We start from the raw sequence: 137,349 nt of genomic DNA on the forward strand, positions 1-137,349 counted from the left end.
AATAAAAAAAGCAGATTGGTTCATATCAGATTACTTTCATATCAGATTACTTTTCTTGTTCAAGCAGAGGAGACATCTCTATCATGCCTGCTTAGGTTGACTGGACCCTTTCTAATTGGTTGCTGTGCCTCTCCTTGTTTGGGGATTTTTTTGTTTTAGAACTGGTCTGTTCTGTTGCCCAGCCTGTAGTGCAGTGGTCATTCACAGGTGCCGTCAGAGCAGCCTTAAGCAATCTTCCCACCTCAGTTTCCCAACATGCTGGGATTACAGGTGTGAGCCACTGCACCTGGCCTAAACTTTAAATTTTGGTGTTGATGTACTAGCAGTAATAGACACCTAATGCACCTGTATTCCAATTATCTACTGCTGCATTAAATAGTATCTAAATCCTCAGGAGGCTGAGGCAGGAGAATCGTTTGAACCTGAGAGGCAGAGGTTGCAGTGAGCCGAGATCACGCCATTGCATTCCAGCCTGGGTGACAGAGCAAGACTCTGTCTCAAAAAAAAAATAAAAATAAAAATAAACCTCAGCATCTTTATTTATTTATTTATTTATTTTTTTTTTTTATTTTTTTTTTTTTTGAGACGGAGTCTCGCTCTGTCGCCCAGGCTGGAGTGCAGTGGCCGGATCTCAGCTCACTGCAAGCTCCGCCTCCCGGGTTTACGCCATTCTCTCGCCTCAGCCTCCCGAGTAGCTGGGACTACAGGCGCTCGCCACCTCGCCCGGCTAATTTTTGTATATTTTAGTAGAGACGGGGTTTCACCGTATTAGCCAGGATGGTCTCGATCTCCTGACCTTGTGATCCGCCCGTCTCGGCCTCCCAAAGTGCTGGGATTACAGGCTTGAGCCACCGCGCCCGGCCTATTTATTTATTTTAAATTATTATTATTATTATCTTTTGGAGACGGAGTCTCGCTTTGTCACCCAGTCTGGAGTGCAGTGGCGCAATCTCAACTCACTGCAAGCTCTGCCTCCTGGGTTCACGCGATTCTTCTGCCTCATCCTCTCGCATAGCTGGGACTACAGGCGCCCCCCACCACACCCGGCTAATTTTTTTGTATTTTTAGTAGAGACGGGGTTTCACTATGTTAGCCAGAATGATCTCGATCTCCTGACCTCGTGATCCGCCTGCCTCGGCCTCCCAAAGTGCTGGGATTACAGGCGTGAGCCACTGCACCCAGCCTTTTTTTTTTTTTTTTTTGATACGGAGTCTCGCACTGTCACCTGGGCTGCAGGTGACAGCAATTGACAAAAATTATTCAACTGTTGTTGAATAATTTTTTTCCCGTTTTTTTTTTTTTTTGAGACATGGTCATGCTCTGTCACCCAGCCAGACTGGAGTGCAGTGGCACAATCACAGCTTACTGCAGCCTCAACTTCCCAGGCTCAAGCGATTCTCATGCCTCAGCCTCCTGAGTACTGACTAACTTTTTGATTATGTGTAAAGATGGAGTTTTTCTGCGTTGCCCAGGCTGGTCTCAAACTCCTAGGTTCAAGTGATCCTCCTGCCTCAGCCTCTTAAGTAACTAGGACTACAGGTGTGCATTACTAAGCACAGCTCACAAAATATATTTTAAAATTAAAAATTCAGGCCAAGCACAGTGGTACACATGTTATCTCACTGCTTTGGGAGGCTAAGAGGGGAGGATTTCTTGAGCCCAGGAATAGGAGACCAGTCTAGGTAACATAATGAGACCTCATCTGTACAAAAAAAAGTTTTTTAATTAGCTGGGCATGGTGGCACACACCTGCAGTCCTAGCTACTCAGGAGGTTGAGGTTGGAAGATAGCTTGAGCCCAGAAATTCAAGGCTGCAGTGAGATATGATATATGATCACACCACGACACTCCAGCCTGGATGACAGAGCAAGACCCTGTTTCTGAAAACAAACAAACCAAAAACCCAGAAAGTAATGCCCAAGAGGTTCCTTTTATACAGGTTATCATGGACTAGCATATTAATGAAAATTCCTAGGCCAGGAGTGGTGGCTCATACCTGTAATTCCAGCACTTTGGGAGGCCGAGGTGGGTGGATCACAAGGTCAAGAGATCAAGACCAGTCTGGCTAACATGGTGAAACCCTGTCTCTACTAAAAACACAAAAAAATTAGCCAGGCATGGTGGTGGGCACCTGTAGTCCCAGCTACTTGTGAGGCTGAGGCAGAAGAATGGCGTGAACCCCGGTGGCTGAGGCAGGCAGATCACGAGGTCAGGAGTTCTAGACCAGCCTGGCCAACACAGTGAAACCCTATCTCTACTAAAAATACAAAAATTAGCCAGGTGTGGTGGCAGGCACCTGTAATCCCAGCTATTCGGGAGGCTGAGGCAGGAGAATCACTTGAACCCGGGAGGCTTAGGTTGCAGTGAACCGAGATTGTGCCACTACAATCCAGTCTGGCTGGGTGACAGAGCATGGCCCTGTCTCAAAAAAAAAAAAAAAAAAGGAAAAAAAATTATTCAACAACAGTTGTTAAAGCACAGGAAGAGCTGGGCACGGTGGCTCCCACTTGTAATCCCAGCACTTTGGGTGGCTGAGGCAGGCAGATCACTTAAGGTCAGAAGTTCGAGACCAGCCTGGCCAAAACAGTGAAACCCCATCTCTACTAAAAACACAAAAATTAGCTGGGCGTGGTAGCCCACGCCTGTAATCCTAGCCACTGGGGAGTCTGAGGCATGAGAATCTTTTGAACCCGAGAGGCAGAGTTTGCAGTGAGTTGAGATCATGCCACTGCACTCTAGCCTAGGCAACAGAACGAGACTCCATCTCAAAAATTTAAATAAAATAAAATAAAATAAATAAATAAATAAAATAAAATAAGGCACAGGAAGGGAAGGCTTTATTCAGAGCCATTACGATAGAGAGAGGGGCCATAGTGGCAGGGGCTTGCAGTGAGGAAGACAGGTTGGGCTCAACTCCAAATACTGCATGGGGAAGTGGGAATTCACAGCCCAGGATCACAGTGGGGCGCAGCGGATGGAAAGTTACTAAGAGGAAACGTCAGGGGTAAGGGGGGATTCTGGCTCAACCAACCTAACAGGATTCTTGCTGAAGACACGCCCAGGTTATCAGACATCACTTGGGGGCTGGTGGAGGATGAGGAACCTGATCAGATGTCAAAGATGGGAGAGGGTTCTTGCTAAACTGACTTAGCAGGGTTCTTTGCTAAAACTGGATTTGACAAGGAAGTATACAGATGAGCCTAGCAGGAGATTCGAGGCTTGACTAGTTAGGCCATGCAAATAATTTCTTTTTTGTTTTGTTTTTTTCTATTTGTTTTGTTCGGCTCACTGCAACCTCCACCTCCTGGGTTCAAGCGATTCTCTTCCCTCAGCCTGCAGAGTAGCTGGAATTACAGGTGCCTGCCACTACACCTGGTTATTTTTTTCTGTATTTTTAGTAGAGATGGGGTTTTGCCATGTTGGCCAGGCTGGTCTCGAACTCCTGACCTCAAGTGATCCACCCACCTTGGCCTCCCAAAGTGCTGGGATTACACCCACCGCGCCCGGCCCAAGCAAATCATTTTTATCAGGGGATTGACTCCAAAGAAAAACAATAGGAGAGGAGATCCTGCTGGGTCACAGCCGGTACAAGAGCCTGGCCGCAAGGAAGCCTGGTGAGAGGAGAGGGAACAGAGCGGTGCTGACCTGCTGAAGGGAAGGCAGAGGTCGGACAGGTACCCGGATTAGTCATCGCGTAACAACTTGGCATCAGCCATGCTCTGCCATCTACTGTGTGGCCTCCGGCAAGTGACTCTCTCTGAACATCCACTTCCTCTCATGTTAATTTCTTTCTCAGAGGGTTGTGAGAGGCCTTGGCAAGCCATGGCCATAAAGCAATCACTGGCTGGGCGTGGTCACTCAGGTCTGTAATCCCAGCACTTTTGGGGCACTGAGGTGGGAGGATCACTTGAGGCCAGTTCAAGACCAACCTGGGCAACATAGTGAGATCTGGTCCTTACAAAAAATAAAAAAATTATTCAGGTGTGGTGCTGCACACCTGTAGTCCCAGCTACTCTGGAGGCTTAGGCAGGAGGATCCCTGGAGCCAGGAGTTTGAGGTTGCAGTGAGCTATAATTGTGTCACTGCACTCTAGCCTGGGTAATGAAGTGAGACCCTGTTTCACTTTTTTTTTTTTTTTTTTTGACATGGAGTCTTGCTCTGTCACCAGGCTGGAGTCCAGTGGTGCAATCTTGGCTCACTGCTACCTCTGCCTCCCGGGTTCAAGTGATTCTCGTGCCACAGCCTCCTGAGTAGCTGGGCTTACAGGCATGTACCACCACACCCAGCTAATTTTTGTAATTTTAATAGAGATGGGGTTTCACCATATTGGCCAGGCTGGTCTCCATTTCCTGACCTAGTGATCTGCCCACCTTGGCCTCCCAAAGTGCTGGAATTACAGGTGTGAGCCACCGCACCAGGCCAAGAAAAAAATTTCTTGCTCATACAAAGTTAGCTGTGGGTCTGGGTGACTATCGAGGGCAGAAGTCCTCAATGCCAGGGCTCAGCCCTCTTCCTTCATGTGGCACCTCCAGGTTTGCTTAGCTCCTAGTGTGGCCGGGGCAGGAGAAAACAGAGCATGGAGCATTCTCCACTGCCTTCCCCTGTGCCCGCCACAAACACAAGGTCTTGCTGTGCCCACTGGGCTGGAGTGCAGTGGTTGCACTCGTTTTGAAATACTTCTACAAGGAGCATTTAAAGTGTTCTACATCCAACACTTCTACTTACATTTTATTGGCCAAAGTAAGTCACATAACTATGCCTGAGTTCAGCAGAGCCTAGGAGATGGCGGAGGGCATTAGTAATGCTTGCCCTACTGTCTCACTGCTGGTGCTGAAAATCCAGTGAGAAAATACACACAAAACATATTCATTCATTCATTCATTCATTCATTCGTTCAACAAACGTTTACTGGGCACCTATGATGTGCCAACCACTGTTCTGGGAACTGGATACATACCTATGATTGAGTACATAGCAGTGAACAAGACATATAGAACTCCCGGCCTGGCCAGGCACGGTGGCTCACACCTGTAATCCCAGCACTTTGGGAGGCCAAGCGGGTGGATCACCTGAGGTCAGGAGTTCAAGACAAGCCTGGCCAAGATGGTGAAACCCCATCTCTACTAAAAATACAAAAATCAACTGAGTGTGGTGGCAGGCGCCTGTAATTCTAGCTACTCAGGAGGCTGAGGCAGAGAATTGCTTGAACCCAGGAGGTGGAGGTTGCAGTAAGCAGAGATTGCGCCACTGCACTCCAGCCTGGGCAACAGAGTGAGACTCCGTCTCCAAAAAAAAAAAAGAGAGAGAGAAATCCCAGTCCATGGCAAGCTCATATTCTAGTGGAGGAGACAGAAATCTGGATAAATATGTAAAGTACACAGGGGTGGGCGTGGTGGCTCATGCCTGTAATCTAAGCACTTTGGGAGGCTGAGGTGGGTGGATCACCTGAGGTCAGGAGTTCGAGACCAGCCTGGCCAACATCGTGAAACCTTGTCTCTACTAAAAATACAAAGAAATTAGCCAGGTATGGTGGCGGACTCCTGTAATCCCAGCTACTTGGGAGGCGGAGGCAGGAGAATCACTTGAACCCAGGAGGTGGAGGTTGCAGTGAGCCAAGACCATGCCATTGCACTCCAGCCTGGGCAACAAAAATGAAACTCCATCTCAATAATAATAATATAAAATAAAAAATAAAGTACACAGTATGTGAGCGGGTGATAAAAGACAGGACCTTCCAGAGATCACTAGATGTGTAGACTTGAAAGATCTGCTCCCCAGACCTGTGGCTGGAGAAGATCTTAGTAATGGAGTGGCGGCCTCATGTCTTCATGTCTGCCCTGAGATAGGCTGTTTGGATGTTGCTATGCTTGCAGGGCCTCCATGCTGAGTTTTGTCTGTGTTCAGCTGGGAACATGGAGGTGACCCTGCCAGGCAGGCATCTTCTCACTTTCTCCCGGGGGGGTAGAGATGAGGGCAGGGAGGTGATGGGAAAGATCACTAGGGACTTGGTGGCTGTCATAAGAACGCTTTTTTTTTTGAGACAGAGTCTCGCTCTGCTGCCCAGGCTGGAGTGCAGTTGTGCAGTGGTGCAATCAAGGCTCACTGCAGCCTCTATCTCCTGGGCCTGGGCTCAAGTGATCCTCCCACCTCAGACTCCTGAGTAGCTGGGACTACAGGCACATGCCACCACATCTGGCTAGTTTTTGGTATTTTTTGTAGAGATGGGGTCTTGCCATGTTGCCCAGGCTGGTCTCAAACTCCTGGGTTCAAGCGATCCTCCTGTCTCAGTCTCCCAAAGTGCTGGGATTCCAGGCATGAGCCACCGCACCTGGCCCTGTTGTGAGAACTTCTGACTGTTTCCTGGAGTAGGGGGCAGCCAGGGCAGGGCTCTGAGCAGCAGGGCCCTGACCTGACTCAGGTGGTCTCAGGCTTCCTCTGGCTCCACAAGAGGAGCAGACAGCGGGGAGCAGACAGAAGGGAGCAGGGAGACCAGGGAGAAGGCTGTGGGGTGTCCAGGTGGGAAAGGATGGAGGCTGCGCCAGGGTGGGGACAGTGGAGGGGAAGAGTTTAGTTTCTGTAGGTGGAGCCAATAATATCTGCTGACAGGCTGGAGTGGGTGTGAAGGAGAGAGGTGAAGGACCACCCCGGAGTGTTGGCCTCAAGTCACTGGAAGGACAGAGCTGCCACTGACTTAGGTGGGGAAGGTGGTGAGGGAGCAGGTTCTGGAGGAAAGTCAGAAGCTCAGTTTAGGATATGTAAAGCTTAAAATGACTCTAAGGGCCGGATGCATTGGCTCATGTCTGCAATCCCAGCACTTTGGGAGGCCGAGGTGGGTGGATCACGAGGTCAAGCGATCGAGACCATCCTGGCAAACATGGTGAAACCCTGTCTCTACTAAAAAATACAAAAATTAGCTGGGCATGGTTGTGCATGCCTGTAGTCCCAGCTACTCAGGAGGCTGAGGCAGAACTGCTTGAACCCGGGAGGTGGAGGATGCATTGAGCCGAGATCGCGCCACTGCACTCCAGCCTGGTGACAGAGCAAGACTCCGTCTCAAAAAAAAAAAGAAAAAAGAAAAAAAAAAGCCTCTGAGATCTTCCATCCTTTCCCATGGAGATGGTGAATATGATGCAGGATATAGGAGCCTGGAGTTCGCAGGAGGTGTCTGGGCTGGAGATAGAAATTTGGGGGTTAGGGTTAGGGCCAGGTGCAGTGGCTCACACCTGTAATCCTAGCACTTTGGGAGGCCGAGGTGGGAGGATCACTTGAGCTCAGAGTTCAAGACCAGCCTGGGCAACACAGCAAGACATCATCTCTACAAATAAAAAAGAAAAAAGATAAAGGAAATTTGGATGTTTGCCGGGCATGGTAGCTTGTGCCTATAGCAGTAGCTATTCAGGAGGCTGAGGCAGGAGGAGGATTCTTTTTTTTTTTTTTTTTGAGACGGAGTCTCGCTCTGTCACCCAGGCTGGAGTGCAGTGGCCGGATCTCAGCTCACTGCAAGCTCCACCTCCCGGGTTTACGCCATTCTCCTGCCTCAGCCTCCCGAGTAGCTGGGACTACAGGCGCCCGCCACCTCACCCGGCTAGTTTTTTTTTGTATTTTTTAGTAGAGACGGGGTTTCACCGTGTTAGCCAGGATGGTCTCGATCTCCTGACCTTGTGATCCGCCCGTCTCGGCCTCCCAAAGTGCTGAGATTACAGGCTTGAGCCACCGCGCCCGGCCAGGAGGAGGATTCTTTGAGGCCAGGAGTTACAGGCTGCAGTGAGCTACATCGCGTCACTGCATTCTAGCCTGGGTGACAGAGCCCCTCTCTCTAAGAACAACACAAAAAACTGGGCATTGGCCAGGCGTGGTGGCTCATGCCTGTAATTCCAGCACTTTGGGAGGCCGAGCGGGCGGATCACAAAGTCAGGAGATGGAGACCATCCTGGTTAACACAGTGAAACCCTGTCTCTACTAAAAATACAAAAAATTAGCCAGCATGGTGGCGGATGCCTGTAGTCCCAGCTACTCAGGAGGCTGAGGCAGGAGAATGGCGTGAATCCAGGAGGCGGAGCTTGCAGTGAGCCGAGATCACGCCACTGCACTCCAGCCTGGGTGACAGAGCAAGACTCCGTCTCAAAAACAAAGCAAAACAAAACAAAAAATTGGGCGTTTTGTTTGTCTCTAGCCTAGAGATGGGATTTAAGCTATGCATATAGGGGAGGCACCCCATGGCATGAGTGGCACAGAGAGGAGGATGGAGACCTAACACCTGGGGCTGGCCAGGAGTAAGGGGTTGGGGGCCAGAACTAGATGACAATATGGTTACAACTGGCAGTGAGTGCCATGAGAAAGCACATGTCATTTTGAAAGCCTATAACTGGAAGCTTCACATAGTCTCAGGCTGGGTGGAGACAGGGAGGGCTTTCTGGAAGAGATGACTCCTGAGGCGACACCTGCAGCCTGAGTAGCTACACAACCAGGCCAGAAAAAAAAAGGTGGCAGGAGAGTTCCTGGCCAAAGGCATGAGGGCTGGCAGCAAGTGAGCCTCGAGAGAGGGCAGAGGGCTGCAGCAGTCTGGCAGGGAGGGGTGTGGTGAGAAGGGAATCTGGATTAGTCATCACCAAAAGATTTGTCATCACCCAAGCCCGGGCTCAGATCTGGTTCTGCCACCCTCCGTGACCCTGCCTTTCAGAATCTCCATTCTCTCTCCTGCCTTGCAGACAAGGCTTGTGTAGCAGTTACCTTGGCCTGGCCCCAGCAAGGCCTCAGGAAACATCAGCTGCAACTAGTTTTGTCTGTTGTGATCTTGTTATTGGAGCTATTATATTAATTATATTATTAATGCATAAGGGTAGTGGTTAAGGATACAGGCTAGGGAGCGTGGCTGCCTGGGTTTAACCTCAGAGTGGGTTTACTTCTCTGTAAAATGGGGATAATAAATAGCATCTATGTCACAGGGCTGTTAGGAGAATGAGGGAGCTGATGGACGTCAAGCACTTGGAGGAGTGCTTGACAGTTATCTGTTTTTTTATTTTTTATTTTTTTGAGACAGTTTTGCTCATTGCCCAAGCTAGAGTGCAATGGCGCGATCTCGACTCACTACAACCTCTGCCTCTTGGATTCAAGTGGTTCTCCTGCCTCTGCCTCCCGAGTAGCTGGGATAACAGGCACACGCCACCACGCCCAGCTAATTTTTTGTATTTTTAGTAGAAACGGGATTTCACCATGTTAGCCAGGGTGGTCTTGAACTCCTGACCTCAGGTGATCTGCCCGCCTCGGCTCCCAAAGTGCTAGGATTACAGGCGTGAGCCACCACGCCCGGCCTGTTTTTGTATTTTTTTTTTTTTTTTTTTTTTTGAGACGGAGTCTCGCTCTGCCACCCAGGCTGGAGTGCAGTAGCCGGATCTCAGCTCACTGCAAGCTCCGCCTCCCGGGTTTACGCCATTCTCCTGCCTCAGCCTCCCGAGTAGCTGGGACTACAGGCGCCCGTCTCGTCGCCCGCTAGTTTTTTTTTTTTTTGTATTTTAAGTAGAGACAGGGTTTCACCGTATTAGCCAGGATGATCTCGATCTCCTGACCTCGTGATCCGCCCGTCTCGGCCTCCCAAAGTGCTGGGATTACAGGCTTGAGCCACCGCGCCCGGCCTGTTTTTGTATTATTTAAGGATGACTAAGAGTCCACCAGCTGAGGAATACAGGTGGCCTCCAGGCTGAGGGAGCAGCATGGGCACAGACATAGAGCTAACAGCTGGCATTTACAAAGCATTTATCACCTTTTTATTTATTTATTTATTTATTTATTCGAGATGGAGTTTCACTCTTGTTGCCCAGACTGGAGTGCAATGGTGCAATCTTGGTTCACTGAAACCTCTGCCTCCTGGGTTCAAGCCATTCTCCTGCCTCAGCCTCCCGAGTAACTGGGATTACAGGCATGTGCCAGCATGCCCGGCTAATTTTGTATTTTTTAGTAGAGACAGGGTTTCTCCATGTTAGTCAGATTGGTCTTGAACTCTCGATCTCAGGTGATCTGCCCATCTCGGCATCCCAAAATTCTGGGATTTCAGGTGTGAGCCACTGTGCCCGGCTATTTATTTATTTGAGATAGAGTCTCGCTCTGTCACCCAGATTGTAGTGCAGTGGTATGATCTCGGCTCACTGTAACCTCTGCCTCCTGGGCTCTGGTGATCCTCCCACCTGTCTCCAGAGTAGCTGGGACTAGGCGCATGCCACCACACTCAGTTAATTTCTATACTATTATTATTTGTAGAGACAAGTTCTCACTATATTGCCCAGGCTGGAGTTGAACTCCTGGGCTCAAGAGATCCTTCTGCCTCAGCCTCCCAAAGTGCAGGGAATACAGGCATGAACCATCACACCCAGCTACTGCTTTTTTTTTTAATAATCAGTATTCCTGCAGATATCATTTAATTTTTTTTTTTTTTTTTTTTTTTTGAGACGGAGTCTCGCTCTGTCGCCCAGGCTGGAGTGCAGTTGCCGGATCTCAGCTCACTGCAAGCTCCGCCTCCCGGGTTTACGCCATTCCTGCCTCAGCCTCCGAGTAGCTGGGACTACAAGCGCCCGCCACCTCGCCCGGCTAGTTTTTTATATTTTTAGTAGAGACGGGGTTTCACCGGGTTAGCCAGGATGGTCTCGATCTCCTGACCTTGTGATCCGCCCGTCTCGGCCTCCCAAAGTGCTGGGATTACAGGCTTGAGCCACCGCGCCCGGCCTTTTTTTTTTTTTTTTGAGACAGAGTCTCGCTCTGTCGCCCAGGCTGGAGTGCAGTGCCCGGATCTCAGCTCACTGCAAGCTCCGCCTCCGGGTTTACGCCATTCTCTGCCTCAGCCTCCGAGTAGCTGGGACTACAAGCGCCCGCCACCTCGCCCGGCTAGTTTTTTATATTTTTAGTAGAGACGGGGTTTCACGGGTTAGCCAGGATGGTCTCGATCTCCTGACCTTGTGATCCGCCCGTCTCGGCCTCCCAAAGTGCTGGGATTACAGGCTTGAGCCACCGCGCCCGGCCTTTTTTTTTTTTTTTGAGACAGAGTCTCGCTCTGTCGCCCAGGCTGGAGTGCAGTGCCCGGATCTCAGCTCACTGCAAGCTCCGCCTCCCGGGTTCACCCCATTCTCCTGCCTCAGCCTCCCGAGTAGCTGGGACTACAGGCGCCCGCCACCTGGCCCGGCTAGTTTTTGTATTTTTTAGTACAGACGGGGTTTCACCGGGTTAGCCAGGATGATCTCGATCTCCTGACCTCGTGATTCACCAGTCTTGGCCTCCCAAAGTGCTGGGATTACAGGCTTGAGCCACTGCGCCCAGCCAATATCATTTAATTTTGATAGGGGGCCTAGTGGTATGGAGCAACCCATGATCCCATTTTACAGAGGAGAAAATCGCTGCTCAGGAATATCAAGTCACTGTTTTGGGGTTGTGCAGTTATTACAGGGCATAGCCAGGATTCAACTCAAGCCTAGCCAGCCTCCAGGGTAGGGGCTAACAGCCAGCCAGCCTGCCTGGGGGCCAGATTTACCTGCCCCTGAGGAGTCCTGAAAAAGTACTGGACACCTGTGGCTCACGCCTGTAATCCCAGCACTTTGGCAGGCCGAGGCGGGTGGATCACCTAATATCAGGAGTTTGAGACCAGCCTGGTCAACATGGCAAAACCCCGTCTTTACCAAAAATACAAAAATTAGCTGGGCGTGGTGGTGCACGCCTGTAATCCCAGCTACTCGGGAGGCTGAGGCAGGGAATCGCTTGAACCTGGGAGGCAGAGACTGCAGTGAGCCGAGATGGCGCCATTGCACTCCAGCCTGGCCAACAGAGCAAGATGCTGTCTCAAAAAAAAAAAAAAAAAGAAAAGAAACCAGGCTATGTAAAAAACAGTATTGTTAAAAATTAAATCAAAAAAAGGCCGGTAGCCCACACCTGTAATCCCAGTACCTCCCAGTACTTTGGGAAGCTGAGGTAGGAGGATGGCTTGAGGCCAGAGATAGCTTGAGGCCCGGAGTTCAAGAGCAGCCTGGGCAACATAGCGAGACCTCCGTCTCTATTACGTAAAAACAGAATTTTTTAAGTAAATAAAGAAACCCGGCCGCCGCCAAAGGAATCTTCCTGTGTCTGGGGCCTTCTTTAGAGACTAGCATACTGAGGACACCCTTTGGGCCACTCCAGGAAGGAATGATTCTGGTGGCCCCTGACGGGGCGGGGGCGTGGTAAAGTTCGCCTGGGAGGCGGGGCCGGCGCTGCCTGCGGTTTGACCGCCATCCGGGCTGCTGCAGGCACTGGGAAAGGCAGTCCAGCCTCAGTCCTCGCTACAGACACGGGCGATTGTCCTCCTGCGTGTGAGCCAGAGCATACTCCAGGCCTCCAGGAGGTGTTTGTCGCGACAACACCTGGAAAGGGCCCGTGCGGAGTCCCTTAGTGAGCGGACCGAAAACCGCCACCCTGGAAGGATATTGGCAGGCCCTAGGGGCTATCACACTACGACACTGGGGGGTGTGGGTATCCTCCGAGTACTCGTCCCCGGGCGCCTCCACCCAGACCTGAGGGGTGTCGGGAAGACCCCCGCCTACCGAGTCAGGGCGGGGTTAAGACCGCCGGCGCTGGAAACGTGTAGGGCGGGGCCCAGATCCGGGTCCCGCTAGCAGGGTGGTGTGGGGTGCGCATGCGCAATGTCCGTTCGGCTCTAGGACCGCGCGGGAGACAGCAGGGCCGCAGTGCAGTGCCAGACCCGAGAGTTGCGGCCTGAGTCACCGGCCCTGCCTTCCAGAGCCGGACGCTGCGGGAGGCCCGGGAGCGGCAGCGGAACGGACTCCCAGACCTCCAGACGCGTGCACTGGTAAGCGCCCAGCCCGTACCCCCTCCGCACCCCGCAATTCCGGCTTTGGCGGCCCCCAGACCTGGCGAACCGTTTAGTCTCGGTCTCAGGAGCCCCCCAGATCCACGGTCTCAGATTCGAACCCTCAGACCTGTTCGACCCCCTTTTTATGCCGTCCCGGGAACGTCCCGTACTTCTCCACCCTCTGTCTCATAATCCAAAATACTGGCCCATAGGTTTCAGAGATACCCTGTGAATTCTTCCTTGGGGTGTCTTGAACCGCGATCGTAGATCTGTGCCCCCAGTTCCAGCAAGGGACCCCATTATCAGGGAACCCAGGGCTCACAGCCACGATCTTAGACCCGAGCCCACAGAGCCAGAGGTGACACTGGAATCCTGCCGCTGGGAATACCTGAATTCTCAAGCCCACATCTGGGATTTCCTAAACCCCGCCCTGGGGCCCTTTAGGCGGTGAATGTTTGCTCCGCGCCCATGACCCGCCAAGGACCTTTACATTCAGTCTGGGCTCTGGATCTCACATCTAGCGCCCAGACACGTCGGGCACGCCTTACGCCAACTTGGGGTCCCCACCAAGAGAACCCCCACCAGACCTACACCCTCCGCTTAATGCGTGCACCCAGTCCAGGCTCCCTCAAGCCCACGGGTGCCTTTTAGACCCGAGGAGGTTGCAAACCTTGCGAGGACAACCCGCCCTCGCAAACTCAGACCCCCACCCGGAGGCCTCAGATCCCTCCTCCACGTCCAGCTGCCGGAAATGCGTGTTTGAGGGGAGGGTGTGGGCTCAGGCGCGAAGTACCCACTGGCCCCCTTTTTTCCCCCCAGCAGGGAGTCGCAGCCATGTTCCTGGTTAACTCGTTCTTGAAGGGCGGCGGCGGCGGCGGAGGAGGGGGGGGCCTGGGTGGGGGCCTGGGGAATGTGCTTGGAGGCCTGATCAGCGGGGCCGGGGGCGGCGGCGGCGGCGGTGGTGGAGGCGGAGGCGGCGGCGGTGGTGGTGGAACTGCCATGCGCATCCTAGGCGGAGTCATCAGCGCCATCAGGTAAGGCGGCGACTATCGGAGGGGCGGGGCCTGGGAATGTGAATGGGAGGTGCCTCAGAGGGGCGTGGTCTAACAATAATACAATAGGATTAACCTGGAGACTAACCTGGGTACCTGAATTAGGCCAGTGTGGCCTAGTTTGAGAGTCCTGCTACAAGGGGGTGGACCCCAATGAGGCGGATCAGTCCTTGTGGGCGGGGCTTGATATGGAAGTAGTCTGATTGTGTGGGACCAGGACAATGTGGTCCTGAGGGGACCGATGTGGAGTTTTGGAGGGTGGGGCTGATGGGTTTGGGCCCAGCCTGCATTGGCTAACCTGGAGATGAACGTTAAAGGGGCGGAGCCAATGCGTCTGAGTGACATTTTACGGTCGGGGCTTGACTTATGAGTGTGGTCAGAGGTTTTAGGTGGGTTAATGAGGAGGTGAGCCCAGGAGAAAGCAAGACCTGTAGGGATAGGGGAAATGGCCTAGAATGGGCTGGGCTTGCTGGGAACTGGCTGGATTAATGGAGAAAAATGCCCTGGTAGGGGTAGGGCAGGTTGGCCTAATTAGTCATGGCCACTGAGCAGTGATCCCTTGAAGGGGCTGGGGTAGGATGTTGGGAAGACAGGTATTTAGGAAGGGGGCCTTGGAGTAGAGTCTTGGGCAGATGGCACCTAAGGAGGATAAGACCTTGGGAAGCTGGGGCAGAGCCTCTATGAAGTGAGCCCTCCAAGGGGCGGGGGTTTTTGATTCTGTGTGGGATTTTTAGGTTGAGGGTGGCGGAGATGACTGGAATCTGCCACTGGGTAGGTGTGCCTGCCAGGGAGGGAGCCTCCCAGGGGACAGATCTCTGGGTTTCCTGAAGGGTGGGGTTGGCCTGAGGAAGGGAGAAGAGGGGCACGACCAGAGCAGTGTGGATTGGGACAGATGAGGACAAGAACAGATGAAGGGCACAGCAACCAAGTAAGGAAGATAGCGGCTGACGTCTGGAGCGTTGGGGCTGATGGTTCTGTAGTGCTGCCCGTTGGAGGCCCCGCCCCTGAAACTAACCCCTCCCCCTTATCTCTTCGCAGCGAGGCGGCTGCGCAATACAACCCGGAGCCCCCGGTAAGCCCACTCTGCAACCAGACCCCCTTCTCCTGCCAAGGCCTCTTCGAGGTCCCATTCCTGTTCCTGTAGAGAAGTCCCACTGTCCTCCCCTTCTTGTGAAATTCCTCTGCCAGTTCCTCCCGTGCCATGTCCGCAGCTTCACCATGGGTCTTAGCCATGCCCCACATACGCGCACCCATTCACTACCACCTCTCATTCTTTTTCTCATCAAGCTGCCCAGCCCACTCTGACTTTCCCACCCAGGGTGCCTGGGTGTGGGGAGCCGTCCTGGCCGGGTTCCCCTCCCCCTGCTCTGAGCTCTCCTTCCTCTGCAGCCCCCACGCACACATTACTCCAACATTGAGGCCAACGAGAGTGAGGAGGTCCGGCAGTTCCGGAGACTCTTTGCCCAGCTGGCTGGAGATGTAAGTAACCTGGGGTTACCTGACCCCGTCCTAACCCTTCCATCCCTTCCCTTGTGGCTGCCCTTTCACACACACCCTTGACCGTGACAATCCCAGTGTTCCCATTCTCCATGACATTCTCAGACCCTTCAGTCACGCCTGACCTGCCCCTAACTTCCGCCTGCAGGACATGGAGGTCAGCGCCACAGAACTCATGAACATTCTCAATAAGGTTGTGACACGACGTAAGTGGCCGGGCTTAAGGAATAGGGTAGGTTTAGAGGCAGAGGGGCTGGAGTGGCTTTGACCTCTGGCCTCTGACTTTCAATCTGTTGCCCACAGACCCTGATCTGAAGACTGATGGTTTTGGCATTGACACGTGTCGCAGCATGGTGGCGGTGATGGATGTATCCTTGGGAGCAGTGTGGGAGAGGCCCTGGGTGCACAGGGAGTTTTTTGAGAGTATGTTTGGAAAGCCAATGTGTAGCCTTCATATCCACAGATGTGGAAAGGCATTCATCAGAGTACACTCACCTACAGACATGTGGCAGTAAATCATAACAATGCCAGCTGTCACAGCTGGCACTTTAATTATATAAAGTGACCGAACCTTCACAACCACCCTGTTGGACAGGCACAATTATTATACTCCATTTTACAGATGAGGAAACTGAGGCTCAGTTTCCTGAAAGAAGCAGTCATTTGTCTCAAGTTATAGATAAAGGTCAGGCGTGGTGGCTCATGCCTGTAATCCCAACACTTTGGGAGGCCGAGGTGGGCAGATCACCTGAGGTCAGGAGTTCGAGACCAGCCTAGCCAACATGGTGAAACCCCATCTCTATTAAAAATACAAAAATTAGCCAAGCGTGGTGGTGTGCAGCTATAGTCTCAGCTACTTGGGAGGCTGAGGCAGGAGAATTGCTGAAACCTGGGAGGTGGAGGTTGCAGTGAGCAGAGGTTTCATCACTGCACTCCAGTCTGTGGACTCAGGTCTTTTGGGCTTGGGAACCCAAATTTGTACACACACACACACACACACACACACCTAAGAGCACACCCACATACGTGAAGGTGTATGAGGCAGTGTGCTCAGGAACACATATATATCTATATGGGCCAGCCATCAGCTGACCTTTGATACATGCTTTTTTTTTTTTTTTTTTTAAGACGGAGTCTCGCTCTGTCGCCCAGGCTGGAGTGCAGTGGCCGGATCTCAGCTCACTGCAAGCTCCGCCTCCCAGGTTCACGCTATTCTCCTGCCTCAGCCTCCCGTGTAGCTGGGACTACAGGCGCCCACCACCGCACCTGGCTAATTTTTTGTATTTTTTAGTAGAGACGGGGTTTCACCGTGTTAGCCAGGATGGTCTCGATCTCCTGACTTCGTGATCCTCCCGTCTCGGCCTCCCAAAGTGCTGGGATTATAGGCGTGAGCCACTGCGCCCGGCCTTTATTTTTTATTTTAAAAAATAGTTTATAAGGAGAACTTTCACTATATTGACCCGGCAAGTCTCAAACTCCTGACCTCAAGCAATCCTCCCGCCTTGGCCTCCCAAAGTATTGGGATTACAGGCTTGAGACACTGCGCCTACCCTTATGCACATTTAACACATAGGGCAGTACAGACACACACATATAAACATGTCATGTAATCACAGACATATTGCATAGAGCGAAGCAATCCCAACTCTACCTCTTAACCAGGTTATTGAACCTCTCTGTGCCTCAGTTTCTCTGTCTGTAAAATGAGTGAGTGATAATGGTGATACTGAATTGGAGCTACATGCAAAAGGTTTAGCACTGTGCATAACGCGTAGTATGTGGTCTGTACACATTAGCTCTTAACTATGATATTGGGTAGAGTTTTCAGCTTTGAATATGTTTCTTTCTCTGGAAATAGTCCTGGTAGAACTGGTGTCCCAAAGATTTAGTGAGAAAGTGATGTTCCTGAGCTCAACGATCCACCTGCCTTGGCTTCCCAAAGTGCTGGGGTTACAGGCATGAACCACCATGCCTGGCCACACACTTGTTTTTCACATGTCCTAACATTTATGAAATTGAGTTACTGTCCATAATTTTCTTTTCTTTTTTTCTTTTTTTTTTTTGAGACAGAGTCTCGCTCTGTTTCCTAGGCTGAAGTGCAGTGGTACCATCTCGGCTCACTGCAAGCTCTGCCTCCTACGTTTGAGCAGTTCTCCTTCCTCAGCCTCCCAAATAGCTGGGATTACAGGTGTGTGCCACTACACCTGGCCAATTTTTGTATTTTTAGTAGCGATGGGATTTCATCATGTTGGCCAGGCTGGTCTTGAACTCCTGACCTCAAGTGAACCACCTGCTTCAGCCTCCCAAAGTGCTGGGATTACAGGCGGGAGCCACCACGCCTGGCCTATCAAGAATTTTCTGAATGAGCAATTAACAACTCTTCAGGCAAGGAATGTGTACTTTAGAGTAGTTGAATATAATTCCTCATGATTATGTTCCTTTTTTGAGACGGAGTTTCGCTCTGTTACCCACGTTGGAGTGCAGTGGCGTGATCTCAGCTCACTGCAAGCTCCGCCTCCTGGGCTCATGCCATTCTCCTGCCTCAGCCTCCCGAGTAGCTGGGACTACAGGCGCCTGCCATCTCAACCGGCTAAGTTTTTGTATTTTTAGTAGAGATGGGGTTTCACTGTGTTAGCCAGGATGGTCTCAATCTCCTGACCTTGTGATCCACCCACCTTGGCTTCCCAAAGTGCTGGGATTACAGGTGTGAGCCACCGCGCCTGGCCTAGTTATGTTTAAAGAGAATCCTTATTTAGAAATATAAGTGATGATATGTATGGATAAAATGAAAAATAAAACTGCACACCAGGTGATATGACTAGGACCAAGTGGGAGCTGTAGTTTCAGCTCTGGCTCCCCTGCTTGCTGTATCACCATCGTGTCCACAGTGCATGTGATGCGTGCATCTGGGTGTAGCTGTCACTCTTCTTAACACCCTCCCACCAGAGTGACACCACAGGCAAGCTGGGCTTTGAGGAATTCAAGTATTTGTGGAACAACATCAAAAGGTGGCAGGTGTGTAGCAACCTCTGAAATCCCTGGCACCCAGACCCCCAAGCCACGGAGACACCATGCTCCACAATGCTCACTTGGACTCGATCTCTTTGTCCCTACAGGCCATATACAAACAGTTTGACACTGACCGATCAGGGACCATTTGCAGTAGTGAACTCCCAGGGGCCTTTGAGGCGGCAGGTATGACTGGCAGGGACATGGTGGGGCTGGGAGTGGGATGGGTGAGAAAACCTTTACTCAGCTGGTCTCGGCCTGACTCCTGGGCGTGGGAGTGGGTTGGGCCGTGTGGCCCCCACACCTGAAGGACTAAATCCATCTTAGGGTTCCACCTGAATGAGCATCTCTATAACATGATCATCCGACGCTACTCAGATGAAAGTGGGAACATGGATTTTGACAACTTCATCAGCTGCTTGGTCAGGCTGGACGCCATGTTCCGTGAGTGACGCCCCAGCTGTCTTCCTGGGTGGGGATTCCTATGACCTCTATGGGCCAAAGTCTCCTCTAAGCCTGACTTTGAGGTGGGCGATGCTAGGGGCACAGGGGTGACTGAATCAGCCCCAGTTTCTGCCCTCATGGAGCGCACAGTCTAGTGGAGGAGAGACGAGTCCCCAGACAGTGACAGTTCAGACTGGTGATGGCTGAGAGGGGAAGCTCAGGGCAGAGTGATGGGTTGTGATGGGGGCAGCACAGGCTGAGGGTCTAGGGCTCTGGTGAGGGAAAGAATGAGCAGAGTGTGCTCAGACTGTGCTTGGGGAAGCCTAGAGGGCAAATCCAATCCAGGGGGCACCTGATGCAGCCCAAGGGGTCAGGGAGGGCTCACTGGAGAGGGAACATTGGGACCTGAGGGATGAGGACAGAACTTAGTGAGAAGGTAGGGAATACTGTTGCAGGCTGAGAGAACAGCCTGTGCAAAGGCCTAGAAGGGGAAAGAAGATGGGGCTTCTGGTACTTTTAGCTTGCTTTCTTTTCTTTCTTTTCTCTTTTCTTTTCTTTCTGCCTTCCTGCCTTCCTCTTTTTCTTCCTTTCTCTTCCTTTCTCTCCTCTCCTCTCCTTTCCTTTCTCTCTTTTTTCTTTTTTTTCTCCTTTTTGACAGAGTCTTGCTCTTGTTGCCCAGGCTGGAGTGCAGTGGCAGCATCATAGCTCACTGCAGCCTCAACTCCTAGGCTCCAGCAGGCCTCCTGCCTCAGCTTACCAAATACCTGGGAGTCCAGGCACACACTGCCATGCCTGGCTAATTTTTTAAAATTTTTTGTAGAGACAGGGTCTTGCTATGTTGCCCAGGCTTGTCTTGAACTCCTGAGCTCCAGCAATCCTCCCACCTCAGCCTCCTAAAGCCTTGGTATTATAGGCATGAGCCATTGCATGTGGCCTTCTGAGTGTTAGTGTACTGAATGCTGAAGACATGGCTGAGAAGTAGGAATTACTGTCCTTATTTTATGGAGGAAGAACTTAGGGTTCAAGGAAGCAAAATTTCTTGCTCATAGTCACCCAGCTAGGAAGTTGCAAAGCTGGAATTTGAACTTGGATCTGTCTGAGATCTGAGCTAAGTAAGAGAAGTTAGGAGCAGTGGGCATCATTAGGTCATGCAGGATTGTGGGTGCGAAGTTTGGGGGTGCTCAGACTCTACCAGGGACATTGGGGAGCCATTGCAGGTTCTAGGCAGAGGGAGGGACAGGGTCAGATTTGGCTTTAGAAAGATCCCTTGACCTTACCAGGCACAGTGGCTCATGCCTATAATCCCAGCACTTTGGGAGGCCGAGGTGGGCGGATCATGAGGTCAGGAGTTCAAGACCATCCTGGCTAACACAGTGAAACCCCATCTCTACTAAAAATGCAAAAAATTAGCCGGGTGTGGTGGTGGGCAACTATAGTCCTAGCTACTCGGGAGGCTGAGGCAGGAGAATGGTGTGAACCTGGGAGGTGGAGCTTGCAGTGAGCCGAGATTGCACCACTGCACTGCAGCCTGGGCGACAGAGCGAGACTCCATCTCAAAATAAAAAAAGAAAGATCCCTCGGCCTCCAGGCCGGGCGCAGTGGCTCACGCCTGTAATCCCAGCACTTTGGGAGGCCGAGGCAGGAGTATCACCTGAGGTCAGGAGTTCAAGACCAGCCTGGCCAACGTGGCGAAACCCTGTATCTACTAAGAACACAAAAATTAGCCGGGCGTGGGGGCATGCCTGTAATCCCAGCTACTCAGGAGGCTTAGGGAAGGAGAATTGCTTGGAACCCAGGAAGCGGAGGTTGCACTGAGCAGAACTCATGCCATTGCACTCCAGCCTCCAGCCTGGGTGACAAGAGCGAGACTCCATGTCAAAAAAAAAAAAAGAAAGAAAGAAAGATCCCATGGCCTCCAGAGAGTCCAGGGAGGACAATGCATGAAGAGTGACAGAGGAAAAGAAGCAAGTATGTGAGATAGCAGGGAGGTGAAGAAAGTGGACAGTAAGGGGAGATGAGGCCAAAAGTCACATAAGAGGGGCCAGGAAATAGCCACTGCATCTACCAGCAAGAAGGCTGATAGTTGGGAGGATCGTTTGAGACCAGCCCAGGCAACATAGTAGGACCCCATCTCTACAAAAAAAAAATAGCCGGGCGTGGTGGCACATGCCTGTGGTCTCAGTTGCTCGGGAGGCTGAGGTGGGAGGATCACTTGAGCCCGGGAGGGTGAGGCTGCAGTGAGCTATGATCTTGCCACTGGACTCCAGCCTGGGCCACAGAGACATTGTCTCAAAAAAAAAAAAAATGAGGGCCGGACATCGTGGCTCACTCCTGTAATCCCAGCACTTTGGGAGGCCAAGGCAGGCAGATCACCTGATGTCAGGAGTTTGAGACCAGCCTGGCCAAGATACTGAAACCCCGTCTCTACTAAAAGTACAAAAGCATTAGCTGGGTATGGTGGTGCACGCCTGTAGTCCCAGCTACTCAGGAGGCTGAGGCAGGAGAATCACTTGAACCTGGGAGGCAGAGGTTGCAGTGAGCCAAGATTGTGCCACTGCACTCCAGCCTGGGCAACAGAGTGGGACCCTGTCTCAAAAAAAAAAAAGGCAGCCAGGGAGTGCAGGACGCTGTGGGTGTGGACACCTGAGGGTGGTGGTAACTGAGCGGTGATAGTGTAGTCATTGTGTCTAGATTCCCTGTGGGTGGGGAACATGGAGTCAAGTTTCAGGGCAGATGTGGGGACCTACCTGTAAGATTCTAGGGGCAGGAAGTAGAGAGTGCAGAGCCTCCCTCTAGTAGCCTGTTAGGCTTGGAACTGGAGAGGATGGAGCATAGATGTCAGTAGGAGGCTGGGGCTGGGCAGAGGTGATATCAGTACAGAGGCCATTATTGAGGAGGGTAACAGCTTGGATTCCAATCCTCATTTCTTCACTTTCTTGCTGTGTGACCTGGGGCATGGCCCCTCCCTTCTCTGCTTCATTTTTTTTTTTTCTTTTCCTTTTTTTAATTTTTAGTTTTTTAAAAAAAAAACAGAGATGAGGTGTCTGTTGCCCAGATTGGTCTCGAACTCCTGGGCTCAAGTGATCCTCCCATCTCGACCTTCCAAAGTGTTGGGATTACAGGTGTGAACCACCATGCCCAGCCTGTGCCTCATTTTAAAATGACACTTATCTCACAGAGTTGGATTAAATGAGCTAATACCTGGAAAGCACTTTACACTGTGCTGGGTGAGGGGGCGGCCTGCCCCTCTACACCTGTGGGTGTTTCTCGTGAGAGACTGGAGAAAAGAAATGAGACACAGAGACAAAGTATAGAGAAGGAAAAAGTGGGCCCAGGGGACCGGCGCTCAGCATACAGGCGGCACCGGTCTCTGAGTTCCCTCATATTTATTGATCATTATCTTTTTTTTTTTTTTTTTTTTTTTGAGACGGAGTCTCGCTATCACCCAGGCCGGAGTGCAGTGGCCAGATCTCAGCTCACCGCAAGCTCCGCCTCCCAGGTTCACGCCATTCTCCTGCCTCAGCCTCCCGAGTAGCTGGGACTACAGGCGCCCGCCACGTCACCCGGCTAGTTTTTTGTATTTTTTAGTAGAGACGGGGTTTCACAGTGTTAGCCAGGATGGTCTCGATCTCCTGACCTCGTGATCCACCCGTCTCGGCCTCCCAAAGTGCTGGGATTACAGGCTTGAGCCACCGCGCCCGGCCTTATTGATCATTATCTTTACCATCTTAGAAAAAGGGAAGTGGCAGGATAATAAGATCATATAGGGAGAAGGTCAGCAGTGAGACATATGAATAAAGATTTCTGTGACATAAGTTTAAGGAAAAGTGCTGTGCCTTGATATGCATATGCAAATATCTCCATAAGCCTTTTTAGTGCATAAAGAGCAGCATTGCCTAGCACGTCCCACCTTCAGCCCTAAAGTGGTTTTCTCCTTTCTCAGTAAATAGAACATACAATCGGGTTTTACACCAAGATGTTCCATCGCCCAGGGACAGGCAGGAGACAGATGCTTTTCTCTATCTCAACTGCCAAGAGGCCTTCTTTCCTCTTACACTAATCCTCCTCAGCACAGACCCTTCACGGGTGTCAGGCTGGGGGACGATCAGGTCTTTCCCTTCCCACGAGGCCATATTTCAGACTATCACATGGGGAGAAACCTTGGACAGTACCTAGCTTTCCTAGGCAGAGGTCCCTGTGACTTTCCACAGTGTATGTGTCCCTGGGTACTTGAGATTAAGAGAATGGTGATGACTTTTAACCAGCAAGCTGCCTTCAGGCACTTGTTTAACAAAGCACACCCTGCACAGCCCAAAATCCGTTAAACCTTGAGTCACCACAGCACATGTCTCTTGCAAGGACAGGGTTGGGGGTAGGGTCACAGATTAACAGCATCTCAAATACAGAACAAAATGGAGTCTCTTATGTCTACTTCTTTCTATATAGACACAGTAATAGTCTGATCTCTCTTTTCCCCACAACTGGGCACACAGTAAATACTCAGTGAAGTACCAGCTGCTATATTGTCATCCCATATATTTGTGTAATGTTATTATGCTAAAAACCAGTCTCCTTTCTTCCCTACCCATCTCCTCCTCCAGGTGCCTTCAAATCTCTTGACAAAGATGGCACTGGACAAATCCAGGTGAACATCCAGGAGGTAAGAACCTCCATCTTGGGGTATGGGTGCCTGGGGGGACCCCACCCCTTGGCCCTTCATACCAGCTCTGAGCTGCAGTCCCCTCCCTCCTATTTTGCCAGCAGTCCCTGGGTGAGGGCAGAGGGGCTGGTGCTCTGGGGTTCCCTGTCCTCACTCTCCACCCTCCTCTCCCCAGTGGCTGCAGCTGACTATGTATTCCTGAACTGGAGCCCCAGACCCACGCCCTCACCGCCTGGCTACAGGAGTCACCTGGAGCCTGGGTCTCTCCCAGGGCCCATCCTGTCTGCAGTCACATCTTTGTGGGGCCTACTGACCCACAGCTTTTGTTCTCCCAGCACTTGTTACCCAGATTCTCAACATCCAGGGCCCAATATGCCTGCCTGGAGTTTCCCTTGGCTCTAGAACACTCTAACAAGCTCTGTCCAAGGTCTCCCCACTCCCACCAGGCCCTGCACACACCCGCTCCGTAACCTCTCCCCTGTATCTGTGCCAAGCCTAGCACTTGTGATGCTTCCATGCCCCGAGGGCCCTCTCTCGGTTCTGGGAGGATGACTCCAGTCCCTGCACGCCCTGGCACACCCTTCATAGTTGCCACCCAGGCAGCCAAGCTCCAGACCGTGCCAGACCCAGGCACCCCAGTGCCTTTGTCTATATTCTGTTCCCAGACTGCCAGGCCCAGGAGGAAATAAACACGCCCCAGTTGCTCATCTCTATGCCATCTGCCTCCTGATCTGATCTGAGAGAGGAGGGAGGAGCTTGGGCTCTGGGTCCTGGGGAACTGGGGAGGTAGTAGATTCATCCCCAGGGCTGGATCTGTGGATCTCCTTGTCTTCTTCTCATCTGCATGTTTTTCTCATCCTGAGCTGTGGAGGCTGAGACAGGACCCAGAAGGCCCCGTGATCTCTGCTTCTGCTTCCAGAGTCCGGGCTAGAGGGAGGTCTTAATACCACTCCTGGCCCTGTCTCCCAAGGCCATGTTTGCCCCTCTTGCAGCTTCTCCATCCACACTTGGCCTCTGCCTCTGTTGTGTCATGGACCATGGTCAGTGTCTTCCTTCCCACTTGAGGACACCACCCCATGTCCCCGGGTCCCGAGGGGCAGCCTATGGGTGCTGTTTGGGGTACTCAGCAGAGGGCCCAGAGGTAGCGACATCCTAGGATTAGCCCTGGTCCAGCGTGAGGCACCGAGGGCTGGGGGTAGTGGGCAGTCCACGGGGCAGAGATCACTGGCTGGCAGGAGTATGGGCTTGGTGGGAAGGGGTGGACACACACATACACACACAGAGGCCGCGTTTATTGACACTTGTTCAAGTCCCTCAGGCCCCCCAGGCTTCCTGGTCTTAATTCCTGGGGAAGGAGGCCCAACCAAGGCAGTACATGCTGTAGGCAGAGCCTAGAAAGGGGAAGCGCGGGAGACAGAATGAGACCTAATCCCCTCCCTGGACATCCCGGGCTTTTAAGGCCTTCTTCAGACTCCCCAGTTCCCAGCCTGGACCCCAGCTCTAGTTTGGGCTCCAGCTCCCTTCCCAGATTGGACTCCTATTGTAAAGGACCCTGGCGCTGATCTAGGTCAGGCTGGGAGCTTCCTCCCCAACTCCTCCCTGGGCCTCAGCCCCACTACTAGCCCAGCTCCCCTCCTGGGACACAAGCCCAAGCCCTATGACTCCCCTCCCTCCAGCTCAGTACTCGACCCCCTTCCTAAACGCCAACCCCCAACCCAGATCCTGGTGAGTCCTGGCCAGAAACCAGCCGCCTCCTACCCTGGGTCCAGCCCCGCCTCCCCCGCAGCTTGGGCCGGGTTGTGCCCTGCGCTCACCTCCCAGACACAGCCCCATTGTCACTCGGTACAGGATGTTGTCAACGATGCCGCCCTTCAGGTACAACGGGATGTCATTGTCCTCCTGGATGTGGGGGTGTCTGATGAGAAGGGTGCCGGCTGCTCCTTTGAGGGCGCCCCGCCTGCCCCCTGCTCTGTGCGCTCCGGCTGGCGCGTCGGATCCCCGCACCCCCAGCCCCGCCCCTCCCACCTGGAAGAGCTTCTGTTTCTCGGGCACTCGGTTCTGGAAGCGGTTCCGGGCGGTGGAGCTGAAGGAGCGGATCAGTGCCCGGGAAACCTGCGGGGTGGGAGGTGGGCGGGTATTGGAGGCACCTGGAGGGGTGTCCTGAAGGGGAACCCCGCTCTCTGAGACCTGGACGTGGGGATAGCCCCATCCCTAGCGACCGTCCCAAAGGCGAGGAGGGTAATAACTTGGATTCTACTACCCGCGAACTGCCAGCCTGGGTGGGGAGGTGACTTGCCCTAGAGTCTGACCTGGAGGTGACCGGGCTGCCTAGAGGGTCCTGGAAGGGAGAGGGCCCAGAATGACTTTGTTCTGGGGGGTCTAAGTCCTGAGTTTTTTGTCGGGGGAGGGTTTCCTGGATTAAAGGGAGGAAACCAGGTCCCGGGAACGTGGGGACCGGAATGGAGGTCCCCGGGAGCGTCCAGGCTGCCTGAGAAGCCCTGGGTGAGGCCAGGATGTTACGTTTCCGGTGTTAAGGGTTCCCGAGATGTTAAGTTCAAACCCCGGGCTTTGGGCCGGAGTGGGGGTCCCCAGTTGTCTCCGAAGAGTGGATTGTGCGGGAGGGGACCCAGGTTGTTTAGCGGGGAGTCCCAGGCCCTGAAGGGGGCTCACGTTCCAAGGCCCCAGATGCGGGGGTACTTGAAGAGTGGCGTATTAGGGCAGGGTTTTCTGGGTGGGGGGGCCCGGCCCAGCCCATGGGGGCCTCACCCGCAGGGCCTGCATTCTGCCTCGTCCTCTTCCGCCGGAGTCACCTCTCCTCTCCGCCCAAGGACACGCATTGCCCTCCCCTGTCCAGGAACCCCAGACCCCGCCCGCTGCGCGCAGCGTGACAGCTGGGGACACGGCGGGGCTGGGGCTGGGGTGGGGGCAGGCCCGCTTCTCGATTCGTCCACCGAGGAGGAAGCGGTCCAGACCCTCACCCCGGGCCGCAATGCGCATCCCTTTTGGTCTCGGAATTTCTGTTGGGACAGGAGCGGAAAGCGGTACCAGGGAATCCGTTTTTGCAGATTTTTGGAGATTTCCGCCCGGGGCAAGTGCAACTCCTCCCCGGATCTCTCCCTGTCCCTTGGTATGTGAGAGTGAGGAAGGAAAGGCATAAGGCCGAGTTCCAACTCCCTGTTCTGTCTACACAGCCAGAGATTGCACCTCCGAGCCTGTTTCCGTATCTGTAATGTGAGGGCTAAGGCAGGATCTTCCTCGGAGACTTGTTGAGACGTTAAATGACCTTGTTTTTAGGAAACATAAGCTGAAGTCTTTGGGGGTAAAACGGTATTCTATGTTACCCGAAGAAACACATCATATCTATTTATAGCTCTCTAATTCTGGCAGGCAGCGGGGTGCGGCACAGTTGTCCTAATGGTTTTAGCAACCAGGAAAGATCCCGGCCTAGTCTAAAAGGTTTTCTTTTTTCTTCTTCTTCTTCTTTTTTTTTCAGACAGGGTTTTGCTCTGTTGCACAGGCTGGAGTGCAGTGGTGTGATCATAGCTCACTGCAGCCTCGACCTCCTAGGTTCAGCGATCCTCCTGCCTCAGCCTCCTGAGTGGTTGGGACTTACAGGTGCACACCACCATGCCCAACTAATTTTTGGGTTTTTTGTAGAGGCTGGGTTTCACCATGTTGTCCAGGCTGGTCTCGAGCTCCTGAGCATGAAAAATCCGCCAGCCTCAAGCTCTCAAAGTGCTGGGATTACAGGCGTGAGCCACCGCACCCAGCCAATAGACAATGTTTGTTTGTTTTTGAGGCAGCGTCTTGCAGTGTTGCCCAGGGTGGTCTCCAACTCCTCCAAGTAATGTTCCCACCTCTATCTCCCAAAGTGGTGGAATTAGAGGTGTGAGTCACTGCACCCAACTTCTAAAAGGTTTTTAACAATCTGTCTTATTTATTTATTTAATTTATTTTTTTTAGACAGAGTCTTGCTCTGTTGCACACCTTGGAGTGCAGTGGTACGACCTTGGCTTACTGAAACCTTCTGCCTCCCAGATTTAGGCAATTTTTGTACCTCAGCCTCCAAAGTAGCTGGGATTACAGGCACCCGCCACCACACCCAGCTAATTTCTGTATTTTTTAGTAGAGACAGGGTTACACCATGTTGGCCAGGTTCGTCTCAAAGTCCCGGCCTCAGGTGATCTGCCCGCCTTGGCCTTCGAAAGTGCTGGGATTACAGACCCAAACCACCACTTCCAGCCAGAGTCTCTTTTAAAAAAAGAGGGGTTTTATAACTATTAAATTCCTTTAACACTTTCAAACTATGCTTGTAAATTTAATGTTAGGTTTTTCCATTTAAGAGCCACAAGTAGGGCCGGGCGTGGTGGCTCACGCCTGTAATCCTAGCACTTTGGGAGGCCAAGACAGGTGGATCACTTGAGGCTGGGAGTTCAAGACCAGCCTGGTCAACCTGACAAAACCCTGTCTCTACTAAAAATACTAAAATTAGCCAGGTGTAGTCGCGGGCGCCTGTAATCCCAGCTACTTGGGAGGCTGAGGCACAAAAATCGTTTGAAAACAAGAGGCAGAGGCTGCAGTGAGCCAAGATTGCACCAGTACATTCTAGCTTGGGTGACAGAGTGAGATTCTGTCTCAGAAAAAAAAAAAAAGCCACAGGTAGGCTGACTTACCAGATGAACAGATGACTCTTCAATTCTTAAATAACTTTTATGAATCAAAAATTCATAAACTTGGCCGGGCGCGGTGGCTCAAGCCTGTAATCCCAGCACTTTGGGAGGCCGAGACGGGCGGATCACGAGGTCAGGAGATCGAGACCATCCTGGCTAACACGGTGAAACCCCATCTCTACTAAAAATACAAAAACTAGCCGGGCGAGGTGGCGGGCGCCTGTAGTCCCAGCTACTTGGGAGGCTGAGGCAGGAGAATGGCGTAAACCTGGGAGGCGGAGCTTGCAGTGAGCTGAGATCTGGCCACTGCACTCCAGTCCCGGTGACAGAGCGAGACTCCGCCTCAAAATAATAATAATAATAATTCATAAACTGTACATAAACAGATTTCGAGTAAGTCTTAGTCACCAACTGAATTCCACATTTTACAATGGAATTACAAGATTGACCTGTCATTTGAATAGGCCAGTTTGCCTTAAATATTACAGATTCTTAAAATACCAAGTATCCACAGATTCTCTTTTTTTTGTTTTTTTTTTTTTTTTAGTAGAGACGGGGTTTCACCGTGTAGACCAGGATGGTCTGGATCTCCTAACCTCGTGATCCACCCGTCTCGGCCTCCCAAAGTGCTGGGATTACAGGCTTGAGTCACCACGCCAGGCCAATATCCACAGATTCTCTAACACAAAGTTAATACCATGGAGGCCGGGCGCGGTGGCTCACGCCTGTAATCCCAACACTTTGGGAGGCCAAGGCGGGTGGATCACCTGAGGTCAGGTGTTCAAGACCCGCCTGGCCAACATGGCAAAACCCTGTCTCTATTAAAAACACAAAAATTAGCCAGGCGGGTGCCTGTAATCCCAGATACTCGGGAGGCTGAAGCATGAGAATCACTTGAACCTGGGAGGCGGAGGTTGCACTGAGCGGAGATTATGCCACTGCACTCCAGCCTGGGCAACAGAGCAAGATTCCATCTCAAACAAATAAACAAAACAAACAAAAAAAAACAAAGTTAGGCCGGGCGCGGTGGCTCATGCCTGTAATCCCAGCACTTTGGGAGGCCAAGGCAGGTAGATCACCTGAGGTCAGGAGTTCAAGACCAGCCTGGCCAACATGGCAAAACCCCATCTCTATTAAAAATACAAAAATTAGCCAGGCGGGTGCCTGTAATCCCAGATACTTGGGAGGCTGAAGCATAAGAATCACTTGAACCTGGGAGGCGGAGGTTGCACTGAGCGGAGATTATGCCATTGCACTCCAGCCTGGGCAACAAAGCGAGACTCCATCTCAAACAACAACAAAAAAAAGTTAGGCCGGGCGCTTTGGCTCATGCCTGTAATCCCAGCACTTTAGGAGGCCAAGTCGGGTGGATCACGAGGTCAGGAGATGGAGACCATCCTGGCTAACACAGTGAAAACCTGTCTCTACTAAAAATACAAAAAATTATCTGGGCATGGTGGCGGGCGCCTATAGTCCCAGCTACTCGGGAGGCTGAGTCAGGAGAATGGCGTGAACCTGGAAGGTAGAGGTTGCAGTGAGCTGAGACTGCGCCATTGCTCTCCAACCTGGGTGACAGCAAGACTCCGTCTCAAAAAACAAAACAAAAAGGCTGGGTGCGGTGGCTCACGCCTGTAATCCCAGCACTTTGGGAGGCCGAGGCGGGCAGATCACAATGTCAGGAGATCGAGATCACGGTGAAACCCCGTCTCTACTAAAAATACAAAAAATTAGCCGGGCGCAGTGGCGGGCGCCTGTAGTCCCAGCTACTCGGGAGGCTGAGGCAGGAGAATGGTGTGAACCTGGGAGGCAGAGCTTACAGTGAGCCGAGATCGCACCACTGCACTTCAGCCTGGGCAATAGAACGAGACTCCGTCTCAAAAAAAACCAAAAAAAAACAAAAAACAAAGTTAATACCATGGTTTTGACTGTCTTAATTTTCTTTTTCTTTTTCTTTTTTCTTTTTTTTTGAGACAGAGTCTTGCTCTGTCACCAGGCTGGAGTGTAGTGGCACAATCTCAGCTCACTACGATCTCCGCCTCCTGGGTTGAAGTGATTCCCCTGCCTCAGCCTCCTGAGTGGCTGGGACTACAGGTGCATGACACCATGCCTGGCTAGTTTTTTGTATTTTAGTAGAGACGAGGTTACACCATGTTGGCCAGGATGGTCTCGAACTCCTGACCTCAGGTGATCCATCTGCCCCGGCCTCCCAAAGTGCTGGGATTACAGGCGTGAGCCGCTGTGCTCGGCCTCTTTTTCTTTTCTTTCTTTCTTTATTTATCTTTTGCCTGTTGGTTCAGTGACACAAGGACCTCAAAATGCTCAGGTGGAAGTCTTATCTCCCAGTTCTTGGATGCATTGTGTGCCCAGTGGAAGCATTCCTCTCCATGCGGACCAAAATCTCTAAACTAGCAGAGCTCAAAGCTGTTGAGGAGAGAAGCGATTCTTCAAGTTATTGTGTGTAACAGAGAGAGGAACCATTTCTACTCACTTTCCCCCGGACTCCCAGTCCCGTAAATTCTCACTATGGGGAAACATGAAATTCTCTCATGCAAAGCACAGGCCATGTCCTGTAAGACAATCCCATTTTTGCAGGGTATTGTTTCCCAGTTGGTACTTTAATGGAGTCGTTGCTGACTCATTCTACCATTCAGTTAGGCCAGTTGCTTCTGGGTGATGGGGAAGATAGTAAGATTCTATAAGATTCCATAGGCAGGAGCCCATTGCTGCACTTCCTTCACTTTCAAATGATTTCTTTTTTTTTTTTTAATAAGGTCTTGGTCTGTCACTCAGGCTGGGGCGCAGTGGCACCGTCATAGCTCACTGAAACCTTGATCTCCTCGGCCAAAGTGATCCTCTCAACTCAGCTTCTTAAGTAACTGGGACACTACAGGTGCATCCCATTATGCTCGCTTAATTTTTTTGGTGTTCTTAGTAGAGACAAGGTCTCACTGTGTTGCCCAAACTGGTCTCAAACTCATGGTCTGAAGTGATGCTCCCACCTCAGCCTCCCAAAGTGCTGGGATTACAGATGTGAGCCACCGCACCCAGCCTCAGATGGATTTCTTGTTCTGAGGCAATGATGAGTGGAATGCCATGATGGTGGATGAGCATGCTTTGAGTCTGCAGATGGTGGTGACAACAAACACATTAAAGGCAGGGAAGGAAGTTCATGTTCTGGATATCTGTCTATTCCAGTGAGGACAAATCTTTGCCCTCTTCATGACGGAAGAGGTCCAAGGTAATCAACTTGCCACCAGGTAGCAGGCTGATCCCCAGGGAATGGTGCCATATTGGGGCTCAGTGTTGGTCTCTGGTGTTGGCAGATTAGGCACTCAGCAGTAACAGTAGCCAGGACAGCCATGGCAAGGGAAAGCTGATGTTGCTGAACCCGTGCATAGCCTCCATCTCTGCCACTATGGCCACTTTGTTCATGGACCCATTGAGCAAGCATTAGGGTGGCTGGGTAAAGAGCCTGACTCTCATGCACACAAGTGTCATCTTGTCTGCCTGATCATTAAGAATTTTTGGGCCAGGCACGGTGGCTCACGCCTGTAATCCCAGAACTTTGGGAGACCGAGGCGGGTGGATCATGAGGTCAGGAGATGGAGACCATCCTGGCTAACATGGTGAAACCCCGTCTCTACTAAAAATACAAAAAATTAGCCGGGCGTGGTGGCAGGTGCCTGTAGTCCCAGCTACTTGGGAGACTGAGGCAGGAGAATGGCATGAACCTGGGAGGCGGAGCTTGCAGTGAGCTGAGATCACTCCACTGCACTCCAGCCTCGGTGACAGAGCGAGACTCCGTCTCAAAAAAAAAAATTTTTTTTGGCTGGGTGCGGTGGCTCACGCCTGTAATCCTAGCACTTTGGGAGGCTGAGGCGGGTGGATTGCCTGAGGTCAGGAGTTTGAGACCAGCCTGGCCAACATGATGAAACCCTGTCTCTACTAAAAATACAAAAAATTAGCCGGGTGTGATGACAGGTGCCTGTAATCCCAGCTACTTGGGAGATTGAGTTGGGAGAATCACTTCAACTTGGGAGGCGGCGGTTGCAGTGAGCCAAGATCGTGCCATTGTACTCCAACCTGGGCAACAGAGCAAGGTTCCATCTCAAAAAAAGAGGAATTTTCATTGCAAGGCTGCCCTTGGGTGGGCACTCCTATGGGACACAAATATCTTCACAGTCTGTGCAGAGTCTGAGAGGCCCATCCATATACTTCTCCAAGCTTCCTTGTCATTAATCTTTCAGTCTTCTTCCTTCCACATACTTGACCATCCACCCAAACCATTAGCAACTGCACATAAATTAGTATGGATCTATATTTCCGGCCACTTCTCCCTGCAGGCATACTGGACAACTAAATGTGCAGCATGAAATTCTTTTTTTTTGAGAAGAGTCTCGCTCTGTTGCTCAGGCAGAGTGCAGTGGCACAGTCTCAGCTCACTGCAACCTCCACCTCCCGGGTTGAAGCGATTCTCCCGCCTCAGCCTCCGAGGTAGCTGGGACTACAGGTGTGCACCACCACACCCAACCTGCAAGAAGTTCAGACCACTGCCCTGCAGGTTCATCCCTAAAGGAGGTTGTAATGCTGCCATTGTCCACTTTTGAGTGGTACCAGCATGATGTACAAACTAGCTGTAAGCCGGGCTCAAGTTTATTTTCTTTTTTTGAAACAGAGTCTCGCTTTGATGCCAGGCTGGAGTTCAGTGGCGCAATCTCTGCTCACTGCAACCTCTGCCTCCTGGGTTCAAGGGATTCTCCTGCCTCAGCCTCCCGAGTAGCTGGTACTACAGGCACCCGCCACCACGCCCAGCTAATTTTTGAATTTTTAGTAGAGACAGGGTTTCACCATGTTGGCCAGGATGGTCTCGATCTCCTGACCTCGTGATCCACCCTCCTTAGCCTCCCAAAGTGCTAGGATTACAGGCTGAGCCACCTCACCCAGCCAAGTTTCTTCTTCCTCATTCTTTTTTTTTTTTTTTTTTTTTTTTTTTTTTTTTTTGAGACGGGGTCTCGCTCTGTCGCCCAGGCTGGAGTGCAGTGGCGCGATCTCGGCTCACTGCAAGCTCCGCCTCCCGGGTTCCGCCATTCTCTCGCCTCAGCCTCCGAGTAGCTGGGACTACAGGCGCCCGCCACCGCGCCCGGCTAGTTTTTTTTTGTATTTTTAGTAGAGACGGGGTTTCACCGTGTTAGCCAGGAGGGTCTCGATCTCCTGACCTCGTGATCCACCCGCCTCGGCCTCCCAAAGTGCTGGGATTACAGGCTTGAGCCACCGCGCCCGGCCCTTCTTCCTCATTTCATTAGTCATAAGGAACAGCCAGAGGACAACAAGTTTGGCTTAAAGTCTAGGAGCCAATGCAACAGAGGTTAGTGTTGAAGGACTCCGACCTTGTTAAGGGTAAAGCAGCTTCTACTGCAGCCTGCTCTTACCCTATTGCCTTCTCTTGCTGTGGTCCCTACTCAAAGCACGTAGCCTTGTGAGTGATTTTGCAGATGGGTCAAAACAGCATACTCAATTGTTGCCTCCCAAATAAAAAAACCTACCAACCATTGTACTTCTTTCTTTGTGGTAAGTACTGCAAGTTGCAGCAATTTGTCTTTCACCTTAGAAAAGATATCTTTCTTGGCCAGGCGCAATGGCTCAACCCTGTAATCCTAGCACTTTGGGAGGCCGAGGTGGGCGGATCACCTGAGGTCAGGAGTTCAAGACCAGCCTGACCAACATGGAGAAACCCCGTCTCTACTAAAAATACAAAATTAGCCGGGAATGATGGCACATGCTTATAATCCCAGCTACTAGGAAGGTAGAATCGCTACTGAGGCAGGAGAATCGCTTGAACCTGGGAGGCAGAGGTTGCGGTAGGCCGAGATGGCGCCATTGCACTGTAGCCTGGGCAAAAAGAGTAAAACTCCGTCTCAAAAAAAGAAAAGAAAATAAAATAAAAAATATATTTCTTTCTTGCCTGGTGCGGTGGCTCATGCTTGAAATCCCAGCACTTTGGGAGGCCCAGGCAGGCAGATTGCCTGAGCTCAGGAGTTCGAGACCAGCCTGGGCAACACAGTGAAACCCCTTCTCTACTAAAATATAAAAAATTAGCTGGGTGTGGTGGTGTGCGCCTGTAGTCTCAGCTACTTGGGAGGCTGAGGGAGAATTGCTTGAACCCCAGAGATGGAGATTGCAGTGAGCCGAAATCATGCCATTGCACTCCAGCCTGGGTGCAATGATGAAGCAATGATGGGTGCAATGATGGAGCAAGACTCCATCTCCAAAAAAAAAGAAAAGAAAAGAAAAGAAAAGATATCTTTATTTCCCTCCCTCACTCCTTTCCCTCTTTCCTTCCTTTTTGAGACAGGGTCTCACTTTGTCACCCAGACTGAAGTGCAGTGATGCAGTCACAGCTCAGCAACTTCATCCTCCTGGGCTCAAGCAAGCTCCAATCTCAGCCTCCTCAATAGCTGGGATTACAGTTGTGGACCACTGTGCCCAGCTAATTTTATAGAGGTGAGGTCTTACTCTATTTTTTTTTTTTTTTTTTTTTTTTTTTGAGACGGAGTCTTGCTCTTTCGCCCGGGCTGGAGTGCAGTGGCCGGATCTCAGCTCACTGCAAGCTCCGCCTCCGGGTTTTACGCCATTCTCCTGCCTCAGCCTCCGGAGTAGCTGGGACTACAGGCGCCCGCCACCTCGCCCGGCTAGTTTTTTGTATTTTTAGTAGAGACGGGGTTTCACCCTGTTAGCCAGGATGGTCTCGATCTCCTGGAGGTCTTACTCTATTGCCCAGGCTGGTCTCTAACTCCTGGACTCAAACAATCCTCCCGCCTGAGCCTCTGAAGGTGCTGAGATTATAGGCATGAACCACTGTGCCTGGCCTGAAGATAATTTTAGATCCTTACCAGCCTGGAGATGGTACCAGAGGAATCTATGTTAACAAGTGTTCTTCTTCTTTTTTTTTTTTTTTTTGTTGAGACAGAGTCTCGCTCTGTTGCCCAGGCTGGAGTGCAGTGGTGCAATCTCGGCTCACTGCAACCTTCACCTCTGGAGTTCAAGCGATTCTCCTGCTTCAGTCTCCCAAGTAGCTGGGATTACAGGCACCCACCACCATGCCCGGATAGTTTTTTTGTTTTGTTTTGTTTGTATTTTTAGTAGAGTTTCACCACGTTGGCCAGGCTGGTCTCGAACTCCTGACTACAGATGATTTGCCTGCCTCAGCCTCCCAAAGTGCTGAGATTACAGGCGTGAGCCACTGTGCCGGGCCAACGAGTTTTCTAACTAGGCTTCATCTGCTGTTATTTGGCTTCTCACAAGTTACTACACCTTTTCCTTTGTTCTATCATTTTTCTAAAAATTTTCTGTTTTTCGCTGAAGATGCTGTATAAGCTGGAATTCGAAGCCACCTCTTTGAGAACTACTCAGTCCCTGGGTGTTTCCCATGTGTATAAGAAATATACACGTTAATAAGCTTCTGTTTGTTTTTCTCTTATTAATTTATCTTTTGTTACAGGGGTACATTCCAACTAGGAATTTATGAGGATTAAAGAAGAAATATTTTTCAGGCCAGGCACCATGGCTCACGCCTGTAATCCCAGCACTTTGGGAGGCCGAGGTGGGCGTATTACAAGCTCAGGAGTTCGAGACCAGCCTAGCCAGCATGGTGAAACCCCGTCTCTACTAAAACTACAAAAAATTAGATGGGCATGGTGGCCCGCGCCTGTAATTTCAGCTACTCAGGAGGCTGAGGCAAGAGAATTGCTTGAACTAGGCCGGGCGCGGTGGCTCAAGCCTGTAATCCCAGCACTTTGGGAGGCCGAGACAGGCGGATCACGAGGTCAGGAGATCGAGACCATCCTGGCTAATATGGTGAAACCCCGTCTCTACTAAAAAATACAAAAAAACTAGCCGGGCGACGAGACGGGCGCCTGTAGTCCCAGCTACTCGGGAGGCTGAGGCAGGAGAATGGCGTAAACCCGGGAGGCGGAGCTTGCAGTGAGCTGAGAACCGGCCACTGCACTCCAGCCTGGGTGGCAGAGCAAGACTCTGTCTCAGAAAAAAAAAAAAAAAAAGAGAATTGCTTGAACCCAGGAGGCGGAGGTTGCAGTGAGCTGAGATCGTGCCACTTGTACTCTAGCCTGCATGACAGAGCGAGACTCTGTCTCAAAAAAAAAAAAAAAGAAAGAAAAAAATATTTTTCTTCTCCTATAACCCCCCAAAACTTCACTGAGGTAGGGGGGGATCCCTGAATTTTGATAGTGATTTTCTCCCACTTTCTCATTCATACATACCTTACTAAAGCATTTAAAGTACTTACTATTTGTTGCTCATCAGGACCAATCAGCGTAATGTTATTCTTGTAGCAGACTGATGTGATGGCTTGTGAAATGTCAAAATGATCAAGATTTAGTGGGCAATATTGTGTCAAAGAGCAGGAGAACTGCTGTAGCCTGGAAATACCACTCTGAAGGTATACTGTTGGGTCTGCCAATTAAAAGCAAACTGCTTCTGGTGGTCTCTGAAAATTGATATGGAGAAAAAGGCATTAGGCAGGTTAATAACAGCATACAAATACCAGACTCTGTTGACTTGTTCCAGCAAAGATATTACATCTTGTACAGCAGCTACAATTAGAGTAACTACCTGATTACGTTTACGATAGCCCACAGTCATTCTCCAAGATATTCTTTTTTTTTTTTTTGAGACGAAGTCTTGCTCTGTCGCCCAGGTTGGGGTGCAGTGGCCGGATCTCAGCTCACTGCAAGCTCCGCCTCCCGGTTCACGCCATTCTCCTGCCTCAGCCTCTTGAGTAGCTGGGACTACAGGCGCCCGCCACCTCGCCCGGCTAGTTTTTTGTATTTTTAGTAGAGACAGGGTTTCACCATGTTAGCCAGGATGGTCTCGATCTCCTGACCTCGTGATCCGCCCGTCTCAGCCTCCCAAAGTGCTGGGATTACAGGCTTGAGCCACTGCGCCCGGCCAGATATTCTTTTTTAACGCACTTTATTTTTATTTATTTATTTCATTTTTTCGAGACAGGGTCTCTTCCTGCCGTCGAGGCTGGAGTGCAGTGGTGCAATCTTGGCTCACTGTAACCTCCACCTCCCGGGCTCAAGTGACCCTCCCACCTCAGCCTCCCAAGTAGCTGGGATCACAGGCTTGGGCCACCACACCTGGCTAACTTTTGTGTGTGTTTTTTTTTTTTTTTTTTTGAGACAGAGTCTTGCTCTGTCGCCCAGGCTGGAGTGCAGTGGCCGGATCTCAGCTCACTGCAAGCTCCGCCTCCCAGGTTTACGCCATTCTCCTGCCTCAGCCTCCCGAGTAGCTGGGACTACAGGTGCCTGCCACCTCACCCGGCTAGTTTTTTGTATTTTTAGTAGACACGGGGTTTCACAGTGTTAGCCAGGATGGTCTCAATCTCCTGACTTCGTGATCCGCCCGTCTCGGCCTCCCAAAGTGCTGGGATTACAGGCTTGAGCCACTGCGCCTGGCCACTTTTGTGTTTTTTTATAGAGGTGGGATTTCGCCATGTTGCCCAGGCTGATCTCGAACTCTTGAGCTCAAGTGATCTGCCTACCTCAGCCTCCCAAAGTGCTGGGATTACAGGAGAGAGTCACCTTGCCTGGCTGTGATGCTTATTATTTTAAGCAACTGTTTTGGGTGTTGTTGTTGTTGTTGTTGAGATAGAGTTTTGCTCTTGTTGCCCAGGCTGGAGTGCAGTGGTACAATCTCAGCTCACTGCAACCTCCGCCTCCCGGATTCAAGTGATTCTCCTGCCTCAGGCCTCTTGAGTAACTGGGATTACAGGCGCCTGCCACCACGCCTGGCTAATTATTTTTGTATTTTTAGTAGAGACAGGGTTTCATCATGTTGGCCAGGTTGGTCTCTAACTCCTGACCTCAGGTAATCCACCCGCCTCAGCCTCCCATAGTGCAGGGATTACAGGTGTGAGCCACCGTGCCCGGCCTGTTTTTTTGTTTTTGTTTTGTTTGTTTTTGAAACAGTTTCACTCTGTTTCCCAGGCTGGAGTGCAGTGATGCAGCCTTGGCTCACTGCAACCTCCACCTCCCAGGTTCAAGCAATTCTCCTGCCTCAGCCTCCTGAGCAGCTGGGATTACAAGCATGTGCCACCATGCCTGGCTAATTTTTGTATTATTAATAGAGATGGGGTTTCACTATGTTGGCCAGGCTGGTCTCAAACTCCTGGCCTCCAGTGATCCACCCACCTTGGCCTCCCAAAGTGCTGGGAATTACAGGGGTGAGGACACTGCACCTGGCCGTGTTTTTTAATACAACAAAAGCTAATTGACAGAGAGTCATGCATTTCTACTTCACCAAAGTCCCCACCAACCCCTACTGTCTTCCATCTATTTCACTTATTCCTATTTCTTGCCTGGTCTGTAGTCATCTGAGTTTGCCACTCATGGATAGGGTCTGGCATGGCAACTGCCTGGAACTTCAGCACTGCTGCCTACCATCCCTCCAATCCCAATTCCTGGGAGGGAATCCCAGGTCTCATTCCACCCACTTCTCCTCCTCCCCAGCACCTTCCCTGGGTCCTGCCCACCATCATCTTCTCGCTTCTGGCTCGCTGCACCCGCCTCTTCTCCGTTCTCCGTGTGTACAGCTATAATCATTATCTAGTTAATTGCTCCAACTCAAGACAGTAATAAAATTTCTCTTATCTCAACACAAAGTCTTTGGTTACAGCCTGGACAAAGTTCCTGGATTAAACTCCAAGGTGCCAGGAAGTCTGGAACAATATCTCCATGTCAAAAGCAATGAAGCAGCTGGCACAGCGGCTCACCCTGTAATCCCAGCCTGAGCGACAGAGCGAGTCCCTGTCTCTAAACAAAACAACAAAAACTGCTGCTGCCATAGCACAGGTCTCATTTAGGAATGGTTTTGTCAACTTGCGGGACAAATGAGCTCAAATTCAGTATAAAGGGCCAGCTGGGGATGTCATCTCTGCTCCTCAGTATCAGTTTACATGAAGATTTAGCTTCTAGAACAAAAAAGCACCGACATACGTGGTTTAAAGAACACAGAATCGCCGGGCGTGGTGGCTCACGCCTGTAATCCTGAGGCAGACGGATCACTTGAGGTCAGGAGTTCAAAACCAGCCTGGCCAACATGGTGAAATCTCATCTCTACTAAAAATACAAAAATATTAGCCTGGTGTGGTGGTGGGTGCCTATAATCCTAGCTACTCAGGAAGCTGAGGCAGGAGAACCTGGGAAGCGGTGGTTGCAGTGAGCTGAGATCGAGCCAAATAAATATATAAATAAATACACAGAATTTACATACCAACAGATCTCAATATAGAGATCTTATTTTGATCTTGATCTAAACAAATATTTTTAAATTTATGCCTTGTTTTTTTTTCAAGACAAGGTTTCACTCCAGCCTGGGTGACAAAGCGAAACTGTCTCAAGAGAAAAAAAAAAAAAAAGAGCCCTTATATTTTAGAAACACATAAATACATATTCAATTTTTTTTGTTGGAATGCTATAACATATAATGTTTATTATTTATTTTTTTGAGACGGAGTCTTGCTCTGTCATCAAGGCTGGAGTGCAGTGGCATGATCTCGGCTCACTGCAACCTCCGCCTCCCGGGTTCAAGAGATTCTCCTGCCTCAGCCTCCCCAATAGCTGAGATTGCAGGCGCCTGCAACCACGCCCGGCTAATTTTTGTATTTTTAGTAGAGACGGGGTTTTGCCACTGTGACCAAGCCGGTCTCGAACTCCTGAATTCAGGTGATCCGCCAGCCTCAGCCTCCCAAAGTGCTGGGATTACAGGCGTGAGCCACAGTATCTGGCTACACAGTTCAAAATAATACGTATTTATTATGTCAGTTACCGTGCGTGGAGAATGTGTGGATGGTTCACTCAGCGGGTGGGAAGCCCGCAGGAGTTGTGGGTTGTGGTTGGGAACTGGGCCTGCCCTTGGACGGCCTTCGGGGTCCAGAACTTGTTTCGGTGCCGCTCTGCTGCCATCTTGTGGCAGGCACAGAAACAACCGCCGTTTCCCCCTGGACCTTCCCATATTCTAACCATTCTTGATGTTTTAGAACTTGCTTTTCAAAATTTTTAGCTTTTATTCTCCCAGTTGCTAAATAGATGATAAAGTCACATGGTTTAAAATTCATGAGGATAAACAGGGTATTCCTCTCCCTGGGGACTCTAGATTTCTTTCCAGGGGAACTATTCTATGTTGTTCCTTTTTCTTTCTTTCTTTTTTTTTGTGAGACAGAGTCCCACTCTGTTGCCCAGGCTGGAGTGCAGTGGCGCAATCTCGACTCACTGCAACCTCCGCCTCCCAGGTTCAAGCGATTCTCCTGCCTCAGCCTCCTGAGCAGCTGGGATTACAGCCGTGCACCACAATGTCCGGCTAATTTTTTTTTTTTTGTATTTTTAGTAGAGAAGGAAGTTTTACCATGTTGGTCAGGCTGGTCTTGAACCCCTGACCTCAGGTTTTCTGCCTGCCTTGGCCTCCCAAAGTGCTGGGATTACAGGCGTGGGCCGTCGCGCACGGCCACTTATTTGTTTCTTGTGTATCCGTCTGGGAAAAGTTCATGTATATACAAAAGCAAACAACACACATATACATGACCAACAACAACAAGAACACCCCCCAAAACATGCCCAGCCTTTCCCAGTAATAAAAGGATAATTTGTTCCTGGCCAGGTGCGGTGGCTCACACCTGTAATCCCAGCACTTTGGGAGGCTGAGGCAGGAGGACCACTGAAGGCCAGGAATTGGAGACCAGCCTAAGGAATATAGTGAGATTCCTTTTCAACAAAAATAAAAATAAAAAAATTAGCTGAGCGTGGTGGCCCATGCCTGTGGTCCCAGCTACTGGGAAAGGCTGAGGTGGGAGAATCACTTAAGCCTGCATAGTAGAGTGAGACCCTGTCTCAAAAATAAAAAATAAAAAAAAGGTTAGTTATGATCCCACCAGCATCTAAGCTACATGAATGCATGGAGTTTTTCAGTATTGTTCCCTGGTGATCTCCAGTGTCTGGAACAGTGCCTGGCACACAGTAGGTACTCAGGAAATATATTTCAGTTCGTAATCATGGGAAATGTCAAATACACAAAAACACAGCAAGTAGAACAATGAACTCCCCATACCTATGACCGAGCCTCAGCAAACTTGCCACATCTACACCCCACCCACATTTTCCCCTCAATGGATTTTTAAATCAAAGCCAAGGCATCATCATATCCTTTCATCCATGAATACTTCAAATTGTATCTCTAAGAGACAACTCCATATCACACCTAAGCAGTTAACAAGAATTCCTTAATACAACTAAATATCCAGTCAGGGTTCAATACCCAATTTTTTCCATTGGGTCATATATGTTTTTTGTTCAAAACATAAATATATTATTTGTTCAAATCAGAATCAATAAATACTGTTCCAGGCATAGTGGCACATGACTATAGTCCCAGCCACTCAGGAGGGGGAGGCAGGAGGATTTTTTTTTTTTTTTTTTTTGAGACGGAGTCTTGCTCTGTCGCCCGGGCTGGAGTGCAGTGGCCGGATCTCAGCTCACTGCAAGCTCCGCCTCTCGGGTTTACGCCATTCTCCTGCCTCAGCCTCCCGAGTAGCTGGGACTACAGGCGCCTGCCACCTCGCCGGCTAGTTTTTTGTATTTTTAGTAGAGATGGGGTTTCACCATGTTAGCCAGGATGGTCTCGATCTCCTGACCTCGTGATCCGCCCATCTTGGCCTCCCAAAGTGCTGGGATTACAGGCTTGAGCCACCGCGCCCGGCCTTTTTTTTTTTTTTTTTTTTTGAGACAGGGTTTTGCTCTGTTCCCCAGGCTGGAGTTCAGTGGTGAGATCATAGCTCACTGCAGCCTTGATGTCCAGGCTCAAGCCATCTTCCCAGCTCAGCCTCCCTAGTAACTTGGACTACAGGTGCACATCACCATGCCTAGCTAATTTTTTTTATTTTTACTTTTGTAGAGATGGGGATCTCACTGTGTTGCCCAGGCTGATCTTAAACTCCCAGGTTCAAGTGATCCTCCTGTCTCGGCCTCCTAAAGTGCTGAGATTACAGGTGTGAGCCACTGTGCCTGGTCAAATATGACTTCTTCTTCTTCTACTTTTTTTTTTTTAGACAGTCTCACTCCATTACCCAGGCTGGAGCACAGTATTTCAATCTTGGCTCACTGCAACCTCTGCCTCCTGGGTCAAACAATTCTTGTGCTTCAGCATCCTGAGTAGCTGTAATTTTACAGGTGTGTGTCACCATTCTCGGCTAATTTTTGTATTTTTAGTAGAGACAGGGTTTCGCCATGTCGGCTGGCTGGTCTCGAACTCCTGACCTCAGGTCATCTGCCTGGCTCAGCCTCCCAAAGTGCTGGGATTACTGGTGTGAGCCACCGCATGTGGCCCAAATGTGACTTCTTGAAGCTCTCCATTACCTCAAAGAACAGAGCCTGGCTCTTCCATTCTGGGAGTAAGCACAGGTCTATCATTGCCTTCAGTTGCCTTCAGGACCACTGGGGTCCTGTTCCAGTCACTTTAGGGGATTGAGTCTTTGGCCACCTCTTTTTTTTTTTTTTTTTTTTTGAGACGGAGTCTTGCTTTGTCGCCCAGGCTGTAGTGCAGTGGCGCGATCTCAGCTCACTGCAAGCTCTGCCCCCTGGGTTAACGCCATTCTCCTGCCTCAGCCTCTGAGTAGCTGGGACTACAGGCTAATTTTTTGTATTTTTAGTAGAGATGGGGTTTCACCATGTTAGCCAGGATGGTCTTGATCTCCTGACCTCGTGATCCGCCCACCTCTGGCCTCCAAAAGTGCTGGGATTACAGGCGTGAGCCACCGCGCCCGGCGTCTTTGGCCACCTCTAAGAGTCCTTGAACAGTCTCAGCCCGCTGCTTAGGTTGAATGATCAAAGCAGAAAGTCCTGGCTTCACTAAACCAAAAATGTCCCTTCCAGAATTGGAAGCTGTTCTGGTGTTTTCTGCACAAAAGTGTAAACATAGATTCAAGCTCCAGTGCTTTCTGCATCCAACAGAATTCCACACAAGGCCCTGACTCTGACCTCGATGGAGTGCACGGAAGACAGGAAGACACTTTTAAACCCAGCCTGCTGCAAACACAGGTTACCACCAGCATGAAAAAGTTACACCCCATGAAGTGGCCATTCTCTTCTCAAGACGTGGTTAGTCTAGGCCCTTCTTGCAGAAGCAGAGCTGCACATACACATCATTTTTTTTTTTTTTTTTTTTTTTTGAGACGGAGTCTCGCTCTGTCGCCCAGGCTGGAGTGCTGTGGCCGGATCTCAGCTCACTGCAAGCTCCGCCTCCCGGGTCTAGGCCATTCTCCTGCCTCAGCCTCCCGAGTAGCTGGGACTACAGGCGCCCGCCACCTCACCCGGCTAATTTTTTGTATTTTTAGTAGAGACGGGGTTTCACCGTGTTAGCCAGGATGGTCTCGATCTCCTGACCTCGTGATCCGCCCGTCTCGGCCTCCCAAAGTGCTGGGATTACAGGCTTGAGCCACCGCGCCCGGCCCTTTTTTTTTTTTGAGATGGTCTTGGTCTGTTGCCCAGGCTGAAATGTAGTGGTGCAATCTCAGCCTTCTGGTTTCAAGCAGTCCTCCCGCCTCAGTCTCCTGAGTTGCTGGGACTACAGGTGCATACCAGCATGTCTGGCTAATTTTTGTATTTTTTGTAGAGATGAGGTTTTACTGTGTTGCCCACGCTGGTCTTGAACTCCTGGGCTCAAGCTATTTGCCTACCTCAGCCTCCCAAAGTGCTGGGATTACAGACGTAAGCCATCATGCCTGGCCAAATTCCTTATCTCTCTCTTTTTTTTTTTTTTTTTTGAGACAGGGTCTTACACTGTTGCCCAGGTTGGAGTTCAAGAGACAGGATCATAGCTTACAGCAGCTTCAAACTCCTGGGCTCAAGTGATCCTCCCTCCTCAGCCTCCTGAGTACTGCTGGGACTACAAGTGTGCCACTACACCTGGCCAATTTTTAAATTTTTTGGAGATAGTGTCTTACTATGTTGCCCAGTTTGGTCTCAACTCCTGGCCTCAAGTGATCCTTCCACTAGCCCCTCCCAGAATGCTCGGATTATAGGAATGAGACACCACACCTGGCCTCCTTATTATTCTTTTTCCTTTTTTTTTTTTTTTTTTAAGGTAGAGTCTTGCTCTGTTACCCAGGCTGGAGTGCAGTGCTGCGATCTTGGCTCACTGCAACCTCCCCTTCCCAGGTTCAAGCGATTCTCCTGCCTCAGCCTCCTGAGAAGGTGGGATTACAGGTGCACGCCACCACCCCTGGCTAATTCTGAATTTTTAGTAGAGACAGGGTTTTACCATGTTGGCCAGGCTGGTCTTGAACTCCTGACCTTGGGTAATCTGCCCACCTTGGCCTCCCAAAGTGCTGGGATTACAGGTGTGAGTCACCGCACCCGGTCCCTTCTCTCTTAAAGTAGCAAAAAAAGGCCGGGCGCGGTGGCTCAAGCCTGTAATCCCAGCACTTTGGGAGGCCGAGACGGGCGGATCACGAGGTCAGGAGATCGAGACCATCCTGGCTAACACGGTGAAACCCCGTCTCTACTAAAAAAAATACAAAAAAACTAGCCGGGCGAGGTGGCGGGCGCCTGTAGTCCCAGCTACTCAGGAGGCTGAGGCAGGAGAATGGCGCAAACCCGGGAGGTGGAGCGTGCAGTGAGCTGAGATCCGGCCACTGCACTCCAGCCTGGGCGACAGAGCGAGACTCTGTCTCAAAAAAAAAAAAAAAAAAAGTAGAAAAAAAAAAAGCCAATCACCAGAGACATAAATGGCAATGCATGCATCAGGCATGGTGCTAGGAACTTTATACACATGTAATCCTTTCAAAAAATAGCTCTTTTAAGTAAGAAAAATATGACCCCTCCCCATATTAAATGAACAAATGATATGAACATACAAGTAATTTATTCAATTAACAAATATTTATTGAGCACCTACTATGTTTCAGGCACTGTGCTAAAATCAATTCCGATGGTCAACAAATACGCGAACAAATGGTAACTTTATCATTATTGAAGGAATGCAAATGTAAACAAAAGTGACTTTTCCATTTTTCACCTGTTCAATGGTCTATGTTCAAAATAAATGATTCTCCAGGATTGGATGAGCATGGCTTTGGGATCTCTTCTACAGTAAGTAGATACACAGGTGCATAATCTTCCTGAAGGCACTTGAGCAATGTCTATAGAATGGCTTAAAATGTATACACATCTGCCGGGCGCGGTGGCTCAAGCCTGTAATCCCAGCACTTTGGGAGGCCGAGACGGGTGGATCACGAGGTCACGAGGTCAGGAGATTGAGACCATCCTGGCTAACATGGTGAAACCCCGTCTCTACTAAAAAATACAAAAAAACTAGCCGGGCGAGGTGGCGAGCGCCTGTAGTCCCAGCTATGCCGGAGGCTGAGGCAGGAGAATAGCGTGAACCCGGGAGGCGGAGCTTGCAGTGAGCTGAGATCCGGCCACTGCACTCCAGCCTGGGCGACAGAGCAAGACTCTGTCTCAAAAAAAAAAAAAAAAGTATACACATCTTAAACATGGCCAACCAGGAGCAGGAAGCACTCCTAACAACCTGATTGTGGTTTCGAAATACCATTTGGGAAAGTACCAAAATTCCAAAAGGAAAGAAGAGGGATCCTTGTAAAATGGCGACTTAAAGGTGAGAGACAGGAAATGAACAAGATGAGCTTGGAACATCTCGTGGTGGCAGACAACGGGCAAATGATCAAAGATGACTGGGTCATAGCAAAAGGACACAGGAGCCAGCTGGAAGAGGCTCTTCCACACCCAACATGGAGGCATTTGAGCATCACTGAGGGTGCAACTTAAATGAATTGAAACACATTAAACATCACACACACAAACACACACCCCTGCATCTAAATTCATCAGCTACCATGGCAGAATGCTGGGGCAACCAATTCATTATTATTATTTCTGAGACAGAGTTTCTCTCTTGTCACCTGGGCTGGAGTGCAGTGGCGCAATCTCGGCTCACTGCAACCTCCGCCTCTTGGGTTCAGGCAATTCTCCTGCTTCAGCCTCCTGAGTAGCTAGGATTTCAGGCATGCGCCACCCTGCCCAGCTAATTTTTGCATTTTTAGTGACCTCAAGTGATCTGCCTGCCTCGGCCTCTCAAAATGCTGAGATTACAGGCATGAGCCACCCTGCCTGGCCTCAATTCATTATTATGAAAACCAGGAAAGAGAAAGAAGCATTTATCCTGTGTTTCTTTTCTTTTCTTTTTTTTTTTGGAGGAGTCTTGCTCTGTCACCCAGGCTGGAGTGCAGTGGTGCGATCTTGGCTCACTGCAACCTCTGCCTCCCAGGTTCAAGCAATTCTCCTGACTCAGCCTCCTGAGTAGCTGGGACTACAGGCGCACACCGCCAAGCCTGGCTAAGTTTTTGTATTTTAATTGAGATAGCCGTGTTGCCCAGGCTGGTCTGGAACTCCTGAGCTCAGGCAATCCGCCCGCCTTGGCCTCCCAAAGTGTTAGGATTACAGGCGTGAGCCAAAACACCCGGCCTGCTGTGTTTCTTTACTGTATCACTGGGTACTAAATAGTAGTTGAAGGAAAGTTTTTCTTTTTTTCTTTTTTTTTTTTTGAGACGGAGTTTCACTCTTGTTGCCCAGGCTAGAGTGCAATGGCACAATCTCGGCTCACTGTAACCTCTGCCTCCCAGGTTCAAGTGATTCTCCTGCCTCAGCCTCCCAGGTAGCTGGGATTATAGGTGTGCGCCACCATACCCAGCTAATTTTGTATTTTTAGTAGAGACGGGGTTTCACCATGTTGGTCAGGTTGGTCTCAAACTCCTGACCTCAAGGGATCCACCTGCCTCGGCCTCCCAAAGTGCTGGGATCACAGGTGTGAGCCACTGCACCAGGCCAGAAATTTTTTCTTCATAAGAATATTCTAGCTAATAAGGAAAGAATGAATAATAAGATATCACCATTTTGCAACCTCTAATGAACAGATTTATCAATTAAACATCAATGGTTGCCAACATCACAAAAACAGCAACACCTAAATATTATGGCTCCTAATATTAACCACTTATAAATAATCTTAACAAAAAAAGAACCTCAATCTGACCAGTCCTCTAAATCTCAACTACCAATTTACAGGAAACACTAGGAATAGAAGAGCATGTTAAACTACACCATGCAGATGCAGCCAGCAAAAACCAGACTTGGAGAAGCTCTATGAGGCAAATTATCTAGTTTCTTCAAAAAACAAGAAGTTGCAAAAAAACCCAGTAAGGGAGAATAGATTGAGTATAATAGATTGAGAAATAAGAGACATATCAACTGCAATTTGAGGACATCATTTGGATCCTGGTAATTTTTTCTAAAACTGACATTTATGAAACAAAAATTTGAACACTATCATACATGTAATGGCATTAAGGCGGTAACATCATTTTTTTTTCTTTTGAGATGCAGTTTTGCTCTTGTTGCCCAGGCTGGAGTGCAATGGTGCAATCTCAGCTCACTGCAACCTCCGCCTCCTGTGTTCAAGGGATTCTCCTGTCTTAGCTTCCTGGGTAGCTTGGATTACAGGTGCCCACCACCACGGCTGGCTAATTTTTGTATTTTAGTAGAGTTGGGGTTTCACGTTGGTCGGGCTGGTCTCGAGCTCCTGACCTCAGGTGATGTGCCCACCTCGGCTTCCCAAAGTGCTGGGATTACAGGCGTGAGCTACTGCGCCAGACCTATTTTTTTTTTAAGGAGTGAAAATATTTTCTAATGTTGTCATGTGTTTTAGAGAAATGTATGAAATGTTTATGGATGAAATCATATATCTGGTATGAACTTCAAAAATAACACAAAGATGAGAGAAGTGGATATAGAGACAAAGCAAGCCTGGCCACGAGCTGATAATTCTTGAAGCTGGCGATGAGGCTGCTGGGGTTCATTATAAGATTCTGTGTATTTTTGTACATGTTCAATTTTTTTTTTTGAGACACGTACTTTTTTTTTTTTGAGACAGACTCTCGCTCTGTCCCTAGCTAATTTTTTGTATTTTTGGAAGAGATAAGGTTTCACCATGTTGGCCAGGACAGTCTTTATCTCTTGACCTTGTGATCCACCCCTGCCTCAGCCTCCCGAAGTGCTGGGATTACAGGTGTGACCCACTGCGCCTGGCCAAAAATTTACATTTTTATTTAGCATTTCCACTTCTAGGAGTTTACCTTAAAGATATATTACACATGTACAAAATAATTTATGTGCAAGGGAAATATTATGGAATTGTTTGAAATAACAAAAAATAATGGAAAGTCCAGGCACAGTGGCTCATGCCTGTAATCCCAGCACTTTTGAGAGGCCAAGGTGGGTGGATCACTTGAGGTCAGGAGTTTGAGACCAGCCTGGCCAACATAGTGACACCCCGTCGCTACTAAAAACACAAAAATTAGCCGGGCGTGATAGCAGGTGCCTGTAATTCCAGCTACTCAGGAGGCTGAGGCAGCAGAATTTCTTGAACCCAGGAGGCAGAAGTTGCAGTGAGCCAAGGTCATGCCACTGCACTCCAACATGGGCAACAGAGCAAGACTCTGTCTCAAAAAAAAAAAAAAAAAAAAAAAATGGCCGTATGAGGTGGCTCACGCCTGTAATCCCAGCACTTTGGGAGGCCAAGGTTGGCAGATTACCTGAGGTCAAGAGTTGGAGATCAGCCTGGCCAACATGGTGAAACCCCGTCTCTACTAAAAACACAAAAATTAGCCGGGCGTGGTGGCTCTCACCTGTAGTCTCAGCTACTTGGAAGGCTGAGGCAGGACAATCGCTTGAACCTGGGAGGTGGAGGTTGCAGTAAGCTGAGATCACGCCACTGCACTCCAACCTGGGTCACAGAGTGAGACTCTGTCTCAAAAAAAAACATTGATAATGTTAAATAAATTATGAAACACACAGATGATGGAATCCTAAGGAGTTGTTAAAAAAAAAATGAGGCAGCTATATATGTACCAATATGATCTAATCTTCAAGATGTATGCATAAGCAAAAATAGCAATGTCTTCAAATTTGCTATCACTTGTGTAAAATATTTGTATAAAGAGTACATTATGCTTGTGCAAATATTAATAATAATTATTATTCAGATGGAGTCTCCACTCCATCACCCAGGCTGGAGTGCAGTGGCAGGATATCGGTTCACTGCAGTCTCTGCCTTCTGGGTTCAAGTGATTCTCGTGCCTCAGCCTACCAAGTAGCTAGAACTACAGACATGAGCCACCACACCTGGCTAATTTTTGTATTTTTTAGTTAAGACAAGGCTTCACCATGTTGGCCAGGCTGGTCTCGAACTCCTGACCTCAAGTGATCTGCTTTCCTCAGCCTCCCAAAGTGCTGGGATTACATGTTTATGCAAATTAAAAATCACAAACTATATACAAGAACTCGGTGTTAGTGATTGTTCCATAAAAGGTAATGGGGTGGGAAAGGCATAGTGCTATTGTGTGAAGATTCACTTATGTCTGCATACCATATTGTAACTTTAGGCCAGGAAGTGGCTCATGCCTTAAACCCAGCCCTTTGGGAGGCCGAGGTGGGCAGATCACTTGAGGTCAAAGAGTTTGAGACCAGTGTGGGCAACATGGTGAAACCCTGGCTCTACTAAAAATACAAAATTTAGCCGGGCGTGATGGTGGGCGCCTGTGATCCCAGCTACTTGGGAGGCTGAGGCAGAAGAATTGCTTGAATCCAGGAGGCAGAGGTTGCACTGAGCTGAGATCGAACCATTGTACTCCAGCATGGGTGAGACTCGGTCTCAAAAAACAAACAAAGCAAAAAAACCCAACAACAACAAATTGTAACTTTAACGATTTTATCCTGTGACTATGTTTTAACTATTCAGAGTAACAATTTTTTTTTTTTTTGAGACAGGGTCTCACTCTGTCGCCCAGATTGGAGTACAGTGGTGTGATCTCGGTTCACTGCAACCTCCGCTTCCCAGGCTCAAGCAATTCTCCTGCCTCAGCCTCCCGAGTAGCTGGGATTACAGGCCTGTGCCACCACGCCTAATTTTTGTATTTTTAGTAGAAGGGGTTTCACCATGTTGGCCAAGCTGGTTCGATCCACCATACTTGGATCGGGCATGGTGATCGATCCACCCTCCTCAGCCTCCCAAAGTGCTGGGATTACAGGCGTGAGCCACCATGCCTGACCTTAGAGTGACAATTTTTCATGTCATAGCTTTGAGCCCCTCCAAAAGAACATTTTAATCATTAAACAACTTAAGGGAAAATGACATACAGAACATTGCTTTCTAACCTTTTGTAGGCCACAGCATATACAGATGATTGGTAAGACAGCTGGTATCAAAGTGCAACTGGACCCTGCCCCAGACATTGGCTGGCTACCCCAAGAGCTAAGGGGATCAGTTTCTTGAGATTCCAGACTCATTGGCAAACCCTGATCCAGATTTCACTTTGGATCAAGGCTCTATTCTCCATCACTGTGATGTCATGGGGACAAAGTATCAACAGTCTGAAATCATCATTAATTCAGGACCAGTAAAGTTTCAAACATCTCATTTAAAATTAGCTGCTGCTGGCTGGGCGCGGTGGCTCAAGCCTGTAATCCCAGCACTTTGGGAGGCCGAGATGGGTGGATCACGAGGTCAGGAGATCGAGACCATCCTAGCTAACACTGTGAAACCCCGTCTCTACTAAAAAATACAAAAAACTAGCCGGGCGAGGTGGTGGGCGCCTGTAGTCCCAGCTACTCGGGAGGCTGAGGCAGGAGAATGGCGTGAACCGGGAGGCGGAGCTTGCAGTGAGCTGAGATCCGGCCACTGCACTCCAGCCCGGGCGACAGAGCGAGACTCTGTCTCAAAAAAAAAAAAAAAAAAAAAAATTAGCTGCTTTTTTTTTTTTTTTTTTTTTTTGAGGCGGAGTCTCGCTCTGTCGCCCGGACTGGAGTGCAGTGGCCGGATCTCAGCTCACTGCAAGCTCCGCCTCCCGGGTTCACGCCATTCTCCTGCCTCAGCCTCCCGAGTAGCTGGGACCACAGGCGCCGCCACCTCGCCGGCTAGTTTTTGTATTTTTAGTAGAGACGGGGTTTCACCGTGTTAGCCAGGATGGTTTTTTTTTTTTTTTTTTTTAAGACTCAGTCTTGCTCTGTTGCCCAGGCTGGAGTGCTGTGGCATGATCTCGGCTCACTGCAACCTTCACCTCCTAGGTTCAAGCAATTCTCCTGCCTCAGCCTCCCGAGTAGCTGGGACTACAGCCGCGCACCATCACACCTAATATTTTTGGGGGGTGGAGGGAGGTAGTTTCGCTCGTTACCCAGGCTAGAGTGCAGTCTCGGCTCACTGTAACCTCCATATCCTGAGTTCAAGCAATTCTCCTGTCTCAGCCTCCTAAGCAGCTGGGATTACAGGTACACACCACCACTCTCGGCTAATTTTTGTACTTTTAGTAGAGATGGAGTCTCAAGCATCTCGTGCCTTAGCCTCAAGGACTACAGGCATGCGCCACCACACCTAGCTAACTTTTGTATTTTTTAGTAGAGAGGTTTTGCCATGTTGGTCAAACTGGTCTCGAACTCCTGACCTCAGGTGATCCACCCACCTCGGCCTCCCAAAGTGCTGGGATTACAGGCATGGGCCACTGCGCCCGACCTGTATTTTTTTAGATGGAGTCTGGCTTTGTCACTCAGGCTGGAGTGCAGTGGCACAATCTCGGCTCACTGCAGCCTCCGCCTCCCAGGTTCCAGTGATTCTCCTGAGTCTCCTTCGCAGCTGGGATTACAGACACGCACCACCATGCCTAGCTAATTTTTGTATTTTTAGTAGAGATGGGGTTTCACCATGTTGGCCAGGCTGATCTCAAACTTCTAACCTCAGGTGATCTGCCGGCCTCAGCCTCCCAAAGTGCTGGGATTACAAGTGTGAGCCACCTTACCAGGCCACTCTTCTGTTAATTTCTAATCTTCTGAATTTTTTTTTTTTTTTTTTTTTTGAGACGGAGTCTCGCTCTGCCACCCAGGCTGGAGTGCAGTGGCCGGATCTCAGCTCACCGCAAGCTCCGCCTCCCGGGTTTATGCCATTCTCCTGCCTTAGCCTCCCGAGTAGCTGGGACCACAGGCGCCCGCCTCGTCGCCCGGCTAGTTTTTTTTGTATTTTTAAGTAGAGACAGGGTTTCACCGTATTAGCCAGGATGGTCTCGATCTCCTGACCTCGTGATCCGCCCATCTCGGCCTCCCAAAGTGCTGGGATTACAGGCTTGAGCCACCGCGCCCGGCCATAATCTTCTGAATTTCTAACCTTTTGATTGAAGGCCTCATAATAATTATGCTTTCCCACTATTTTTCAGAATAAATGATCATAACAACTGGTCACGAAGACTTTTGGATATATGATGCATTCATAAGGCTCTCCCCTCATATAAACTCCTTATCAGTGATACTGATAATAAAATTAATGACAATAGCTAATATTTACTGAGCACTTGTGTGTGCCAGGTATTACTTCATTTTTTTTTTTTGAGACGGAGTCTCGCTCTGTTGCCCGGGCTGGAGTGCAGTGGCTGGATCTCAGCTCACTGCAAGCTCCGCCTCCCGGGTTTACGCCATTCTCCTGCCTCAGCCTCCCGAGTAACTGGGACTACAGGCGCCCGCCACCTCGTCCAGCTAGTTTTTTTGTATTTTTTAAGTAGAGACGGGGTTTCACAGTGTTAGCAGGATGGTCTTGATCTCCTGACCTCGTGATCCACCCGTCTCGGCCTCCCAAAGTGCTGGGATTACAGGCTTGAGCCACCGCGCCCGGCCTCAGGTATTACTTCTAAGGCTTTACATAAAATATCTAATTTAGTCCTCACAAAAATTCTATTAGTTAGGCATAATAATCACCATTTAAAAATAGGTAAACTGGGCCAGGCGCGGTGGCTCATGCCTGTAATCCCAGCACTTCGGGAGGCCGAGGTGGGCAGATCATGAGGTCAGGAGATCAAGACCATCCTGGCCAACATGGTGAAACCCCATCTCTACTAAAAATACAAAAATTAGCTGGGCGTGGCAGCGCGTGCCTGTAACCCCAGCTACTCAGGAGGTTGAGGCAGAAGAATCGCTTGAACCCAGGAGACAGAGGTTGCAGCGAGCTGAGATCGCAACACTGCACTCCAACCTGGTGACAGAGCTAGATTTTGTCTCAAAAAAAAAAAAAGTAAACTGAGGGACAGAGAGATTGCATAACTTGCCCAATTATGCTATGTAGTCCATAATCAGGGGAAGTGAGCACTACTAAGTAAGGTATATGCCATGATGCAAGGCACAGTCACAGAATCTTTTTTTTTTTTTTTTGAGACAGAGTTTTGCCCTTGTCACCCAGGCTGGAATGCAATGGTGTGATCTCGGCTTGTTGCAACCTCCGCCTCCTGGGTTCAAATGATTTTCCTGCCTCAGCCTCCTGAGTAGCTGGGATTACAGGCACCTGCCACCATGCCTGGCTAATTTTTGTATTTTTAGTAGAGATGGGGTTTCACCACATTGGCCAGGCTGGTCTCAAAGTCCTGACTTCAAATGATCTGCCGGCCTCGACCTCCCAAAGCACTGGGATTACAGGTGTGAGCCACCACGCCTGGCCACAGAATCTTTTAATAGGGTCATTTTGTGTTAGAAATTCTCAGAAACTTAACATATTTTGAATGACAAAAACAGCTTTTCTATATTCTTTTTTTTTTTTTTTAGCATAGATTATCTGATTCTTAGGAAACAGTGAGTGAGGCAAAAAGAATTCCCACATTTATTGAATTTTCTTTGGGTGTGAGTTTTCTGATGTTCTATCATGGAAGTGACAGGTGTTTTCTGACATTAATTACACTACATTAAAAATTACCTAGTACTGAGCCAGATGTGAACTCCACATAAAGGCTTCTTCTCTTTATCACTCACACTCGAGGCTTTCTAACCAGTATGAATTCTGTAGTGTTCAATGAGTTGTGAACCAAGAATAAATGCCTGCCCACACTCTCTACATTCATAAGGTTTGATACCAGGATGAATTCTCTGATGTTCGGTAAGTTGTGAACTACGAATAAAGGCCATTCCACACTCCCTGCATTCATAGGGTTTCTCGCAAGTGTGGATTCGCTGATGATGAGTCAGTTGTGAAACACGAATAAAGGCCTTCCCACATTCCTTACATTCGTAGGGTTTGTCGCCTGTATGAATTCTTTGATGTTGAATGAGGTATGAGCTACGACTGAACGCCTTCCCGCAGTCCTTACATTCAAAGGGTCTGTCGCCAGTATGGACTCTCTGATGTCGTGTGAGCTGTGCGTGCTGTCTAAAGGCCTTCCCACATTCCTTACACTCATAGGGTTTCTCCCCAGAATGAATTCTTTGATGTCGAGTCACTTCTGAGCTGTGAATAAAGCCCTTTCCGCATTCCTTACACTCGTAGGGCTTCTCCCCAGTGTGGATGCGCTGGTGTACGGTCAGCTGGGAATGCTGTCTAAAGGCCTTCCCACATTCTTTACACTCATAGGGCCTGGCGCCCGTGTGGATTCTGCGATGCACAGTGAGTTGGGAGCCACGAATGAAAGCCTTGCCGCAGTCCTTACACACGTAGGGTTTCTCGCCTGTGTGAGTTCTTCGATGCAGAACCAGCTGGGAATGCTGCCTAAAGCTCTTCCCACACTCTGTACATTCATAAGGTTTGACACCAGTATGAAGCCTCTGATGCAGAGTAAGTTCTGACGTGCGACCGAAGGCCTTCCCACAGTCCTTACAGTCATAAGGTTTCTCACCTGTGTGAATTCTCTGATGCTGAACCAGGTGTGAGGCACGGCTGAAGGCCTTCCCACATTCCTTACACCCGAAGGGTTTTTCACCAGTGTGAGTTTTCTGATGTTGAATAAGGTGTGAGCCGCGGCTAAATGCTTTCCCACATTCCCGACATTCCATCAGTTTCTCACCAGTCTCCCTGCTCCCAGTGTGAGACCTGTGATGCTGGAACGTGTGCATATGTCCATAGGCGACGTTCACTTGCTTAAAATAGCACTCTTCATTGACTTGTCTCTCAAACTGGCCTTCGCATTCCCAATCAGCTCTAAAATCTGAGCCCTCCAGGTCACAGCATGTAAGGCTTTCCATGATCTCCCAGTTGAATGCCCCGATTTCAAAAATATCTTTTTGTAGAAATTTCTCACACCTGGACTCCAAGTCTGAAAAATAAGAAAAAGATAAATACAAGCTGTGCTCCTTTTCTATGAGAAATAAAAAATTCTATAGTACAGGCCAGGCGCAGTGGCTCACATCTGTAATCCCAGCACTTTGGGAGGCTGAGGCGGGTGGATCACAAGGTCGGGAGTTCACCTGGCCAAGACAAAAATTAGCCGGACATGGTGGCAGGCGCCTGTAATCCCAGCTACTGGGGAGGCTAAGGCAGGAGAATCGCTCGAACCCGGGAGGCAGAGGTTGCAGTGAGCCAAGATCGCGCCACTGCACTCCAACCTGGGTGACAGAGCAAGACTCCGTCTCAGAAAAAAAAAATAATAACCATAGAAAGTGAATGGCTTATATACATCTCAAATATTTACAATTTCAAAAAAGTACATGGAAGCACACTATGTGAAGAGCTCATACGGTGCCAGAAGGGAGCAAGAAGACAGATTAAGCCAGGGGTTCTCAATTTGTTTTCTGTTTTGAGACAGAGTCTTGCTCTGTCGCCTAGGCTGGAGTGCATTGGTACAATCTTGGCTCACCGCAACCTCCGCCTCCTGGGTTCAAGTGATTCTCCTGCCTCAGCCTCCTGAGTAGCTGGGATTACAGGCATGCGCGACCACTCCCGGCTAATTTTTGTATTTTTAGTAGAGCTGGGCTTTCACCATATTGGCCAGGCTGGTCTCGAACTCCTGACCTCAAACAATCTACCTGCCCTGGCCTCCCAAAGTGCTGGGATTACAGGCGTGAGCCACCGCGCCTGGCGGAGGACATTTGTATCACTCCAAATAGAAACCCCCTGCCCATTAAGCAGTTGCTCCCCATTCCCTATTCCCTCCAGTCCCTGGCAACCATTACTGGCAGAGAGCTACTAATTTTGTCTCTATAAATTTGCCTGTTCTGGACATTTCATGTAATAAGGCATCTATATTTTCAACACTTCCCACCACATAAAGTTGATGTCAATCAAAATGAAAATCTCTGCTTAAACATTTCACTGCCTTCCCATTTCGGTGCATTTAGAATTAATTCCAAAGGCCAGGCGAGGTGGCTCATGCCTTAATCCCAGCACTTTGGGAGTCCAAGGCAAGTGGATCACTTGAGGTCAGGAGTTCAAGATCAGCCCAGACAACATGGAGAAACCCTGTCTCTACTAAAAAATACAAAAATTAGCAGGCATGGTGACAGGCGCCTATAATCCCAGCTACCTGGGAGACCGAGACACAAGAATCACTTGAACCCAGGAGGCAGAGGTTGCAGTGAGCCAAGATGGCACCACTGCATGCCAGCCTGGGGGACAGAGTAAGAGTCCATCTCAGGAAAAAAAAAAAAAAAAAAAAAAGAGGCTGGGTGCGGTAGCTCACGTCTGTAATCACAGCACTTTGGGAGACCGAGGTGGGTGGATCACCTGAGGTCAGGTGTTCGAGATTAGCCTGACCAACATGGAGAAACACCGTCTCTACTAAAAATACAAAATTAGCCGGCCGTGGTGGCGCATGCCTGTAATGCCAACACTTGGGAGGCTGAGGCAGGAGAATTACTTGAATCCGGGAGGCAGAAGTTGTGGTGAGCTGAAATTGCACCACTGCATTCCAGCATGGGTGACAGAGCAAAACTCTGTCTCAAACAAACAAACAAAAAAAATTACAAACTCACTACCATGGCTCTCAGGGCTCTTGGCAAAGCAGGTCCGTTTCTTTTTGTCACCACTCTGTCTCAGCAAGAGCAGGGCCTCTTCACATTGAACATTCTCCCCTTTCCTCCCAGTCTACAAAACCACCAGCCATCTATGAGCATGTAAAATAAATCTAGGCATTTTCCATCTCAGATCTCTCATCAGGTTCTTCCATCTATCAAGAATCCTGTCCTGGGCTTTTTGCTGCTTTTCTCATCCTTAAGGTCTCAGATGAAAACTCACACTCTCTCTCTCTCTTTTTTTTTTTTTTTTTGAGAGTCTCACTCTGTCGTCGCCCAGGCTAGAGTGCAGTGCAGTGGTGTGATCTCAGCTCACTGCAACCTCCGCCTCCCGGGTTCAAGCGATTCTCCTGCCTCAGCCTCCCGAGTAGCTGGGATTACAGGTGCCTGCCACCTCGCCTGGGTAATTTTTGTGTTTTTAGTAGAGACAGGGTTTCACCATGTTGGTCAGGCTGGCCTGGAATTCCTGACCTCAGGTGATCTGCCCGCCTTGGCCTCCCAAAGTGCTGGGATTACAGGCGTGAGCCACCACGCCCGGCCCCTTATGTAATGTATATTTTATCACAATTTTAAAAAATCTAATTAATAAAAAATTGTTATTTTTTCAGAACTGCAAGGAATTAGAAAACATACCAAGCAAATATTCTGTGAAAGACAAGAACACTTTTATGGAGTCAACAGCAATAGGCTTAATATTTTAATACGGAATTAGAGTAGAGTCGTACCCATAAACTTGCTTTTGTTTTATTTTGTTTTGTTTTCGAGATGGAGTCTTGTTCTGTTGCCAAGGCTAGAGTAAAGACACGCGATTGATCTTGATTCCTTGCAACCTCCGCCTCCGGGTTCAAGCGATTCTCCTGCCTCAGCCTCCCGAGTAGCTGGGATTACAGGTGCCTGCCACCTCGCCTGGGTAATTTTTGTGTTTTTAGTAGAGACAGGGTTTCACCATGTTGGTCAGGCTGGCCTGGAATTCCTGACCTCAGGTGATCTGCCCGCCTTGGCCTCCCAAAGTGCTGGGATTACAGGCGTGAGCCACCACGCCCGGCCCCTTATGTAATGTATATTTTATCACAATTTTAAAAAATCTAATTAATAAAAAATTGTTATTTTTTCAGAACTGCAAGGAATTAGAAAACATACCAAGCAAATATCTGTGAAAGACAAGAACACTTTTATGGAGTCAACAGCAATAGGCTTAATATTTTAATACGGAATTAGAGTAGAGTCGTACCCATAAACTTGCTTTTGTTTTATTTTGTTTTGTTTTCGAGATGGAGTCTTGTTCTGTTGCCAAGGCTAGAGTAAAGACACGCGATTGATCTTGATTCCTTGCAACCTCCGCCTCCCGGGTTCAAGCGATTCTCTTGTCTCAGCCTCCTGAGTAGCTGGGATTACAGGTGCCTGCCACCACACCTGGCTAATTTTTGTATTTTTAGTAGAGATGGTGTTTTGTCACGTTGGCCAGACTGATCTTGAACTCCTGACCTCAAGTGATCCGTCTATCGGTCTCCCAAAGTGCTGGGATTACAGGTGTGTGCCACTGCGCCCGTCCATACATTGTTAATTTATGCATATTCAATTAATTTTGCTCAAAAAAACACATACAGAATGTGGTAGGTGGGATAACGGCACTCAAAGAGGTCTGTGTCTTTATTCCCGGAACCTATGAGTGGTATGTCACAAAGCAAGGGGAGTTCGAATTCAGACTGCTAATTAGGGCCAGGCGCAGTGGCTCACGCCTGTAATCTCAGCACTTTGTGTGGCCGAGGAGGGTGGATCACCTGAGGTCAGGAGTTCGAAACCAGTCTGACCAACATGGAGAAACCCCGTCTCTACCAAAAATACAAAATTAGCTGGGCGTGGTGGTGGGTGCCTGTAATCCCAGCTACTCAGGAAGCTGAGGCAGGAGAATCACTTGAACCCGGGAGGCGGAGGTTGTGGTAAGCAGAGATCTCGCCATTGCACTCCAGCCTGGGCAACAAGGGTAAAACTCCATCTCAAAAAAAAAAAAAAAAAAAAAAAGCTCATCAGTTGACCACCATGAGATGGTGAGATTATCCTGGTTTATCTGGGTGGACACAATGTATTCACAAGGGTCCTTAGAAGTGAAAGTGGGAAGGCCAGGTGCAGTGGCTCATGCCTGTAATCCCAGTACTTTGAGAGCTTTGGGAGGCCTAGGTGGGTGGATCACTTGAGGTCAGGAGTTTGAGACCAGCTCGGCCAACTTGGCAAAATCCTGTCTTGGCCGGGCGCGGTGGCTCAAGCCTGTAATCCCAGCACTTTGGGAGGCCGAGATGGGCGGATCACGAGGTCAGGAGATCGAGACCATCCTGGCTAACACGGTGAAACCCCGTCTCTACTAAAAAAAAATACAAAAAACTAGCCGGACGAGGTGGCGGGCGGCTGTAGTCCCAGCTACTCGGGAGGCTGAGGCAGGAGAATGGCGTAAACCCGCGAGGCGGAGCTTGCAGTGAACTGAGATCCGGCTACTGCACGCCAGCCTGGGCGACAGAGCGAGACTCCGTCTCAAAAAAAAAAAAAAAAAAAGAAGAAGAAATCCTGTCTCTACTGTGGCACACTCCTGTAGTCCCAAGTACTTGGGAACTTGGGAAGCTGACACAGGAGAATTGCTTGAACCTGGGAGGCTGAGGTTACAATGAGCTGAGATCGTGCCACTGCACTCCAGCGTGGGCGAGAGTGAGGCTCTGTCTTAAAAAAAACCATAAAAGCAAACTTTTTCTGTGAAGGGCCTGATGGTAAATGTTTTAGGGTTTGTGGAATACATAAAGTCTCTATAGCATATTCTTTTTTTTTTTTTAACACTTTCAAAATACCAAAACTGTTCTTGGCTCTAGGGCTGTATGAAAAACTGGTTATGGACTGCATTTATTTGACCCACAGACTGCAGTTTGCCAACCCCTGGTCTAGGGCACAGGGAAGTAAATGATGGTAAAGATCTTAAGGTCTTGCTTTGCTTAGAAAAACTTCAAAGATACGATTTCCTACCATTTTTCTTTTTTCTTTTTTTTTCCTGAGATGGAGTCTCGTTCTTGTTGCCTAGGCTGAAGTGCAGTGGGGCGATCTTGGCTCTCTGCAACCTCTGCCTCCCGGACCATTTTTCAATAAAAGGAGCTAGCACTCTTTTGAGAACTGGCTGATTTAAAGGCTGAGGCAAGAAAAATCTGAAATAATCATGGAACATGCTGTGGTACCAGAAAACATGGAAGTACACAAAAGAGAATGAGGGCGTGTTGAGAGAACCCAGGAGCCAAGCTTAAAGAGTTCTCAACGGCCAAAGCCTGAACAATTGGAGCAAGGAACTAAACCATGAAAGTAGTGACTATAGCCCATAGAATAAAATAAATACCCATGAACTCATCACGATATAAAGAAATCATTGAATGAATAAATGAATGGGAGGCCAGGAGCAGTGGCTCACGCTTCTGCACTTTGGCCCAGCACTTTGGGAGGCTGAGGCGGGTGGATCACAAGGTCAGGAGATCAAGACCATCCTGGCTAACATGGTAAAACCCCATCTCTACTAAATACACAAAAAATTAGCCAGGTGTGGTGGTGAGAGCCTGTAGTCATAGCTACTCAGGAGGCTGAGGCAGGAGAACGGTGTGAACCGGGGAGGCAGAGCTTGCAGTGAGCAGAGGTTGCGCCACTGCACTCCAGCCTGGCAACAGAGCGAGACTCCGTCTCAAAAACAAAAACAAAACAAAACAAAACAAAAATAAGTGAATAGGAGAGGGCTAGGGACAGCTCTTCCTTACCAAAGAATTCCAATTAATAAATGGTGAAGAAATAAGGGACACAGAAAATCAATATTAGGCAAGTGACAGAGTAATAGCTGGTGCAGACAAGGTCTAGTGATAGATGCCAAAATCAGGGGGTGGAAGGAGGAAAAGCAGCACATTTGCCTAGTGTGAAAGTATTTCACGATAAGATATTTGTCAATTACAAATGGAAACTTTACAGGGGAGAAACAAGAGAGGCCCTATTTACCAAGTGATCAAAGTAAACAGTATCTATCTTTTTTTTTTTTTTCTGACACGGAGTCTCACTCTGTCACCCAAGCTGGAGTGCAGTGGCGTGATCTCGGCTCACTGCAACCTCTGCCTCCTGGGTTCAAGCGATTCTCCTACCTCAGACTCCCGAGTAGCTGGGACTACAGGCACCCGCCACCACGCCTAGCTAATTTTGTACTTTTAGTAGAGACGGGGTTTCACCATATTGGCCAGGCTGGTCTCGAACTCCTGACCTTGTGATCCGCCCGCCTTGGCCTCCCAAAGTGTGAACAGCACCTATCTTACCAAGTGATCAAAATGAACAGCACCAGTAATATGGCATGTTGATGTCTGATATGTGATACACAGAGAAGAATACAACATCACTTCTGCGATATTCTTGCTAAAATGCAGAATCTCACTGTGAGAAAACATTAGACAAACACGAAGTGAGAGACAATCTACAAAAAACTACTCATTAAGAGGATCAGGGCCGGGCGCGGTGGCTCAAGCCTGTAATCCCAGCACTTTGGGAGGCCGAGACGGGCGGATCACGAGGTCAGGAGATCGAGACCATCCTGGCTAATACGATGAAACCCTGTCTCTACTTAAAAATACAAAAAACTAGCCGGGCGACGAGGCGGGCGCCTGTGGTCCCAGCTACTCGGGAGGCTGAGGCAGGAGAATGGCGTAAACCCGGGAGGCGGAGCTTGCAGTGAGCTGAGATCCGGCCACTGCACTCCAGCCTGGGTGGCAGAGCAAGACTCCGTCTCAAAAAAAAAAAAAAAAAAAAAAAATAGGATCAGCTGGCTGGGTGTGGTGGCTCATGCCTGTAATCTCAGCACTTTGGGAGGCTGAGGTGGCCAGGTCACTCGAGCTCAGGAGTTTGAGACCAGCCTGGCCAACATAGTGAAACCCCATGTCTACCGAATATACAAAAATTAGCCGGGCGTGGTAGTGTGCACCTGTAATCCTAGCTACTCAGGAGGCTGAGACAGGAGAATTACTTGAACCGGGGAGGCAGAGGTTGCAGTAAGCTGAGATAGCACCACTGTACTCCAGCCTGGGTGACAGAGTGAGACACCGTCTCAGAAAAAAAAAAACAAAAATTATTTATTTATTTATTTATTTTGAAATGGAGTCTTGCTCTGTCACCCAGGCTGGAGCACAGTGGCACAATCATAGCTCACTGCAGCCTTGATTTCCCAGGCTCTAGTGATTCTCCTGCCTCAGCCTCTTGATTAGCTGGAATTACAGGTGCGTGCCACCTTGCCTGGCTAATTTTTTTTTTGAGATGGAGTCTTGCTCTGTCACCCAGGCTGGAGTGCAGTGGCCGGATCTCAGCTCACTATAAGCTCCGACTCCAGGGTTTACGCCGTTCTCCTGCCACAGCCTCCCGAGTAGCTGGGACTACAGGCGCCCGCCACGTCGCCTGGCTAGTTTTTTGTATTTTTAGTAGAGACGGGGTTTCACTGTGTTAGCCAGGATGGTCTCGATCTCCGGACCTCGTGATCCGCCCGTCTCGGCCTCCCAAAGTGCTGGGATTACAGGCTTGAGCCACCGCGCCCGGCCGCCTGGCTAATTTTTGTATTTTTTGTAGAGAAGGGGTCTTGCTATGTTGTTCAGGCTGATAAATGTCATTTTTAAAGAAAAAACAAAACAAAACAGTATTTTCGTGTGGCCAAAAACTGAGGGAAACTTTAAGGGTCTTCTTCAGATAGAGAGAAAATGATCCCAGATGAAAAATAAAAATGACAACAATAGGCTGGGCGTGGGGCTCACACCTGTAATCCCAGCACTTTGGGAGGCTGAGGCGGGCAGATCGCGAGGTCAGGAGATCGAGACCATCCTGGCTAACACAGTGAAACCTATCTTTACTAAAAAAATACAAAAAAAAAATTAGCCGGGCGTGGTGGTGGGCACCTGTTGTCCCAGCTACTCGGGAGGCTGAGGCAGGAGAATGGCGTGAATCGGGAGGCAGAGCTTGCAGTGAACTGAGATCATGCCACTGCATTCCAGCCCGGGTGACAAAGTGAGACTCTGTCAAAAATAAACAAATAAATAAATAAAAATAAATTAAAAAGGCTGGGCATGGTGGCTCAAGCCTGTAATCCCAGCACTTTGGGAGGCCGAGACAGGCAGATCACAAGGTGAGGAGATCGAGACCATCCTGGCTAACCCGGTGAAACCCCGTCTCTACTAAAAAATATAAAAAACTAGCCAGGCGAGGTGGCAGGCGCCTGTAGTCCCAGCTACTCGGGAGGCTGAGGCAGGAGAATGGCGGGAACCTGGGAGGCGGAGCTTGCGAGCTGAGATTCGGCCACTGCACTCCAGCCTGGGCAACAGAGCGAGACTCCGTCTCAAAAAAAATAAAAATAAAAAAATGAAAAAAATAAAAAAGACAATAGCAGAGAAGTTAGGAAAGGGTAACTGATGATTCAGGATTCACAGATTCCAATACTGTTTACCAAGTGCCACTCGAGAATACTCACTAACATTTATGTAGTCATCACAATTGCCTTTCTGGGCACTTTCACACTATATTTCATATAACAGCAACTCTTTTTTTTTTTTTTTGAGACAGAGTCTCGCTCTGTTGTACAGGCTGGAGTGTAATGGTGTGATCTCGGCTCACTACAACCTCCGCCTCCCAGGTTCAAGCGATTCTCGTGCCTCAGCCTCCCGAGTAGCTGGGATCACAGATGTGCTGCCACGCACAGCTTACTTTTGTATTTTTAGTAGAGACAGGGTTTCACCATGTTGGCCAAACTGGTCTCGAACTCCTGACCTCCAGTGATCCGCCCACCTTGGCCTCCCAAAGTGCTGGGATTACAGGTGTGAGGTACCACGTCCAGCCTAACAGCAATATTTTTATCCCATTTGCCAAGGAGGAAACTGAAGCACAGAGAATTTAAGTAATTTATGCAAACTCACAGAGCTACTAAGTGGCAGGGCCAGGATTTGAACTCAGGCAGTCTGACTCCAGTGTCTGTGCCCTCAACCACTACACAACCCTACCGCTCAAAAGTTAAGAGAATAAATGAATGGCTGCATTACTGTCGCAGAGGCTGGAGTGCAGTCGCACAATCTCGGCTCACTGCAACCTCTGCCTCCTGGGTTCAAGCAATTCTCCTGCCTCTGCCTCCTGAGTAGCTGGGGTTACAGGCACCGGCCACCATGCCCAGCTAATTTCTGTATTTTTAGGAGAGACGGGGTTTCACCATGTTGGCCAGGCTGGTCTTGAACTCCTGGCTTCAAGTGATCTGCCCACCTCGGCCTCCCAAAGTGCTGAGATTACAGGTGTGGGCCACCGTGTCCGGCCAAGAAAATTTTTTTTTTGGTTTGTTTTTTGAGATAGAGTTTCACTTTTGTCACTCAGGCTGGAATGCAATGGCATAATCTCAGCTCACTGCAACCTCTGCCTCCCAGGTTCAAGAGATTCTCCTGCCTCAGCCTCCCAAGTAGCTGGAATTACAGGCACCCGCCACCATGCCCAGCTAATTTTTGTATTTTCAGTAGAGACGGGATTTTACCATGTTGGCCAGGATGGTCTTGAACTCCTGACCTCAGGTGATCCACCCACCTCAGCCTCCCAAAGTGCTGGGATTACACACATGAGCCACCATGCCTGGCCAAGAAAATAAGTTTTCTAAGGGATGAAGATACTTGTAGAAAAAAGGATCTGGCTGGGTACTGTGGCTCACACCTGTCATCTCACTTTGGCCTCCCAAAGTGGGAGGATCGCTTAAGCCCAGGAGATGGAGGCTGCAGTGAGCTGTGATCATGCCACTGCACCCCAGCATGGATGACAGAGTGAGATTCTGCCTCTAAAAAAAAGGATACAAAGTATAGGTAAAAAGGTGGCCAATGGGGAAGAAATAGGTACATCTCTTTTTAAAAAGGAAGGAAAATGTGAGAGAACACAGAAGACAGACAAATTAATAGGAGTAGGCCAAGGTTCTCTTGGGAGCTGACGCTAATAAAGTCTTTACTCGCCACATCTTCATGTTTCAGGCCTTTCTTCCACAGTAGGGCTTTGAGGGAACTTCCCACAGTAACTCAAGTTACTCCTGTCAGTCGACGCACCCAGGGACCTCCCCCTGTCGAAATCAGCCCTCGCTCACCTGGGCACCATGGTCCTGTCACATCATTTGCAATCATCCAGGGCTCTTTCCCTTGCTCCAATAAGGAGACGACATCAGGCTTAGAAATGGAGAGTCCTGTTTACAGGAAAAGAAACGGGGTGTGATCAGACTGCTCCAAAATCCAAACCCAGTTCCCTGGTCACCATGGAAAAGACGCAATCACAAGGCAGGCGGAAGGTTGTCTGAAGGATGGGAAGACCTAGGTGCCCAGTGGAATGACTTGTTTCCAATTCCACAAAGCACAAAACAATTTTTCAGTCACCAGAAATTCAGTCAGAAACTTGTAAGTTACCCTAGAAATTCACAATGAAGAAACCAGAAATTCCAGAAGGGTAGTCCTGAATTATGTGGAGTAGATGTGTGGTGATCACTCTCCACGAACCCCTCCCTCCCCTCCAATCTATTCCTTGATGCTCCTGGCCTTGTTCTGTGCCCAGCTCTGGGATCCCAACAGCTCACTGTAAGAACTGCATTACCCATGCCCTCTGGCTTCTCATTGGCTTTGGCAGACAGAAAGCATCAGCTGGAGATCAGCCGACAGGAGGAGATCAAGCACTGGGCATTTCTTAACCCTCTCTCTCCCTCCTTTAACCCAGGAGCTCCGGAAGTAGCTACAGCAGTTGCTGGCTGGTCCCCTCTCTATCTCTATGGCTGTAGTTTGTAGCGTCTCCTGTGACAGTTTCCTCTCCTCACCCATTTAGGCAGAGATGGAAACAGCATCCCATGGTTGTAGTCCCCAGTGCCTTGCTTTCCGTCTGGTCTGTGCGATACAATCTCCTTACCTAGTGAGGCCAAGTGATCAAAGTTCTCCAGAGTCACCTCCCTGTACAAGTCCCTCTGAGCAGGTTCCAGGCACTTCCATTCTTCCAGAGAGAACTCTATGGCCACGTCCCTGAATGTCACCAGTCCCTGAAACAATAAACCCACACATTTGGGTATATTAAGAAACTTCTTTCACTTTTTATTATGAAAATTTTCAAAATGCACAAAAGTACAGAGAATAGTATACAGTAATGACCCCCATATGCATCAGTCTGCTTCAACAGCTAATAAGGTGCACCCAGTTTTATCTCTTCCCTTCTATCTTTTACTCCCCATGTACTGTGAGGCAAATCTCACATGCCAAACATCATAACACTTCACCCACAGATACTTTAGTATCCAACAGATTATTGACTTCTCTTAGAAAAATACATAATAGCTGGGCGCGGTGGCTCATGCCTGTAATCCCAGCACTTTCGGAGGCTGAGGTGGGCGGATCACGAGGTCAGGAGATTGAGACCATCCTGGTTAACCCCGTCTCTACGAAAAATAGAAAAAATTAGCCAGGCATGGTGGCAGGCACCTGTAGTCCCAGCTACTTGGGAGGCTGAGGCAGGAGAATGGCATGAACTCGGGAGGTGGAGTTTGCAGTGAGCTGAGATGGTGCCGAGGTGGGCGGATCACTTGAAGTCGGGAGTTTGAGACCAGCCTGACCATCATGGAGAAACTCCGTCTCTACTAAAAATACAAAATTAGCTGGGTGTGGTGGCGCACGCCTGTAATCCCAGCTACTCAGGAGGCAGAGGCAGGAGAATCGCTTGAACCTGGGAGGCAGAGGCTTCAGTGAGCCAAGATCGCACCACTGCACTCCAGCCTGGGCAACAAGAGCGAAACTCCATCTCAAAAAAAAAAAAGAAAAAGAAACATTTGAATGAGTAGAGTTCCCACCTTATGGATTTGGCGGATTGCATTTTCGTGGTGTAGTTTCACAGGTGCTTAATTTCCATATTCCCTGTGAAATGTCAGTTAGATATGGGGGTCTGACTTCCATTTTCGAGGGAAGAGCATTAATATGTCAGGGATGGTGGTGTGTACTTCCTGTAGCATCCCATTAGGAGGCACATAATGACTGGACATGCCTTTATTTATTATTTGAGACAGGGTCTCACTCTGTCACCCAGGCTGGAGTGTGGTGGCACAATCGTGGCTCACAGGAGCCTTGACCTCCCAACTCAAGCTATCCCCCTGCCTCAGCCTCCCAAGTAGCTGGCACTAAAGGTGTGTACCACCACACCCAGCTAATTTTTTATTTTTTGTAGAGATGGGGTCTCACTATGTTGTCCAGGCTGGTCTTGAATTCCTGGACTCAAGTGATCCACCCACCTCGACCTACCAAAGTGCTGGGATTATAGGTGTGGGCCACTGTGCCTGGCCCAATTTTTTTAAGACACAGAGTCTTGCTCTGTCACCCAGGCTGGAGTGCAGTGGTGCAATCATGGCTTACTGCTGCCTCAAATTCCTGAGCTCAAGCAATCCTCCCACCTCAACCTCCCAAGTGACTGGGACTACAGGCACATGTCACCATACTAAGCTATTTTTGTTAAAAATTATTTTTTGTAGAGGTGGGGTCTTGCTATATTGCCCAGGCTGGTCTCAAACTTCTGGGCTCAAGCAATCCTCCCACCTTGGCCTTCCAAAGTGCTGGGATTAAAAGTTGAGCCACAGTGCCTATCTTTTACCATTTTTTTTTGTTGTTGTTTTTGTTTTGCTTTGTTTTGTTTTTTTGTTTGATATTTGAGATGGAGTATCTCCCTGTTGCCCAGGCCAGAGTGCAGTGGCATGATTTCGGTTCACTGCAACCTCCGCCTCCCAGGTTCAAGTGATTCTCCTGCCTCAGCCTCCCAAGTAGCTGGGATTACAGGTACATGCCACCACGCCTGGCTAATTTTTTAATTTCTTATTTTTTGAGACAGAGTCTCACTCTGTAGCCTAGGCTGGAGTGCAGTGGCACAACCTTGGCTCACCGCAACCTCCACCTCCCAGGTTCAAGTGATTCTCCTGCCTCAGCCTCCAGAGTAACTGGGATTACAGGCGCATGCCACCACGCCTGGCTAATTTTTTTTTTTTTTTGAGATGACGTCTCGCTGTCACCCAGGCTGGAGTGCAGTGGCGCGATCTCGGCTCACTGCAAGCTCCGCCTCTCGGGTTTAGGCCATTCTCCCGCCTCAGCCTCCTGAGTAGCTGGGACTACAGGCGCCGGCCACCACGCCCAGGTAGGTTTTTGTATTTTTTTTAGTAGAGACAGGGTTTCACCGTATTAGCCAGGATGATCTTGATCTCCTGACCTCGTGATCCGCTCGTCTTGGCCTCCCAAAGTGCTGGGATTACAGGCTTGAGCCACCGCGCCTGGCCCTGGCTAATTTTTGTATCTTTAGTAGAGACGGTGTTTCACCATGTTGGCCAGGCTGGTCTTGAACACCTGACCTCAGGTGATCTACCTGCCTTGGCCTCCGAAGGTGCTGGGATTGCAGGCGTAAGCCACCATGCCCGGCCCCTAATTTTTGTAGTTTTAACAGAGATGGGGTTTCACCATGTTGGCCAGGCTGGTTGTGAACTCCTGACCTCAAGTGATCTAACCCTCTCGTTCTCCCACAGTGTTGGGGTTACAGGTATGAGCCACTGTGCTCGGCCTCCTGTCCCCTTTTTTTTTTTTTTTGAGACAGAGTCTCGCTCTGTCGCCTGGGCTGGAGTGCAATGGCGCAATCTTGGCTTACTGCAACCTCTGCCTCCCAGGTTCAAGCAATTCTCCTGCCTCAGTCTCCCGAATAGCTGGGACTACATGTGCATGCCACCATGCCCGGCTAATTTTTTGTATTTTTAGTAGAGACAGAGTTTCATCATGTTGGCCAGGCTGGTCTCAGTCTCCTGACCTCATGATCTGCCCACCTTGGTCTCCCAAAGTGCTGGGATTACAGGCGTGAGCCACCATGCCCAGTCCACTTGTCCCATTTTAAATGAGGTTAAAATTGATTAGTAGGGTCAGGTTTTGACAAGCTGACTCATCCAGTAAATACATTAATGAGGAGACGAAGAAGAATTTTTTTTTTTTTTTTGAGATGGAGTCTCATCCTGTTTGCCCAGGCTGGAGTGCAGTGGCACGATCACAGCTCACTGCAAGCTCCGCCTCACGGGTTCATGCCATTCTCCTGCCTCAGCCTCCAGAGTAGCTGGAGCTACAGGTGTGCATGCCTGGCTAATTTTGATTTTTTTTTTTTTTGAGATGGAGTCTCACTGTGTTGCCCCGGTTGGAGTGCAGTGGCGCGATCTTGGCTCACTGCAAACTCCGCCTCCTAGGTTCAACCGATTTTCCTGCTTCAGCCTCTTGAGTAGCTGGGATTACAGGTGTGTGCCACCACGCTCGGCTAATTTTTGTATTTTTAGTAGAGACGGGGTTTCACCATGTTGGTTAGACTGGTCCTGACCTCGTGATACGCCCACCTTGGCCTCCCAAAGTGTTGGGATGACAGGCGTGAGCCACTGCACCCAGCCTAATTTTGATTTTTAATATTTTTTTTTATAGAGACAGAATCTCACTATGTTACCCAGGATGATCTCAAACTCCTGGTCTCAAGTGATCCTCCCGCCTCAGCCTCCCAAAGCACTGGGATTACAGGCCTGAGCCACTGCACCTGGCCAAGGACATTTACGAGGAGATGAAGAAGGGCACTGGAGAAAGGAGGTAATGAAGCATGACAGAATCTAGAGCTGCAGGCCTGTGCCATGAAGGAAGCATAATAAGCACAGTTATATGACTAAAGGTTTATATGCTCTTGAGCACTCCTGTGGCTACAGATAAAACTGTCTGCAGACAGCAGGACACTTCTATCTTCCATGGCCTGGGAATGAGCAGAAAAGAGCTAAGTGGGGTCCCATAAATAAGCGAAATAGGCCGGGCGTGGTGGCTCACGCCTATAATCCCAGCACTTTGGGAGGCTGAGGCAGGTGGATCATCTGAGGTCAGAAGTTCAAGACTCAAGGAGAATCACTTGAACCCGGGAGGCAGAGGTTGCAGTGAGCTGAGATCGCGCCATTGCACTCCAGGCTGGGCAGGCAACAAGAGCGAAACTTCGTTTCATCCAATAAAGAAAGAAAGAAAGGAAGAAAGGAAGAAAGAAAGAAAGAAAGCAAGCAAGCAAGCAAGCAAGCGAAATAGCAAAATACACAAAACACACAGCAAACCTGGGCCTGGCAAATAGTAATGTCTTTCAACAACGAGTCCAGGCTGGGCGTGGTGGCTCATGTCTGTAATCCCAGCACTTCGGGAGGCTGAGGCGGGTTGATCACTTGAGGCCAGGAGTTCAAGACCAGCCTGCCAACTGGGCATGGTGGTAATTCCAGCACTTTGGGAAGCTGAGGCAGGTGAATCACCTGAGGTCAGGAGTTCAAGAACATCCTGGCCAACATGGTGAAATCCTGTCTCTACTAAAAATACAAAAAATTAGCTGGGTGTGGTGGCAGGTGCCTGTAATCCCAGCTACTTGGGGGGCTGAGGCAGAAGAATCGCTTGAACCCAGGAGGCAGAGGTTGCAGTGTGCTGAGATTGTGACTCTTCAGCCTGGGCAACAAGAGTGAAACTCCGTTTCAAAAAAAAAAGTCCAGCCCGGCCAACAGGGCAAAACAACCCTGTCTCTACTAAAAATACAAAAAATTAGCCAGGCGTGGTGGTGCACACCTGTAATCCCAGCTACTCAGGAGGCTGAGGCAAGATAATAGCTTGAACCCGGGAGAAAGATGTTGCAGTGAGCCGAGATTGTGCCTCTGCACTCCAGCCTGGGTGACAGAGTAAGACTCTGTCTCAAAACAACAACAACAACAACAATAAAACCCAAAAAAGAAATTAGCTGGGCATGATGGTGTAGTCCTGTAGTCCCAGCTACTAGGGAGGCTGAGGCAGGAGAATTGCTTGAACCTGGTAGGTGGAGATTGCAGTGAGCTGAGATTGCGCCACTGCACTCCAGCCTGGGCGACAGAGCAAGACCCCATCTCAAAAACAATATAAATAAATAAATAAAAATGAATGAAGGAAGAGAGAAGGAAGTTAGAAAGGTGGGCAGGCAGGCAGGCAGAAAGACACAGACTGTTATTGGTTGCATGCTATTGTAGGTTATGTCTTGTAAGATACGTTGATTCCATTGTTTTCATGCACTTAGCTTAAATAAGATGTGTATGTTAAAGTGGCTTATATCTAAAAGGCAATAACAAATGCTAGTGAGGATGTGAACAGAAGGGAACCCCTGGACACTTTGTTGGGAATGTAAAATTAGTGAATGTAAATCACTGTGGAGAACAGTTTGGAGGTTCCTCAAAAAACTAAAAATGGAGCTACCCTGTGGTCCAGCAATACCACTGCTGGGTATATACAAGAAAGGAAATTAGTAGTCCAGGCACAGTGGCTCATGCCTATAATCCCAGCACTTTGGGAGGCCAAGGTGGGCGGATCACCTGAGGTCAAGAGTTCCAGACCAGCCTCGTCAACATGGTGAAACCCCATTTCTACTAAAAATACAAAAAATTAGCTAGGCATGGTGGTATACGCCTGTAACCCCAGCAACTTGTGAGGCTGAGGCAGGAGAATCGCTTGAACCCAGGAGTTGGAGGTTGCAGTGAGCCAAGATCGTGCCACTGCCGGCTTGGGCAACAAGAACGAAATTCCGTCTCAAAAAAAAAAAAAAAAAAAAAGATAAGAAAAGAAAGAAAATCAGTATATGGAAGAGATATCTGCACTCCATGTTTGCGGCAGCACTGTCCACAATAGCCAAGATTTGGAATCAACCCAAGTGTCTGTCAACAGATGAATGGATAAAGAAAATGTGGTACATATACACAATAGAGTACTATTCAGCCACAAAAAGAATGAGATCTGGTCATCTGCAACATGAATGGAACTGGAGGTCATTATGTTACATGAAATAAGCCAGGCACAGAGAGACAAACTGCATGTTCTCACTTATTTGCGGATCTAAAAATCAAAACAATTCAACTCATGGTCATAGAGAGTAGAAGGACGATTACTGAAGGCTGGGAAGGGTACAGGGAGGCTGAGGGGGAGGTGGGGATGGTTAATGGGTACAAAAAATAGAAAGAATAAGACCTACTATTTGGTAGCACAACAGGCTGACTATAGTCAATAAGAACTTAATTGTACTTTTTTTTTTTTTTCAGATGGAGTTTTGCTGTCACCCCGGCTGGAGCGCAGTCGCATGATCTTAGCTCACTGCAACCTCTGCTGTGGGGTTCAAGTCACTCTCCCGCCTCAGTCTCCAGAGTAGCTGGGATTACAGGCACCCACCACCACACCCAGCTAATTTTTGTATTTTTTAGTAGAGATGGGGTTTCCTCATGTTGGCCACGCTGGTCTTGAACTCCTGATCTCAAATGATCTGCCTGCCTTGGCCTCCCAAAGTGCTGGGATTACAGGTGTGAGCCACCGTGCGCGGCCTAACTGTATATTTTAAAATAAAGAGTGTCATTGGAATGTTTGTAACTCAAAGGATAAATGCTTGAGGGGTTGGATACCCCATTCTTCATGATGTGGTTATTTCACACTGCATGCCTGTATCACAACATCTCACGTACTCCATAAATACACACACCCACTATGTACTGACAAAAATTTAAAATTAAAAAAAATTAGAAACACAAGATGTGTAAAATCTTCAGGATTTATTATATGCTTGCTAATATTCACATTCCTTCACTGTCCACTTCTGCTTGTTCCTGAAATCAGAAAGCTGATGGAGGGTATACCTCCATACATGTTGTAGGTTACATAAATGTGACCTACAACCAACACATATGTTCAACCTTAAAATGGACCATTTTATGGTTATTCATCTCTCATACATATCCTTGCAAGACTGAAGAGTGTTCCATCACTAAAGTTCCCAATCACGGCCCCTTCCTAAAGGGAAAACAGATGTTACCACATACAGAGACCAAGACCAACTGCTACCATGTCTATGTGGAGAGAGAAGGCTGTGGGCTTCTATTGCAAACACCCTGATGTTGGGTAAAACATAACACCCTTTTAAATGAATTTCTTTGTTTCTTTCTCTCTTTTTTTTTGAGACAGTGTCTAACTCTGTTGCCCAGGCTGCAGTGCAGTGGCGTGATCTCCACTCACTGCAACCTCTGCCTCCCAGGCTCAAGCGATTCTCCTGCCTAAGCCTCCTGAGTAGCTGGGACTACAGGTGGCACGCCACTGCACCCGGCTAAATTTCGTACATATATTTTTTTTGTAGAGACAGGGTTTTGCCATGTTGTGCAGGCTGGTCTTGTACTCCTGAGCTCAGGTAATTCACCTGCCTTGGCCTCCCAAAGTGCTGGGATTACAGGCGTGAGCCACCATGCCTAACTTTGTGTTTTTAAATTTAAATTTAAATTTTTGTTTGTAGAGATGGGGTCTCACTACATTGCCCCAGCTGGTCTTGAACGCCTGGTCTTAAGCGATCCTCCTACCTTGGCCTCCCAAAGTGTTGGAATTACAGGGTGAGCCACTGTGCCTGGCCAGAACTTTTCTTAATGCTGGTTATATCTATCAACATTTTCCCACCTTAGAAATTAAAAGAAAGAAATTTAATTTTTTTTTTTTTTTTGAGACAGTCTCATTCTATCAGTCAGTCTGGAGTGCAGTGATATAATCTTGGCTCACTGCAACCTCTGCCTCCCAGGTTCAAGTGATTCTCGTGCCTCAGTCTCCTGAGCAGCTGGAATTACAGACGTGCCACCATGCCCGGCTAATTTTTGTATTTTTAGTACAGACAGTGTCATCGTGTTGGTCAGGCTGGTCTCGAACTCCTGACCTCAGGGGATCCGTCTGCCTCAGCGTCCCAAAGTGCTGGGATTACAGGTATCAGACACTGAATCCAGCTGAGAAATTTTAAAAATATTTTAACAACAAAGAAACCTGTTACCTGTTAATATCAATAACATATTTTATGAAACATAACTCTATTGTCAAAATCAAAAAATTTAGTGGCATTGTTTCAGATTTTTGTAAATATCTTTAATGACTGGCCAACTAAAAGAAAGTTGGAATTTTTTTTTTTTTTTTTTTGAGACGGAGTCTTGCTCTGTCGCCCAGGCTGGAGTGCAGTGGTGCAATCTCAGCTCACTGCAACCTCCACCTCCCAGGTTCAAGCGATTCTCTTGCCTCAGCCTCCCGAGTAGCTGGGACTACAGATACCTGCCACTGCACCCAGCTAGTTTCTGTATTTTTAGTAGAAACAGAGTTTCACCATGTTGACCAGGATGGTCTTGATCTCTTGACCTCGTGACCCTCCCGCCTCGGCCTCCCAAAGTGCTGTGATTACAGGCGTGAGCAACCACACCCGGCCTATATATATATTTTCTGAGACAGAGTCTCGCTGTGTCGCCCAAGCTGGAGTGCAGTGGCGTGATCTCTGCTTATGACAACCTTGGCCTCCTGAGTTCAAGTGATTCTCCTACCTCAGCCTCTCAAGTAGCTGGGATTATAGGCACCCATCACCACTGTGCCCAGCTATATATATATATATATTGACAGTATTAAATGTCTTGTGATTTTTTTCAAGAGGGGGTAACATTTAAAAATAGAATAAAGAATCCAGGTGCCGTGGCTCATGCCTGTAATCCCAGTACTAGGCAGCTGAGGTGGAAGGACTGCTTCAGCCCCAGAGTTTGAGACCAGTCTGGGCAACACAGTGAGACCTGGTCTCTACAAAAACTTAAAAAGTTAGCTGGGAGTGGTGGCATGTGGCTGTGGTCCTAGCTATTTGGGAGGCTGAAGTGGGAGGATGGCTTGAGCCCAGGAGGCTGAGGCTGCAGTGAGCCTTGATTGCCCCACTGTGCTCCAGTCTGGGTGAGAGAGTGAGACCCTGTCTCAAAAAACGAAACAAAGCAAAAACACAGAAGAAAGAAACCACCCAAGACAATGGAAAAGATGAAACTATTTTATTTCATCTTTGGCCCCCATCAACCACAGTTATGATAAGGGAGACGCTCATATTTCTCTCAAGATAAGGTATTTCTACTGCACTGGTGCTCTGCTAAGAGCATTTATTTATTTATTATTTATTTATTTAGACAGAGTCTCGTTCTGTCTCCCAGGGTGGAGTGTAGTGGGGCAATCTTGGCTCCCTACAACCTCTATCTCCTGGGTTCAAACGATTCTCCTGCCTCAGCCTCCTGAGTAGCTGGGACTACAGGTATGCAGTACCACGCCTGGCTAATTTTTATATTTTTAGTAGAGACGGGGTTTCACCATGTTGTCCAGGCTGGTCTCGAACTCCTGGCCTCAAGCGATCCGCCCGCCTCAGCCTCCCAAAGTGCTGAGATTACAGGCATGCGCCACCACACCCAGCCTATGCTCTGCCTCTGCTAAGAGGACTACAGACACGTGGACAATGCTGGAGAGGAGAGGGCCACCGAGGGACTTGGGCACCATCACTCATCTCCTGGAATGGATGAACTGTGAAAAGGATACAGGGAAGCTCCAGGATAAAAAACACAGTGTCCATATAATCTGGGGTGAAGACAGATTATTCTAAGGATAGAAGGAATTTCAACATACCTGGGCCATGGCTTTTAGAACTATTTGACCTGCTCTGATTTCTCTGGATTCTTCTCTTGGACAAGTGCAGAGTCCTGAAAAAGCAAAATGGGGGGAGATGGGGTAACCTCTGATAAACCGAGCTTGCCTCAGCACTCCCAAATAGATGAGCTTAAAAGAACTGTACTTCCAATGTCTCAGATCTGCTTCTCCCGCCTCTCCATGTCCTACCACACAAGAACTAACATTAAGAACTAGAGAGTTGGCCAGGCGTGGTGGCTCACGCCTGTAATCCTAGCACCTTGGGAGGCTGAGGCACGAGAATTGCTCAAACCTGAAAGGTGGAGGTTGCAGTGAGCCGAGACTGTGCCACCACACTCCAGCCTGGGCAACAGAGCGAGACTTGGTCTCAAAACAAACAAACAAAATACAAAACAAAACAAAACTGCAGAGTTAACAAAACCCAGTCTCTTCCTAAACAGTAAGGAACCTAAAAGCAGAAAGATGGTTTCAAAGTAGATGTACTGCAGCACTGACACAGAACGCAGGCATTACCAAGGGAGGGATTATGGCGGACACAGTCCTCCATCTTGTTGATGCTAAACTTGGCCCTAGATGGGGCCTAGAAGGCTCCCACCTGCTTCAAATTACAGCAAGGATATTACAACTTACACTCACTTGATGCATAGGATGAGGACGGTACCATCAGGCTAGGAACACAGACAATCTATGCAGGCCAAATCTTGAATAAAACACATCCCTAAACAAAGTCTTCTAGCTTCTCTGGGCTCAACAGGCAAAACCTCCTGGGCATCTCACTGGCTCCACTTCCTCCTTCCAAGTCCAAAATGGGACAACACCATGCACACTATAGGCCCTGTCAATGCCTCCAGCCCCAGTTCGACTCACCAGACAGAAGCAAGAAAGCCCCAGTAATACAGGCCTCTTGCTTGCATATCCACACATCCAGAGTACTGCCCTCCATGGGAACTCAATTTCTAGAAGCCTCTTGGCCCAGCACTCTTTATTTCTCATCTGAGCCCTCCCTACTGCTTTCATTCTTTTTTTTTTTTTTTTTTTTTTTTTAAGACTAGACAGCCAGGTGCAGTGGCTCACACCTGTAATTCCAGCACTTTGAGAGGCCAAGGTGGGTGGATCACCTGAGGTTGGGAGTTCAAGACCTGCCTAACCAACATGGAGAAACCCCATCTCAACTAAAAGTACAAAAAATTGGCAGGGCGTGGTGGTGCATGCCTGTAATCTCAGCTACTCAGGAGGCTGAGGCAGGAGAATTGCTTGAACCCGAGAGGCAGAGGTTGTGGTGAGCTGAGATCGCACCATTGCAGTCTAGCCTGGGCTACAAAAGTAAAACTCTGTCTGATAGATATGGAGGCAGAGAAAAGGAAGTCAGAGTTCTTTCATATTTACTGGGCTCCTGTCTCAACTGGCACTGTTCTAGGCAAGAGGAAAGAAAATAATTCAAGTCCCAGTTGATCTCATATTCTGTTTTTTTTTTTTTTTTGAGACAGAATCTCGCTCTGTCACCCAGGCTGCAGTGCACTGATGAACTCTTGGCTCACTGCAACCCCCACCTCCTAGGTGCAAGCAATTCTTTTGCCTCAGCCTCCCAAGTAGCTGGAATTACAAGCGTGCACCATCATGCTCTGCTAATTTTTGTAACTTTTGTAGAGACGGGGTCTTGCCATGTTGGCCAGGCTGGTCTTCAACTCCTGACCTCAAGTGATTGGCCCACCTCGGCCTCCCAGAGTGCTGGGATGACAGGCATAAGCGACTGCACCCAGCCCGTACACCTTCATTTTCTAATCCCTGATGTCATCTCCAGCATTATCTGCCTCTAGATTCTAGAGCTAATTAAATTTAAATTTAGATTAATTAAAATCAAATAAAAACTTTAGTTTCTCAGCCATTCTAGCCACATTTCATATGCTCAGTAGCCACCTATGACTACAATATTTACAGCACAGATTTGAAGATTTCCATCCTCACAGAACATCCTGTTGGATAGCACTTATCTAGACCTTTCCGCAAACTACACAACTCATTCCAAATCATTCTCAGTCTCCCAAACACACCATTCGCTTTCAGTCCAGTGTTTTTGCCATTGCATTTCACTGTGCTCAGAATATTCTCTGTCCCTTTTCTGCCTATTAAACCTCCCTGAGATTTCAGAACCCAATTCCTATTCTACATTTTACAGAAAAGTTTTCTCGACACCATCCCCACTGATTAAGTTAGTCTTCCTTAGCTGGGCTCAGTAGCTCACATCTGTAATCCCAGCACTTTTGGAGGTTGAGGTAGGCAGATCACTTGAGCTCAGGAGTTCAAGACTAGCCTGGCCAACATGGCAAAACCATATCTGTACCAAAAATGCAAAAATTAGCCAGGTGTGATGGTGCATGCCTGTGATCCTAGCTACTTGGGAGGCCAAGGTGGAAGGATCACTTGAGTCTGGGAGGCAGAGCTTGCAGTGATCCGAGATCGTGCCGCTGCACTCCAGCCTGGGTGACAGAGTGAAACCCCATTTCAAAAAAAAAAAAGTATTTCTTTTGACACACCCCCTATAGGAAGCTTCTTGCACCTCTAATTAGATCAGATTTAATACCCTTGTTAGGCCAGGCACAGTGGCTCATACCCCGCTAATCCCAACACTTTGGGAGGCCAGGGTGGGCTGATCACTTGAGGCAAGGAGTTCAAGACCAGCCTGGCCAATATGGTCAAACCGTGTCTCTACTAAAAATACAAAAATTCAGCTGGGCGTGGTGGCGTGCACCTGCACTCCCAGCTACTCAGGAGGTTGAGGCAGGAGAATACAAAAAAAAATTAGCCAGGCATGGTGGTAGGTGCCTGTAATCCCAGCTACTCGGGAGGCTGAGGCAGGAGAATCACTTGAACCCGGGAGGCGGGGGTTGCAGTGAGCCAAGATCACGGTACTGCACTCCAGCCTGGCGCAAGACTCTGTCTCAAAAAAACAAAACAAAACAAACAAACGACAACGACAAACAAACAAACAAAAAACAAAGAAAAAGAAATGGGTCTTAGCCAGTGTGGTAGGCATTACTAATGTTTCACCATTATCCAGTTTTGGGCACAAAGAAAATGACATTTTCCAGCCCCTTGCACTTAGGTAGGGCCATGCACTGCTTTAGCCAGTGAAATCTCAGCTGAGGTGATGACTGTCACTTCAGTTGAAGGCACCGGAAAGACTGCACAATTCTCCAGTTTTTCTCTTCGTGCATGTGGTGACCATCTGTGTTTCAGATGATGCAGCCAAGGGTGGCGGACCTTCTTTGGTGTGGAACCCTGTCTCTGCTGACCCACACGGGACATGTACGCGAGCAGAAATAAAATGCTATTCTGTAAGCCACTGAGATTCACGGGCTGTTTGCCACCACAGCATAACTTAGCCTGTCCTAACCAATACACAAATTAGGCTATACTTTGACTAGATAAAAATTCTGACTCAGACGCTTGGTCAATGTGAGAAAGAGCAATTTTTAAAAAGAGGAAGCTTCAGAAATAACAGCAGAGCTGTCCAATTCCAGCTCCATATGTCTCAAAGGGATTTTTCACAAACCCACAATGTGAAACAAAATGTGAATTGTGAGTTACAGGACAATTTTTTTTTTTTTTGCGAGGGGAACAGGATCTCACTCTCACCCAGGCTGGAGGGCAGTGGCACAGTCATAGCTTCAGCCTCTTGGGCTAAGGTGATTCTCCCGCTTCAGCCTCCCAAATAGCTGAGACCACAGGCATGCCACTACACCTGGCTAATTTTTAAATTTTTTGTAAAGACAGGATCTCAATATGTTGCCTAGTCTGGTCTTGAACTCTTGGCCTTAAGTGATCCTCCCACCTCAGCCTCCTAAAGTGCTGGGATTGCAGGTGTGAGCCCCTGTGCCCAGCCTATAAGTTGATTCTGATCCAGCAAAACCATGCTGTTTTAGAGCTCCAACATCAAAACTTTGTACAAATCCTTCTGGAAAGTTGAGCCATCTCTACACCACCTAGTAAAATTTGAAGCTGTATGCCTAAATGTTCCCTGTCTCTGCAATTCACATTCTTTAGGGCCTGGGATCCCACATCACAAGGGCCTGGGCTGGGGGGCTGGGAGAAGTTGGCCAAGTTATGGGAGCTAGGCAGGTACAGGAATCTCCATCTTAACCTTAGTAATCTCTTCCTGAAAAAGCGACCACTCTGAGTAAAAACTCTAACCAAAAGCCTTTTTCCCAGTGTTTTTATTTTTATTTTTTTGAGATAGGGTCTCATTCTGTCACTCAGGCTGGAGTGCAGTGGCATGATCACAGCTCACTGCAACCTTGACCTCCCAGACTCAAGAGATCCTCCTACCTCAGCCTCCCAAATAGCTGGGACTACAGGCGTGCATCACTACGTCTGGCTAGTTTTTAATTTTTTGTAGAGATGAGGTTTCATCATGTTGCCCAGGCTGGCCTCAAACTCCTGGGCTCAAACAATTCTCCCACCTCGACCTCTCATAGTGCCAAGATTACAGGAGTGAGCCACTGCACCCTAAAATGGTAAATTCCTTCCTACGTTTATTTAACCATAAAACCAAAAAAGTGACAATAGTGGTTACTGAAATAGGTAAGTGGGAACTGGGTAGAAAGAATGGGGGCCGGGTGCGGTGGCTCATGCCTATAATCCCAGCACTTTGGGAGGCCAAGGCAGGCGGCAACAGGGTGAAACCCCATTTCCACAAAAACACAAAAATTAGCCGGGCATGATGGTGGATGCCTGTAATCCCAGGTACTTGGGAGGCTGAGGTGGGAAAATTGCTTGAACTCGAGAGGTGGAGGTTGCTGTGAGCCGAGATTGGGCCACTGCACTCCAGCCTGGGTGACAGAGCGGGACTCCGTCTCAAAAAAAAAAAAAACAAAAAACAAACAAACAAACAAAAAACAATGGGCAATGGCATTAGGAGAGAAGAAATGATGGAGGAGTGACTCAGTAAATCCTTTTGCTTGATTCTGACTTTTAGAACAATGTGATTGTTTCACATACTCTGAAAAATCATTAAACTCAACCAGGATGTGTGGGGAACCCAAAATAAAATACAAACAGTAACACATGAACAATCTACATTACACATGAATATTATGAATACAAAGGGTTTAGGGAAGAAAGTAGTTTTAGAAAACTGTATTTTCACTATATACTGTAAGACTAAAGACAAAAAGAACTGCATGGTATGTGGAGGTCAGCAATTCTTAAGTTACTTTTTACACACGACTGAGCAAATAAATAAAATATATTACGGTTCATGTGAGCCACAATTTTCAAGGTCAAAGAAAGGAGTTACAAAAAGGAAAATGGAGGCAAGACATGATGGTTCACATCTATAATCTCAGAACTTTGGGATGCCAAGGAAGGAGCATCACTTGAGGTCAGGAGCTCGAGACCAGCCAGGGCAAATAGTGAGACCCTTGTCTCCACAAAAAAATTTAAAATTATATTTTAAAAAAAGGAAATGGAGGCCAGGCGTGGTGGCTCATGCTTGTAATTACAGCACTTTGGGAGGCGGAGGCGGGAGGATCACCTGAAGTCAGGAGTTTGAGACCAGCCTGACCACCATGGCAAAAACCCGTCTCTACTAAAAATACAAAAAAAATTAGCTGGGTGTGGTGGTGGGCACCTGTAGTCCCAGCTACTCAGGAGGCTGAGGCAGGAGAATTGCTTGAACCCGGGAGGTGGAAGGTGCAGTGAGCCGAGATGGTGCCATTGCACTTCAGCCTGGGCAACAAGAGTAAAACTCTGTCTCAAAAAAAAATAAAAAATAAAAAAAGGAAATGGAGAGAACTCTAGAATGAACCCTGTAGTGTTGCACTGAAATGGAGAACTCATGAATTATTTGTATATACATACATGTAAACATATTTCATAGCTGAGAGGACCTGGAAGCAATGAAATCTCAGAAGCAATGAAGATATCTAACCTTGGTTTCAAAAAATCTTTTTTTTTTTTTTTTTTTTTTTGAGAGAGGGTCTTGTTTCATCACCCAGGCTGGAATGCAGTGGTGTAATCTTGGCTTGCTGCAACCTCTGCCTCCCGGGCTCAACCAATCCTCCTGCCTCAACCTCCCGAGTAGCTGGGACTACAGGTACTTGCCACCACACCTGGCTGAAAAAAATCATTTTCTAATAAAGGGAACCAATGGTCCCTGGGAAATTTGTAGATTCCAGGACTGGGGCAGGGAAAGTACCGTATCAATGTGGAACACCTTGCAGTGCCAGAAAATAAATAATAAATATAATAAATAAAGAGGCCACATTGAAAGGACACAGAAATCAATTAGAAGGGGCTCCCAGTGGCCAAATGTGTGATAATTTGAGCAAAAAAATAATGATAGCAATGAATATATAACCTACAGAAGAAATTATAACCTACAGAAGAAATTCCAGTCTATACTTATAGAAATAATTTAGTAAATAAATAAATGCGGAAGAAGAAAAATATCTTTCTAACAGTAAGATTCTAATCAATAAGGCCGGGTGAGGTGGCTCACGCCTGTAATACCAGCATTTTGGGAGGCCAAGGTGGGCAGATCACCTGAGATCAGGAGTTCGGGACCAGCCTGTCTAACATGGTGAAAATCCATCTCTACTAAAAATACAATCATTAGCCGGGCATGGTGGTGCGTGCCTGTAATCCCAGCAACCTGGGAGGTTGAGGCAGGAGAATCGCTTGAACCCAGGAGGCAGAGGCTGCAGTGAGCCTAGATCATGCCACTGCATTCCCAGGCTGGGCAACAAGAGCCAAACTCCATTTCACACACACACAAAAATAAATAAATAAATAAATATATATTCTAATTAATAAACATAGAAGGGATGATGGAAACAAACCAAAAAACCCCACAATTTGACAAATTGCTGGTAACAACTTTTTCAGGCAAGCGTCATCGATGGATAAGACTAATAATGAAAGTAGGATAAGAAACGGGATATTCACATAGACAAAGTATTTCTTCACGAGACATGTATCAATTATAATGGGAAAAACAGTGACTTTGCAGCAGAGAAATCTGGCAATCACCATCTTAACCAAGTGGTTAAAATTAACACCACTCATAGTGTAACAAATTGACCTCGTGGGTCCCTGGCATGATGCACTCAGAAGGGTACATTGCTTTTGGAGTATTCTTGCCCCAAAGGCAGAATCTGAATTTAATCAACAGGAAATATCAGATAATCCCAAAGAGAGGAACATTCTACACTACAGATCTACAAAATAAATGGCCAACATAGTGAAACCCCCTCTGTATTAAAAATACAAAAAATTGGCTGGGCGTGTCAAAGGAGTTACAAAAAGGAAAATGGAGACCAGACACGGTGGTTCACATCTCTAATCCCAGCACTTTGGAATGCTGAGGCAGGAGGATCACTTGAGGCCAGGAGTTCGGACCAGCCTGGCCAACATGGTGAAACCCTGTCTCTACTAAAATTATAAAAAGTCAGCTGAGTGTGGCGGCACATGCCTGTAATCTCAGCTTCTCAGGAGGCTGAGGCAGAAGAATCGCTTGAGCTGGGGAGGCGGAAGTTGCAGTGAGCTATCACAGCACTGCACTCCAGCCTGGGTGACACAGCAGGACTCCATCTCAAAAAAAAAAAAAAAAAAAAAGGAAAGAAAAGAAAGAAGGCCGGGCGCGGTGGCTCAAGCCTGTAATCCTGTAATCCCAGCACTTTGGGAGGCCGAGACGGGCGGATCACAAGGTCAGGAGATCGAGACCATCCTGGCTAACACGGTGAAACCCCGTCTCTACTAAAAAATACAAAAAAACTAGCCGGGCGAGGTGGCGGGCGCCTGTAGTCCCAGCTACTCCGGAGGCTGAGGCAGGAGAATGGCATGAACCCGGGAGGCGGAGCTTGCAGTGAGCTGAGATCCGGCCACTGCACTCCAGCCTGGGCAACAGAGCGAGACTCGGTCTCAAAAAAAAAAAAAAAAAAAAAAAGAAAAGAAAGAAAAAAAACAAGAGTAAATGGGAATTCTATTTTTGTAACATTTTAAAGTATTAAATTAATTCAAAATGAAAAGCAAAGAAAAAAATTTAAAAGAACATTAGGTATGCAGGGAGCAGAGAGGATATAGGCCTTTCAGTACATCTCCAAGGCATCCAGTAAATTACTCCTATGCCAAATACTGGAGACCAGGTTACTTTGGTGGGGGTGAGGGTGATGGTACAGCGGTTCTGAAGTTTCAGAAGAAGGAAAGAAAAGCATGTCCTGAAAAACAAGAAGGATTTCAGGGAAATAGAATAAAACCTGATGTACTTGAACTTGGCACCTTTCTTGGAGAAGGGTTAAGAGAAAGGAATCATGAACAACCAGGTCATTTTTGAACCATCATCCCCCTCCCTACCACATAGGGGAGTGTGGTCAGAGAAGACCAGGCATTTGCCTAAATCCAGTGTCACTCAGAAAGGCTGAGGTCACTACTGTCCAGGGCCAGAATCTGTCCTAACTTCTGCATGGGTCAAGAGCTACAATCACTAGCACACTTAGTGCTGCACATATAGTCAGTGTCACACAAACATAACCACAAATCCACTCTTTTATATTTTTGAGACAGGGTCTCACTCTGTCACCCATGCTGGAGTGCAGTGGCTCAAACACAGCTCACTGCAGCCTTGACCTCTCAAGCTCGAGATCCTCCCACTTCAGCTTCCTGGGTAGCTGCGACCACAGGCGCGGACCACCACACTCAGATAATTTTTAATTTTTTTTTTTTTTGAGATGAAGTCTTGCTCTTGTCCCCCAGGCTAGAGTGTGATGGTGAGATCTTGGCTCACTGCAACCTCTGCCTCCTGGGGTCAAGTGATTCTCCTACCTCAGCCCCTGGAACAGCTGGGATTACAGGCATCTGCCACCACACCCAGCTAATTTTTGTACTTTTAGTAGAGATGGGGTTTCGTCATGTTGGCCAGGCTGATCTAGAACGCCTGACCTCACGTGATTCACCCACCTCGGCCTCCCAAAGTGCTGGGATTACAGGCGTGAGCCACACCGTGCCCGGCCTTTTCTTTTTTTTTTTGTACAGGCCAGTCTCGAACTCCTGGGCTCAAGTGATCCTCCCACCTTGGCCTCCCAAAGTGCTGATGTGAGCCACAACACCTGGCCCTACATCCACTCTTGAGACACAGTACACAATCACAGACCCACCTTCACCTCCATACCTTTCCAGTCACAATACCTTTCCAGTCACAATCACATACCCGCTAAGCACACCTAGTCACACAATCTACTCTCCACTGTGATACACAGTCACTCCCATATAGTCGCAAGTCCCACATACCAACACCCACAAATGCCTCATGTAGTCACAATCACACACCCACTCAGGGGACACACGCCATCACTGGCACTTTACAGCACCCAGTCACAACTGAACTTTCACTGTGGACATACACACAGTCACACTCACACAAGCAGTGGCACCCCACTCCTGCATACACAGCACCACTCACCCCCCTGCCACACACACACCAAGGGACACAGGAACACACAAGCGGCGTCACCGCATAGTCAGGCACAGACAACCAAAACCACGCACAAACCTTGGAGACATGAATCACAACCGCACACCCGCAGTGGTCACACAGTCACAACTGTACTCACACCCCAGGAACAGGGCGAACAGACCACATATACAACGGGGACACACGCATTATCACCCCCGGTCACAAGGACCCTGCACCCCGCTACTCACTATCACACATGGTTACCAAAAAACCACCAGACAGACACCCTGGAGACAGGCGGTTACACCTGCACAGTTGCAGACACCCACACCCGGCCATACAGTCACACACATTCAGAACCGCGCATCCGCAGCCCGCTCCCGCCTGCGCGCACAGATCCGAGGCTCCGGACACGCCCCGGCCCCGCCCAGGACTCCCAGACCCCTCACCTTCTGCCTCCCCTGGTCGCGTCCGGGTCCTTGCGGAGCTAACAAGCTCGCCACGACGTCAAGAACGACGTAACGTCAGGTCGCTGTGGGCTCTGGGAATTGTAGTCCAGCGCCACATCGGCCAGAGACAAAATGGCGTTCTCTTATTTCTGAGTCGGGGCCTGACCCGTTTTGACATTTTTGCGCCCGCGAGGCTTCGAAGAGGGCGTCGCCACTCCAGACCCTCCAGCAAGCTTGAAGTCATCTAACGCTAAAGGACTACTTACCTCAAGAGCTCCATCGTCACAGAAGGAGGCGGCCAGGTTCGCGGGGGGAGGGGAGGAGACGGAGAGTCGACCAGTAAAGCCTCAAGGGAAATGTAGTCCAAGGCCTGAGAAGCGGCGTTGCTGGTAATAGAAGGTAATTCAGTACCAGCCTGGGCCTGGCCGCGGTGACCGAGGCGGGCCGCGTCGCGGAGATTTCTGGGAGTGCTTCCTCGCCTTCGGAGTGCGCAAGCGTAGCGCACCGAGTGGACATTTTGGTCTTTGTCCGCGGGTCAGTACGGCCCCTGGGTCCACGTGGCGCGAAAGTAGGAGGTGGGATCTGGGCGTCTCGGGTCGGTCGGACCGGGGAGGTTAAAGGGGAGGATTCCTGATCTTTAGGGGCGCGGCGCGAGGGCAGGGAGTGGGTCTAAGAGCTTCTGGCCTACGTGCAGGGCGGAGGTGGGGGCCTCTGAGGCGGGTTTGAGCCAGTGTGACCCTGAGTTTGTCCGCAAAGTTTGACCCGATGTTTGGGATTGTTGAGTGAATGTGAAACTGGGTGTGGGATTGTGTGTGATTGTGCCTAAGAGGGAGATGTAGGAGACCAACATTGAGGTATAACGTTTGAGCTGCACTTCCCTTGTCGAAAGTGCTGATAATTATAACGGTGCCATCTTCCTGGAGCGTCTTTTTTACTTGAAAATGGAAGGTGTGGAAAAGCTAAGTGTTGAGTAATTTTAAAACGAGTTTTTATATAAAAGCATTTCTTTTTAATTGGAGTGGAATGCAAATCACCGTGACTTTTTTTTTTTTTTAAACGAGTGTTTCAGAAGAACTTTTGTTTCGGGGTGCCTGCTTCGAACTGTTCAAATCCCTAAATCTTTGGGGTGTTTTAATAGGGCTGTTAAGCAGAGCCCTAGATTAAATACCATTGTACGCTTTAAGAAGCAATGCCATATAGCGGCGCCCAGGATGAAGGAGTCAAAGGTTTTAGGTTAGGCACAGTTATCCTCATTTTTTGAAGAAAGCTTAATTGTTGCTGTGTTTTTGAGTCTGGACTAAATCCTAGGTGTCTTAATTTCTTAGTGAGTCGAGGCGTTCTCAGGTTGTATGGATTTTGTGAAGTGATAAAGAAAACTACTGACAAAGATGCGTTTTCTAAGGAAATCACCCCCCCCCCGCCGTCGTCATTGACATAGTTTTAAATTATAAAAAATTAATTGAGTACCAAATTAATATCTACAAATAAATAGCTTTCTGATTTACAAATATCAATTAGAATACATAATTGAAGAAAACTAATATTTACAATAGCAGTAAAAAGATAAAGTATTATGGAAAAAACTTGGGAAAGGTTCAAAACTATTGGGAAAGAACTTTAAAATACTACTAAGGGGCGTGACATGTGAACAAATAAATATACCATGTGACATTAAGAAGTGTGAGCAAACTTAAGTAAACATATGAAATTAAATGTGATCTTGGTCGGGCGCGGTGGCTAGCACTTTGGGAGGCCGAGATGGGTGGATTACCTGAGGTCAGGAGTTTGAGACCAACCTGGCCAACATTGTGAAATCCTATCTCTACTAAAAAATAAAAATAAAAAACTACAAAAATTAGCCGGGTGTGGTGGCCGGCGCCTGTAATCTCAGCTACTGCGGAGGCTGAGGCAGGAGAATCGCTTGAACCGGGAGGCAGAGGTTGCAGTGAGCGGAAATCTCGCCACTGCACTCCAGCCTGGACAAGAGCGAGACTCCATCTCAGATAATAATAATAATAATAATGTGATCCTAGTAAAAGTATGGACAGGCTTTTCTCTTTTGGAACTAGGGGAACTGATCCTAGACTTACTATGGAAAAACAAACAAGCTGCAAGAGCCAGTAACTGAAAAATAAAAGGCGTTGGCTAGGGGCCGTGGCTCACGCCTGTAATCCCAGCACTTTGGGAGGCCGAGGTGGGTGGATCATGAGGTCAGGAGATCAAGGCCATCCTGGCTAACACGGTGAAACCCTGTCTCTACTAAAACAAATATTAAAAAATTAGCCAGGCGTGGTGGTGGGCACATGTAGTCCCAGCTACTCGGGAGGCTGAGACAGGAGAATGGCGTGAACCTGGGAGGCGGAGCTTGCAGTGAGCCGAGATTGCGTCACAGCACTCCAGCCAGGGCGACAGAGCGAGACTCCGTCTCAAAAAAAAAAAAAAAAAAGGCCGGGCGCGGTGGCTCAAGCCTGTAATCCCAGCACTTTGGGAGGCCGAGATGGGCGGATCACGAGGTCAGGAGATCGAGACCATCCTGGCTAACACGGTGAAACCCCGTCTCTACTAAAAAAATACAAAAAACTAGCCGGGCGCGGTGGCGGGCGCCTGTAGTCCCAGCTACTCCGGAGGCTGAGGCAGGAGAATGGCGTGAACCCGGGAGGCGGAGCTTGCAGTGAGCTGAGATCCGGCCACTGCACTCCAGCCTGGGCGACAGAGCGAGACTCCGTCTCAAAAAAAAAAAAAAAAAAAAAAAAAAAAAAGGCACTGAGGTGTGGGGAGGTGGGAACCTGAGACATTTTAAAATATAAAGCGTCAGGTCGGGCGTGGTGGCTCAGACCTGTAATCCCAGCAGTTTAGGTGGCCAGAGCAGGAGGATGACTCAAGTCCAGGAATTAGAGATCAGCTTGGGCAACACAGTGAGATCTCCTGTAGTCCTAGCTGCTTGGGAGGCTGAGGTGGGAGGATGACTTGAGCCCAAGAGGTAAAGGCTGCAGTGAGCAGAGATCCTGGCGACTGCATTCCAGCTTGGTTGACAGCCAGACCCTGTCTTTTTTTTTTTTTTTTCGATGAAGTCTCTCTGTTGCCCAGGCTAGAGTGCAGTGGCACAATCTCTGCTGGCTGCAACCTCCGCCTCCTGGGTTCAAGCGATTTTCTTGCCTCAGCCTCCGGAGTAGCTAGGATTACAGGTGCCTGCCACCACGCCTGGCTAGTTTTTTGTATTTTTAGTAGAGAAAGGGTTTCACCAGGCTGGTCTCAAACTCTTGACCTCAAGTGATCTTCCCACCTCGGGCTCCCAAAATGCTAGGATTACAGACACGAGCCACTACGCCCGGTCGACCCTGTCTTAAGAAAGAAAGAAAGGAGAGAGAGAGAAGAAAGAAAAAAAAAACAGTTCATGCCCATCATTGGGAGTTTGGTGTACATCGATACAACAAAATCATACATAGCTGTAGAAAAGAATGAGGAGGAAGCTCTTTATATACTGGGACTGAAATAACTTCCAAATGTATTGTTAACAGAGAAGGCAAGGTGCAGAATGTAGAGTATGATGCACGATGCATTTGGAATAAGAAAAGGGGTAATAAGTATATGTATTTATAATACCAGCACTTTGGAAGGTCCAGGCGGGCCGATCACCTGAGGTCAGGAGTTTGAGACCAGCCTGACCAACATGGAGAAACCCCATCTCTGCTAAAAGTACAAAATTAGCAAGCTGGGCTGGTGCATGCCTGTTAATCCCAGCTACTTGGGAGGCTGAGGCAAGAGAATCGCTTGAACCCAGGAGGCGGAGGTTGCAGTGAACAGAAATTGCGCCATTGCACTCCAACCTGGGCAACAAGAGTGAAACTGTCTCAAAAAAAAAAAAAAAAATTCAAAAGATACGTAAGAAACTAATAAAACTGGCTATCTGTTGGGGGTGGGGGTACTGGAATAGGCAGGGCAAAAGCAAATAGGCATTTATGTTTGTTTTCTAACTATGAATGTAATATATATGCTAAAATTTATTTTTTGTTTTATTTTATTTTATTTTTTTGAGATGGAGTCTTGCTCTGTCACCCAGGCTGGAGTGCAGTGTGCTGCCATGCCTGGCTAATTTTTGTATTTTTAGTAGAGATGGGGTTTCACCATATTGACCAGGCTGGTCTCGAACTCCTGACCTCATGTGATCCACCTGCCTCGGTCTCCCAAAGTGCCAGGATTACAGGCGTGAGCTAATTTTTTTTTTTTTTTTAAAGGAAGACATAGGCCAAGGAGCCAGACTGCCTGTGTTAACTCCTTCCTCTGCCACTTGTTACCTTGGGGACCTCAGGTAGGTACTTAAACCGTGGGCTTCAGTTGCTCATTTCATAGTATACAGATAATAGCAATATTTGATTCAAACGGTGGTTGTGCAGCTCCAGAAGTTCATACATGTAAAATTCTAAGAATAGTCCCCAGTGTGTAGTAAGTACTTGATTAATGTTAAATGCTAGTACTTTTTATTACTAACTGCAATAAAATACTTCCTCAGAAAATGTAGTCCAGCCATTAGTACTGTGTCTGGTAGGAATTTCTGAAAGAATAAGATATGTAGAAGCACTTTTCTTGTTTATATATATATATATATATTTTTTTTTTTTTTTTTTTTTTTTTTTTTTGACGGAGTCTCACTCTGTCGCCCAGGCTGGAGTGCTGTGGCTGATGTCAGCTCACTGCAAGCTCCGCCTCCCTGGTTCATGCCATTCTCCCGCCTCGGCCTCCTGAGTAGCTGTTACTATAGGCGCCTGCCACCACATCCGGCTAATTTTGTTTTTGTATTTTTAGTAGAGATGGGGTTTCATGGTATGAGCCAGGATGGTATGGGTCTCCTGACATCGTGATCCACCTGCCTTGGCCTCCCCAAAGTCCTGGGATTACAGGCGTGAGCCACTGTGCCCGGCCTGATATTTCTATATGTTATTTTTTTTACTTCAAATTTTCTGTGGATGTTTCCTTTTTTAACTGGAATGAGGAAGTTAGATTTGTTTTTTGTGTTTTGAGATGGGGTCTCACTCTGTGGCTCAGGCTGGGTGCACTGGTGCGATCACAGCTCACTGCAGCATCCACCTCCTGGGCTCAAGAGACCTTCCCACCTCAGCCCCACCCCCACAGTGGTTGGGACTACAGGTGTGCCACCACCGCCTGCTAATTGTTAAACATTTTTTTGTATAGAGATAGGGTCTTACTGTGTTGCCCAGGCTGGAAGTTAGATTTCTGTGTTTGAGTTATATTTATCTTTAGAAAGTCATCACCACCCGCTCCTTTGGGAGAGTTGTTCTTTGATTTCTATGATTGCTTTCACATGGTTCTAATTCAGAATCTCTGATTTTTTTTTTTTTTAATTCTAATTGTGATTCATTTTTGGCCAGAATTCATCAGAAGTGATCTTAACGTACTTCAAATTGCATACCATTAGGAGAGATATACCAGATGGCTGGTGATTGTTACTTCCCTTTGACCAAAATGTTATGTTTACTTTGGTTCATTTTCCATCAATCATTTAGTGGATGGTTTTAAAACCAATAAATAATTCTTGGCTGGATGAGTAAATTTCTACAGGGCTTGTAAAGTGATGATTTTTTTGGGTTTTTTGTTGTTGTTTGTTTTGTATAAAAATATAGTACTCTATACGTTAAGAGAAACTTCTAGGAACAAACTAGAAATGATCCCTGAAAGTGTAGTCTTGCCGGGCGCGGCGGGTCACGCCTGTAATCCTAGCACTTTGGGAGGCCGAGGGGGGCGGATCACAAGGTCAGGAGATGGAGACCACGGTGAAACCCCGTCTCTACTAAAAATACAAAAAATTAGCCGGGCGCGGTGGCAGGCGCCTGTAGTCCCAGCTACTGGGGAGGCTGAGGCAGGAGAATGGCGTGAACCCGGGAGGCGGAGCTTGCAGTGAGCCGAGATCGCACCACTGCACTCCAGCCTGGGCGACAGAGCAAGACTCTGTCTCAAAAAAAAAGAAAGTGTAGTCTTAATTTCTCTTGTCTTTTTATTCCTTTTACATTTATTTGATTGTTACGTCAAATTGTATCTTTTTTTTCCCCCCGCTTGCTTTTTCTTTCTTAAATGTCATCCTAAAGTTGTGTATATTTAGCGTGTTCTAGAGTCAGCTGCACTTTCTGATGCCAGTGGACACCCCTTCAGGTCATTCTTGTCTCATTTTGACAGACATCATTTATCTTGGAAGGTTTTCCTGCACTGCAGGCTTACTTGAACCTTCCTCCCAGACTTGGAATTGGCCATTTCTCCAAGGAGCTCTGGTTCCTTTTATTGGAGAATAGTGTTAGAGACAAGATCGAGGGTGTGCTCATTGCCTAGGGGTAACATTGTTTTAAGGTCATTTTAAATGACAGAACATTTAAAAAATACATTTTAAATGTATTTTAAAAAATCATGAGTCCATATTTGTATTTCTAATTCAGTTTAAATGGTATAGTATTTTTACCTAATTTCTTAGCTCCTAGTTGTTTATTTTTGTTTTTTTTTCTAGACAGAGTCTTGCTCTGTCACCCAGGCTGGAGTGCAGTGGTGGGATCTCAGCTCACTGCAACCTCCACCCCCTGGGTTCAAGTGATTCTCCTGCCTCAGCCTCCTGAGTAGCTGGGACTACAGGCGCATGCCACCATGTCCAGCTAATTTTTTATGTTTTTAGTAGAGATGGGATTTCACCGTGTTAGCCAGGATGGTCTTGATCTCTTGATGTCGGGTGATCCCCCCGCCTCAGCCTCCCAAAGTGCTGGGATTACAGGCATGAGCCACTGTGCCCTGCCTCCTAGTTGTATTTTATAGTAAAAAACTTGAAACAAGTTATAAGTACTTATTTTCTTTGCTTTATCCTGCAATGTAAAGAAAATGGTTTCAGTAACAATGCTGATATTAGTAGTAACTGTAAACATACCGTATCATGTTAAAAAATTCTTTCTTTAATATATGTAACTATTTTTGTTCTTAAAATGCATCTTTTTTTTTTCTTTTTTTTTTTTTTGAGACGGAGTCTCACAGTGTTGCCTGGGCTAGAGTGCAGTGGTGCAATCTCAGCTCACTGCAACCTCTGCCTCCCGGGTTCAAGCGATTCTCCTGCCTCAGCCTCCCTAGTAGCTGGGATTACAGATGTCCACCACCACGCCCAGCTAATTTTTTTTTGTTTTTTGAGATGTTGTCTCACTCTTTCGCCCAGGCTAGAGTGTAGTGGTGTGATCTCAGCTCACTTGCAACATCTGCCTCCCAGGTTCAGTGGATTATCCTGCCTCAGCCTCCCAAGTAGCTGGGATTATAGGTGCCAGGCACCATGCCCAGCTAATTTTTGTATTTTTGGTAGAGACAGTGTTTCACCATGTTGGCCAGGCTGGTCTCAAACTCCTGACCTCAAATGATCTACCTGCTTTGGCCTCCCAAAGTGCTGGGATTTCAGGCATGAGCCACCGAGCCCACCTTTTAAAATGCATCTCACCGAAGATGTGTGTAGTCAAAGCCCTCTGTTCTGAAGTCATTTGAAATCGTTTTTCTGAGGAATTATGTTACAAAGTTAACATACAGTTGGGTTCATTTGTTGTTTTCAGGGTAAGGGACTGCCTTTTTTTTTTTTTTGAGACAGAGTCTCCCTCTGTCGCCCAGGCTGGAGTACAGTGGTGTGATCTCAGCTCTGCCTCCCGGGTTCACACCATTCTCCTGCCTTAGCCTCCTGAGTAGCTGGGACTACAGGCGCCCACCACCACACCCGGCTAATTTTTTGTATTTTTAGTAGAGACAGGGTTTCACCATGTTGGCCAAGATGGTCTCTATATCCTGATCTCATGATCTGCCTGCCTCGGCCTTCCAATATACTGGGATGACAGGCATGAGCCACCTTGCCCGGCCAAGGGACTACTTTTTAAAAAGTGAATTTGATTACTATTGAAGTAAGTAATGCATTTCTGTGATTCAACAAAGATCTATCTCACAGAGATACCTCATTCTGCTCCCTTCCCCACCCAGTCACATTTTTCTTTGTCTTATAGAAACATGTCTTGTTTTTTTTGTTTGCTTCTTGTTTATCCTTCAAGTGGGTTTTTTGTTTTTTTGTTTTGTCACTCGTATATATTTCTCTTCACTCCTATTTCCCCCCTCCTTACATAAAAGATAGCATACCATATACACCTCTCTGTATCTCAGTGTCCTTAATAACAATATGTCCTGGAGATAGCCCTTCCTTTTTTTTTTTTCCTCTCTTTTTTTTGAAATAGTCTCGCTTTGTCACCCAAGCTGGTGTGCAGTGATGTGAACGTGGCATACTACAGCCTCCAAATCCTGGGCTGAAGTGATCCTCCTGCCTTAGCCTCCTGTGTAGCTGGACCACAGGCATATTCCACCACACCTGGCTTTTTTACTTTTTGAAGAGACGAGGTCTTACTATGTTTCCCAGACTGGTCTGGAACTCCTGAGCTCAAGCAGCCCTCCTCTCTTAGCTTCCCAAAGTGTTGGGATTATAGGTGTGAGCCACTGCACCCAGCCAAGATGTTCCTTCTTAATCATAATCCTTAAAAATAATTTTTTTTTTTTAGTTGCTGTATAAATAAGATGTCATTGTTTGGATGCACCATAGTTGATTCAGTTAATCCAGTTGTTGAGTATTTGGATTGGTTCCAGTCTTCTGCTGTTGCTAACAATGCAGTAATGAATGATTTTTTCATGTGTGCCATTTTATACTGACACAGGAGTAGCTCTAAACTAGACTGCAATTAATACAGATGGCACTGCCCAGTGGGTAAGTACTTACACTCCCACGAGCCATGTGCGAGAGCACCTTCCCCTCAAGCTCACCATGTGTAGCGTTGAATATTTGATATTTCACTAGGGGCATAAGAGACAATCAGAACTTCAGTGTAGGTTTCATTTACATCCCTTCTTATGAGTGAGAGAGAATTTTTTTTTATACGTTTAAAGACCCGTATGTATTAATCTAGGAACTGTCTATTCATATCCTTTTCACCATTTTTCTATGGGGTGTCTTTTCCTTAGAGGAGCTGTTTATACATTAGAAAGGTTAACCCTATATGAAATGAGTGGTGGTTTTTTTTTTTAAGTTTTTCATTTGCATTTGACATTGTTCACAATGGTTGTTTCTTTTTTGTTTAATCTTGCAGAATCAGGAGGTTTTGTTTGTTTTAATTTAGTAATAATAGTTTTTTGTTTTTTTTTTTTAACATAGCTATGCTTAGAATGAGCTCCCTATGGTTGGTGAGCACAGAGGCATCCCCGCACCACACCAAAGAGCTTTTTATTTATGTTTCTTTTGTTTTTGTTTTTGTTTTTGTTTTTGTTTTTTTGAGATGGTGTCTCGCTCTGTCGCCCAGGCTGGAGTGCAAAAAAGGGTCTTTATGTTCACTATTTTTAAGATGCCACTTTGATTATATACTAAATTCTCACATTTATTTGGTCTGTTTCTGGGTGTGAGCAGAAAGACTGAGGACACTGCTATAGCCCAGGTGTAACAACCAGGGAAAATATTTATGTTTTTACTATTGAGGCTTTATCATTGTGTTTTACTTTGTGGTATAGTTAGTCTCCTAATTGCTTGTCCTTTTCAGTGCTTCCTGGCTATTCTTGCTTGTTTATTTTTCTTTGTAAACTTTAGGATTAGTTTGTCTAGTTCCAGAGGGGGAAAAGATAGAACTTATTTTGTTATTTTTATTGGGATTGCATTAAATTTGTAATATAACTTGGGAATAGGGACATTTTTATGACATTAAATATTCCTTTTTATGTACATGGTATGTATTCTGATTTCTTTTTGGGTCCTCTGGGGTGTTTAAAATTTTTTTTCATACAGGTTTGGACACTTCTTACTAAGTTTATTTCTGGATATTTTGTTTTATGTTGCTATTTTGAATGGAGTCATTGTTGCTGTATATAAAGCTGTTGATTTCTACATATTAATATTATTCCCTGCTTTCCTTACTTAGTTTTTTGTAATTAGATTATGTAATTGAGGCAATGGGCATCCTTGTCTATTTAGAATCTAATAGAAATGCCTTCAGTGTTTTTCTGTTACTTTTATTATGATGATTTGCTTTTCAGTGTTTTTACGTTAGATAAGATACTGGCTTTTGTGGTCAGATATAGGTTATGATTATATAAATATAGATTACCCATGCTGCCTGGGTCGGTGGGGGTATGAGCAGAAAGACTGAGGACACTGCTAATAGCCCAGGTGCAACAACCAGGGAAAATCTATTAATTGAGGAAACAAAAATCCCTCAAAATTTCGTTATTGCACCCTTAAACAAAAAATCTAATGGAACAATAATGGAATATCCATTCCTATTCTTCTGTTTACTGTCCATTCCCTTCTTTTGGGTGACTGTTTCTTTACTCATTTCCTCTGTTTTTCTTTTGTAGTCTACTTATAGCTTTGCTTGCTTCTTAAAATTTTTGTCTTAAGTTCATTTTGTTATGTTTCAGTTTTCATCTGCTTTGTGATTCTTAATTTTTTTTTTTTTTCCAGCTCACTGCAGCCTCAACCTCCCAGGCTCAAGTAGTCCTTTTGTCTCAACCTTGCAAGTAGCTGGGACTACAGGTACATACCACCACACCTGGCTAGTTTTTTGTATTTTGTTTAGTGATAAGGTCTCACTTTGTTGTGCAGGCTGGTCTTGGACTCCTGGGCTCAAGCAGTCTACCCACCTCAGCCTCTCAAAGTGCTGAGATTATAGGCATGGGTCACTAAGCCCTCCTCCTGCTTTGTGATTCTTTTTTTTGTTTGTTTGTTTTGTTTTGTTTTGTTTTGAGACAGGGTCTTGCTTTGTCACCCAGGCTGGAGGGCAGTGGCGTGATCACGGCTCACTGCAACGTCCACCTCCCAGGCTCAAGCAATCCTGTTTCAACCTCCCAAGTAGCTGGGACTACAGACGTGTACCACACCACACCCTGCTAATTTTTGGATCTGGATTTTTTGCAGAGTTGGGATCTTGCCATGTTGCCTAGGCTGGTCTTGAACTTCTGAGCTCAAGTGATCCTGCTCACCTCGGCTTCCCAAAGTGCTGGGATTACTGGCATGAGCCACTGCGTCCAGCCCACAGTAACATTCTCCCTGTGTCTTCAGCAGCAGTGATAGTCTGACAGCTGGCAGGTTCCCATTTCTGTTCTAGCCCTATTCTGAGCTCCTGATCTGTATATCCAACTGCCTAATGGATCTATCTGCCTGCATGTGTTCAGAAACCTACACTCTGAATGTACAGAATCTCAAACTTGATCTCCTTCCTGCAAGTTGCTTCCAGCCAACTCACCTCCTGTTTCTGTCATATGTGTTTCAGTTTAAATCATGCTCTAAGCCTTATGTCTCTGACACACCCCATTAGGAATTGGTGATCAAGCTTTTTCAACATATAGTGGATGGGGGGGTATATATGTGATAGAAACTTAAATTTTTTATGATTATGCTTTTTTATTTGATTGCAACTTTATAGAAGAGTTGGAATAGTATAGAGAAGTCCCATATATCCTTTACCCAGTTTCACCAATCATTTACATTTTGGTGGTTTTATTTTTCCTTCTCTCTTTCTCCAAATGTGTATGATTTTTTTTCCTGAACCATTTGAAACTAGTTGTGGACATGCTTCCTTTATCTATAAATACTTCAGCATGCATTTTCAAAGAACAAAAGCATTCCTTTTCTTTTTTTTTTTTTTTTTTTTTTTTGAGGCGGAGTCTCGCTCTGTCGCCTGGACTGGAGTGCAGTGGCCGGATCTCAGCTCATTGCAAGCTCCGCCTCCCGGGTTTACACCATTCTCCTGCCTCAGCCTCCCGAGTAGCTGGGACTACAGGCGCCCGCCACGTTGCCCGGCTAGTTTTTGTATTTTTAGTAGAGAGGGGGTTTCACTGTGTTAGCCAGGATGGTCTGGATCTCCTGACCTCGTGATCCGCCCGTCTCGGCCTCCCAAAGTGCTGGGATTACAGGCTTGAGCCACCGCGCCCGGCCAGCATTCCTTTTCATAACTACAGTACGGTGATCAAAATCGGGAAGTTTAACATTGATACATTAGTATTATTTAATCCAAAGTCGATATTCAAATTTGGTCAGTCATCCCAATGTCTACTATTGATTAAAAAAATTTTGGAGGGCCACGTGCGGCAGCTCATACCTGTAATCCTAGCCCTTTGAGAGGCCGAGGTGGGTGGATCACCTGAGATCGGGAGTTCGAGACCAGCCTGACCAACACAAAGAAACGCCGTCTCTACTGAAAATATAGAATTAGGCCGGGCGCGGTGGCTCAAGCCTGTAATCCCAGCACTTTGGGAGGCCGAGACGGGCGGATCACAAGGTCAGGAGATCGAGACCATCCTGGCGAACACAGTGAAACCCCGTCTCTACTAAAAATACAAAAAACTAGCCGGGCGAGGTGGCGGGCGCCTGTAGTCCCAGCTACTTGGGAGGCTGAGGCAGGAGAATGGCGGGAACCCGGGAGGCGGAGCTTGCAGTGAGCTGAGATCTGGCCACTGCACTCCAGCCTGGGCGACAGAGAAAGACTCCGCTTCAAAAAAAAAAAAAGAAAGAAAAAGAAAATATAGAATTAGCGGGGCATAGTGGCGCATGCCTGTAATCCCAGCTACTTGGGAGGCTGAGACAGGAGAATCACTTGAACCTGGGAGGCGGAGGTTGTGGTGAGCTGAGATCGCGCCACTGCACTCCAGTCTGGGCAACAAGAGTGAAACTCCGTCTCAAAAAAAAAAATTTTTTTTTTTTGGCTGGGCACAGTGGCTCACACCTGTAATCCCAGCACTTTGGGGGGCCGAGGTGGGCAGATCACCTGAGGTCAGGAGTTCAAGACCAACCTGGCCAACATGGTGAAACCCCGTCTCTACTAAAAATACAAAAATTAGCTGGGTGTAGTGGCGCGTGCCTGTAATCCCTGCTACTCGGGAGGCTGAGGCAGGAGAATGGCTTGAACCCGGGAGGCAGAGGTTGCAGTGAACCAAGATCACGTCACTGCACTCCCAGCCTGGGCAACAGAACGAGTCTCTGTCTCAAAAAAATCTGTCTCCAAAAAAAAAAATATGTATATATATATGTGTGTGTGTGTGTGTCTGTGTGTGTGTGTGTGTATATATATATATATTTTTTCCTGTTGGAGTGCAGTGACTATTCATAGGCATGATCATGTATTTGCAACCTGGAAATCCTAGGCTCGAGTGATCTTCCTGTCTCAGCCTCCTGAGCAGTCATGTGCACACCACCACACCTGGCTTAAAAATGTTTTTTGAACTAATGGATAAACCTATATTCTAGGATGTTTCTTTTTTATGACAAGGTCTCACTTTGTCAGGCCACCTTGAAATCCTGGGCTCAAGTCATCCTCCCACCTCAGCCTCTTAAGTAGCTGAGGCTATAGGCACACACCATTGCTCCCGGCTAATTTTGTATTTTTGTAGAGACGGGGGTCTCGCTATGTTGCCTAGCCTGGTCTTGAACTCCTGGACTCAGATGATTCACCCACTTCCGGCCTCCTGAAGTGTTGGGATTGTAGGTGTGAGCCACTGCACTGGGACCAGGACATTTCTAATATGAAATAGGGCACGGCACGGTGGCTTACGCCTGTAATGCCAACACTTTGGGGGGCTGAGGTGGGCGGATCACCTAAGGTCAGAAGTTCGAGACCAGCCTGGCCAACATGGTGAAACTCTGTCTCTGCTAAAAATACAAAATTAGCCGGGTGTGGTGGTACACACCTGTAATCCCAGCTACTCAGGAGACTGAGGCAGGAGAATTGCTTGAACCCAGGAAGCGGAGGTTGCAGTGAGCTGAGATTCCACCATTGTACTCCAGCCTGGGCAACAAGAGCGAAACTTTGTCTCAAAAAAGAAAGAAAGAAAGAATTTCACTCAGTATAATGCAAAGAGGGTGAATAGTAGGACTGCAGGAACATGTTTGAGTTTTTATTCTTGAGTACTGTCAGAACAACTTCCTACACATTGTGCCCATGTGCTTTAGTTCTGATGGGAACATGTTGTTAAAGTCAGACGTGAGTGTTGAATTCATCCACGAGTAGGGGCTGTAGTTAAAATCCTCTCAGGACCCTGCGTGGGAGTGTAGTGCTAGAGAAAAACAGCAACCACTCACACAAGGTGTGAACAGCTCTCTGTGTAAGTAAAATTCTGAAAGTTAATTCTCCCTTTCTCCCATTTGTGGATGTGTGTTTTGAAGGCTTTGAAGTTTAGGATTCTAATGGCCCTAGTCCTTCTGCTCATATGATTGTGTGTGCTTTAGTCAGTAAGGCAGAAGGTCATTACTTTGTTCTGTGCATCTTTGGAAATTGCACCCTCATTCTTCAGAAGGCCAGGAGATCCCAGGGCTCAACCTGAGTTCTAGGATGGTACTTTGGCCTCAGCATTAATGTTGTAATGCTCTGTCATTTCCCAAATAGCAGGTTCTGTGATCCTCTGTTGAAGCCAGAAGACAAACTGCGTGGTGGAGAAGTGGGAAGGATCTGTGCAGGTGAGTCAGTGACAGGCAGGCCACAGTTTTTCAGTCAGCATTAATACCTCTGAAGTGCTTCGAAGGATGTTTTCTTACAGGCTCTAGACGTAGAGTATTGCTTGTTGTGAGTTTTCTAGATTCCTGAATGACACTTCCAGTCATCATTTTTGTGTGTTTCATTCTTCTTCTTTCACCAGATTCTAGAGGGGCCAGGTGCCCCTCCTGTTGCTGTTCTAACATCAGCCTTCCTTCTTTGTCTGTGCTGCCACTGCGGTGGCTGTTCTCCATCCTTGTCCCGTTTCCTGTCCTCACTCATTGTCCTTTATACTTTGTAAGACCTTACATATTGTCTGATATTTAAGTTCCTTTTTGTTACTACCTTTTCTCATCCTCTCAGAGACTGAATGCCTCAGAATTATATTTTACACCTGTTCTCACACTTCCCGTTGTCTTCTCATTTACCTCTGCCATGGTAGATCTGTGGACTCCTCTGCCTCCCTTCCTTCCACCCCCATGTACCACTGTCATAAGTTATTGACCTAGAAATCAGTTTTCCCTATGCTACTTTTATGTGCGGGGGCATATATGTATGGCACAATCACAGCTCACTGCGGCTTCAGCTTCCTGGGCTGAAGTGATCCTCCAGTCTCAGACTCCCGTAAAAAATCTCCTCTTAGCTCTGACTCTTAGTCCTGCAGTTTTTTTGCAAAGTTGTGGTCATGTTTAAGAGTGTCACATATATCCTTCTTGAGGTAGCCTAGGAATAAGCCAGCATATTATATCTGTGCTGCAAATAAATATACATATAAGCCCTGATTTTTCCTTTCCATATAAATGGTGGTATATATTCTATTATGTACATAAGTTTTTTTTCTTAGAATTCTCTGTCAACACATAATTTGTTATTTATTTATTTATTTATTCATTTTTTTTGAGACAGAGTTTTGCTGTATCACGCAGGCCAGTCTTGGCTCACTGCAACCTCCGCCTCCTGGGGTCAAGAGATTCTTGTGTCTCAGGCTTCCGAGTAGCTGGGATTACAGGCATGTGCCACCACACCTGGCTAATTTTTGTATTTTTTGTAGAGATGGGTTTTTGCCATGTTGGCCAGGCTGGTCTCCAACTCCTGTCCCCAAGTGATCCACCTGCCTCCACCTCTCAAAGTGCTTGGATTACAGGCATGAGCCACCATGCCTGGCTGACACGTAATTTACTTAACCTGCCTCCTACTAATGGACATTTAGGTTGTTCCCAGGCTTCTGCTATTGAAGACATAAGTATGTATACTTGTTTATATTGCTTTGCAGAAATATGCAGATTCAACTACATAGCATTTACTTTTAAGTGGAATGCTGGGTCAAAGTTATGTTTATAAATTTAACTGAGATAAGCACATTGCTCTCAAAAGAAGTAAACCCATTTATGTTTCTACCAACCTGATATATTCACATCCTACAAGTATTTATTGCATGATGTGTACTAGGTACTATTTCAGATGCTAGGGAAATGTCAGCTATCAAAACAGTCAAAACTTTCTTCCTCCTAGGGACTGCGTTGTAATTGGGGGAGACAAACAATGAATAAATACTTAAAAAATATATACTATCAGATCGTGATAAGTGCTATGGAAAAGAAGTAAGGGAGACTGGCATAGAGAGGGGTAGTTGGGGTTGTAATTTTAAATCGGCTTGATGGGGAAAGGTCTCACTGAATATCATTTGAAAAAAGATCTGAAGAGTGTGAGAGTAGGCATGCAGTATTGGGTGGAAGATCATTAGCCAGAAGGAACAAAAGTGTTAAAAGCCCTAAGGCAGGAGAAGCTTGCTGTCCCATTCAGAGAACAGTGATCAGGGCTGTGGGCTGGAAGAAAGAGGACAAAAGGGAATAAGAGTAGCAGTGGTTAGGTAACAGGTCAAATCACATGCTTCAGCATTGATTCTGAGTGATTTTGGAGACTCAACAGAGGGCCTGCCCTCCCTCCCTCCTTCCCTCCCTCCCTCCTTCCTTCCTCTTTTCCTTTTCCTTTCTTTGAGACTGAGTCTTGCTCTATCACCCAGGCTGGAGTACAGTGGCGCGATCTCGGCTCATTGTAACCTCTACCTTCCAGGTTCAAGCGATTCTCCTGCCTCAGCCTCCCGAGTAGCTGGGATTACAGGCGCCTGCCACCACACCTGGCTAATTTTTGTATTTTTAGTAGAGTCAGGGTTTCACCGTGTTGGCCAAGGCTGGTCTCGAACTCCTGGCTTCAAATGATCCACCTGCCTTGGCCTCCCAAAGTATTGGGATTACAAGCTTGACTCACTGCTCCCAGCCTACCAGAGGGCTTTCAGCAGAGGAATGATAAGATCAGAATTACATTTTGAAAGGAATAATCAGGTCTATTATATAGAAAATAAACTATGTAGGGAGCCAAGGCTATAAGGTTAATTGGAGGCCTTTTATTTTTTTGAAAAAACACAAATTTTAAAGTTCAAGAGGGCACAATTTTCTATCTTCCTAAATTTCTGACTTCTATATCCAGCTGTCTACTTGAATACTCATTTATATGATCAACAGACATGTCATAAGCAACAAGTTCAAAAGAAAACTCCTGATTTGTCTCAAAAATTTCTAGGTGAAGAAATCTTGTCTCAAAAATCTGAATGAGAAAGTGATGGTGGTTTAGTGACAGGTAGTCAGAATTTTTTTTTTTTTTTGTGACTGAGTCACCCTCTGTTGCCCAAGCTGGAGTACAGTGGCATGATCTCAGCTCACTGCAACCCCACCCCCCAGGTTCAAGTGATTCTTCTGCCTCAGCCTCTTACTAAGTAGCTGGGACTACAAGTGCAAGCAACCATGCCTGGCTAATTTCTGTGTTTTTAGTAGAGATGAGGTTTTACCATGTTGGCCAGGATGGTCTCTCTCTCTCCTGATCTTGTGATCCACCTGCCTCGGCCTCCCAAAGTGCTGGGATTACAGGCGTGAGCCACCGCGCCCGATCTGTCTGGTTTTTAAAATAGTTTAAAGGAATAGCTTACAGATTGTATGTGGGATATGAGAAAAAAAAGTCCGAGGTTTTGATTTGAAAAACTGGAAGAAAATGGATTATCATTTAAAGAGATAGGAAGTCTGTAGAAATTTTTGAGACAGATCAGGAGTTTTCTTTTGGACTTGTTGCTTATGACATGTCTGTTGATCATATAAATGAGTATTCAATTAGACAGTTGGATACAGAAGTCAGGAATTTAGGGAGATAGAAAATTGTGCCCTCTTGAACTTTAAAATTTGTGGGGCTTTTTTTGTTTTGTTTTTTTAAAGAAAATCGTGCCTTCCTCTGTCCTGCTATACTAACAGGCTGCTTTATTCAAGGGTGGTGTGTCTTTCCTTGGTAAGCCCTATGCTCCCTACCATTCAGGGATGTCAGTGGGTCCGTCAAGTTCCTTCAACCGGTATAACATTCCTGGATTCCATGATTGCATGCAAGGAGCGGTGATGAGGCCCTTGAAGCTGTCCTATGGTTGTGGAGAGCACCATACATAAGGGCTCTTCTTGTCCGTACTTGGTGGTTCATTCCTGTATTCCCAGCACTTTGGGAGGCCAAAGTTGGAGGATTGCATGAGACCAGCCTGGGCAACATAGCAAGTCCCTGTTGCTGCAAAAAATTTTTTAATTAGCCTGGTGTGGTGGCACACACCTGTAGTCCCAGCTACCTGAAGGCTGAGGCAGGAGGATCGCTTGAGCCCAGAGGTGCAAGGCTGCAGTGAGCGATGGTTGAATCACTGCATTCCCGCATGGGCAACAAAGCAAGAACCTATCTCTGTTTTTAAAAATAAATAGATTGGCCGGGCGCGGTGGCTCAAGCCTGTAATCCCAGCACTTTGGGAGGCCGAGACGGGTGGATCACGAGGTCAGGAGATCGAGACCATCCTGACTAACACGGTGAAACCCCGTCTCTACTAAAAAAATACAAAAAACTAGCCGGGCGAGGTGGCGGGCGCCTGTAGTCCCAGCTACTTGGGAGGCTGAGGCAGGAGAATGGCGTAAACCCAGGAGGCGGAGCTTGCAGTGAGCTGACACCCGGCCACTGCACTCCAGCCTGGGCGGCAGAGCGTGACTCCGTCTCAAAAAAATAAAAAAATAAAAAAATAAATAAATAGATAGATAGATAGATAAGAAAGGACTCTTTCTTGAAAGAGTAATGGCCGCTGCCTACTCACATCCTCTCTCATATGACATGAGAATTATAACTACTTCCTACTCTTAACATTTTTTTCTCTTTCACAGACATAAAAAGTAGATAGAGAGCCAGGCATGGTGGCTCACACCTGTAATCCCAGCACTTTGGGAGGCCGAGGTGGGTGGATCGCCTGAGGTCGAGAGTTCAAGACCAGCCTGACCAACATGGAGAAACCCCGTCTCTACTAAAAATACAAAAATTAGCTGGTTGTGGTGGCACACGCGTGTAATCCTAACTACTCAGGAGGCTGAGGCTGGAGAATCACTTGAATTCGGGAGGCGGAGGTTGCTGTGAGCCGAGATTGCGTCATTGTACTCCTGCCTGGGCAACGAGAGCGGAAAAAAAAGAAAAAAAAAAAAGAGATTAATAGAGATGTCTACAATTTTAGAAGAATAAATATTTCTTCTTCTTTTTGAGACGTGGTTTCGCTCTGTTGTCCAGGCTGGAGTGCAGTGGTGCCCATCGTGGCTCACTGCAACCTCTGCCTCCCGGGTTCAAGTGATTCTCCTGCCTCAGCCTCCTGAGTAGCTGGGGCTACAGGTGCCCACCACCACACCAGGCTAATTTTTGTATTTTTTTGGAAACCAGTTTTCACCACGTTGGCCAGGCTGGTCTCAAACTCCTGACCCTCAAGGGATCTGCCTGCCTCTGCCTCTCAAAGTGCTAGGATTACAGGTAGGAGCCACTACACCCGGTCTCATTTTTAAGTTAGAAGTAACTGTAATCTCAATTCTTATTTTGGCATCTCTAGAGTTTCCGTCTTGCCTTACACAGTTTTACCTATTTATGGGACAGACAGCTGTCTAATTTCATTCTCATTGTGTCAGAATGCTACCCACATTACAATTTTCATCCCATTATTTTCAGATCCAGAGATTACCTCAGACCAGTTTCATGTTATTTCTAGATTATTTCTTTTCTCATGGTCTTTGTAATAGAATCAGTCAAGCCTTAAAAAGACACACTAAGCTCTCTTTAATAGAGAACAAAGGCCAGGCACGGTGGTTCACATCTGTAGCCAAGGCGGCAGATCTCTTGAGCCTAGGAGTTCTAGACCAGCCTGGACAACATGGTGAGACCCCATATCTTTTTTTTTCTTTTTCTTTTTTTTTAAAAAAAGACCAGGCTTGGTGGCTCACGCCTGTAATCCCAGCACTTTGGGAGCCGAGGCAGGCAGATCACCTGAGGTCAAGAGTTTGAGACTGGCCTGGCCAACATAAAACCCCGTTTCTATTAAAAATACAAAAATTAGCTGGGCGTTGTGGTGCACACCTATCATCCCACCTACTCGGGAGGCTGAGGTAGCAGAATCAGTTGAACCTGGGAGGCGGAGGTTTCTGTGAACTGAGACTGCACTCCAGCCTGGGCAAGAGAGCAAGACTCCATCTCAAAAAAAAAAACCATACAAATTATGTGACTATGAATATGAACATATTTCTGTTTATAAAATTTTTGAATCTTGGCCTTTGATTATGAAATATTCTACTTGTGTAGGTACTACTTATCATATAAACTTGAATTCAGTTTTCATTAAATGTTTCTGTTACTTATGCCTTTTTTCATCTTCCCTCTGCTTGTCCATTACTTCATGTTTTCCAGAGGAACTTACAAGTCCTCAGTAAGTGATATCTTAAACATGTTTTTAGATTTTGCTGTCTACAGTCTGCATTATAATCCTGTTGAAAGGCAGGTCCATGTTTTATTTTTCTGAACAGTAGTTTGAGAATGCATGAGTTGCTGTTAAATAATCTATGAATTTTTTGTGTGGAAGTATTGATCAGTTTTTTTTTTCTTTTCTTTTCTTTTCTTTTTTGAGACATAGTCTTGCTCTGTCACCCACACTGGAGTGCAGTGGTGCAGTCTGGGCTCACTACAACCTCCATCTCCCAGGTTCAAGCGATTCTCCTGCCTCAGCCTCTTGAGTAGCTGGGATTATAGGTGCGTGCCACCGCAGCCAGCTAATTTTGTGTATTTTTGGTAGAGACAAGGTTTCGCTACGTTGGCCAGGCTTTTCTTAAACTCTTGGCCCCTGGAATTACAGGTGTGAGTCACCATGCCCAGCCATTCAATTATTTTTTCATATGAACTTTTTTTTTTTTTTTTTTTTTTTTGAGACGGAGTCTTGCTCTGCCACCCAGGCTGGAGTACAGTGGCCGATCTCAGCTCACTGCAAGCTCCGCCTCCCGGGTTTACGCCATTCTCCTGCCTCAGCCTCCCGAGTAGCTGGGACTACAGGCGCCCGCCTCGTCGCCCGGCTAGTTTTTGGTATTTTTTAAGTAGAGACAGGGTTTCACCGTATTAGCCAGGATGGTCTCGATCTCCTGACCTCGTGATCCGCCCGTCTCGGCCTCCCAAAGTGCTGGGATTACAGGCTTGAGCCACCGCGCCCGGCCGAACATTTTTTAAAATAAAACGAATGGTGAAAGAATAGTAAAACAGTCTCTTATGTACCCACCATGTGGATTCAGTAATTAATATTTTGCCACGCTTTTGTATGTCCGTATCTGTGTGTTTATTTTGTGTGCTGAGGCATCATGATGTTTTACTTCTAAAAAATTAGAGATATCTATTTTCTACCAAAAAAGGGAGCTCCCGGCCGGGTGTGGTGGCTCATGCCTGTAATGCCAGCACTTTGGGAGGTGGACGTGGGCGGATCACCAGATTTCAGGAGTTCGAGATCAGCCTGGCCAACGTAGTGAAACCCTGTCTCTACTAAAAATACAAAAATTAGGCATGGTGACGCGTGCCTGTAGTCCCAGCTACTTGGGAGGTAGAGGCAGGAGAATCACTTGAAGCCAGGAGGCCAAGGTTGCAGTGAGCTGAGATCCGGCCACTGCACACCAGCCTGGGCGACAGAGCAAGACTCCGTCTCAAAAAAAACAAAAAACAAAAAAGAGCTCCCCGCATATAACGAAATACCATTATCACACCTTAGAAGATTAACCATATTGTCCTAATATTATAGACTACCCAGGCTATGTTCACATTTTTTCAGTTGTCCCCACAATGCCTTCCATAGTTTTTTAAATTCTAGGCTGTAATCAGGGTTCAAGCTTTGCATCTGGTTGCTATCTCTTAAAAATCTAAACTTTTCTTTCTGTCTAGGCATGGGTGTTCACGCTTGTAATCCCAGCACTTTGGGAGAACAAGGCAGCCAGATCATCTAAGGTCAGGAGTTCAAGACCAGCCTAGCCAACATGGCAAAACCCCATCTCTACTAAAAATGCAAAACTTAGCTGACTGTGGTGGCATGAGCTTGTAATCCCAGCTACTTGGGAAACTGAGGCAGGAGACTTGCTTGATCTTGGGGGGTGGAGGTTGCAGTGAGCTAAGATGGTGCCATGCATTCCAGCCTAAGGTACAGAGCAAGACTCTTTGTCTCCAAAAAAAAAAAAAAATTCTGGGAGCCACTTCCAGGAAGATGTATAGATTCTAAAAAGGTTAAAAGATAGGGACCAGGTACATCAGCTCACACCTGGAATCCCAGCATTTAGGTAGACGGGGAAGTAGGATTGCTTAAGGCCAAGAGTTGGAGACTAGCCTGGACCATATGATGAGACCCCCATCTCTACAAAATGTTTTTAAAAGTAGCAGGGCATGGTGGCCTATGCCTATGGTCCTAGCTGCTCAGGAACCTGGGGTAGAAGGATCACTTTGAGCCCAGTAATTTGAGGATTTACTGAGCTATGATTGTGCCACCGTGCTCCAGCCTGGGCAACAGTGAGACCCTGTCTGTGAAAAAATAAAAGGTAGGAGGGGGTCAGGCTAAGTCAAAGAAGGACATGAAGGACATCATGTTTGATAAGTATCACTGTCACCGAAGCTCATCAGGATCTTCTTCTGGGCCTGTGAACTTGTTTAATTTCTACTTAGAAAGCTCTTCCTCCAGGCTGGGTATGGTGGCTCATACCTGTAATCCCAGCACTTTGGGAGGCTGAGGCAGGCGGATCACCTGAGGTCAGGAGTTCACATGGTGAAACCCCATCTCTACTGAAAATACAAAAGTAGCTGGGCATGGTGGCATGTGCCTGTAATCCCAGCTACTTGAGAGAGTAGCTGAGGCAGGATAATTGTTTGAACCTGGGTGGTAGAGGTTGCAATGAGCTGAGATGGTGCCATTGCACTGCAGCCTGGGCAACAAAAGTGATACTGTGTCTCAAAAAAAAAAAAAAAAGAAAGAAAGAAAAAAGAAAGATCTTCCTCCATATACCTGTAAGGATCATTGTCTTAATTTTCTTCATGTCTTAACATGATTCTTACCTTGTTAGATTTTATCCTATCTGAAATTGAATCTATTTATGGCTTCCCTTTTTTTCCATAGCACTTAAAACTTTTTTTTTTTTTTTTTTTTTGAGATAGAGTCTCGCTTTGTCACCCAGGCTGGAGTGCATCGGTGTGATCTCGGCTCACTGCAACCTCCGCCTCCCGTGTTCAAGCAATTCTGCCTCACCCTCCCAAGTAGCTGGGATTACAGGCACCTGCCACCATGCCCAGCTAATTTTTTTTTTTTTTGTATTTTTAGTAGAGATGGTTTCGCCATGTTGGCCAGACTGGTCTAGAACTCCTTACCTCAGGTGATCTGCCCACCTCAGCCTCCCAGTAATGTTGGGATTACAGGCAGGAGCCACTGTGCCCGTACTGCTTTTTAACAAACTATCTCTATTCTGTTATCATGTCCACTAGAATGTAAACTTGATGAGAGCAGGGGATATTATCAATTTTGTTCAATACTATTTATCCCTAGAGCCTAGAACTGTACCATGCACATGGTAATGAGACAAGTATTTGTTGAATGGATATTTTGAGCAGCTGTTCTCAGACTTTTTGGTCTCGGAAACTCTTTTTTTTTTTTTTCTGTAGAGATGGGGTCTCACTATATTGTCCAGCCTGGTCTTGAATTCCTGGACTCAAGTGGTTTTCCCACCTTGGCCTCCCAAAGTGTTGGGATTACAGGTGTGAGCCACTGTGTCCAGCCTTTTTCTTTCTTTCTGAAAACATGTATAACCTCTGTATTTTCTGTTTTGAAATGTCACGGTAATGTGACTAGGTATGGGTCTTATTCTTAATCAAGTTGCCCCTTTGACTTAGAGTAGAGGCAGTTTTTTTGTTCTTTGAATATTTCCTCTAATGAGTTTTCTTTTTTTGGAACTTCTTTTACTCAGCTTTTATGTTTCCTTGGTGTATCCTCTGAACTTGTCATGGAAACTTCTACCATGAAATGACATTTGTCACTTGTGATCCTATTTTATCGGCCAAGTGAGCACCCAGCCATGCCTGAGTTTGCTAGGGTGAGGCAAGCGATGCCTTCTGGAACAAGGTGACTTGTTATTGATGAATGTGGATATGCTCTGCTTTATCTCCCCCGTCTCCCTCCAACAGTCTTAATTTCTAAGGGAACTTTTCTTTCCATTTCTTGCTTACAAAACCTGTTGTTCCTTAACTGACAAAATATCTTCTACCTATTCCTGATTGATGTTAGTGTTGTTAGCCGTGTCTTGCCTTTATTTCCTCATAACTTTCTCTCGATTTTGATGTCTTTCATGTTAGTGGGGTTAGTGGAATATTAGTTAACAGCTCACTAAAAGGTGAGGTTTTGTGCCTGGGTGCTTGTATCCTTCAGTGGCTGAAAAGTGAAATGCTTACTGAACCATTGGTCTCCGTCTTGCAGAAGATTATACTGTCTGACTCCAGTGAGCAGCCATGGCCAAGTCCTTTGTTTTAGCCAATGAAATATGAATACAAGTGACACTTATCATCTTGGAGGGGCATCTTAATGAGGTTTTGTTTGTTTGTTTTGTTTTTGCAACAGTCTGACTGTGTCACTCAGGCTGGAGTTGGAGTGTAGTGATGTGATCTCAGCTAACTGCAACCTCTGCCTCCCAGGTTCAGGCGATTCTCATGCCTCAGCTTCCCAAGCAGCTGGACTATAGGCACGCACCACCATACCGGGCTAATTTATTGTATTTTTAGTAGAGATAGGGTTTCGCCATGTTGGCCAGGCTGCTAATGACGTTTATTGTGGGCCTTTCGGTTTCTCCAGAGAAGGATCCTCTCGTATCCTGCCTGTAGGTATATATACCTGGTTGCCAACATCTTTTGTCTTCAGCTGCAGAATGGTGCTGCAGGTCTTACCACATATGTGGGTTTAATTTCTGATTTCCGTGTAGCATCTCATTCCTGTCATCTCATTTGCTGAATGCCCCTGAGCTCTGATTAAATTTCTGCAGGGGATAAACTTCCATTTCATATGAAAATGTGGCCAGTCCTTTGTTCTCATGACTGGACAGTGCGTATTCAACTGCTCCTTACACTTTTTTCAGCCACCATCCTTTATTCCTTTTGAAAAACTTAATTCACTTCATTTTCTGAGTTTTTCCGATATTTTGTGGTACAAATCACTGGCGTTCTCTTCTGCAGTACATTTGCATTATTTGAGTTTCCTCAGATAACTCTGCTGTACATTGAACTCTTCGGTATCCTTTCCATTATTGAAAAGTTTGTTAATACCTATTGTTGTGTACCAGTGTCTCTTGTAAATTTTTTTTTTCTTGTGAGTTTGTACCATTTTCCCCTTTCTTATCATTTTAATGGGGTTTTGGGAGGAAGCACTTGTGGGTTGATTTATTCCCTTTCTTAGAAAGATGAGCATTATTTAGCCGGGTGTGGTGGCGTGTGCCTGTAATCCCAGTTACTTGGGAGGCTGAGGCAGGAGAATCGCTTGAACCCAGGAGGCAGAGGTTGCAGTGAGCCGAGATCGCACCACTTCACTTCAGCCTGGATAACGAGTGAAATTCCGTCTCAAAAAAGAAAGAAAAATATGAGCATTATTTTTCTTCCTTAGCATCCCAGGTGGACTTTCTGATTTTTATGTAGTCATCTTTTTCTTCTATTTGGCAATTTTTCATTATTTGTTATACAACTACCTAATTCTGAAATGGAAAGGCTATTTTTCAAGAGTACTCTCAGCTTCGTAGACCCATGAATGTTAATTTTCTACCTAGATCGCCTCAAGTACGGTTCCCTTCTCATAATTTAGTTGGAAGCATTAATAATATAGATTCTTGGCCGGGCGCGGTGGCTCAAGCCTGTAATCCCAGCACTTTGGGAGGCCGAGACGGGCGGATCACGAGGTCAGGAGATCGAGACCATCCTGGCTAACATGGTGAAACCCCGTCTCTACTAAAAATACAAAAAAAAAAACTAGCTGGGCGAGGTGGCGGGCGCCTGTAGTCCCAGCTACTCAGGAGGCTGAGGCAGGAGAATGGCGTGAACCCGGGAGGCGGAGCTTACAGTGAGCCGAGATTGCGCCACTGCACTCCAGTCTGGGCGACAGAGCGAGACTCCGCCTCAAAAAAATATATATATATATATAGATTCTTTTCATATTGGAAGATGGGCTACCAGAGTTAATCTCAAAACATTTTATTGCTAGCAATGGGAAAAGTCACAAATAAAAGTGATGGTACTATAAAGGCAAGATGAAGGGCCTACCATGTGCCAGCCATGGTTCTGGGCACTTTATGAATTAACTCCTTTGTGCTGTGGTTCTTTGTACTCCATTTTAGAGGAAGCCTGAGAAGATGATGCACAGATAGAGAGGCACCAGGACTTCAGAGGGACGTTGATCCATCTCCAGTAAAGACTGAGGAAAAGAGCATTGAATATAAGAAAAAATACCTCCTCTGTTCTCAGACCTTATTTGTTTTAAGGCCACATCTTTTTGAAGTTTTGAGTTTGAAACAACCTGAACTGAAATCATGAGGTAGGTTGTGCAGGAAAGAATCATCAAGGGAATTAGTTGGGAACTTCTCTACCACAGCTTACTCCTTATGGTATTCACCCCCTTTAAATGTAAATGCCTCTGGTTTAAAACATTTGTACCTCGTCTCATACCAGAGTGTTCATACTGGAGAGAAACCCTATGAATTTACTGAATGTGGGGGAACTTTTACTCACATGTCACATTTCATCAAGCATAGAAGTCATGCTGAAGAGAAACCCTGTGCTTCTAAGGAGTATTGACAAGCCCTTAGCTAGATGACAGTCTCATTGAGAAGCAGAAAATTCATGCTGGAGAGAAACCAGTGAAAGTAGCAATACTTCATTGAATATTAGAAAACTTTTCTGGAGAGAAAGTATTGAATGTACTGAGTATGATAACATTTCCTCTCAAACCGTATCCCTTACTCTGCATTTGGGAGGTCATACACAGAGAAGCCTTATAAATGTAAGAGATGTGGAAATATCTTAAGCCAAAAGTAAATCCTCACTCATCAAGAAATTTATCCTGGAGAGAAACCTTGTGAATGTGGGAAAGCTTCCATTCAGATGTCACACCTCAGCCAGCAGAGAATCTACAGTGGGGAAAACCCCTTTGCCTGTAAGGTATGTGGGAAAGTCTTCAGCCACAAGTCGAACCTCACCGAGCATGAGCATTTTCACACGAGAGAGAAACCTTTTGAATGTAACGAGTGTGGAAAAGCCTTTAGCCAAAAGCAGTATGTCATTAAACATCAGAACACCCATACCGGGGAGAAGCTTTTCGAATGTAATGAATGTGGAAAATCCTTTAGCCAGAAGGAAAACCTCCTTACGCACCAGAAGATTCACACTGGAGAAAAACCTTTTGAGTGTAAAGATTGCGGGAAAGCTTTCATTCAGAAGTCAAACCTCATCAGACACCAGAGAACTCACACAGGAGAGAAGCCCTTTGTATGTAAGGAGTGTGGAAAAACCTTCAGTGGCAAATCCAACCTTACTGAGCATGAGAAAATCCATATTGGAGAGAAGCCTTTTAAATGTAGTGAATGTGGAACAGCCTTTGGCCAGAAGAAGTACCTCATAAAACATCAGAACATTCACACTGGAGAGAAACCCTATGAATGTAACGAATGTGGAAAAGCCTTCTCTCAGAGAACATCACTTATTGTACATGTGAGGATTCATTCAGGTGATAAACCTTACGAATGCAATGTGTGTGGAAAAGCCTTCTCTCAGAGCTCATCTCTCACTGTGCATGTGAGAAGCCACACAGGTGAGAAGCCCTATGGTTGCAATGAATGCGGGAAAGCTTTCTCTCAGTTCTCAACCCTTGCTCTGCATTTGAGAATCCACACAGGTAAGAAGCCTTATCAGTGCAGTGAATGTGGGAAAGCCTTCAGCCAGAAGTCACACCACATTAGACACCAGAAAATTCATACTCATTAAGACCCCATGAACGCCTCGAACGTGGGAAAGCTTTCATTAGAAATTTGCACCTCATCATGCCCCAGAAATAATGCTTCTGAAGCAAAGCACCACGAATGAGGTTAACTTTAACAAGTACTAAACCCTTAAAGGACACCAGAAAATTTGTACTGAAGAGAAAGATATGCGTATGATAAAAAGCCTGTGTCCAACAAAGAAACCTGCAGCAGAGATAATGGTGAAAGTTTAGGCACATTTTTACTAAAAACGGGAACAGAAAATGGATGCCTTTATTTTATTGCTGCCACCATAGATCTGGAGATCTTTGCCAGTAACAAGAAAAATAAGTTGTAAATATTGGAAAGGAACAGACAGAAATAGATGACATGGTCATCCACAACTAATATTAAGACTCCTGTGGTATTGATTCAACAGAGCAGAAGAGATTTCAGAAAAAGACCTATGCATTTATTAGAATTTGGAATATGATACAAGCGGCATCAGGAAGTGAGGAAATAATGGAACTATTTTTTTTAAGTGGACGTAATTTGTTCTCCAAGGGGGAAAAAAATAGACCATAACTATACACAAAAGTGAATCCAGAGATTAAAAACAGAAATATGAAAAAGCTATATACTAAAATGCGTATGACCTTGGGAACAGGGAAACATTCCTTGTAACAACTTCAGAAATACTTAGCAGTTCTACTTGTGAGTATGAATGCTCAGGAAATACATACTAGGATATTTACTGTGGCTTGATTTGTAGTAGCCAAAAATTGAGAAAGCTCATCATGAACAATATGGGAAATTATTATGTAATACTATATATCTGTAAAATGCAACAAATGAAATCCACATGTATTAACAGAAAGATCCCAAAATTATTGAGGGGGATCAAGTTGCAGAAGGATGCAGATAGTACAGTGACTCTTTGTAAATTTGAATTAAAAATTCCCTCACAAAACTCAGTACTATCTCTTGGTAATGGATGCATATATGTATGTACATGTTTTTGAAATGGATTGGAAGGAAACAGACCAAACTCTTGATAGTGGTCACCTGTGAAGAGTGGAGAAGGGAAAGTAATGAGTGTGGGAGGTGGGGTGGGTATTGGTTAAAGGGGACTTCTGCTTTTTATATAAACATCCACTTCTCTTTCAAAAGACTTCAAGTAAATATAAGAAGATACTGATTGATTCTGGATTGTGGTATAGGGATATCTTGTCTTATTTTTTGTACTTTTCTGTATTTTTAAAATTTCTCAAAATAAGAATGGGAGTGAGGATGGGAATGCTGTATCTGTGGAAGTCATGTTATACTGGATTCATTTCCAATCAAATACTAAACATTTTATAGAAAATATTTCTAAAATTTTATCACGGATGAGTGGATGGACTTGCTCTCTATGTAATATGAAATTAATCTATTTTATTAAAATTTAAAAGGACAGCACAATCCAAATGTTTGAATTATTTTAACATGGTATACACAGTATATCAGGGTCCCCAACTCCCCCCCAACTGCATGGCAGGAGGTGGGTGGCAGGTGAGTGAGCATTGCCACCTGAGCTCCACCTCCTGCCAGATCAGCGGTGGCATTAGATTTTCATAGGAGCATGAACCCTATTGGGAACTATGCATGTGAGGAATCTAGATTGTGCGCTTCTTATGAGAATGTAATGCCTGATGATCTGAGGTGGAACAGTTTCATCCTGAAAACATCCCATCCCCATTCCCCCATTACCCCCACAAACCGTCCATGGAAAACCTGTCTTCCATGAAACAGGTCCCTGGTACCAAAAAGGTTGGGCACCGCTGCACTATATGACCTCTGTCTTCGTATTTCTAACATTTTGCAGAATGGGCTTAGAAAATTTTAACTTTTTGTTAAACATACATTCACAGGCTTCATATAATTGGTCTTTTTCAGTTATGCTGATTTTGGAATGTCAATTTTCCTCTCCTGCATACATGGGAAACGTGTACATTAAATATTAAATTTTTGATAATATCTTTTTTTTTTTTTCCATCTTGCTGTGTTGCCCAGGCCAGAGATACCATGGCAGGATCTTGGCTCACTGCAGTCTCCTCTGTCTCCTGGACTCACAATCCTCCCACCTCAGCCTCCCAAGTAGCTGGGACTACCGGCATGCACCACCATGCTGTGCTAAAAAAAAAAAAAAAAAAAAAAAAAAAAAATTGTAGCAATGGGGTCTCCGTATATTGCCCAGATTAGTTTCTTTTTTTTTTTTTTTTTGAGACGGAGTCTTGCTCTGCCACCCAGGCTGGAGTGCAGTGGCCGGATCTCAGCTCACTGCAAGCTCCGCCTCCCGGGTTTATGCCATTCTCCTGCCTCAGCCTCCCGAGTAGCTGGGACTACAGGCGCCCGCCTCGTCGCCCGGCTAGTTTTTTGTATTTTTAAGTAGAGACAGGGTTTCACCGTATTAGCCAGGATGGTCTCGATCTCCTGACCTCGTGATCCGCCCGTCTCGGCCTCCCAAAGTGCCGGGATTACAGGCTTGAGCCACCGCGCCCGGCCCAGATTAGTTTCAAACTCCTGGGGTGAAGTGATTCTCCCATGATCTCCTCAAGTGCTGCCGTTACAGGTATGAGTCACCATGCCCGGCTAATTTTATTTTTAAAAAGAGAAAACAACTTCCCAGAACTTGCACAGTTGAGTGCATTAGATGCCAACACCTGTGTGTGGGTCTTAACCTAGAGCTATGTCACTCCTCCCACTGCTGTTACGGAGAGAGGATGGGACGGGTATGAGAAAAATGGCTCAGACCATAGACAGAGTTCTATTTTGTAAACCAGCCCTTCCTGAACATTTTTAAATTTTTTCATCACAGTATAATATGAAGAGTTATTAAAGGTTTTCTTGAATAATGGTGAATGTCAGTAATACACAGCATTTGAGCTTGATTTTGAAACCTTAAAGAAAAAACTCATTAAATGGCACTACATCACTGTATCTTTTAGCCTTTTTGGAGGAAATAGATACTTAAATGTCTAAATGAATGTCCTTTCTAATATGATGTACCCCATCTTTTTCTCTGCTTTCCCTCTTTGCACATATATTTCACATTTTAAGGTGTTCTCTTTATGATACAGTTGGCCCTCTGTATCCAGGGGTTCTGCATCCATTAATCAACGAACCCTGGATGGAAATTATTTAAAATATAGAACAATTTTAAAAACACAAATGTTAACATACAACTATTTGGATAGCATTTACATTGTATTAGGTATTATGACTAATCTACAGATGATTCTAGCTGGGCATATGGCACACATCTGTAGTCCCAGCCACTTGGGAAGGTGAGCTGGCAGGATTGCTTGGCCCAGGAGTTTGAGGCTGCAGTCAGCCATGATTGCTCCACTGTATTGCAGCCTGGGTGACAGAGTGAGACCCTGTTGCAAAAAAAAAAAAAAAGGAAAAACAAAAGGATGGAGACATAGATCAGTGGGAAGAGAATTGAGAGTCCACAAATGCTATGGGTTGAATGTCCCTTCCAAAACTCACATTGAAATTTAATTGCCATGGTAATGGCATGAAACGTTGAGTCCCTTAACATGGCCATGAAAGGGACTGGGCGTGGTGGCTCACACCTGTAATCTCAGCACTCTGGGAGGCCAAGATGGATGGATGACCTGAGGTCAGGAGTTCAATACCAGCCTGACCAACATGGTGAAACCCCGTCTCTACTAAAAATACAAAAATTAGCTGGGCATGGTGGCGTGCACCTGTAATCCCAGCTACTTGGGAGACTGGGGCAGGAGAATCGCTTGAGCCCAGGAGGCAGAGGTCGCAGTTAGCCAAGATTGTGCCACTGCACTCCAGCCTGGGAGACAGAGAGAGACTCCATCTCAAAAAAAAAAAAAAAAAAAAGTCCATGAAGTCTGCACTTCCATGAGTAGGATTGGTGTCATGATAAAAGGGCAAGTTTTGTCCCCACTTGCTCTGTCTTGTCCTTCCTCCGTGGGATGACACAACAAGAAGGCCCTTGCCAGATGTCACCCTCTCAGTTGTGGACTTCCCAGCCTCCAGAACTGTGAACCAATATGTTTCTGTTCCTTATATTTAACCAGACTCAGGTATTCTGTTATACCAACACAAACTAAGATAGCAAATCAATTGATACACTATGGGCAACTGATTTTTCAACTAGAGTGCCAAACTTATTTAATGGAGGAAAGAATAATTCCCTTAAAAAATGGTGGTGGGGCCGGGCGCGGTGGCTCAAGCCTGTAATCCCAGCACTTTGGGAGGCCGAGACGGGCGGATCACAAGGTCAGGAGATCGAGACCATCCTGGCTAACACGGTGAAACCCCGTCTCTACTAAAAAAATACAAAAAATTAGCCGGGCGAGGTGGTGGGCGCCTGTAGTCCCAGCTACTCCGGAGGCTGAGGCAGGAGAATGGCGTAAACCCGGGAGGCGGAGCTTGCAGTGAGCTGAGATCCGGCCACTGCACTCCAGACTGGGCGACAGAGTGAAACTCCTCCTCAAAAAAAAAAAAAAAAAAAAAAAATGATGGTGGAGGCAGTGGCTCATAGCTGTAATCCCAGCACTTTGGGAGGCCGAGGTGAGCAGATCACAAGGTCAGGAATTTGAGACCAGCCTGGCCAACAGTCAAAACCCCGTCTCTACTAAAAATACAAAAATTAGGTGTGGTGGTGGGGGTCAGTAATGCCAGCTACTCAGTAAGCCCAGCTACTCGGGAGGCTGATGCAGGAGAATCACTTGAACCCAGGAGGCAGAGGTTGCAGTGAGCCGAGATCGTGCCATTGAACTCAGCCTGGGTGGTAAGAGCAAGACTCTGTATTAAAAAAAATGTTGGGACCAGGCGCAGTGGCTTATGCCTGTAATCCCAGCACTTTGTGAGGCTGAGGCGGGTGGATCACCTGAGGTCAGGAGTTCATGATTAGCCTGGCCAACATGGTGAAATCCTGTTTCTACTAAAAATACAAAAAACTAGCTGGGCATGGTGGTGGACGCCTATAATCACAGCACTTTGGCAGGCTGAGCTAGGAGAATCGCTTGAATCCAGAAGGTGGAGGTTGCAGTGAGCCGAGATTGCGCCGCTGCACTCTAGCCTGGCAACAAGAGTGTCAAAAAAAAAAAAAAAAGCTGGGGTAATTGAGGTAAAAAGATGAATTTGGACTCTTGCTTCACACCATATACAAAAATTAACTCAAAATTGTCCAAAGACCTAAACAAGATACAATACCATAAAACTTGTGGAAGAAAACATAGAAGTAAATCTTCATGACCTTAGATTTGGCAATGATTTTGTAAATATAATACCAAAAGTATAAGCAGCAACAACAAAAGTAGATAAATGGGGCTTTGTCAACATTTAAAACTTTGTGCATCAGACACTATCAAGAAACAAATTCAACACGCAGAATGGGAGAAAATATTTAGAAATCATCTGGGCCAGGCATGGTGGCTCACGCCTGTAATCCCAGCACTTTGGGAGGCCAAGGCAGGTGGATCACCTGAGGTCAGGAGTTCAAGACCATCCTGGCCAACATGGTGAAACCTTGTCTCTACTAAAAATATAAAAATTAGCCAGATGTGGTGGCGCATGCCTGTAGTCTCAGCTACTTGGGAGACTGAGGCAGGAGAATGACTTGAACACGGGAGGTGGAGGTTGTAGTGAGGCAAGACTCACTACAGTGCGAGACTCCATTTCAAAAAAAACCATAACCTATTAAAAATCGGCAAATTTCTGGGCACGGTGGCTCACACCTGTAATCCCAGCACTTTGGAGGGCTGAGGCGGGTGGATCACGAGGTCAAGAGTTCGAGACCAGCCTGGCCAACATGATGAAACCCCGTCTCTACTAAGAATACAAAAATTACCAGGCATGGTGGCACGTGCCTGTCATCCCAGCTACTCGGGAGGCTGAGGCAGGAGAATCACTTGAACCCGGGAGGCAGAGGTTGCAGTGAGCCTCACTGGAGGCTAAAGGCTGCACTCCAGCCTGGGTGACGGAGCAAGACTGTCTCGAAAAAAATAATAATAAATGAAAATAAAAATGGGTAAATAAATAGAATCATTTTCTCCAAAAAAGATATAGAGGTGTCCAGCAAGCACATGAAACCATGTTCATAAAGTCATTGTATAAGTCCAGTATCTGTTTCTTCTTGACATGGTCATCCACTGATTTTCTTTTTCCCTGATAATTCATCACATTTTCCCAGTTCTTTATGTTTCAAATAATTTCAGATTGCACCCACGGCATTTTAAGTATTATTTTCCAAGATTGTGTTCTGTTGAAATTATCTGAGAGTAAATGTTAGGTTTTTGGTTTTGGTCTTTTTTTTTTTTTTTTTTTTTGAGACAGGGTTTCGCTCTTGGGCCCCAGGCTGGAGTATAGTGGTGTGATCTTGGCTCACTGAAACCTCTGCCTCCCGGGTTCAAGCGAATCTCCTGCCTCAGCGTCCTGAGTAGCTGGGATGACAGGCATCCTCCACCACGCCTGGCTAATTTTTGTATTTTTAATAGAGACGGAGTTTTGTCATGTTGGCCAGGCTGGTCTCAAACTCCTGACTTCAGGTGATCCACCCACCTCGGCTTTCCAAAGTGCTGGGATTACAAGCGTGAGCCACCGTGCCAGGCCCAAATTGGATCATTTCAAATCCTCAGGGAAGGCAGACTTCCATTACTGACCAAGACAGGATAAGCACATTTCAGCATCTCTGTCACCCCAGAGTGAATACAAAAAGAAACCACCTGAAGATTCAGAAATGCAAGTATTAACAGGCATATGTGAAGGGATTTAAAAACGTGAAGAATGGACACTATGACCACATGTTTGCTGGGGTATTTTCCTCCTTTATCTTCTGGCTTTGGAAGGAGGGAAGTCTCAGAGCTGTGTGATGGGTTCTGGGAGCAAAAATTACAAGAAACGCTTTCCTTCCAGCCAGAGGAGTCCAAAAGAGGACCTGGTGTGACAGAGTGAGAGGGGTTCTTTTTTTTTTCTTGAGATAGGGTCTCGCTATGTCACCCAGGCTGGGGTGCAGTGGCGCGATCTTGGCTCAGTGCAGCCTTGACCCCTTGGGCTCAAGTGATTCTCCCACCTCAGCCTCCTGAGTAGCTGGGCCTAGAAGCATGAGCCACCACACCCAGTTAATTTTTAAACATTGTATAGAGACAGGGTTCTCACTCTGTTGCCCAGGCTGATTTTGAGCTCCTGAGCTCCAGAAATCCACCCTCCTTGGCCTCCCAAAGTGCTGGGATTATAGGCATGAACCACCACACCCAGCCTTTCCTTTTTTCTGTTTTCCTTCTTTACTGGACTTGCACCAACAGTCCCAGTCATTAGGCTGCTCTGCCACTGCCATAGCTGTCAACTGAACCAAGAAAAAAGACCCATGGATCCCATGTCTGTGTGTCTGAGTGGCTGGGGGCAGGGGGTGTCCTCTCTCTCTTTCTCTCTCTCTCTCTCTATTCTTGCCACCTCACCACAAAGTGGAGCTAGGTTTGGTCCTGTGAAGACGTGTGTAGGGGGTGCTGGGAGGGTAGCTAAAACTCTGATAGAAGGCCAGGTGCGGTGGCTCACGCCTGTAATCCCAGCACTTTGGGAGGCCGAGGCAGGTGAATCACTTGTCAGAAGTTTGAGACCAGTCTGGCCAAAATGGTGAAACCTCCTTCTCTTTTTTTTTTTTTTTTTTTTTTAGGCGGAGTCTCGCTCTGTCGCCCAGACTGGAGTGCAGTGGCCAGATCTCAGCTCACTGCAAGCTCCGCCTCCCGGTTTACGCCATTCTCCTGCCTCAGCCTCCCGAGTAGCTGGGACTACAGGTGCCCGCCACCTCGCCCAGCTAGTTTTTTTTGGTTTTTTTGTTTTTTTTGAGACGGAGTCTTGCTCTGTCGCCCGGCCTGGAGTGCAGTGGCCGGATCTCAGCTCACTGCAAGCTCCGCCTCCCGGGTTTACGCCATTCTCCTGCCTCAGCCTCCGGAGTAGCTGGGACTACAGGCGCCCGCCACCTCGCCCGGCTAGTTTTTTGTATTTTTAGTAGAGACGGGGTTTCACCGTGTTAGCCAGGATGGTCTCGATCTCCTGACCTCGTGATCCGCCCGTCTCGGCCTCCCAAAGTGCTGGGATTACAGGCTTGAGCCACCGCGCCCGGCCTGAAACCCCCTTCTCTACTAAAAACACAAAAATTATCTGGGCATGGTGGCAGGTACCTGTCATCCCAGCTACTCAGGAGGCTGAAGTAGGAGAATCGCTTGAACCTGGGAGGTGGAGGTTGCATTGAGCAAGATGGCGCACTCCAGCCTGGGCAAAACAGCAAGACCCTAATTAAGAAACAGTTTATTAATTTGTTTTAGAAAAGGAGGCCGGGTGCGGTGGCTCACGCCTGTAATCTCAGCACTTTGGGAGGCCTTGGCTGATGGATCACGAGGTCAAGAGATCGAGACCATCCTGGCCAACATGGTGAAACCCTGTCTCTACTAAAAATGCAAAAATTAGCCGGGTGTGGTGGCGCGTACCTGTAATCCCAGCTACTCAGGAGGCTGAGGCAGGAGAATCGCTTTTACCCGGGAAGTGGAGCTTGCAGTGAACCGAGATCATGCCACTGCACTCCAGCTTGGCGACAGAGCAAGAGTACATCTTAAAAAATAAATAAATAAAAAGGAATCATCGAATTCCACGCCTTAGAACGTGTCGTTTTTCATCCACTGTGGTTGGTACTCGATAGACTTTCATCTTGTTGACCGTCAGTGTTGGGACCTTTTCTTGTATTATTTGGTAATTTTCTTTTTTTCTTTTCTTTTCTTTTTTTTTTTTTTGAGACGGAGTCTTGCTCTGTCGCCCAGGCTGGAATGCAGTGACGCGATCTAGGCTCACTGCAAACTCCTCCTCCTGAGTTCACGCCATTCTCCTGCCTAAGCCTCCTGAGTAGCTGGGACTACAGGCACTCGCCACTACACCGGCTAATTTTTTTGTATTTTTAGTAGAGACGGGGTTTCACCGTGTTGGCCAGGCTAGTCTCCATCTCCTGACCTTGTGATTCGCCCGCCTCGGCCTCCCAAAGTGCTGGGAATACAGGCGTGAGCCACTGCGCCCGGCCATTATTTGGTAATCTTCATTGTGTTTTGTTTTCTTGAATCCCTACTGTTCAGTGGCTAGGCTGGAAACTGTTGGAAACTCTAATATCATGTGACGTTTTATTTCTTTTGAGTTTCGGGATCCACGGCCTCAGACCCGGCGAGCCTCGCTGCCCTTGCCAGAGTCAAGGATTTGCATTTGCGCAGAGTCGGGGTCTGTCGCTACGGGTCCCCCGGGCTCCTTTGAATCGCTTTGGCAGCTCCCTCGGTTTAGAGTTACAGGGTTTTCTGCCTCCCCTGAGATTCCAACGCGTGCACCAACCCGCGCCTAGAGGGCGTGTATGACCCCAGCCGCGTTAGAGGCCCAGTTCTAAGCCAAGGGGCTGCGGTTGGACATTCTAGCATCCGATCTGGCGGGCTCGAAGGGAGGATAGTCACTGCAACCCCGAAAGCTCCGTGCCTGCGACGCCCGCACAGAAAAACCCAGATCACATTTCCCATGGTCCACCGCGCATCCAGGCGGCGACTTGCGCTGGACTACCTTTCCCAGGGTCCACGGCGCATCTAGGGGGTGGCTTGCGCTGGACTACATTTCCCAGGGTCCACCGCGCATCTAGGAGGAGGCTTGTGATGCAGCCTCCCAGCTTCGAGGCTACCACCTGCCCGAATTCGTGCTTTCGCAGAGTCCCTGGTGCCCGGGTGATTGGGTGCAGAGTCTCTTATGGACCCTCCGTTGACGATGCCTCGAGCTGCCTAGTTTGGGTTTATGGCCCACCCTGGCTTTGTCCACGGTTGTCGGGGTCGCGGGCTGCTTTTCTTGGAGGGCTCTGTGCCGGAGGCTACTCTGAGTCCGGGTTCCTTCGCTGGGTTGCGAGCTTCGGGCTACTGGGTCCGCTGTCGCGGTTTGAGTGCGGGGCCTTGGCTCAGGCAGAACCCGACCGGGATCGCCCCGCGAGATGCAGTCGGTGAGGGAGCCAAGAGCCCGGGGCTGGGCGGGAACTCCACGCTGCTAGAGTCGGAGCTGGCACAGGGGAGACCTGTGAGCGCGCGTGTGTCTGTGTGCAAGCGTCACTGTGTGCACGCGTGTGTCTGTGTTTGCATCTCTGTGCACACGTGTGTCTGTGTGTGCGTCTCTGGCACCTGTTTGCCTGTGTGCCCACGTGTTTCTGTGTATGTGTGTCTCTGCACGTGTCTGTTTGCCTGTGTGCACACGTGTGTCTGTGTGTGCGTCTCTGTGTGTGCGCACGTGTCTGTGTGTGCGTCTCTGTGCGCACGTGTGTCTGCGTGCGTGCGTCTCTGTGCACAAGTGGGTGTGCGCGCGCGTCTCCGTGTGTGCGTGTGTGTGTGGCGCTAGCCGGCTGTTTGACGTTGTGCATGATTATGACAGCAGCATTAGGTGTGTGGCCACTTGCAACCACGTGAACGGTTTTTCTTGACTGTGTGACTCTTGCTTATGTTGTTGACTGTATGTCAATAGGTATAGAGGGAGTGTCTGTGTTGCCCAGGTTGCGAGAGCATGATGGTGTCATGAGCGGTTTTAGTTAAAGGTAGGAAGCAACCAGGGTGTTTTTCTTTCTACATTTACACACCACTCACCAATGTGTGGGGTTTTTTTCTCCCACACTAAACAGTTTTCAGTGGACACCAACTGGGTGGTGCTGTTCAGTGCAATTCCGACTCTACCTGGAGATAGCAGCAGAACCCATCGGTTAAGGGCTTAGTCCCACAATACTGCCCCGTTTCAGATGCCAGTTGCAGGTCCCAGGATGTGACCTGTGCTTCTGACCTACTGGCTATAAATCGGGGTTCCCACGACCCCTCAAGTTTAAGTATTTTACTAGAGTGGTTCACAGAACTCTGAGAAACACTTTACTTATGTTTACCCATTTATTATAAAGGATATTGCAAAGGATACAGATTAACAGCCAGATGGAAGAGATGCATAAGACAAGGGATGGGGGAGGGGTGCAGAGCTTTCATGCCCTCTCTGGCTGCACCACCTTTCAGGAACCTTTACGTGTTCAATAATCCAGGAGCCCTCCAAACCCCATAGTTCAGTTTAGTTTAATCCCAGCTACTTGGGAGGCTGAGGCAGGAGAATCTCTTGAACCTAGGAGGCAGAGGTTGCAGTGAGCCGAGATCTTACCACTGCACTTCAGCCTGGGTAACAGGGCGGTACTCTGTCTGAAAAAACAGGTAAAGCAGAGAAAAAAAGAAATTTACAGTTTACGAGTGAAAACAACTTGGTCATAAGTGATTTCCGCAATGTAGACATTTCCAGGGTGTAATAAGATGGTTGGTTGAAAGCTGGGGGTAAGGATATAGGAGAAGATGTTTTGTGTCTATCTAGAGGAGGAAGAGGTGGGACAGGATTGATTAGGGATAAAGGAGGGTAGAGTAGAGTGCAGGGTCTTAGGAGACAGGACCTGGCTGTCCAGGCAAGTGCAGTGTGGGCGATGTTAACGACTTTCATGGGATGGACAGATGCCAAATTAAAGCAGCGTATGCTAAAGGGTTTCGTTTTTTTTGTGTGTGTGAATAATGAGGGTGAACAGTGACATTTTGCAAAGATAAAATTCTCTCCCTAGACGAGATCTCTCCTACTCTAACACTACTCAACACTCAATAAAGAACATTTCTGACACCAGATGTGTGGGGTTTTTCTCCATACACCAAGCAGTTCCCCATTAGACACCACCTGGGCATCCTACACTTCAGTTCAGTTCTGACACCACCTACCTGGAGACAGCATCAGATCCCACAGGCTAAGGGAACAGTCCCACAAGACCCTTCCATTTCAAATGACCATCTCAAGGGCCAGGTGGTGACCTGTACTTCTGACCAGCTATAAATTAGGGGTTTCCACATCCTCTTCTCAGGTCTGATTAATCTTCTAGGATGGCTCACAGATCTCAGGGAAACCATTTACTTAACATTAGTCCATTTAGTATAAAGGGTATTACAGCCAGGCATGGTGGTGCCCATCTGTAATCCCGACGCTTTCAGAGGCTAAAGTGGGCAGATAGCTTGAGCCCAGGAGTTTGAGACCAGCCTCGGCAAACCCTGGCTTTATTAAAATACAAAACTTAGCTTGGTGTGGTGGTGCACGCATGTAGTCCTAGTACTAGGGAGACCGAGGTGGGAGGATGGTTTGAGCCCAGGAGGTTGAGGTTGTGGTCAGCCCAGATCTCACCACCGCACTCCAGCCTGGGCAACAGAGCAAGACCCTGCCTCAAAAAAATTTTTTTTTAAATAAAAAGGGCTGAGCACAGTGGCTCACGCCTGTAATCCCAGCACTTTGGGAGACTGAGGCAGGTGAATCGCCTGAGGTCAGGAGTTTGAGACCAGCCTGGTCTCTACTAAAAATACAAAAGTTAGCCAGGTGTGGTGGTGGGCACCTGTACTCCCAGGTACTCAGGAGGCTGAGGCAGGAGAATCTCGCTTGATCCCAGGAGGCAGAGGTTGCAGTGAGCCGAGATCGTGCCACTGTATTCCAACCTGGGTGACAAACAGAGACTGCATCTCAAAAAATAAAAATAAATAAATAAATAAAAAGGGTATTACAAAGATTTTCCATGAAGAGGTACCTAGGGCAACATATGTGGGAAGTGGCACTGGGCTTCAATGCTCTCATCCCAGCACATCATCCTCCAGGAACCCCCACATGTTCAGCAATCTGGAAGCTCTGTCAACCCAGTCCTTTTGGGTTTTCATGGAGGCTTCATTACATAGGCATGACTGAATACATCGCTGGCCATTGCCAGTCAGCTCAACCTTCAGCTGCTGTTCCCTCCCCAGAGGTCAAGGGGTGAGGCTGAAAGTTCCAACCTTCATATCACATCCCGAGGCCATCCAGGAGCCCACCAAGAAGTCACCTCATTAGGCTGGGCGCGGTGGCTCAAGCCTGTAATCCCAGCACTTTGGGAGGCCCAGAGGGGCGGATCACGAGGTCAGGAGATCGAGACCATCCTGGCTAACACGGTGAAACCCCGTCTCTCCTAAAAAAAAAATACAAAAAACTAGCCGGGCGAGGTGGCGGGTGCCTGTAGTCCCAGCTACTCGGGAGGCTGAGGCAGGAGAATGGCGTAAACCTGGGAGGTGGAGCTTGCAGTGAGCTGAGATCCGGCCACTGCACTCCAGCCTGGGCCACAAAGCGAGACTCCGTCTCAAAAAAAAAAAAAAAAAGAAGTCACCTGATTAGGACATAAGATGCTCCTATCAGCCAGGAAATCCCAAGGCATTTGAGAACTCGGTGTTAGGAACTAGGGTCAAAGACTAGATATTAGAACAAATGATCCTCCTATACCCAAGGGTTTTAAAGAGTTCTAGACCAGGAGCTTGTGGCAGAGACCAATATAGGTATATTTCTTGTTATTTTATATTCCCAGTTCCCCAAGGTTATCCATTTTAAAAGTCTAGTAAGTTTCCTTTACCTCTCTCCTTGCTCAAACATGCACGCACATATATACTGAGTGAGTTTTGTTCCCTTTTGCCTTTACTAGAATTATATGTAATTTTTTTTGTTTTTAAGCTTGTGCTTCTAGGGAAGACCTTACGGACGTCCTTCCCAGTTAGTGCGTACTGATTTGAGTAGTACTTGGAAGGAGGTATTATTTTTTAAATTCAAGCTCTTTATTATGGACACTTCCAACATCATATATGCAGACAGCCTAGTACAGTGAACCCAGCTTTAACAATTAACACATGGCCAATTTTGCTTCATCTCTATTTCCACTCGATTATTTTAAAGAAAATTCCAGACATTTCATCTATAAATATTTCAGTATGAAATATAGTTCTTTTAAGAACTTTTCTTTTCTTTTTTTTTTTTTTGAGACGGTGTCTCACTCTGTCGCCCAGGCTGGAGTGCAGTGGCCGGATCTCAGCTCACTGCAAGCTCCACCTCCTGGATTTACACCATTCTCCTGCCTCAGCCTCCTGAGTAGCTGGGACTACAGGCGCCCGCCGCCTCACCCGGCTAGTTTTTTGTATTTTTTTAGTAGAGACGGGATTTCACCGTGTTAGCCAGGATGGTCTCGATCTCCTGACCTCGTGATCCGCCCGCCCATCTCGGCCTCCAAAGTGCTGGGATTACAGGCTTGAGCCACCACGCCCGGCCAAGAACTTTTATTAAAAGACAATTTTCATATCATCACCTTAAGAAAATGAACAATTCCTGGCCAGGTGCCGTGGCTCATGACTGTAATCCCAGTATTTTGTGGGGCCAAAGCAGGAGGATCACTTGAGTCCAAGAGTTAGAGACCAGCATGGGCAACATGGCAAAACCCTGTCTCTACAAAAAAAATACAAAAAATAGTGTGGCATGGTGGTGCGCACCTGTAGTCCCAGTTACTTGGGAGGCTGAGGTGAGAGGATCACCTGAGCCTGGGAATTTGAGGCTGCAGTGAGCCATGATTGCACCACTGCATTCCAGCCTGGGTGACAGGGCAAGATCCTATCTCCAGAAAAAAAAAGAAAAAAGAAAATGAACAATTTCTTAAAATCACATAATCAGTTGCAGTTGATTTGTTCAAATTAGAGTTTAAACAAGATCTACACATTGGACTTAGAGGATAAAGCTCTTAATTTCCTTTTTTTTTGAGATGGAGTCTCACTCTGTCTCCCAGGCTGGAGTGCAGTGGCACGATCTCAGCTCACTGCAACCTCCACATCCTGGATTCAAGCAATTCTTCCCCCTCAGCCTCCCAAGTAGCTGGGACTACAGGCGTATGCCACCAGGCCTGGCTAATTTTTTTTTTTTTTGGAGACAGAGTCTTGCTCTGTTGCCCAGGCTGGAGTGCAGTGACACGATATCAGCTCACTGCAACCTCTGTCTCCTGGGTTTAAGCAATTCTCTTATCTCAGCCTCCCAATTAGCTGGGAATACAGGCATGCACTACCATGCCCAACTATTTTTTGTATTTTTAGTAGAGATGGGGTTTCACCTTGTTAGCCAGGCTGGTCTCAAACTCCTGACCTCAGGTGATTTGCCCATCTCGGCCTCTCAAAGTGTTATATTTTTGAAGAGACAGGGTTTCGCTATGTTGGCCAGGCTGGTCTTGAACTCCTGACTTCAGATGATCTGCCTGCCTCAGTCTCCAAAGTGCTGGGATTACAGGCATGAGTCGCCACACCCAGCCATTTCTTATATATCTTTTAATCTATGACTTCCTTTTTTCTTGCTATTTATTTTTTGGAGAAATCAAACACTAACTCATATAGAGTTTCCACATACTGCCTTTAAGTACACCCCCCTGGTACTGATTAACAAATTAGATGCTCTGTATTTTCTCTAAAATATCTGGTCATTAACTAGAGCAGTGATTCTCAACCAGTTGTGGTGGGTTTTTTGTTTGTTTGTTTGTTTGTTTCTCTAGAAGACATTTGGCAATGTTTGGAGATATTTGTGGTTTTCACAACTGGAAGGGAGGATGGTATTGCTGGCACCTATTGGCTAGAGGCCAGGGTGCTGCTAAACATCCTTTACTGTACAGGACAGCCTCGTTCCATCCCAAACAAAGAATTATCTGGTCCAAAGTGTAAATAGTGTCAGAGTTGAGAAACTCTGCTCTAGGGGCTTGAATAAATTCAAGTTCAATTATTTTGGCAAGGTCTGCTTGTCACTGTTTTTTTTTTTTTTTTTTTTTTTTTTGAGACGGAGTCTCGCTCTGTCACCCAGGCTGGAGTACAGTGGCGCGATTTCGGCTCACTGCAAGCTCCGCCTCCTGGGTTCACGCCATTCTCCTGCCTCAGCCTCCCGAGTAGCTGAGACTACAGGTGCCTGCCACCACGCCTGGCTAATTTTTTGTATTTTTAGTAGAGATGGGGTTTCACAGTGTTAGCCAGGATGGTCTCGATCTCCTGACCTCGTGATCCACCCGTCTTGGCCTCCCAAAGTGCTGGGATTACAGGTGTGAGCCACCACGCCCGGCCTGTCACTGTTTTTTGTGATCAGATTTGTTAGTGGGCTTAAGTGTCATCAATGTGATTTATCCATTGTAAAGTGATTGCCTTTTGCATAATGTCATGCTTTCATTGATGATCATTGCCTACATTCATTATGTTGTTAGGAGTTGCAAAATGATCACCTTCTTGTTGTGTCTCTCTTTCAGCCATTACTGGAATCCTTTTATTTCCATTACTGGAATTTCCATTACTGGAGTTCTTTTATAAAAATAAAATCTCCCCACATCAATGATCTGATTACTCAGAGGGATAGTATGTGTAGGAAAGTGAGGATAAATGCTTGATTCTTTCCATTCATATTCATTAGTTTTCAGAATTATGAGTTTCAGAATACTCCATTGGATTGCAGCAGATTGTATTTTCCAAAGATAGTTGCAACAATAGGCGTGTCCCATATGTTCTTCTAGAATCTTGCCATTCCCACTTTAAGAGGTGGAGTCTCACTCCTCTGCCCGTGAATCTGGATTTGTTTATTGTTTGTAACCAATGCTGTGTGACTCCCAAGCCTCAGTCATAAGAGGCACTGTGGCCGTCACCTCATTAGCTGGAACTCCTGTGTTTGAAGTCTTCAGCCATGTAAGAAGTTCCAAGTGCTGTGAGCCGCCATGCTATGAGGAAGCCAAGTCACGTGGGGAGGCTACTAGTCCCAGTCTTTGAGTCCTCCCACCCCAGGTGCCAGACATGTGTGCAAAGCAGGCTTCACAGGTTTGCAGCCCTCAGGCATCAGGTTATTTCCAGTCTTTGAATCCTCCTGGTTGAGGCCACAGACATCAGGAGCAGAGGCAAACTATCTCTTCTGTGAGCTGTCTGAATTCTCAACCCACAGAATCAGTGAGCACAGTAAAATGTTTGTCTTATAATACTGAGTTGGAGTGGTGTATTATGCATCAGTAACTGGTGAACAATGATATACCCACACTTGTTTATGTCATATTACACACACACACACACTTTTTTTTTTTAGAGGTGGGGTCTGGCTGTGTTGTCCAGGCTGGTCTTGAACTCCTGAACTCAAGTGATCCTCCTATCTCAGCCTCCCAAAGTGCTGGGCTTATAGACGTGGCCACTACACCTGGCCTATACTCACATATTTTATTTTATTAAAAAAACTTTGGCCAGGTGTCGTGGCTCACACCTTTAATCTCAGCACTTTGTGAGGCCAAGGCAGGTGCATCACGAGGTCAGGAGATCGAAACCATCTGACTAACACGGTGATACCCCTTCTCTTTTTTTTTTTTTTTTTTGAGGCAGAGTCTTGCTCTGTCGCCCAGGCTGGAGTGCAGTGGCCAGATCTCAGCTCACTGCAAGCTCCGCCTCCTGGGTTTACCCCATTCTCCTGCCTCAGCCTCCCGAGTAGCTGGGACTACAGGCGCCCGCCACCTCGCCCGGCTAGTTTTTGTATTTTTAGTAGAGACGGGGTTTCACCGTGTTAGCCAGGATGGTCTCGATCTCCTGACCTCATGATCCACCCGTCTTGGCCTCCCAAAGTGCTGGGATTACAGGCTTGAGCCACCGCGCCCGGCCCCTTCTCTACTAAAAATACAAAAAATTATCCGGGCATGGTGGTGGGTGCCTGTAGTCTCAGCTACTAGGGAGGCTGAGGCGGGAGAATGGTGTGAACTGGGGAGGTGGAGCTTGCAGTGAGCCGAGATCCTGCCACTGCACTCCAGCCTGGGCAACAGAGCGAGACTGTGTCTCAAAAAAAAAAAAAGAAAAAAGAAAAGAAAAGTAGCATAACCAAGGGTTAAGGCGGAAGCAAAAGAACAGCAGGTGCAGCAAGTTCTAGGCCAGGTTAAGCAGCACACAGGTGACATCCTCACTCCTGTGATAACAAGACAGAAGTCTTCAATTCAGCCTCTGAGTGGCCATGGGCCAATCCTTCATAGGGTGTAACCAACTGGAGGCCTCGAAAGGGCACCTGTGGGTGTTATCAAATTCTTTAGCTTAATAAAAACCCTAAAGAACACTGTAATCTGGGCTCTTGAGCCACTTGCTCTAGTCCGCTCTGGCTTTGTAGTGTGGACTTTCGCTTCAATAAATCTGCGGTTTTGTTGCTTCTTTCTTCTTTCGTGGCTTCATTCTTTTGTTGCTTCATGTAGTTTGTTTAATTCTTCAATGAGCCAGAAACGTGGACAACTTGCAGTCAAGACCTTCCATCCAGTAAAACTTCTACACTCTAGAAGTCTCAGTATCGCCAAGAGATGTCAGGGCATCAAAGGGTCAAGTGTGGTATAAGGCGTAAGATTAAGGCTCAGTATTACACGTGCCCTGACATTGGGGGAAAACAAGGAGGCCTGAATGGATTAACTGCACATTCCCTGCCCCATTGTACTCCTTTGAATAAGGTGCCCTAGCGGAACCACTCCCCTCAGAGGCCAGGCACATTACCTGCTTACTGCGTAGTAGCGGGCCTCAGGTTCCAGCCAGCCTGCAGAATTATTCAAACAGGCCAGTCACACCCTCCTTCAAGAACCAGGGGTCAGCTCCCATACTCTTGTTACTACAAAGCCTCCTGGGATAGCCTCCACCTGATTACTTTGTTCCTGAGTGCTGTTGCACTGTACCCCGCATGGTGTGCTGGGCTCTCCTTCCCTGGGGCGTAAGCATAGGTAATTAGCAAACCAGTGTTCATCTCATCTATCCAGTGTTAGCTACCACGTGCTTTGCAATAATCTGCACTTCGTTTCTAATTCTTGAGAGACATCCGGGTCCTCTGCTCCTGGGTGGAGGATTTTAGAAAAAAGGCCACTCAGAATGGGGAGGTGACTTGAACGCCTGCGGGTCCGACACAGCACCAAACCTCGCCAAGGCCTTCAGAAACCAAAAGTGCAACCGCCGGGAAAATGACTGCCAGTTCCAGTCACACGAGTTAGGCAGAGACCGAGAAAGAGGCTCACCAAAAAGAGGCCGACGAGCCAGAAACCACCCTCCAGAGAACAGAGTACATTCTTCCGAAGACATACGCACACTCCGATTCATACCCACAGCCCCAGCAATTTTTTTCAGGGGCTTTAGCCTGACGCAGAGCAGAGCCCAGTCAGCCTTGGCAAGGTGCATGCGCGAATCGCCAGCGGACGCTCACGTCACAGAGACCGCCAACACTGCCTGGAGACGAGTCCTTGAGGCTTCGCGAAGGAGGAGCCTTCTGTGGGAGCCCATCGGACTCGGGGCTAAGGCCAGTCCTCACCAGGGCGTCGATAGGATGGTATCCGGAGGCCAGGATTCGCGGAGGGTCGACCAGGAGGAAGCAGTGCAGGATCCCAGGCTCAGGCCTGCGTGGATGGTGTGCTGGTGAGTCTCCCCAAAAGCCGTGCCCTTGCGATCTGGAGGACAGGTCTACTTGTGTGCCCGAGGGCTCCTCTCTCACCCCAGGGTCGTTGCCGCGGAGAGCAGAACCCGGAGGCTCCAGGGGCGGCCTGGGGTGAATGTTACTGTGCCACTGCAGTATGTCTGGGTTGTGTCTCTTTCTTTCTCTTATTTCTGTCTCCTTTCTCATCTGTTGCTCTCTGTTTACGTTCGTGTGTGCGCGAGTATGTTGGGATGCATGTGAGCTGAAGGGTGGTTCCTTGTACGTTAGCCTTTCTTCTGGTGAGCCTCTCCCCGAATCTCTGCCTGGGTCGTGTGGCCAGTTGTCATTCATTTCCCCAAAGGTTCCAGTTTGGGTTCGTGACCACCTGGGCAATGTGGGGAGCTGCATCGGACACGCAGGGAATTAAATCAGCTCCCCAACATGAGCGGCCTCATTGCTAGTATCAAGACGACAACACACCAGCAGAGGACAAAATTCTCACAAAAGCTCAGTATCCACCTGCATGAGAGGTGCCCATCGACGTCACCTCTCTCGCTCCTCTCGCCGTATGCCCTCATTGAGAAATCTGGACGCAGCTGGAAACAAGGAAGGAAAAGAACGTTGGGAACGGGATGTGGCAAGCACCTCTGCACTGGAACGCTGGCCTTCCTTGCCAAGTCACCTGTTTGGCACTCCTCCCCGCCTGCCTGAGGCAGTGGCATTGTGCCATATAAAGCCTGGGCTCTGGCCTCTGCTCTGTCCTCCCTCTTGCTCTGCCTACCCTGTTTCTGAGAAGCCCAAGGGCTTCTTACTCTGGCTGAATGTATTCAACAAAAAACACGTCCCAGTCCATTAGGGAGAAAAGTCGTGAGGATGCGGTTCATGGTTGTTTCCCTCTGAAACTTATCTCAGGACGATTGGGCACGTGTGATGACTGGAGCTCTGGGCTTCCATACCTTTCTGAGACAGGGATCCTCCCTTGAAATCAACATCTCAAGTGATGGCTGCATAATTGCTTTAGGAAGAGCGGGAAGTGACTGTGGCTGGCTTCTTGCCTTCGAGAAAAGGCGGTGGTGCATCCCAACTGCACACCCTCTCTGATCCTTGAGGGACATCCTGTTCCTCGGCTCCTGGGGAAAGTGTCTTCAAGCACTGAATCTTTTGGCAGCCACGGATGTCAGGGAGGCAAGGGACAGAGTTTTGCTGGGTGCAGGGGAGGTTGCGTCAGGGGTACATACCCGGTGGCGGGGTGGGGGCGCTGTACTTTGTGGAAACCTCTGGGGCCCTCTGGCAGCATCCCCGAATGTGGCTGGGATAGGACTCGGGCACAGGCCCCGTCTCGCAGGTTTTCAGGTGTGCTTGGCTTTTCCTCAGCGTGGTCAGGGAAGTCTCCCACGGCTGGACATCACTGACCGTCTGGCCATCGCCTGCTACGGCCTCAAAGACAGACGCCCACTCCATCTGCTCTTGGGGGACGTCAGTGCCACGTGTGGTCACATTGGATCCATCTCGGACTCGCCTCTGGCTCTCTTTGCCCATGACTCGGGAAGCAGCGTCGGGATGCTGGAGCCCCCGGGCCTTGGAGATTAAGGGAGGCCGCTCCTCCACCCAGGAAGGAGGGGAGCAGATGGCTCATGGGTCCGTGCATTTTCAGGCGACAGCACGCCTTGCGGCCCTGGGGATCTCTCTGTGCCCCAGCGAGACCCTTCCCGCCTCATTGCATTGTAACCCCATTCCCGATGACCCGGTCGGATCCACCATCCGATCGGGAGAGGAGTCTGCACAGCCCAGCCGGCAACCTGAAGCTCCTCCTGCACCGGGAACCGAAGCAGAAGACCGATCAAGGAGGTCCCGACGACAGGACTCCTATGGGTCCGACCCTGGGTCTCCCACAGGCCCCTCTCCTAAGTCCTCTTCCCACCCGCCGCCTCGGGCTGCGCCGCCTTGACCACCGCCACAGCCGACCTAGTCCCTGCAGCCACCACGTCGCCGCCATTGTTTAAAGGGTCCGCAGCCTGACTCTCCGGGGCAAGGAGGGGTGGAGGCGGTGGGGCGGCCTCGCCACTGCGCATGCGCGAGGCCCTTCTGTCAGTGACCGCTGCCATTGCCCAGGGATGGGTCCCTGAGATTTGGCAAAGTAGGCGCCCTGTGTGATCGAGCGTCCGAGTCGGGGCTGAGAAGAGTCCCGGCCAGGGCGTTCAAAGGATGGTATCCGGAGGCCGGGATTCGCGGAGGGTCGACCAGCAGGAAGAAACCTCAGGAGGAAGGAACCTCCGACAGATCGCCGGGAGGCAGCGCGGGATCCCAGCCTCAGGCGTCCGCGAACGGTGTGCCGGTGAGTCTCCCCAAAAGTGGTGCCCTTGTGTTGTCGAGGACAGGTCTGCCTGTATGTCTGTGGGCTGCTCTCTGACCGGTGGGTTGTAGTCGCGAAGAGCAGCACCCGGCAGGGAGCTTCAGGGTATGCCTGGGGGTGGGTGTCACGTGCTGTATGTCTGTGTGCGTTTGGTGTGTGGGTGTGTTTGGGTCCAACAGCAGCCTCTTATTTCCCGCTCACTCCCTTCTTGCTCTTTCCCTCGCACTCTCTTACTATGTCGGTACGTCTGAGTGTGCGTGTTTGTTGGGACACATGTGCCCTGTGCGCCGGAGGGTGGTTTCTTGCGCGTCGGCCTTTCTTCTGGGCAGCCCCTCCCCGCGACCCTGCCGGGGTCGTGTGGCCGGTTGCCAGTCGTGTTCCCTGCGGTTCCAGTTTGGGTTTGGGAAGGCCTGGGCAACGTGGGCATCTGCCTGGGTCCCGCAGGGGTTTCCATCCCCTCCCCATCCTGAGCAGCCTCTTTGCTCGGATCAAGACGACCACACCCCAGCCAAGGACAAAGGCCTCCCAGGTGCTCCTTGTCCACCCGCAGGAGGGTGCCCACAGAACTTCGAGAAGGTGGTTCTCACTCCTTTGGCCCTTTACCCTAATGAAGAAATGTAGCCACAGCTCGACACAGGGACGGAGAAGGAAGCCGGCAACGGGATGGGGCACGCATCTCTGTCACTCCAACGCTGGCCTTCCTGGCCCAGTCACCCCCTTGGCCCTCGTCCCCGGATGCCCGTCGTGGTGGCATTGCGCCGTCTCCCTGACTGGGCTCTGGCCTCTTCTCTGTCCTCCCTCTTGCTCTGTCTGCCCTGTTTCTGAGAAGCCTGGGGGCTTCTTCGTCTGGCTCAATGTCTTCCACCAAGAAGACTTCCCAGTCCATCAGGGAGAAACTTCGTGGGGGTCCGTGTCATGATGGTTTCCCTCTCCAAACCTACTTCTGGATGATTGGGCAGCTGTGGTGATCCCGGAGCTCTGGGCTTCCATGCCTGTCTGGGACAGGGAAGCTTTCTGGGTCTCCATGGCCCAAGTGATGGTTGCGTGGTGTGGGGAAAAGAGAGGTCAGCCTGTTACTGTGTTTATATAGAAAGAAGTAAATTTAAGAGACTCCATTTGGCTCTGTATTTGAGATGCTGTTAATCTGTGACTCTACCCCCAATCTTGTCCTTGCTAGAGACATCGCTGTGTTAATTAAAGTTAAAAAGATTTTGGGCTGTAAGGAATGTGCTTTGTTAGGAAAATGCTTAAAGCCTGCTTGTGGTTGAAGGTCAGTACTGTTCTCTTATATCTCAGTAAAAGAAAAACATCTGTCTCCTGCTCGTCCCTGGGTAAATGGAACATCTCCGTGTATCTGGATGTCTTACTGCTGATTTACTCCCTTATCTTTTGAGCAATAAATACTGAGGGAACTCAGAGACCGGTGCCGGTGAGGGTCCTCTGTAAGCACAGCACCGGTCCTCTGGGCTCCGCTTTTCTTTCTCTATACTTTGTCTCTGTGTATTATTTCTTTTTCTCAGGTCTCTCGTTCCACCTAACGAGCAGCACCCACAGGTGTGGAGGGGCAGGCCACCCCTTCAGCGTCGTCGGTCGAGGAAGAGCGGGAGGCAACCCGACCGTTCCTGACATTTGCCTTCTAGGAAAGGCGGTGTTGCATCCCACCTGCACTTCCCTCTCTGATTCTTGAGGAGCATCGGCTTCCTCTGCTCCTGGGGAAAGCGCCTTCTAGCACTGAATCTTTTGGCTGCCACGGATGTCAGGGAGCCAAAGGGACTGGGTTTTGCTGGGTGCAGGGGAGGTGGCGTCAGGGGTACCTACCCGGTGGCGGGCTGGGGACGGGGGACGGGGGTGCTTTGTGGAAACCTCTCGGACCCTCTGGCAGGCATCCCCGAACGTGGCTTGGACTCGGGCACAGGCCCTGTCTCGCAGGTTTTCAGGTGTGCTTGGCTTTTCCTCAGCTTTGTCGGGGAGGTCTCCAGTGACCCCCGGGCGCACGGCTGGACATGACTGTCCGTCTCGCTATCGCCCCCTACTGCCTCCAAGACACATGCTCGCTCCATCTGCTCTTGGGGGACGTCAGTGCCTCGTGTGCTCCCATTGGCTCCATCTGGGACTCGCCTCTGTGTCTCTTGGCACATGTGGCGGGAAGCAGTGTCGGGGTGCCGCAGCCCCTGGGCCTTGGAGATGAAGGCAGGCCACTGCTCCACCCGGGAAGGAGGGAGGCAGTGGGCTCCTGGGTCGGTGCCTTCTCAGCCGTCAGTGAGGCACGCCTTGCGGCCCTGGGGATCTGTCTGTGCCCCCGCGAGACCC

At 47.8% G+C, this 137,349-nt stretch overlaps 5 protein-coding genes and 2 long non-coding RNA genes across 44 annotated transcripts in view; 3 read left to right on the forward strand and 4 right to left on the reverse strand.

Annotated features, from left to right (window-relative positions):
* Nucleotides 1–12,225: 12,225 nt before the first annotated feature.
* On the forward strand, nucleotides 12,226–24,201 carry CAPNS1 (calpain small subunit 1). Of its 3 annotated transcripts, none has more exons than XM_033225866.1 (11): nucleotides 12,226–12,823; nucleotides 13,646–13,860; nucleotides 14,917–14,950; nucleotides 15,268–15,357; nucleotides 15,524–15,581; nucleotides 15,679–15,743; nucleotides 18,322–18,390; nucleotides 18,492–18,570; nucleotides 18,712–18,828; nucleotides 23,430–23,488; nucleotides 23,664–24,201. In XM_033225866.1, the coding sequence occupies exons 2-11, from the start codon at nucleotides 13,661–13,663 to the stop codon at nucleotides 23,688–23,690; spliced, it is 798 nt and encodes a 265-aa protein (XP_033081757.1). In that variant the 5' UTR covers nucleotides 12,226–12,823; nucleotides 13,646–13,660; the 3' UTR covers nucleotides 23,691–24,201. The 3 variants fall into 3 exon arrangements, with proteins under 3 accessions (XP_033081757.1, XP_033081758.1, XP_033081759.1); XM_033225867.1 differs by having other exon boundaries at nucleotides 13,649–13,860; XM_033225868.1 differs by lacking the exons at nucleotides 12,226–12,823; nucleotides 13,646–13,860 and adding an exon at nucleotides 14,223–14,283.
* Nucleotides 24,202–24,763: 562 nt separating this feature from the next.
* LOC117092395 (cytochrome c oxidase subunit 7A1, mitochondrial) lies at nucleotides 24,764–26,867 on the reverse strand. Of its 2 annotated transcripts, XM_033225870.1 has the most exons (4): nucleotides 26,255–26,867; nucleotides 25,514–25,600; nucleotides 25,303–25,387; nucleotides 24,764–24,879 (listed from the first exon to the last, which is right to left on the reverse strand). In XM_033225870.1, exons 1-4 carry the CDS (start codon nucleotides 26,483–26,485, stop codon nucleotides 24,827–24,829), a joined length of 456 nt encoding a protein of 151 aa, XP_033081761.1. In that variant the 5' UTR covers nucleotides 26,486–26,867; the 3' UTR covers nucleotides 24,764–24,826. The 2 variants fall into 2 exon arrangements, with proteins under 2 accessions (XP_033081761.1, XP_033081760.1); XM_033225869.1 differs by having other exon boundaries at nucleotides 25,303–25,600.
* Nucleotides 26,868–30,397: 3,530 nt separating this feature from the next.
* LOC117092399 lies at nucleotides 30,398–50,792 on the reverse strand. The gene is made up of 3 exons (XR_004440774.1): nucleotides 50,457–50,792; nucleotides 36,435–36,661; nucleotides 30,398–30,579 (listed from the first exon to the last, which is right to left on the reverse strand). It is a non-coding gene; the product is annotated as an uncharacterized LOC117092399 (long non-coding RNA).
* LOC117092398 lies at nucleotides 34,609–45,392 on the forward strand. Its single transcript, XR_004440773.1, has 3 exons — nucleotides 34,609–34,659; nucleotides 43,179–43,325; nucleotides 45,134–45,392. It is a non-coding gene; the product is annotated as an uncharacterized LOC117092398 (long non-coding RNA).
* Nucleotides 50,793–53,856: 3,064 nt separating the features above from the next.
* ZNF565 (zinc finger protein 565) lies at nucleotides 53,857–85,955 on the reverse strand. 5 transcript variants are annotated; one of them, XM_033225878.1, is made up of 5 exons: nucleotides 85,759–85,955; nucleotides 75,572–75,645; nucleotides 65,982–66,108; nucleotides 65,179–65,274; nucleotides 53,857–55,351 (listed from the first exon to the last, which is right to left on the reverse strand). In XM_033225878.1, exons 2-5 carry the CDS (start codon nucleotides 75,578–75,580, stop codon nucleotides 54,090–54,092), a joined length of 1,494 nt encoding a protein of 497 aa, XP_033081769.1. In that variant the 5' UTR covers nucleotides 75,581–75,645; nucleotides 85,759–85,955; the 3' UTR covers nucleotides 53,857–54,089. The 5 variants fall into 5 exon arrangements, with proteins under 5 accessions (XP_033081769.1, XP_033081768.1, XP_033081770.1 ...); XM_033225877.1 differs by lacking the exon at nucleotides 85,759–85,955 and adding an exon at nucleotides 85,493–85,622; XM_033225879.1 differs by lacking the exon at nucleotides 85,759–85,955 and adding an exon at nucleotides 84,745–85,448.
* ZNF146 (zinc finger protein 146) lies at nucleotides 85,473–114,827 on the forward strand. 31 transcript variants are annotated; one of them, XM_033225894.1, is made up of 5 exons: nucleotides 85,784–85,891; nucleotides 89,728–89,801; nucleotides 95,997–96,068; nucleotides 99,913–99,983; nucleotides 111,747–114,824. In XM_033225894.1, exon 5 carries the CDS (start codon nucleotides 112,510–112,512, stop codon nucleotides 113,386–113,388), a length of 879 nt encoding a protein of 292 aa, XP_033081785.1. In that variant the 5' UTR covers nucleotides 85,784–85,891; nucleotides 89,728–89,801; nucleotides 95,997–96,068; nucleotides 99,913–99,983; nucleotides 111,747–112,509; the 3' UTR covers nucleotides 113,389–114,824. The 31 variants fall into 31 exon arrangements, 24 of the variants coding, with proteins under 24 accessions (XP_033081775.1, XP_033081789.1, XP_033081785.1 ...); XM_033225890.1 differs by lacking the exon at nucleotides 85,784–85,891 and adding an exon at nucleotides 85,904–86,026; XM_033225883.1 differs by lacking the exon at nucleotides 85,784–85,891 and adding an exon at nucleotides 85,940–86,067.
* A 9,449-nt stretch (nucleotides 114,828–124,276) lies between these two features.
* LOC117092404 overlaps nucleotides 124,277–137,349 on the reverse strand; it is a 41,715-nt gene continuing 28,642 nt past the window's right edge. Inside the window, exon 4 of the transcript XR_004440789.1 lies at nucleotides 124,277–124,615. The gene's annotated coding sequence lies outside the window, so the exon portion shown is untranslated. The remainder of the gene's footprint in view (nucleotides 124,616–137,349) is intronic.

The sequence above is a fragment of the Trachypithecus francoisi genome, unplaced genomic scaffold (genome assembly GCF_009764315.1).
Source record: "Trachypithecus francoisi isolate TF-2019V2 unplaced genomic scaffold, Tfra_2.0 Lachesis_group12, whole genome shotgun sequence".
In the NCBI taxonomy this organism is placed as follows: domain Eukaryota; kingdom Metazoa; phylum Chordata; class Mammalia; order Primates; family Cercopithecidae; genus Trachypithecus; species Trachypithecus francoisi.

Excerpts from the sequence above, each read along its gene's own strand:
- ZNF146 (XM_033225884.1), top strand. The coding sequence starts at position 112,510 with ATGTCACACCTCAGCCAGCAGAGAATCTACAGTGGGGAAAACCCCTTT.
- CAPNS1 (XM_033225866.1), top strand. The coding sequence starts at position 13,661 with ATGTTCCTGGTTAACTCGTTCTTGAAGGGCGGCGGCGGCGGCGGAGGA. Across the intron at positions 18,391-18,491 it reads ACAACATCAAAAGGTGGCAG|GCCATATACAAACAGTTTGA; the intron begins GTGTGTAGCAAC and ends TTGTCCCTACAG. Across the intron at positions 23,489-23,663 it reads TCCAGGTGAACATCCAGGAG|TGGCTGCAGCTGACTATGTA; the intron begins GTAAGAACCTCC and ends TCCTCTCCCCAG.
- ZNF565 (XM_033225876.1), bottom strand. The coding sequence starts at position 76,535 with ATGGAGGGCAGTACTCTGGATGTGTGGATATGCAAGCAAGAGGCCTGT. Across the intron at positions 75,646-76,459 it reads GGCTTTCTTGCTTCTGTCTG|GACTCTGCACTTGTCCAAGA; the intron begins GTGAGTCGAACT and ends TTGCTTTTTCAG. Across the intron at positions 65,275-65,981 it reads TGATCACTTGGCCTCACTAG|GACTCTCCATTTCTAAGCCT; the intron begins GTAAGGAGATTG and ends TCCTGTAAACAG.
- LOC117092395 (XM_033225869.1), bottom strand. The coding sequence starts at position 26,485 with ATGCGCATTGCGGCCCGGGGTGAGGGTCTGGACCGCTTCCTCCTCGGT. Across the intron at positions 25,601-26,254 it reads GCAGAATGCAGGCCCTGCGG|GTTTCCCGGGCACTGATCCG; the intron begins GTGAGGCCCCCA and ends CCCACCCCGCAG. Across the intron at positions 24,880-25,302 it reads AATGGGGCTGTGTCTGGGAG|GCTCTGCCTACAGCATGTAC; the intron begins GTGAGCGCAGGG and ends TCCCCTTTCTAG.